Source organism: Lepus europaeus, chromosome 17 (genome assembly GCF_033115175.1).
Source record: "Lepus europaeus isolate LE1 chromosome 17, mLepTim1.pri, whole genome shotgun sequence".
NCBI lineage: Eukaryota > Metazoa > Chordata > Mammalia > Lagomorpha > Leporidae > Lepus > Lepus europaeus.
Window position 1 is genome coordinate 28474175 of NC_084843.1, and position 140568 is coordinate 28614742.

Sequence of the window (140568 nt, forward strand, 5' to 3'; positions counted from 1 at the left end):
TCTTGAGAGCAATGTCCAGGCAAGGGCAGGCCCTGTGATGAGGCAGCTACACGCCAGGCCCTATGAGCAGGGGGACCACAATATTTATTACGAGTGAGAGAAAATGTCACTAATGATAGGAATGTATAATAGTTATCTCTCAGAGGCACCATTGGAGGAACTGGGACTTTTTATACTGGAGAAGGAAAGACTTAAAAAATTGAAGAGTTGGGGCTGGTGTTGTGGCATAGCAGGTTGAGCTGGCACCTGTGGTGCCAGTGTCCTGTATGGGAACTGGTTCTAGCCCTGGCTGTTCTGCTTCCTGTCTGGCTCCCTGCTAATGCACCCGGGAAAGCAGCAGAGGATGGCCTAAGTGCTTGGGCCCCTACAGCCACGTGGTAGACCCAGAGGAAGCTCCTGGCTTCCACCTGGCCCAGCCTTGGCTGTTGCAACCATCTGGGGAGTGAACCAGCTGATGGAAGACCTCTCTGTCTCTCTCTCTCTCTGTCTCTCCCTCTCTCTATCTGTGGCTCTGCCATTCAAATAAATAAAATAAATCTTTTTTTAAAAACTCAAATAGTTGTTATATGAGAAAGGAATATATTTTTATGACCCACTATCATTTTAAAAGTTGTTATTTAAAAAGGGACACCTATCACTCAAAAAATCAGTGATAGACAAATAATCCTCTTCTATGAAATGGAAATAAAGCTAGTGTACATCTCATTGTGTTTCTTTTTTTTTTTTTTAAAGATTTATTTATTTATTTGAGACACAGAGTTACAAAGAGAGGGAGAGACAGAGAGAGAGGTCTTCCATCGTTGGTTCACTCCCCAAATGATGCGGTGGCCGGAGCTGTGCCGATCTGAAGCCAGGAGCCAGGAGCTTCTTCTGGGTCTTCCATGTGGATGCAGGGGCCCAAGGACTTGAGCCATCTTCCACTGCTTTCCCAGGCCATATCAGGGAGCTAGATGGGAAGAGGAGCAGCTAGGCCTAGAACCGGCGCCCATATGGGATGCCGGCACTTCAGGCCAGAGCTTTAACCTGCTGTGCCACAGTGCCGGTCCCCTCTCATTGTGTTTCTACAGAACCATGAGTATACTGTGTTTCAAACAGTGCACAACATCATTTCATAAGATTAAACAAATTAAATAGGAAAGGATATTTGGTATAGAGGTTAAGCCATTGCTTAAAATACCTCTATTTCATATCAGAATCCCTGGGTTCAAGTTCTAGCCCCATTTCCTATTCTAGCTTCCTGCTGATGCACCCTGGGAGGCAGAAGGTGATTGTTCAGGTACTTGGGTCTCGGCCACCCATAAGAAAGATTGAATGGAGTTCCAAGCTCCTGGCTTTGACCTGACCCAGCCTGGTTGCTGCAGACATTTGGGGAGTGAACCCACAGATGGACCATCTGTATGCCTTTCAAAGAAATTAAAACTGAAATTAGAAACATGTTTAAGAGGAAAAAAAAACCCTCCCATTCCTTATCTGAGGTAGCCATGTAATTACTGTGAGTATATTTCTAAGTATCTGGAAATATTTTAAATTTAAAATATGCTTACATGAAGCAAAGTGACAAAATCTTAATGATTGCTAAATATGGGAGTTCATGTTACTTTCTTTCCACTTTGTGTGTTTGAATTTTTTGTTACAAGTGCTATATTTAATAACCCCCAAAGCAATCAAATACAAAGTTGTAGCTGGTTTCTGTGAATTCATCAGAGGAAACCATCTTAAAATGGCTTAGCTATATCTTCTATTATGTACTTCCCTACTTACATAGAAATATCATGCTTGTTTTGCTATTTTTAAAAATTTATTTATTTTGCTTAAAAGTCAGAGTTATAGAGAGAGAAGGAGAGGCAGAGAGAGTGAGAGGTATTCATCCACTGGTTCACTCCCCAATTGGCCGCAACGGCTGGAGCTGTGCCAATCTGAAGCCAGGAGCCAGGAGCTTCTTCTGGGTCTCCCACATGGGACAGGGGCCCAAGGACTTGGACCATCCTCACTGCTTTCTCAGGCCATAGCAGAGAGCAGGATAGGAAGTGAAGCAGCCGGGACTCGAACCGACACTCATATGGGATGCCAGCACTGCAAGCAGCTGCTTTACCTGCTATGCCACAGCACCGGCCCCGAATTTTTTTTTAATATTTTATTTATTTATTTGAGAGGTAGAGCTACAGACAGTGAGAGGGAGAAACAGAGAGATATGTCTTCCTTCCGTTGGTTCATTCCCCAGATGGCCACAATGGCCAGAGCTGCACTGATCCAAAGCCAGGAGTCAGGCACTTCTTCTGGGTCTCCCACGCGAGTGCAGGGGCCCAAGGACTTGGGCCATCTTCTACTGCTATCCCGGGCCATAGCAGAGAGCTGGTTCGGAAGAGGAGCAGCTGGTTCTTGAACCAGAGCCCATATAGGATGCTGGCACTGCAAGCAGTGGCTTTACCCATGTACGCCACAGTGCCGGCCCCATAGCCAGTGAGTTTTATAAAGGTGCTCTCTGGGTTGGCAAATTGTCAAATGGTACTTCCTTTGGAAAGACAAATCAGTAAGAAATGCCTCTTCCTCTAGATTTGATGCAACACCTTGTCAGAAGATTGCAAGAGAGATTTTAGTTCTCATTTATGGCTCCTCAGCCAGACACCACAGGTCAGGGAACATACGTGACCATTGTGTGGTACACCTGACTCTCTTCCTGTCTGGTTACTCTGTGGGTACATTGCGTGGCTTTCACTGTGGAATTTTCATTCTCTATCATTTTGGGAATTTCCCTCACCTCTCTCCTATGTTAGATCTTTTGCTTACTGAGTGTCAAGTATTCCTAGTCTTGGTTTTTAAATTCACTATTGATGGAGAACATTCTCCATCAGACATGTGTGAAAATGACTTTATTTTAGTCTCACAGTTGATTGATACTGATAATTTTATCTGGGTGTAGAATTTTTAGATTTCAGATAATTTTTCTAAGAGTTTTGAAAATATCATCCCATTACTTTATAGGTTCCATCATTGCTATTGACAAGTCTGCTGCCATTCTTATTTCCAAACTGTCATAATTAGTTTTTCTTTACCCCCTCTTTTTCATTCTAGAAGCTTCTATTCCTTCCTGCTGTTCTACAATTTTATTCTGTGCTCTTTTTCTTGAAGTTTGTAAATCTGCCATATTGAGTATCTGTTAGTTTCATTCAATCTAAAACTCCAAGACCTGCATTTTTTGGTTAATTTACAAAATAAATTTGTGATAATCTTCTTGCTTCTATTTTCTTCTGTTAAAAAAATTTATGGCCGGTGCCATGGCTTAACAGGCTAATCCTCTGCCTTGCAGTGCCGGCACACCGGGTTCTAGTCCCGGTTGGGGCGCCGGATTCTATCCCAGTTGCCCCTCTTCCAGGCCAGCTCTCTGCTATGGCCCAGGAAGGCAGTGGAGGATGGCCCAAGTCCTTGGGCCCTGCACCCGCATGGGAGACCAGGAGAGGCACCTGGCTCCTGGCTTCAGATCAGCATGATGCGCCGGCCGCGGTGGCCATTGGAGTGTGAACCAACGGCAAAAAGGAAGACCTTTCTCTCTGTCTCTCTCTCTCACTATCCACTCTGCCTGTCCAAAAAAAAAAAAAAAAAAAATTATTTAATGAGGTTAGAGGGAGACAGAGACAGTGAGGGAAAGAGAAAGATAGAAATCTTTCACCTACTGGTATACTCCCCAGATGGCTGCAACAGTCAGGGTTGGGCCAGACAGGAACCAGGAATTCCATATGGGTCTCTCACGTGGGTGGAAGAGACTTAAGTCCTTGAGCCATCATCTGATTCTTCCCAAGAGCATCAGTAGGGAGCTGGATGGGAATTGGAGTGACTAGGACTCAAACTGGCTCAGATAGAAGATGTGGGCATCCCAAGTAGTGGCTTATAGCACCTGTGCCACAACACCTGCCCCTCACTTTTATTTTCTTTTTCTGATCTACTCCTAGAAGTTTAAATTTTCTGTGTCTATCCTTTCTTTCAAATACCTTTCTGGAGCTGGTGTTGTGGCACAGTGAGTTAAGCTGCCACTTGCAACACTGGCATCGCATATTGGAGTGCCGGTGAGTCCTGGCTGCTTGGTTTATGATCCATCTCCCTGCTAATGCACCTGGGAAGGCAGCAGAAAGTGGCCCAAGTCCTTGGGCCCTTGTCACCCACGTGAGAGACCCAGATGGAGCTCCTGGCTCCTAGCTTTGGCCTGGACCAACTCCAGTCATTGCAGCCATTTGGGTAGTGAACCAGCTGATGGAAGATTCTTTCTCTCCCTTTCTCTCTCTCTCACTCTGCCTTTCAAATAAATATTTAAAAATAAATAAAATAAATTTTTTCCACCTTAGTTTTCATTTCTGTGACTATTTGTTCTTTTTCATGATTTTCTTAACTTTGTCTTGAAAATCCTCTACTGAATATTTTTCTTCTGATATTATATAACCCTATATAATGTATGCCAAATGTGTACATATATATTAATTTCTGGGAATTTTAAAAATTATTATTCTCCAAACATAATTTAAAAATACACCCAGTTGGCCAGCGCCATGGCTCACTTGGTTAATCCTCTGCCTGCGGTGCCAGCATCCCATATGGGCACCGGGTTCTAGTCCCGGTTGCTGCTCTTCCAGTCCGGCTCTCTGCTGTGGCCCAGGAAGGCAGTGGAGGATGGCCCAAGTGCTTGGGCCCCTACACCCACATGGGAGACCAGGAGGAAGCACCTGGCTCCTAGCTTCGGATCAGCGTAGCTCCAGCCGTAGAAGCCATTTTGGGGGTGAACCAACGGAAGGAAGACCTTTCTCTCTGTCTCTCTCTCTCACTGTCTAACTCTGCCAAATAAATTAAAAAATAAAAATAAAAAATAAATAAATACACCCAATCCTTGTTTCATGGATATGAGATTCATTTACCTATCTGAAGCTATTAATTATAGGGCTTTTTTCTTTAAAGTTTTCTTTTCTTTCCTGAATAGTCTTTGATTCTTTCAAGTTCTTTTTCTTGTTTTGGTTAATTTTGATCTGTTTTATGTCAAAACTTGCTTTAAGTAATCTTTATCCTTTTCTGTCTATCAACACACAAAAGGCACGAACACATTACTTGGAAGCTCTATATGTGTATTTGAGGCCTGTTGACTAGTGGACATGGGTGGAGGTCCAGATGTTTTTTGGGGAGAACCCGATTGTCAATATCTAGAGGCCTTTCCTTTGGGGATGATCAATTTCTTTTTCTTTTTTTGTTAAATATTTTTAATTTATTTTATTTGAGGGTTAGAGTTACAGACAGAGGGAGAGACAGAGAGAAAGATCTTCCTTCTGTTGGTTCACTCCCCAAATGGCTGCCACAGCCAGAGCTGCTCTGATCCAAAGCCAGGAGCCAGGAGCTTCTTCCTGGTCTCCCATGTGGGTGCAGGGGCCCAAGCACTTGGGCCATCTTCTACTGCTTTCCCAGGCCATAGCAGAGAGCTGGACTGGAAGTGGAGCAGCTGGGACTAGAACCTGCACCCATATGGGATGCCGGTGCTGCAGGTGGAGGATTAACCTACTGTGCCATGGCACCAGCCCCAAGATGATCAGCTTGCGGATATGCACAACTGAAGACAGCTGCCAAATTTCTGAAAATCAAGATGAGGGAGATGGATACCCCAACACCTGACCAGCTTATTTCAATATAACCATGGCTAATTGTTTTATTATTGAAAACTTCAAACATATACAAAAATAGAGAATAGTGCAATGAATCGAGATCCAACAATGATCAATTTTTATAAGGTTTATTTATTCAAAAGACAGAGCAAGAGAGAGAGATAGTGAGAGGGCGAGATCTTCCATCTACTAGTGCAGTCCCCAAATGCCTGCAGTAGCTGGGGCTCAGCCAGGCCAAAGCCAAAAGTCTGGAGCCAGGAGCCAGAAATTCCATCTGGTTCTCCCATGTGGGTGGCAGGGACTCAAGTACTTGAGTCATTGCTGCTGCTTCCCAAGATCTGCATTAGCAGGGAGCTGGGTCAGGAGCCAGAGCCAGAGCCAGGTATTGAACCCAGGTACTATGATGTGGGACGTGAGCATCTTATCCAGTATTTTAAACACTAGACTAAGCAGTTGCTGTTCTCTCTTTTTGCAAACTTATCAGTCATTTTATTAGTGTTGCACTCAAGTGAGGTTCCAAATCTAGCCTTTTGTTTTTCATTTGTTAGTTGCAAGACTTCTATAAGTCTCCCCTCACCCATTATTTGATTGCCCCAAGGTACAGTCACATAATAAACACAATAGAAAAAGCTTGATTCTTCTTCTTATCAGTTGTCTAACTAATTTGTTGATTCCCTAGCATTCCTTTAAAAATATTAATAAGATTTTTCTTTTAAATATAACTACTGGATTTAAATATATTTGATGATTTTCCATGAATTGCAGATATTATTCTTATTGATTCAGTTGTTTCATATTCGGCCAATGAGGTTCTCTAGCAGGTGCGTAAGTCTTTTTGACGTGACTCTAACAGTTTTTGATAGCTTTCTGATAGGATGAGATTACCAGAATCATCTTGTCCATATCATTTCAGATCTGGAAACTTCCATTCCCCCCCAAAAGCCCCTGGTTTCTTAAAGTGCAAAGTGGTGTTTAAAGACCACAATATAGGGACCAGAGGTGCTTGCTGTTAGTGAGTCTGCCAGTTTCTTGTCCTTGCCAATGGACAGAGCCCTGAAATACATTTAAAAAAAATTAAATGCATCAAGAGTTATTGATGATCCTTTCAATTCAAATTTAGGACTATGGAGATTTTACTAATTTTCAATGATCCTCCATCTGTTATTCTTTGTCTCTCCCACACCAAAAACCTCCATGAACATCAATCTCATTACTTAATTTGCTTTTATCAATGTATATTCCACTAGGGATGAGTATAGACTCAATTACTGGATTTTAAATTAGTTGAAATAGTTTCTCTATATGTGGTTATGACACTAACTCAATAGACAGTTAGGTTCATTTGTTTCATTTTGCTTTTGACTTTTTAGGGATTACTTATTTATTTGATTTGATTGTGTTATCGTATGAAGGTATTTACATGGTTTCAAAGCCCCAGCTATAAGTTAACCCAGTCGTGTCTACCTTCTCTCTTGTTCTCACCACCTACTTCCTCCCTTCTCCAGTAGATGATCATTTGAAAAACCTTTTTGGTTTATGTTTCCATTTTGTGAACTGTAAGCATACGTATCCATATTCCTATTCTGCCTTTCTTACATAAAGTGGTCTATTATACACATTTAAATCACTGTAATGTTGATTGCTTAGTAACACCTATGTGTAGGAATATGTTACATTTTTCATTGGTTTGTCACACACTTCCTAAAGCAGAGACCCCACGGCTTGGTGTAGACGCACTTTAAAGGCAGTAATTCCAGCTCTGCCTCTTACTGGGTATGTGACTTTGGACAACTATGTGCGTCTCTCTGAGGAAGTAATAAGACCTTCTTCACAAGGTTATTGCAGATAATTCAGGAAGCACTCTTGGCACGGTGCCAGTGTAGCGATAAAAGTTAGATAAATGTGAAATTTTTTTCTATTGTGTTATGATTGTTTCTGGTTTTTCTTTCATATTCTTGTCAATTTGATGATTCCAAGAATCTCGCAAGTATCGAATGTGATTTGTCCTGCCTTTCAGCTCCTGAAGAAGCTGATAACTTTTGAGACAAGTGCACCAAATGTGATCAGGGCTGTAGGCAGGGGCTGCCTCCTTTAGTTCTTGGAATTTGTTTGTTTATTGGCCAGCGCCGCGGCTCACTAGGCTAATCCTCCGCCTGCGGCACCGGCACACCGGGTTCTAGGCGCCGGATTCTGTTCCGGTTGCTCCTCTTCCAGGCCAGCTCTCTGCTGTGGCCCGGGAGTGCAGTGGAGGATGGCCCAGGTCCTTGGGCCCTGCACCCCATGGGAGACCAAGAGGAAGCACCTGGCTCCTGGCTTTGGATCGGCGCAGCGTGCCGGCCGTAGAGCCCACTTGGGGGGTGAACCAACAGAAAGGAAGTCCTTTCTCTCTTTCTCTCTCTCTCTCTCTCTCTCTCTCTCCTCTCCTCTCCTCTCCTCTCCTCTCCTCTCTCTCTCTCTCTCTCTCTCTCTCACTGTCTAACTCTGCCTGTCAAAAAAAATTTTTTTTGTTTGAGAGACAGAGAGCTCCTATCTGCTGGCTCACCTCCTGAATGCCCTCAGCAGGCAGGCCTGGGCTGAGGCTGCAGCTAGCAGCTAGGAACTCAATATAGGTCGCCCAGGTGGGTGGCAGGGACCCAGCTACTTGAGCCACCAGCTGCTGCCTTCCGTGGTCTACATTAGCAGGAATCTGTAGTCAGGCGCTGGACCTGGGCTTTGAAGTCGGGTACTAAAATGTGGGATGCAGATATCTTAACCACTAAACCTCCTTCTGACCCAAGGCCCAGGCCTCTCCACTCCGGCCAGCCCCACTGAGCTGTGTCCTGCCCACAAAGCTACCACTTCTTGCCTTCCCAACTTTCCTTCTTGGCTGTTCTTTCCTGCCCAAGGCTGTGGCATTCCCAGAAGCTACCTCTAGGCTGCTGCTGCGTCCCAAGGAAGCTTCCTTCATTGCTTGCAAAGGCTCTTTCACTCCATTCTCAGGGTCCTGGGGCTTAGGTTAAGAGCTCCACACTGGGGCCGGCATTGTGGTGCGGCTGGTTAAGCCACCACCTGCGGTGTCTACGTTCCCCTATGAGTGCTGCCGCCGCCTCCTCCTCCTCCATCTCCTCCTCTTCTTTTTCTTCCTTTTCCTCCTCTTCCTCCTCCTGTCGCCACCTCCTCCTCTTCTTTTTCTTCTTCTTCCTCCTCTTCCTCCTCCTCCTCCTCCCCCTTCTGCTTCTTCTAATATTTATTTGAGAGATAGTTATAGAGGGAGAGACAGAGAGAAAGGTCTTCCATCTGCTGGTTCACTCCCCAATTGGCTGCAACAGCCGGAGCTGCACTGATCCGAAGCCAGGAGCCAGGAGCTTCTTCTGGGTCTCCCATGTGGGTGCAGGGGTCCAAGGACTTGGGCCATCTTCTACTGCTTTCCCAGGCCATTAGCAGAGAACTGGATCGGAAGTGGAGCAGCTGGGACATGAACCAGCTCCCATATGAGATTCTGACACCATAGGCAGAGGGTTTACCTGCTACTCCACAGTGCTGACCCTTGCTCTTCTTCTTCTTCTCCTCCTCCTCCTCCTCCTCCTTCTTCTAGAATTATAGACAGTGAGAGAGAGAGACAGAGAGAAAGGTCTTCCTTCCGATGATTCACCCCCCAAATGGCCACTATGGCCGGCGCTGCGCTGATCCGAAGCCAGGAGCCAGGAGCTTCTTCCTGGTCTCCCATGCGGGTGCAGGGACCCAAGGACTTGGGCCATCCTCCACTGCCTTCCTGGGCCACAGCAGAGAGCTGGATGGGAAGAGGAGCAGCCGGGACTAGAACCAGCACCCACATGGGATACCAGCACCACAGGTGCAGGATTAACCTACTGCACCACTGTGCTGGCCCCCCTTGCTCTACTTATGATCCAGCTGCCTGCTAATGTGCCTGGGAAAGCAATGTAAGATGGCCCAAGTCCTTGGACCTCTGCACTGATGTGGGAGACCCAGATGAAGTTGCAGTCTCCTGGCTTTGGCCTGGCCCAGCCCTGGCTGTTGCACCCATTTGGGGAGTGAACCAGCAGATGGAAGATTGATCTCTCTCACTGTCTTTCTATAACTCTTTAAAATAAATTAAAAAATTAAATTAAATTAAATTTTAAAAAAAGAACTCCACCCACTTCCCTTCCACTGTCTTTGAGGCTTTGTTACCATGTGATGTCACCACCACACTCTGCCATCATGTCTTTGCATACTCACACTGTCGGGTTGTCATTCTGTTGCTGGGCTGTGTGCCTCATGACAGTCACTTCAGCACTCCAGTGTCTCTGGTTACACAGTCACCTCATTACAGCCCTGTATCATTAACCCACAGGACATTGCTCATCAGTTCCTGATTGATATTAGTGATCTGCCACGTGGCTGTCCTGTTTCTGGATTATATCACTGTAGCCCTGTGCTACACTTGCACCTTTATGGCGATGTGTCTGGGTTGTATTGGATTATTATATATTTGTATTGGATTATTATGTATTTGTATTGGATGTTGTATTGGATTATTATAAGATTATTTTGGCTCAGTATTAGATTGTCACTTTGCTATAGAATCTCATGGGCCCATCCGAACAGAAATGTAAATTTCAGTCGGGAGAGTGGGTAGGAGGGTACAACTCTCAATTCTGCACCCTAAGGCCGATTCTCTCCCCAGCTTCTGCCCTGGAACTGTCTACTGGCCACCATGCCCAGGCATGTGTGCTCAGTGTACAGAGCCGCCCTCCCTTCCTCCCTCTGCTGATGGCCCCAGCAGCCGCCCAGCCTCTTGGGACTCATCCCTCGGAGGCCTTCTTCCTAGCCCAGCCCACATCCCGCTGGCAGCCAAGTCCAGATAGGCTGCCCCAAGGAGGCGACCACCAGGCCTTCTCGGCCCAGACACTTGGAGGGGAACCCACGTGACCTGACCTGTCCACTCGTGTCCCTCAGGGGATACTGTTCCATCACAGACCTTTCTCAGGGAAGCCTCAGGCCCCCTCGCTCTCTCTCCCATTTTACCATGATTGTCCCGTCTCCTCACGGTCTCCCGGCCCCAGCTGGACTTCATTTTGCAAATAAAATTTTGCATCTGACCATCCTTAGAGGCACTCAGTGATCCCTCATTAAGGGCAGAAACAAGGTCAGACTTGGCCTGGTATTCATTGCCTGCCACACACTGGTCTCCCCGCCCCCCACCCCGCCATCCAGTTGGTGTCCAAGACTGGCACTTGTAGTATCAAACCCCACTGGGGAAAGCTCCCTTGCCAGCAGTTGGTTTGCCCCTCCTCCCTTCAGCCAGCCTGTGTCTCTGGGCAGAGCTCGCTTCCTGCAGACCTTGGCCTTTGCTCTTCTGGGAAGTCCTCCCAGCTGTTCTCTCTGCCATTCTTTTTTTATTTTTGACAGGCAGAGTGGACAGTGAGAGAGAGACAGAGAGAAAGGGCTTCCTTTTTGCCGTTGGTTCACTCTCCAATGGCCACCGCGGTAGGCGCGCTGCGGCTGGCGCACCGTGCTGATCCGATGGCAGGAGCCAGGTGCTTCTCCTGATCTCCCATGGTCTCTCTGCCATTCTAACCTCCAGTGCTTAGCAGTCTCTCCCTCTCCTGCGCCTGCCCAGTGCAGCTGGTGTGGGTCAGCCTGATGGGATCAGAATGACCTGAGCATTCCCTGAGGTCGCTCGTCTCCGGGGCCAGCCTACCAGGAAGGCTCTCACACTGGGGACTTGGCCCCAGAGTCAGGCCAGGTGTAGAGCCAAAGCAGGACGATGCATTTATTCACTTGCATTCATTCATCAGAAAGCTTCCCATACCTGCTACATGCCAGGCCCTGAGCATAAAGACACGGATGCCTTTGTCATGAAACCCACCATTCTGGTGGAAAAGCAGACAACACACAAATTACTTACCAGGGTGACAAACTGATGAATAGGGAAGTTTGGGAGCTGTAAAAGTATATCAAGGGGGGGCCGGCACTGTGGCATAGTGGGCTAAGCCTCCACCTGCAGCACCAGCATCCCTTATGGGCGCCAGTTCTAGTCCTGGCTGCTCCACTTCTGATCCAGGTCTCTGCTATGGCCTGGGAAAGCAGTGGAAGATGGCCCAGGTGCTTGGGTCCCTACACTCATGTGGGAGACCCGGAAGAAGTTCCCGGCTCCTGGCTTCAGATTGGCCTAGTTCCGGCTGTTGCAGCCGTTTGGGGAGTGAACCAGTGGATGGAAGACCTCTCTCTCTGTCACACTACCTCTCAAATAAATTAATTCTTTTAAAAAAATGTTACCAAGAGGTCAGGAATGGCTTCTTGGAGGGAGTGACATGCAGTCTGAGATCTGAAAGGTGACTAGGCATTAGTGAAGTGCAGAGTGGGGGTGGTGCAGGGTGAAAGGAGTATTCTATGCTGAAAGAGCTGTGTGTGCAAAGGCCGGAAGGCAGGATCCAAGGGGAGCAGAGAGGGGAAGCTGGAGCTGAGGCTGGAGCTTTGTGGCTTTTGAGTCAAGTTAGGGGTTTGGACTTGATGTCTTGCAGGCCCATGGTGGCCCACCAAGAGAGTTAGGCTGGAACTCAGCATGTGTATTGGGGGGGGGGGGGGGAGTGGAACGGGACAGGATGTTGTCTGCATTTTAAAAGACAATGGTATTTACAAGCAAGAGTCCAACTCAGGAGAGCAAGGAGAGCGGCTGATGGTCAGAGTCTGCGAGCCCAGAGCAAGTACCAGATTTGATGTCTGTAGGGGAGGCTGAACTCTCAGGACTTGGGCTGTGATTGGATGAGGGGCTGGGGAGAGGGAGGAGTCCAGGGTGACTGGCAGGATTCTGGCTGGAGCAGTTGAATGGATGACAGTACCATTGCCTCAGAGCAGCATCAGTGCACGAGACAACTGTGCCTTGGACTCTGCACCATTAGTCAGCCACCATGGGCAGAGTGGGGCGTGACGGAACCTACCCCAGTCAGGGGGTTGAGGGAGCCTTCCTGCCTGGGCTGGCTGATGGCACGGCCCTGACTCAACGCAGCCGAGAGTCTGAGATAGGAGGTAGGGCCTATGGAGACCTGGACGTCAGGGGAGCAGGAGGCCTGGAGACCCGGAAGTAGACCGAGGGTGGCCCCGGCCTGGGTGACTGCCGCCTTCACTGGTGACAGACTGCGGGGCTGGGCTGGGCTGCCCTCTCCTCCTCTGATAATTAATCCCGCGCGGGGGCCGCGGGCGATGACAGGGCTGTCTAGCGTGCACTTAAGCATTAAATGACCAATTTCTGTCAGACTAACTTCCCCAGCCTCCCTGTCCCCTCCCCTGCCACCCACCCCCGCCTGCGCCTCCTCCCTCCGCTCCCTGCACTCCGAGTTTTTCCGCAACTGATGGCTCCTGGTTCATTTCTGTGGAATTAATTGGTCCCTGAATGAATTCGGTTGACAGGGCAATTTATCATGTGTTTGGGCTGACAGTGCGGGTGTCAGGGGTGGGGGGGGATGAAGGGAAGGGGGGTCTGAGTTGGGGTGAATATTGACCATGGATGGGGGCTTGAGAGGTGCTACCCTAAGGGCTTAGGGTACCGTGGAGCACCCCCAATCATAGCTTCATCCTTTGTTACGCATCCCAATCCCACAAGTTTGACAGAACTCCAAAGTGGAGAAGACCCCCCAAACACTGGCCTCTCCCCAATTCTTTAATCTTCCCAAGTGGGGGTGTCCTCATGGGGCAACTCAGCACCACCCAACATTAACCCCCCTGAAGGCTGGAATGGGGTCTGGGGCTGTGGGGGTGGGTAATGGAGTGTGCTCACTTGTGTCTGCGCGCAGTGAGCACACTCATGTACTTGGGGAGCGAAGAACTGATTAGTCTGGGGCGTGAGGGGCTCGTCTCCAGGGAGTTGGGCGCTCAGCCGGCCTGGCTAACAGGGGCCTAAGGGACTGGCTAATTAGGGGATCGGGATGGTTTGGGCAGGCGGGGGTGTGGGAGGAGGCTGGAAGTATAGTTGGCCCCAAGCAGCTTCTTCCTTTGTCTCCCTCCCCTACCCCTACCTGCACCCTCAAAGGTCCCCGTTTACAGCCCCTTCTCCCAGAGACCTCTGGGAAGAGATGTGAGAAGGCAGCATTAACTCGCAGACAGGAAGATGGCGAACCATCTTCCATGAACCCAGGTCTCCTGCAGCTTCCAAGGCCCCCTTTCCATCCGCGTGTAGCCGCCCCACCTCCACAGCGCTTCCCTGAGCTTCTCCCGGCCACAGACAAGGACACCTTAGAATGCCTAAGTGGCAAGAAGCCCTCGAGGCCAACCGGCTCTGCATGTGAGGCACAGAGAGAGGGCGGGGCCTGCTGAAGGTCACACAGTGACCACGTGAGCCAACTGCTGGGTCCCTTCCGCCCTGCCCTCGGCTTGGAGAGGCCTCCACAGGCATGTGCATTTTGCTCTGCCCTTGCCACACAGGGCAGCTGAGGCCTTGACTGCACACCTGGGCTGCACAGTCACGAAGATCAGACAGTAGATTGGGCCGGAGGTGCAGCCTGCAAGAGCCTTCTGAGCTTGCTGACCTGTCATGTTCCCCTCCCTTCCGAACCTTCCAAAGAATCCTTCCCACTCCTGCTTCCCCAGGTTTTTTTTTTTTTTTTAATTTTTGACAGGCAGAGTGGACAGTGAGAGAGAGAGACAGAGAGAAAGGTCTTCCTTTTGCCGTTGGTTCACCCTCCAATGGCCGCCGCGGTAGGCGCGCTGCGGCCGGCGCACCGTGCTGATCCAATGGCAGGAGCCAGGTGCTTCTCCTGGTCTCCCATGGGGTGCAGGGCCCAAGCACTTGGGCCATCCTCCACTGCACTCCCGGGCCACAGCAGAGAGCTGGCCTGGAAGAGGAGCAACCGGGATAGAATCTGGCACCCCGACCGGGACTAGAACCCGGTGTGCCGGCGCCGCAAGGCAGAGGATTAGCCTAGTGAGCCGCGGCGCCAGCCTGCTTCCCCAGATTTTAGCACTGCCCTTCTAACACACACCTTCGGCGGCTCTCCCTCTCCCATCAGAAAGTGCTAGGTTGGAGGTCCCCAGATACCCCCTCCATTCACCAAATCCAATGGCCATTCCGTTATTCATAGGGCAAAATGAAAAGCCAAAATTTGCTTTATTCATGTAACAATTATCTGTATATGTGTCAAGACCTGGTTGCCTCTTTGCTTTTTAAATTTAAAATTTCTTTTCCAATAACATAAAAATTGAGTTCTAAAAAGTAAGGTCCTCACAGAAGTCTCACTCTCCGCCGGCCTCAGCCAACTGTGTCCTGCTCCACGACAGCCTTTATTGGCTTGCTGACAGCTTTCTCTTTGTGTAGATCCATGCCAGTGTGCTAAACATTCTTATTTTCTCTTTCTTAACGCATTTTCTTTTTTACTTAAAAATGCAGCCTTATCATGTCGCCATGTCTGTTTCCTTCCATAGCCAACCTAATCCTAAGGTGGGCACTGTCATCTCCTGTGTAGATCTGGGGGCAGGGGGAGTCTCATGAAGTTTTCCCTGCACCCTCTGTCCCTCCTTGTCTCCCACACCTCACATAAGGACAGAAAGCGCTTCCAAAGATGCAGGATTAAGCCTTTATCTTTTGCTCACTTTAGCTATAGCTCTCATTACCTACAGAAAAAAAGCCCAAAGCCCTTAAGAGCCATTCATGCCCTCCAGAGCTGTTTGTTTGTTTAAGATTTATTTATTTATTTGAAAGGCAGAGTGACAGAGAGCAAGATCTTCCATCTGCTGGTTTATTCCCCAAATGCCTGCAACAACCAGGGCTGGGACAGGCCAAAGTCAGGAACCAGGAGCCAGGAGCAAGTCCAACCAGGTTTCCTACTTGAGTGGCAGAACCAAAGTACTTAGGCCATCATCTGCTGCTTCCCAGGCACACGAGCAAGAAATTGGATAGGAAGAGGAGGTGAGAGCCAATCCCAGCAGCTTCCTGGGACTCAATCTCTGGGCATCAGGCTATAGTCAAGGGGGCCCTGCTGTACTAGATTTTCATGAGTTTGAAGTCCAGTCTCCTAAGTGGGGTACAACTCTTCGGGGGGTGCAAGAGAATCCATTTGGGTGTGATTCCGAGGGAGATGGGAGCCACTGCAGGCTTCTGTTTATTGTGGAGGATCTCTGTTGCAGGGGAGGGAGGTAAAGACGCAAGCAGAAAGACCAATGAAAGTTTTGTTTCTCAAGACTAGGTAAAGGTCGTGGCGGCTTGGGCTGGGACCACCACTGCAGGTGGTTGGGAGTGGTCATATTCTGGATCACGCGGTCTGGGTTTGCTTTGGGATCAGATGTAGGATGGAAGAGGCGGGAGGAGTCTGTGCAGATTTGGGGTTTGACTTGAGTGACTGGCAGAATGGAACTCTCCCTTCCAGACACGAGGAAGAGGAGGGAAGGGAATCCCGCACAGGGTTTCCACCAGGCTTTGCCTCTCCCGGTAATGGCCTCATTCTCTCTGCACTTTGCAGTTCTGTTTCCCGAGAGGGGAGAGTCGATGGGCTCAGAATGGATGTGTGTACAAGTCCCATTCTGTATGCTACAAAGTGTTGCCCTCATGGGTACAAGTGGCTGCGGGTGGGGCAGCGTTCTCAAAGGAGCTGTGTGAGTGATGGGTACCCTTTGACATTCCCCTACGTGCTGGCTGCCAACTAGATTTAAGCTTCATCTCCTGCCCCCACAGTCTGCTGCTCCAGACACACTTGGTCTGTTATATTTCCATGCCGTCACGTTGCTGGTCCCCGTGTTCCCTCAACCCAGGACACTTTTCTCCGCTGCGTCTGTCATCCCTGGTGCACGTCAGCTGGGAACGCTGCAGGGGGTGGGATGGCGCAAGACTGGCAGAACCAACACGAGCGTTGGGTAAAGGAATTGGAGCTGGAAAACGGCCTGCTCTCCTTGGAGGTGGGTGAACAGGGCTGCGGTTAGAGGCCACTAGCCAAGGACTACAGAGCATGTTTTGGGGTCCTCAGACTGATTCCAACCTGGAGTCAGCACCCCAGTAGGACACAACATAAGCGCCTCTGGGCAGAGGTAGTCCCTGTGAAGAGTGGGACCCTTGCTGTGTAATTTGGTATGGGAGATCAGAAATAGAACGGAAGATAAGAGGTCTGAGGGGACCCATGTGGGAGGCCTTGGTTCCCAAGCTGACGGATTGGGCTGGGCAGGGCTCCCTGTCTAGGGGCGGGGAGGAGGGATGGACCTGGCGGCAAAGCCGGGTGCTGGGAGCAGATGCCTGCTCCATAGGACAGAGGCAGCACGTGCTGGGCTGTTGCAGCCCAGCCCAGGGCCCTAGCAGCTTCCTGGGACTCAATCTCTGGGCATCAGGCTATAGTCAAGGGAGCCCTGCTGTGCTAGATTTTCATGAGTTTGAAGTCCAATCTCCTAAGTGGGGTACAACTCTTCAGGGAGTGCCAGAAAATCCATTTGGGTGTGAGAACAGTGGAACTTCGATGCATTCCAATCTCATCCTTTTTCCATTTGTGATTTATAAAATGTGCAATATGTGAGTTCCACAGCACATTTATGGAATTTGTGACTAAGTAAATATGTTGGGAGTACACAGAATTCTTTGGACTGCTATGGTGCCTGAGCAGGGCAGTTTGAAGATGAGTCTTCCAGGAGACTGCTGGTCGAGAGACAATGCCAGGCAGTGTGGCAGGCCGGATGCTGTTTGCCGAGATGTGGTACAGGGAGGAGATGGGGTGGGGAAGGGGAAGGAACTCGTGGGGGGATTGCTGACGTGTTGGGGGCCTGCCTATTCCGCTGATACTGATGGAGCTGGGTAAGTGGGCCTGGGGGAAAGAAGGCCTCTGGGCTCTTGGGGAGAGGAGGTGTCCGGCACAGGTTGCCCCAGCCAGGGAGGAAGGTCCCTCTGGACTCTGCCCCAGCCGCCCCTGGCAGCTCAGAGCTGTAAGCCTCCCCGGAGGGAGGAGGCTGAGGTGGAAGCTGAGTGGCAAGGCTTCCTAGGGGCAAGGAGGACGTCTCAGGGTGGAGCATGGGTGGGGGCTGGGGCCTTGGGGTTGGCAAGAGTGTGGGAAGGTTAGTGGGGCAGGCTGCCCAGGCCACGGACAAGCACAGGTAACTCTGATGCAGTAGGACAATCCTCGTTAGCCCTGACATTGCTCCCCCAAACAGGAACAGAGACACGACATGGGGACATACAGAAGCTTCACAATAACGAGGATATCGAAAAGCTACTTCGTCTGCACACACACACACACACACCCCGCCACCCAGGGACCACACAGTTAAAGAAAAATCCATATACGTGCAGGAAGCCACCGACTAGCCCGCCGACCCTGGGACACCACAGACCGCCGAACGAACGGGAGGCAGCAGTCCCCCCCGCCCCCCTCCCCCGAGATCGCGCAAGGCCCGAGCGGCTTCCCCGGGTCTCGGTGGGGCTGGCACTCTCTCAGGGCGCCGGAAACAGATGCGAAGCGCGGAACTTGCAGCGGCCTCTGGCCTCCGAGGTCTTGTCACCGGCCGCGCCCACGCGCAAGTGAGCCCGCAGGGGAGCGAGCAGAGGGAGGGGACAGGAGGGCAGACCCCCGCCCCCACGGGGAGAGGCCCTCAGAAGCAGCGTCTTGAGAGCCTGCACCCTAGATCTGGAGTGGGCGGAGTGGCAGTCCCGCAGGAGCTGCTTGGTACAGACGCGTGACTCCAAGGTGCGTTCAAGTTTCGTTCTTTAAGCGACCGCTCCTTGTTCAAGCAGGTGTGGGGGCGGGGGGTGGGGGAGGTGGCCACAGGAATGGAGGTCCTCTGGGCTTTGGCCTGCGTTCAGCTGCGGACCGGGGCCGGGAGTCTTGGCGAAGGGATCGTAGTGGAATGCATTTCGGAGGATTTTTGATTATTGGAGATCTACCAGCGCAAGAAGAGGCCCATGCCGGACAAAGCCGGACAAAGGGAGAGACAAACCTGGAGCCATGGGGAGTGACATACAAAATTTTATTATTTATTATTATTATTTATTTATTATTTATTTCTCATGTGCACAAAAAAAAAAGAAATAAAGAAAAAAAAGAAAGAAATCAAAACGAACCGACGCGCTGAAAGTGGCCAAGGAGACCAGAACCGTCGGGGAATTTTCGAAGGTTGGCCTGGCCGCGGCCCCGGGCCCCTGGCTGTCCAGCCCCGCAGGACTGGGCGGGGCCGGGCCGGCCTCGGCGCCCTGGCCTTCGCGCGCTCCTGGGGCCTGGTCGGGCGCCGGCAGTTCCCTAGCACTATTCTCCTCGCTTTCCTTTTCAAATAAAAATGCTCGAGGGGGAGAGAGAGCTGGGCCGAGGACTCCAAGCCTTTTCGGATTTGTTCAAGGATTTTTATTTATTTATTTTCACTTTTATTGACTTTGTTTCTGTTATTTCGAGTCGTCACGATCCACGGGTGAGGACACATGCAGGGAGCATCGCCGCTACCGAGAGAGCAACTACGGGGCGGGGCGGGACGGGGCGGCCGCCGGGGCGCGCGGGACACGGCCGCGAGGGGCCGCCCCGGGGCTGGGGCCGCCACCTCCGACCTGGCCTGTGCCGACAGGGCGGCCGGGGCGTGGGGCGGGGGAAGAGAGCGGGGCAGGAGGCAGAGACAGAGCGGGACAGGAGAGACGGAGACGGGGAGAGACAGACAGAGGGGCGGAAGCGAAGAGGAGCGAGTGAGGAGAGCGAAAACACGGAGTTGCAGAGAGAGCCAACAAAACAGGCGAGAGCAGTCCACGGGACCATGTTCGTCATTTTGCATAGAGATTTCTTTCGTCATTTTTTTTTTTTGTAACATAAAAAATGCCCCCCTCCCCCAGGACGTGCTGTGCTCGAGGGGGCGTGTGGCTGTGTCCCCTGCGCCCAGCGCGCGGCGACGCTCACGGCACGGACTGCGGGGCGCATCTACAGGCAGGTCGGGCAGGCGCGGGGACGCTACGGGCGGGCGGGCGGGCGGGCGGGGCCGAGGGCGGGCTTATGTACAGGGCTTCGCCTTCACGCGACACACACCGTCTCTCTGCCAAGCAGCAGCCCGATGGGGTTCTGTGGTTCCTTTTCGCAGAGACCATCGTATTAAATAAATGGAGGCTTTTTTTTTTTTTTTTTTTGCGGTTCTGTTCAGTTCCGGCCGAGGGAGGAGGAGGAGACTAGGAGGGATGGGGGGCGTGGCGTGGGCAAGCCCCCACGTGCACCAAGCCGAAGCTCACGCGCCTGCTCCGGATCCGCTCCTGCTGCGGGCGATTCAGAGTCTGTGTCAGGGGAGGGGGCGGCCAGGAGCTGCCCGGGAAAGAACTGCTCGCGGCCCATGAGTGCGGGCCCCGCCGCGGGTCGGGGAGAGCGAGTTAGGCGGGGGTGGGGTACAGGGTGTGGTGGTGCGGGCCAAGGACAGCAGGAGGGCAAACTGGGAGGCCTGCAGGAGGAAGAGACGCTGAGGTAGGGGCCAGCGGGGCTGAGGCCGGGTCACGTAGTAGGCGGTGCCTGGGCCCTGGGGAGCCGGGCAGTCCAGGTGCGGTGGGGAAGGGCTCCACCGGGGCCGGCCACCGGGTCCCAACCTCGCCAAGATCCGACTTCCACGCCGTCATCCCACCTTCTGGGGGCGGTGCGCCTGGAAGGCGGAGGCAGCCCGGCTGGTGCAGGGGGTCGAGAAGGTTCCCCCAGAGTTCGGCAGGGGGCTCTTCCTCCCGTGCGCAAAGTCGTTGTGTTCTGCATTTTCCTCTGCCCAGCTCCTCCAGCGAAGCCTCCCGGAGCCCGAGCGTCCGAGGCCGGGCCGCGCTGCAGTCCGCTCTGATTGTGTGTCACACGAACGTGGCCGGCGCGCGCGGTGGCGGGCCGGGCCAGGCCGGGTCCTCGTAGTGGCGCCGCGCAGTCCAGGCGGGCGGCGAGGCGCGGCGGGCCCGGGCCTGAGCGTCCCACCCACGGCTCCACCCGTCCCGTCCGGCCTTCGACGGGGCGACGTGAAGGGCTGCGGGGGACATGGGAGGGGGGTGGGGCTGGGGCGGTGGCCGGGAGGCGTCGCGTCGCGTGGGTCCTCCCTCCCTCCGGGGTGGACGGTCAGACGGGGACGATGTGGAGGCCGAAGCTGTCGGCCTGAAGCTTGATGTGGTCCCCGCGGTAACTAGTGGCGGTCATAGGCAGCGGCAGCAGCGGCAGGGGCGGAGCCCCGGGGGGCGGCACTATAATAATAAGGGGAACCTGGAAGTTAACACAGGAGAAGAATGGGCTGGGTGAGAGGACAAACAGAACAAAAAAGGAAAGCAAAGCAAAGCAAAGACCTCCCCAGGCTGGGGTCCGGCGGGATCCGGGCAGGAGGACCTTGGCTGGGCCGCGGGGCCGACTGCTGGGGAGGAGCGCCGCATTCACCAGGCCGCGGGTGGGGTGGGGAGAAGGGACCCGATGGGTGACGCCGGCTGCGGACCCTGCAGGGGATCTAAGGACGGCGCAGAGCCTTCCAGCGACCCGAGAGGGCGAGGAAGGAACCGAAGGGGCAGGAGGCGCAGGCGTCCTTGAGGGACCCCCTGGCCTCAGAGCCGAACTAACGAGCCTGTCCCTGGCCTGGCCATGCGCCCGGAGATCGGGTCCCCAAAGGCAGGACCCTGGGCCGGAAGCAGCACTGCGGAGCCTCCGGCCGGCAAGGTGGCGTACTCACTTAGTAAGGCGGGGTTGCTGAATCTCCAAGCCTCGTTGTAGGCCGTGTACTGGGGGTGGCTGTACGGGTTGCCGGAGAACTCACTCCCTGCGAGAGGTGGGGGAGTGGGGATCAGCACCGGCACGACACAGCTCACCTGACCAGCTTGGCCGGCAGCCGAACTGTCATCCACCCTACCCCACCCCCGCCCCATCTGGGACGCAGCGGGCACAGGGGTCCCAGGCAGGTAGGAGCAAGCGGGGCTGAGGTTGGGTCGCATAGTATGCGGTGCGGGCCAGGCAGAGGCGAAGTGTCCCTGGTAGCCGGCGTGGGGAGAACCTGGGAGGGGCGAAAAGCGCCCACGCACCTCCCACACCAGCTTGGGGGGAGGGAGGGTGGTGGCTTGAGAGCCAGTACCCGCCCAGGGCTCCCCAGGGGCGGCTTCCAGGGCCCAGGAAGGATCCGTTAGGAGCCCCCCCCCCCCCCGCCTCCCCACCGCATGGGAGTCCAAGGGCTTTTATAGTGGACACTGCTTTTAGGAGCAGTAGTCCCTCAGGGTGGAAGCGGGGGAAGGTGGTGAAAAAGCGCCCCCGGGACTGGTTGTCCCAGAAAGTCCTAAGAATGGCACCTCAGCGCAGTGCCAGTACACGGGGCGGGGCGGGGGGGGGCTCTGCTGGGAAACTCCCCCCTCCTGCCTTTCTCTCAAGGGATTTCAAACGTGGGCTCTATGGCCCGGGAAGCAGGCGAGCTGCCGCGGGTCCGCGAGTGGTGAGCCTCGGGCGTGGGCTGGTCGGAAGCTGCCTCCCTCCCTCCGCGGGAGCAAGGCCAGGCCTCGGGGTTTCCCCTCGCCCTTTCTCCTGTGTGATGACCCCAGACTGTTTACAGTGATCCCTAACCGCGGGTTAAGTAGAGGAGAAGGGGCCCCTCTCTGAGACGGAGCTGGGTGGGGGTGGGGGATGCAGCCACTGGAAAGCCTGTTTATTGACGAGGAGGGAAAGCATGCGTGCAGCAGGATAATGAGCTTCTGAGCTCAACTGTGACCAAGAGGAACTGAGCTATCTCCTTCCCATCGCTAATGAAACAAGTGTAATTTCCTCATCAGCACTGGATTCTGTTTAACGACCCCCCCTTGCCACCAGGAGCTCTGCGGCTCCCCTCTTCCCCACCTCCCTGCAGACTCCCCACCCCCACCTCCCCACTCTGCCCCAGCTCCTCCTCCCCCCGGCGCCCCTCCCCCGCCTCTCCCGGACACCTCCTCCAGCCTCCACCTGCTCACTGCTGGGACCTTTCCCCAACCCCAGGGCATTCTTCTTCTCACCCCCCACCCCAGATCTAGGTAGGAATCCCTCCACCCTCACCCCTGCGGCTCCCTTCAACCTCTATTCTCTGTGGCAGTCTTCCTCTTCATCCACACCCCTACCCCAAGCTCTGCTGACCCGGGGTGGGCTCCGGATGGATGGGGCCAGTCTCACCCTCATCTACTAGCCTCCTCCTCCTCCCCCTACCAGTGAGAGGTGAACGTCAAGGAGAGCACTTTAAGAAGGGGGCCTGAGGGAACAGGTCCAAGCCGAGTCAGTGGTGCCCTCTTTAAGGCAAGAGCTGGTGGTGTTTCTGCCAGCAGGAACGCAGGGAAGTGGTGCGCAATGCCTAGCAGCAGACACCAGACCCTAAGTACAGCCTCTACCTCCTGGTCCTCACAGTCCAAACCCAGCTCCTCCCAGGCCAGGGATGGGCTGAGCCTGGAGGAGCCCCAGGGTCTGGGGTCCTCTGAAGAGATGTGGGGGGGCCCAGCTTGACTCCTCCCTCCAAGTTGGGGCTGGTCTTTCCTGTGGCTTGGTGTGGACCAGGGTGGCTTTGTCTGAGTGACTGACACGCCCCTGGAAATGGTGCGTGGCTCCAAGTTTCCATGGAAACCAGGGCAGGCTCTTCCAAGCAGTGTCAGCTGGCTGGGGTGGCTGGGGCGCTGAGGGCGGAGCTGAGGCCGGGTGCTCCTGGGGCAGAGGCTTGGGAGAGTGGGCGCTGTGGATGGGCCATGACACGAAGTGGGGTGCACACAAGGCGCACCTCTGCCGGCTCCCTCCCTCGCTTGCTCCTGAGGGGCCAACTGTGGCCTTCAAGTAGAGAGGGATGGCTCAGGAGTGGTTTGTGGGGAGGAGCGGCTGGATCTCCCCCCACCCTCGGACAGTAGACCACTCAGCAGCTCCCCGGCGAGTTAGCCACCCCCACCTAGGTTAGGCGGCTGCAGCATTGTCACCTACCGGGCACCATTCCTGCCAGGGTGGACGTGGGGTAGCTTCCCTGGCCAGTGGGGGGCACGTGAGGGGGGTAACCAGGCAGAGTGGTGCTCGCCATGTCACGACCTGGAAAAACACAAAGGGGAAGGGGTGAGGCCTGGAAGGCGGGGGCCTGCTTCTACTCCCACCAGGGTGCTCCACGGAGGAGAAGCTCTTGAAGAGGAAGGGGCTCCGTGGAGATGTGCAGAGGGTCGTGTGCAGCCGGGCACTGGGAGGAGCAGGTCCAGGTGTGCCTGTGCCTGGGTCTGAGCTGGGGACCCAAACATGTGTGTCTGTGCCGGACTGTGTGTGTGTAAGCACCTGTGTCCTGCGTAGCTCTCTGCATCTGTGTCCTGGATGTGCCTGGCTCTCTCCACCTTCCACACCCACACGGAGCTGGGAGGGAGAGGCCCTGGATTCCCCCTCCCCTGCAGGATACTTGGCTGTGGTCTCTCCAGTAGCCCAATGGGCCTCTCGTCTTGCTGACCTTCCCCCTTGCACCCTGCTTTTCCTTCAGGCTTGGAGGACACCCTGGCCACTGCTAAAGGGGATGACAGCACGCCTTGTCTTCTCCAGGTGGAGCTGCAGGTGCTGGGCCTGGCAGGTGGGGTGGGGGGCGACCAGCCAGTGGGCTATTTTGCTCTTTGCGTTTATGGCATTTTAAATGACAGAATCCCATCCCTGAAGTCAATCAGGAGCCAACAGTGCAAGTGGATCAGATGACGTTCCAATGAGCAGAATCTACCAGCTGCTGGACCTCTGTGCCCAGAGGCCTGTATGAGCCACAGCTTGGGGGTGGGAGGCGGGGCTTTCTCTGCCAGTGTCCTGGAGCAGAGGGAAAGCGGGTCTGTATTGAGGAGATGCCCTGGCCCAGGCCAGTGCCTCTGGAACACAGCTAAGTGTGACTCCCCTCCCTTCCTTGCCTGCTCCCCCCGCCCCTCGTCACTATGATGAGGACATGACCGCCCCTTTGCCATTGAGCATGCTGCAATCCCTAATGACAATAACTTTCCCTTCTTTCTCTGGCCTCTCCTGGGATCTCCCTCCAAATTCTCCTGATGCTCCTTGCCAGCCAGTGCTCAGGGACCCCTCCTAGGCCTCTGTCGAATCGTGGAAAGCAAGACGTGGCTGGAGGAAGTCAGAAAACGATGCATGCCTGGCACCTAGCACTTCCTGTTCAAAGGGCCGGGCCCTAGTCTTCCTCCTCCTGATGGCTGTTCCCAAGCATCTCTCTCTGCCACTCTGCCCTTGAAGTCGACCTCTCCCCAACAGTCGTGTGCTGTGTGAGCCCCCTCAACCCCTGCCTTGACGCACCTGACTCATCTCTCCCTGTGCACAGAGCTACAGCTCGGGTGTTTGCATTTCCAGCTCCTGCTGAACGTGTCCTTTAGCTGACCACTGTCACCGCAAACCTAGCAGGAATCAAGGCAGAGTCACGCTCTCCCCAGCCAGTTCTAACAACTCTCTTAACCACAAAACCAGAAACGGGGTGGGGGGGGGTCTCTGATACAGCCTTCTTCTGTGCCCTCTAGCAGAAGTCAGTCACGGACCGCTGTCAGTTCTCCTTAGCGACGCCCGTTACACCTCCCCCGTTTCCACGTCACCTGCCATCTTCATAGCTCGGCTCCTCAGCACCTGCCTCTGGTTGGCCACAAGTTCCTTCCTCCTCCCTCCCCGCTCCCGTCACATTCTTCCCCCTCCTGCCTATCCCAAATGTGGCTGCGGGGCCAGTCCTCATGAAACACAGCTTTCATCGCACCACTTCCCTTGTGAAAGCCATCATGGGTTCCCTCTCGACCACAGCTCACATGGCACTGCCTCCCATAAACACGCTCTGCACTCGACTCTCTCGGCCCTGCCTCCCACCCTCCGGGTTTGTGGGAGCTGTTCCGCCACTTGTGTGCTGGGAACCCCCTGTGCTGTTTTTCCCTGTTTGCTCACAGCTTCCCTCTATTTCCAGCTCAATCCTCAAAATCCGCCCCCATCTGCCCAGCAGGGACGTTGCTTCTTCTGCAGCATCTCTGCCCAAGTTTACCACGTCCTCGAGTTTTGTAGCACATCAGTCCTGCTGTTTCATATCACGACTTGCTTTCTCCTACAGATCCTACACAGAGGGCAGGCCCCTGTCTTCTGATCTATCCTTGTAGTGGAGAACATGGTAGATACTCAATGAACTCTTGTTGACTGACTCTCTGTCACACTCTTGCACTTAGAGCCAATTTCTGATGGATTATAAATTTTTAAAAGATTTATTTATTTATTTGAAAGGCACAGTTACAGGGAGAGAGAAAGAGACACACAGGGAGATATCGTCCAACCACTCCCCAAACAGCTACAACTGCTGGGGCTAGGGCTGGGCCAGTTCAAAACCAGAAGCTAGGAGTTTCTTCCAGGTCTCCCACATGGGTGTAGGGGCCCAAGCACTTGGGCCATCCTCTGCTGCTTTCCCAAGCACATTAGCAGGGAGCTGGATTGGAAGTGGAACAGCTAGGATTCGAACTGGCACCCAAACAGGATGCCGGCACTGCAAGTGGTAGCTTAACCCACTGTGCCACACCAGTCCTGGTTTATAATTTTTCAAATTGTTTCATATATATTGGTCTCCAAAAAACAGTAAGGGCTGGGACAAAATAGAAATGAATATTTTTTTTCTTTAGAAACAATTTTAGGGGCCAGCATTTTGGTGTAGGGGTAAAACCACAGCCTTTGACACCTGCATCCCATATCATGTCCTGGCTGTTCCACTTCTGATCCAGCTCCCTGCTAATGGCCTGGGAAAAGCAGCAGAGGATGGCTCAAGTGCTTGGGCCCCTGCTACCCACACGGGAAACCTGGATGAAGTTCTTGGCTCCTGGATTTGGCCTGGTCCAGCCTTGGCCATTAAAGCCATCTATGGAGTAAACCAGGGGATGGAAGATCTCCCTTTCTCTCTTAAAAAAAGGGGGAAGGTAAAAACAATTCAACAATAGATTATTAATTTCTGCAGGACGATAAAAGATTTACAGCAAGGGACCTATGTATTGTGACTCAGATTTATCATCCATGGAATGATTTTCCTCTATACTTAACATCAAGAACAAACAGAGGTGAACTGCCAGACAAGAGATCATTTCTGATTCCCAGAGAGAGAGAGAAGAAAGACTGCCTTGGCGTGGGTTTTCTTTCCTTGCCTTCTTTTTATTTATTTATTTATTTTTATTTTTTTGACAGGCAGAGTGGACAGTGAGAGAGAGACAGAGAGAAAGGTCTTCCTTTTGCCGTTGGTTCACCCTCCAATGGCCGCCGTGGTAGGCGCACCGCGCTGATCCGATGGCAGGAGCCAGGTGCTTCTCCTGGTCTCCCATGGGGTGCAGGGCCCAAGGACTTGGGCCATCCTCCACTGCACTCCCTGGCCACAGCAGAGAGCTGGCCTGGATTCTTTCCTTGCCTTCTATTGCCAATAAAAGACCCACCCCTCCGGACCATCTCTCAGAGGAGTGGACCCCAGGCAAACCATGACAGTGTAGCATCTATCAGCTCCTACAGAGGAATAATATGGCGCTTATTTGACTAAAAGGGCCCAAGAGGGTTAGGGAAAATGTAGTGGTTTTGAAGCTAGAGAGATAGAGAAACTCCATTCTTCCTGGCCCTGTGATCTTACTGTTTACAAAGCAGCCAGGAAAAGAAGTATACCTCTCTCTTAATAAAGAGGAATTTAGATGCCTCTGAATCCCGGCGTTCGCACAGCCCAGCATGCGTGACTATGCCCCATCATGTCTGGCTTTGTCACAATGTCCCCTCCCCAGAGAGGCTGAGTGACTGAGAAGCTGTTCCCAGCCACCTGGAGGCACTCCTACTGCAAAGCCCACTGGCCACTGGCTCTCTCTTTGCAAAACAGGAAAGCCAGCTTCCAGCAGGTAGGAACTGCTGCAACTGTCAAAAGTCACCCACTGAACTGCTGATTGAAGGGCTCGTTTCACAATTTGATTTAAAAAGCTGAGTCTGGGAAGCACCAGGCAGAGATTTAAAAATGTAGAGGAGGCCCACAATGAGGGAGAGGCATGCACGCCCCATCCCACAGCTGTGCTCCGTTCAGTAGCATCGATATCACCACAGAGAGGACCTGTTCAGGACCCCTAAGCCAACAAAGGTGCAAGCCACTGCATACGAAGCACTCTCGGTGGCTTCATTAGTACACAGGTGACACCTGAAGAGCAGGAAAAATTGACCCAACTCTGGCCAAAGCCATAGATTCATCTGCAACCCTCTTGTCAATAACGGAAAACACATACTGCAGGAAGTTCTCAAATTACGAGGCCCGTCATAACGTGTGCCCAGCAGCATTCTCTGCGCAGGCCTCTTAGTGGGAGAATATGAGTGGGTAATGGAATCCGTGCGGGGAAGAATCAACAGAGCACTGGGCCTCGCGGCACTCCACACAGACAGACAAACGGAGTGGAGACGGACTGTGCAACCGTGCAACAGCACAGCCACTTCCTTTACACAAGCAAGCGAAAGCACAGACGCAGGAGCCAACGGCTACCCGGCAGAATCCAGCCGTTCTGTGGGATACGTGCCATCCGACGCAAGACAGGAAGCAGTAAAGTATTTGCTTTGCTCGCTGACGTTGCCACTAAGACGGAAACAGCAGCAGCAACCCCAGGTGGCCCAGACCCCACATTTTACTGAGAGGAGGGGTGTCTCACAGTGGCGGTTTTTTCTACAGACGAACAAGCTTTCCAGGTGGTCAGTCCAATTTCCCTGCTTTACATGTCAGAAATTGGAAGCACAGAGAGGCATAGTGGCTTCCCTATGGCTCCACAGCGCCTAAGTGACAGAGGCAAAGTTTGAAGCCTCACTTAGGCCACACTGCGTTTTCATAATAACATGGAACCAGAGACTCCCCCGCAAGAGCCAAGGAAAAGAAAAAGAAGTCATCTGACAAGAAAAACCTCTGATGGTCACAGCAGGCGTTAAGATGAAGCGAGAGGAAAAGGACACAAAGAATAGAATCCTGACACCGAAAGGCTGTAGTAAAACTCCATGGGGTGGAGTATTAATCTCCTTTGAGAATTTTCGGAAAAGCAAAGAGGCTCTTCACGAAACAGTAGTAGCCGAGAATCCGCAAGTACCCCGAAGTGCTGGAAGCTCTGTACTGGAGGAGGACGTCTTCCCAGCTCCACTGCAGAAGTCCCTGAAGATTCTAAAGCCAATCTCTGCAGCACTCACCGCGTCGGAATCGCTGCGCTTCTGTCAGGCGTTCCTTACCAAATGGGCCAGATAGAATCAAGTGTTTTGGAGCGTCGAAGTGCAGCTCCTCTTACAAGTACAGAGAAAAGCCAAGTGAAAGACTTTATCAAGAAACTGGGCAAATGTAGGCATCAGATCATTCACGCTACTTCAATTGTCAGGGAGAGGCGTCACAGGCAGAGTTGCGCCTCTTTGTACCCCGGGACAGCCTATACCCTATGCTCTGTTCTTAATATTTTATCTGTATTATTTCATTTAATCCTCACATCAACTCTATGATATTGTTCTGTTTTCAACCCCCATTTTAGAAACGAGAACCTGAAGCTCAGAGGGGCGCAGACCAAGATTTCTCAGCTGGTGCACAGCAGAACCTGGACTGCAGAGTGAGCAGCTCGCTCGGGAACTGATTCTGGGATGCTATTTTCAGATAATGGTGGCCAGGGCGGGCACTGGGCTGAGAGGTTAAGGTGCTGGCCAGGACACATGCATCCCTCTTAAGGGTGTCTGGGCTCCACTCCTGCCTCCGGCTCCTGACTCTAGTTTCCTGCTAATAATAACCCTGGGAGGTAGTGGGCATGGCTCAAGTAGTTGGATTCCTACCCCCCCCCCCCCCCCCGATGTGGGAGACCTGGATTAACCTATGGGCATTTGGGGAGTTTCTTTTTCTCTCTCTCTCTCTCTCTCTCTCTCTCCTTATCAAATAAATAAAAATCAAATCACAACACAGCTCTGTAGACCTAGAAAACAAATAGGTACTTGGTCCAGGAGAGTCACCTGGGACCCTGCCAAGCACCATCTTTCTATAGTGGAACATCTTGCTGCATCTCGTTTCTGGCATGTGTGGCTTCTTTCATTTCTCACAGAGGGGGTTGTAAATTGGAGTTCACTGACTTCCTTGGAACCCGAGTCCAACCTCAGGGGTCCAAAGACAGCTTCACACAACGTGTTAAATCTAACACATCCATGTGTCTTTTTTGGTACATGGTACATGCTTTTTGTCATGTTCTCAAAGGTATCCATGACTCAAAGATGAATAAGCACTCTGATTTGTTTGCAACAGTTTGAATCACACCAATAAACAAGAGGATCTGAAAAGCAGCAAAATAACATGTGAAGTAGCAGAGAGGCTGACCAAGGAAATAAAAAAAACCCAAAAACCAGAACTGCCGAAGAAGCAGAAAGTGCTGCCCGGCTGGGGCTACGAGCCTCACCAGACACAGATTTATACAGTGAAAGTTGCATTCAGTGAGTTTCGAGACGCTCTTCTTCAGCGTCTTCCTGTGACAATGAGCACTCTGGCTATCCACGCGCCACTGTGGAGGGCCCTAAGGCCAGAATACATCACTCTTGTTTTACTAGCCTCGCCTCAACTTTTGTCTGCTTCTCATAAGGTAGCGAAAATGAAGACATTAGATTTCTTCAAGCTGGCCGTCTGTGCCTGCGCTTGACAAGCAGTTATATACTTGGAAGAGTACAGTTGTTAAGCTGGCCACTGCTGCCTGCGCGCACGGTACCTTCATGTGCATGGCCCTTTGCCACCATCCCGGCCGATTCTAAATCTGGACAGGTGCTTTGAAAGCATAGGGAAAGGGTTTTCTACAGATTTCGTTTTGTTTCCGATTTCCCAGGTTCCCGGATCCTCCCAGGATTTGTCCCTGTGTGAAGTCTCCCAGTCCTGGGAGCCACCTTGGCCCCTCACTTGGCTGCTCCGGGTTCCAGCAGAGGGGGCTGTGCCCACAGCTCAGAGAGGCCGCTCTCCTCATGTTCTTGCCACCACCGACAGCCAGACCTTTAGTCCCTGGCGTGCCCTAGGCGGGGACCCTGCCGAGGTCTGCATGGGCTCTGGGCGGTCTGCACCCTGCTAGCCAACCATCTGGCCTCCCGCAGCACACTCTGCCCACCCCGCCTGCCCAGCAAGCTGCCTGCAGCAGGGCTGTGTAGCCTGCTGGCCGAGGATGCTGCAGGAGGCGGCTTCCTTCTAACCCAGCTACACCACGGCTGAGAGACTAGGGGCTGCTGGGGGAGTCATGGATTCCGAGGCCTGAAAGGGGACGTGGCTGTCTCTCCCCACCCAGCGCCCAGGTTTACAGGAAAGGAAACGGAAGTGCTCCCAGGTCACCTGGCCCCGCTGCCTTCTCTGGCTGCAGACTGGAGTGCGGCAGGTGCTGCGCTCAGAAGAGGCAGACCCCGCGCTGGGCGGGCAGAGGTTAAGCCTGTTTGCACAGTCTCCTGGTAGGCCAGGGCTCCCCAGCTCCTCGCCGGCATTATTTTCTTCTCTTAGAGCACCACCGACTGTCGGCTCTAATCCTTCTGAGCGCGCAGCGTTTTTCAGGCGCTCTGTGTAAGTGAAACCCTAATCCCAAGGAAAACGGCCACTTAAGCTGCGGGCGCACTCGGCTGCTCTCGCGGCCGCAGGATTTCCTCGCCCTGCCCGCCAGCCCAGCCGCTGCGGGCAACACAGGGGAGGATTCCTGAAGTGACAGCAGTGTTGGAAAGCCCCGGCTCCTACGTTCTGAGGCTGCAGGGAGCAGTGGGGGAGGGAGGGACTCTGGCCACCAGGGGGGTGGGGGTGGGGGTGTGTGGATCCTCCTGTCACTGTGGAGGGTGGTGGCTGGCTCTCTCCCTCGGTCCCACCACACGTCCACGGCACTTGTTGGGACAGCTAATGGCTCAGCGAATGGCGGCAGCGAGGCCTGGCCTCCTCAGTGGACAACCCTTTGCTAGTCTGAGCCGGCTCCTGCATGCACTTGAAATAAAGACCACTAACTTCAGGAACACCTCTCGATTCTGATTCAGACAAGACTCTCCCTGGTGGCGGAGTGACCTGGTGAGACTGCACCCTGGAGGCACAAGCCGTGTCTGCTTGGCGTGCTCAGTCGTTTGGATCCCTCGGTCAGAGGGAAGAGTTGAAGGGAGGTGGCTAATGAACTACATTTGAGCTCAGCTTCGAAGACCACATAACGACGACACCGTTGTTAAGATGCCTCCAAACTCTTCCTACCTTCTTCCTCCTCCTCAAGGCTCCACTCCCCTCTGCACCCCACGTGAGTCCATGTACTTCTTGCCCTTGGCACCCTCCTGGCGGGACAGCCCCTTGCCACTGGTGTGGCTGGGAGGCACAGACATGGACATGGGGTTGGGCTGGAGACTGGGAATGGTGCAGCTTTTATTCTGCTCACACTGGCCAGACTATCCTAGTGGATTAGTGCCTCTTCCTTGCAGCATCCATCCCTTCCCTCTAGAGGTGGATTGGATAAAGCAGCAAGGGAAAGAGCCCTGATCCAATGACTTCCCTAGGCTGCGGGCCCAGGGCACCTGCATATCTGTCAATGTCTCATTGCTATGGAAATGCCCCATAATTAAATCAGAGCTGAGGTCTGGGGGCTGGCAGCCCTTGGGGATGTGGCTGATGTCTGAGGAGGCTAGCTTCTCCTCCCAGCCCACGTGAAAGGGCTGGGGGCCCGTGCGGATGAAGGGAAGCCGTCCGGCTTGCGTGGCCTCCACCCTAAAGGGCTGTCTGAGCTGCACCCGTCCAAAGCTGCCCTCGCCTCTTCTTTCAAGGTTGGAAAGGAACTCCCGTGTCTGTGCCCTAAATTCCTCCGGCTAATGGGGGGAGGGTTGAGCCATAGACAGACAAGACTAGGAACTGGCCGCCTTCAGAAACATCTCTTGGCCTTTATTGCTCTCTCCTCCCCCAGGGGCTGGCCAAGGGCTAAGCTGTTTGTTTTTATGGAGGGAAGCTCAGTTGCATGGGAAGGGGGTTGTTAACTACAGGAAAGAGGCGGTTCCTGGCGGTCCTCTGGACTCCCGTGAGTAGGAGGAGGAGGTTTCCCAGGGTCAACACCTCCGTCTGCCAAGCTGACCATCTCAGATGTGGGCAAGGAGGCAGAGCTGCTAAGAGCTGACCATCCTCCCTCTGAAACTGAGCCCACATTGCTCTCTGGTCTCCAGGTCCCTGGGACCAGCCCTGCTGTCTGGCTTTGAACTTCAGCTCACTGGTCTGGTCTCCCCACCCTGCTCGAACTTGCCAGCTTCCAAGAGACCAGCACCCTTCTGCCTTGGGCACTTTCCTCCTGAGTGGCAACCCACCTGGCTTCCTTCTCTGGGCATCAGGAAGAGTTCTCCCAGACTCTTAAACAGAACCATCTTCCCCGACCAGGGCGAGGAAGCTGACAAGGCTCCCCGCCTGTGACAGCCGCTGGAGACAGAGGATTGATTGCTCCTGTTCCTGGCTCTCTAACGTTCAGACTTTGGGTAACAGACTGCTGAGATTCAGAGTCTGGGAACCTGGGCAAGCCAGGAACAGCCTCTACTTTCAGAGCTCAGCTCTTTGAGGGGCTTCTCGACCCCAAACAATAAATTACAGGTGTGAGCTTCGTTCTTTGCCCTTTCTGGTCTTCTCTGAGCAGGGGTGGGGGAGGGGCCTGGGGCTCTGGATCTCTGATGCTGACCCAACCATCCTTGTGGATCTTTTTAGGAACTGAACATGCCTAGAGTAGAGTTGCTTTGGGATTACTCTGTTACCCCCAGTTCTTGGGGTGCACACTTGTCTGTGTGTGGCTTTTGCTGACTCCCCCCAATAGCCTGTGCTCACACAACTGTGTATGTCCCTACAGGGAGCTCATCTTCGGCGTTTGTCCCTGGGCGGCAAATTGTCCCTCCAGAGAGGATGTTTCTGCTGCGCTTTCCAAGTCCTGCCACACGCTCCTGGTGTAAGTCTGGACCTTGACCCAGGGTCAGGCTGGGGGTCTCCATTTCTCCCTCACCCTCTTTCCCGGGCCCCTGGGATGAGTCTGTGTTGCCATTGTACGGAGACTGGTGTCCCTGTTCTGTTGCTGGCTTTAGGCAGGGTATGTCTCAGTGGCAGCTTCCTGCTTCTTGTGGGCCCAAGGCCCTGGGCCCGGCCGTAGTTACAACACCGACATCCCCCAGTTAGGGTCTGCCTCCCGTATGACAGCAGCAGTCTCCCGCAGGCTGCTGTGGGTTTGTTTCCCTCGAATCCTGGCACCAGAGAGTGAGGTCTGGCTGTCCATGACTATTTTTGTCGTTACTTTCTATCTATGCGCTATGTCTTGGTGAGTTGAGCCTCATCCCTCCATTACCGCTCTGTGACTGACAGCGTCAGAGCAGGGTGAGGACTACACCTGCACGAGGCCCCCCAGGGCCTGGCAGTGAAGCCCCGGTGGCGCACTGGGCACCAGGCAGCTGCTCAGTTTCTAGGACGAGCGTGGAGCTGCGCAGTTCCTCCAGCACCACCTTAGCCCACTGGGCTCTGCGCAGGAAGCCTGCTCTCTCCTCCAGCGGGACTCTGGCCAGGCCCAGGGACGCTGAGAACGCTCAGAAGCATTTCCAGCAGCTCTGGGAATCCTGACGCTAAGTCCTCCTCTCCTCCCAGGCCAACAACAATGCCGGCATCCCTGCAAGCTCCTCTTTCATTGCAGACTCCACTGGGGCAGGGACCCTGGGAAGTGAGGCTGTCTTTTCTAGCAGGACTAAGGAATGAAGGCTCCAGGGACTGTGGTGTAGTGGGTAAAGCCCCTACCTGCAGTGCTGGCATCCCATATAGGCACCGGTTCGAGTCCCGGCTGCTCCACTTCCCATCCAGCTCTCTGCTATAGCCTGGGAAAGCAGTAGAAGATGGCCCAGGTCCTTGGGCCCCTGCACCCACGTGGGAGACCAGAAGAGGTTCCTGGCTCCTGGCTTCAGATTGGCCCAGCTCTGGCTGTTGCGGCCATTTGGGGAGTGAACCAGCAGGTGGAAGACCTCTCTCTCTGCCTCTGCCCCTCTGTAGCTCTGCCTTTCAAATAAATAAATAAATCTTTACCAAAAAAAAAAAAAAAAAAAAAGGAATGGAGGTTCCAGCCCGAGGCTGCCCATCTCCTCACTGCACAGGTCCTGCCAGAGAGAGCCCTAGGACTTCCCCGAGGGGTGTAGGTGGCCCCCGGGGTGGCCTTGAGAGAGGTAAGAAGGCGGGAGGTGCCTGGGGCCGGCCTGCCCCCCACTCACTCTCTCATCTGTCTGGCCCCCTTTCCCTTATCACTTGGGAGAAACTCGGCTCGGTTCCAGACCCGCAGCCCGGAGCAGTGGGCTGGAGAGGAGAGGTGCTGCTGTGCAGGAGCAGCCCAGCGGTGGAGGGGAGAGTGGGTGATAAATTTAAATAACCAGCTTGACTTGGCAGCTTGCTGAGTTGTGATGCAGTGAAATTAAAATCTCGACAGAACTCGCAAACACCACCCAGAAAAAATCGGTCTCTCTGCTTGGTTCCACTGGGGAGGGCGGGGAGGGACGGCTATCGGGCTGAGCCAGAGCCAGCGGCAGCCACCCTTGCTTGCAATGTGATTATCTGTGTCCTGGCCCACTGGGCCTCCCTCTCTCCTCCCCGCAGCAGTCCAGCTCCTCTCTCCTCTCGGCCCTGACCTTGTGCAACAGCTGCATCAAGTGGCTGCTGAAGTTTGCAATCAGCCTCGATGGCAGGAGGCGGCAGGAATCTCAATAAGGCAGAGGCCAGGGCCTCCTGGGCCAGCCCTTAGGGTCTGCAGCCCTGGCTGGCTGTGCTCGGGGGAGAAGATGAGGGGGTGCCCGAGATGCGGGGAGCCAAGGGGGCCCCGTGAGCACCAGGCTGTGGGCCTGGTGTGCCCTCACTGCTCTCACCTTCAGCACACACCTGCTCACAGTCGCCTGCCCGCCTGAGGAAGCCCCACTGCTCTTCCTCCACCGAAACCCTTTGTGTCGCCAATGAACAAGCTTTTGAAGAATCTCTGACAGCAACTTCTACGAACACTCACAGACCAAAAACCTCGCCTATTCCCTGGCCCTGCTTGGGGCTCAGTCCTCACAGACGCCACTGTCCTTCCAGAACTCACCCAGAGTCCACGGCCCCTGTGTCTGTTCTCTTTACCACCTGCAAAGCCCTGGCCCGAAGGCCAGCATGCTGGACCCACTCCTGAGATGGCCCAGGACGTCTCTGGGCGATGCCCCGTTTCTCACCTTGACAGTACCTCCAGCAAATTCTGTTTGTCCCCATAATAAACACATCATGAATCATTCATCTTTAATAGATTATGCAAATTAGGGGGACATAAAATCAACAAAGATCAATAGCTGCAGCCGTTTAATTGCCAGCAAGAACATTTTAAGAATGAGCGTAATCTGCAGCCCTCTCTCAGTAATGGCACTATTAATCCACACACTGGATCTTGGCCTCAGTGTGGAAAAATCATTCCCTGCCCCCCACCCCGGCGCCCCGCCCCCACCTCGCCACACACTTCTCTCTTTTTGGTAATTTCCAGTTTCTGAGCGAGTTTCCCCGTCATTACCACTGGTGAACAGCTCCGAATGTTAATGGTTCTGCTTTTGTTACTCCTCGCTTGATTGAAATGTCGCATACAGATTGAGATGTTAGTGCTAACTTGCCACCTGGGAATGTCAAGCTGGGTCTGAAATGAACTTTTCTCACACTTGGATCCAGATGGATCAGCCGGAGATGTTCCCAGGCTGAGCTGGGACCGTTCCAGGGCCATGGGGGGGAAGCGGGTGGGGGCTGCTCAAGGTGGAGGCACTTCAAAGCACCAGCCCCAGGGTCTCCTGCAGCAGGAGCCCCACCCCGAGGCCCGGGTCTCCACCCCAGGAAGTCCCTGAGCTTCGGGCAGCACAGCTGGGCTGGGAGAAAGCCTCTTGGCTGTGCTTTTCCCAGTGGCCCGGGGCCACCATGGGGGTGACCATGAGGCCTCTCAGTGATCTGGAGAGAGGTCGGGGGCTTTTAAGGCAGGTTGAGGAGGGCCTGTGCCAGGGGCCAGTGGGCCCCGGGCTGCCCTGACTGACTGCCTGATCACTTGCCGAAGTCCAGTCCGGTTCCCCAGTCCTTCCACAACACGCCCTGTGACTGACGCCCTGGCCCGACAGCCTAACTCCACGTAGCCTGAAACGGCTGGACCAGGAGCCCCCTTCAGGAGAATCTGGGAAGGTTGAGGGCTCTCCCTCACCCCCAGGAAAAGGCTGAGTGAGCATGGGAAGCCCATCTCGGGCTCGGGCCTTGCTCAGATCAGCTCCCAGCCACCACCAGAAGCCCGTCCTACCATGAGGGGTCCGGCCCAGCAACCCATCTTTGCCTCTGGCTGGGATGCTAGCTGCCGGGTCCCCAGGTTGCTTCCACTCGCCTTGCTCGGCAGGTAACGCCTCAGCATCTCCCAGTCCCCACCGAGATCCTTCTCCATCATCCTGTCTCCCAAGGAGCGAACGGCACATTGGCTTTACTGTCTACAGAATAATTAGGTGAATTTTAATAACACTGCGATGTGTGTCTCTCCCACTTGGGCCCTCTCCTGGCCCGGAAACCCTTCTGCAGTGCCAGGCGCCTTCTGCAGCCTGCAGCTCTGCGGCCTGGGGCGTCGGTTGCTGGGCCTTTCCCTGCACAGTCTCCCCGGCGGTCTTTGCTGCTTCTGACCCATGGGGGCTCCTGGCCACGGTGCCTTGCCCCCTGTGTGTGACCGTGGGTCAGGCCTGACCGAATCTGGTCTTGAAACCTGGCCTCGTTGACTTCTCTGGGAAACAGAGACAGAGCAGGGACAACAGAGCCCAGAACACCATAGAACTGGGTGCCACACCCTCGAGCCCAAAGCCACAGCCACCATGCTGCCTGCAGGGACAGGCAAACGGGCCTCCCAGGAGCCCGAGGGACACGGACACAAGGCACCCACGCACCCCTCTTGCCAGCCTGACCTATTTGCCCTCTGCGCATGGCCTGTGGAGGGGCTCAGGAGACCAGGCACCTTGCGGGAGGCAGGAGAGAGATGGGGGGATAGGCACAAAGACCCAGCACCAGCCCCTCCGAAGCGTCCGCTTTCTCTGGCTGAACCCACACACACAGACCACACTTTGTTCTCTGCACATCCACACACGTCTGTTCAGGGGGCACCCTGGGCCCCAGATGGCGTGGGCCAAGGTGCCCGTATGCGAAGCGGGGCCCCCACCCGCCCAGAAGCCCCCTTACCGGCCACAACGGGGTATGTCTGCGTGCCTGACACGTTGCTGCCCAGCTCGGGGTTGGTGGACGCAGATAGACTCGACTTGACTTCATCAAGCCCAGGGGTCAGAGCTGGGAGGGAGTACTCGTTCCCCTGGGAGGGCAGAGAAAAGCGACAGCTCTCTATTGATGCGCACACACAGAGCGCAGATGGGGAGGAGGAACGGGGGGCCCTCCCAGATGGGGTGGAAGGCGAGGGCCAGGCAGAGGGGGGCTGATGGGGCAGGGCGCGAGTGTCGGCAGGTGGGGATCAATCCGCTTGGTGACCTGGGAGGCGGAGCCTACCTGCGTGGTTACCCCAGCACCCTCTGCACTTTCATCCCACCTCGGCCCTGAAAAGGCCCGGGGCAGAGTGTGCGTGTGGGGCTGCTCCCTGGCTCTGAGGTGTGGGGCAGCAAGGTGGTCCTTGGGTGGGGAGCCTTGGGGAGGAGGGGTGATTCCTGACAGGGGGCGGGCCTTGTGGGACCTCCGGGCTGGCACTGCTCAGCTCACTGAACGGGCATGGGCACCCCTTTTTTAAAAACAAACAAAGACAGCCCCACGGGCCCCTCGCTCTCTGCCTGTGCACTGGGGTATGAAATTGGGGAGGGGGAGAGTCCACATGGCCAACAGAAGGGTGGGAGGGGGCCGGTCATTGATTCTGAAAGGGTGTCCTGCCCGAAACACTCGGGTAATTGCCTTTTTATTGCAGCCACCGCCAAGCCAGACCCCAGAGCCGGGCAGGCCGAGAGTCTGCACAAAGCAGGAAAAGTTGCTCTGATTAATATTACGTTAAATTAAAACTGATTTTCTGCTCTTTCGGGTCCGTTTTTTTCCCTTCCGCTTCCTGGCCCCCCAGAGGGCCCCCTCCCCTCCCTGGCTGGACGGGATTGCCTCGTCATTTCCAATTCCTTCTCGTATTGATCTTCCTGTAGAAATCAGTTTTGTAATTAGCTGCAAATTAGGCCTTCTACTGGGGGTGAAGCTGCCCCCTGATTTATCACCAGAGTAATTCGCTGTGATCGGAGAGAAATTAAAATGAACTCAATTAGGCTTCGGATTTGCTTTATGGGCCCTGCTCCGAGTTTCAGGGGGAAAAATGACTGTGCTGGTGTTTAATAGTCTAATGAAAGTAAATAAAGGTTATTCATTGTAATACAGCCGGGGACTCAGGGAGGGTGCACCGAGCCGCCCGCCTCGGCCGGCTCCTCCTTTGTTGGTTTATGGCTCAGGGCACCTTAAAAAGACTTTTGATTTTTGTTTTATGAAGACAAACAGCTTATGGGATAAAAGGACGGGCGGGGAGGAAGGCGAGTGACTAGGAGCTGTTGGAGTCTCAGAGCGGAACTGTGGTGTGTGGAGCCTGTGGGGCTGTGTTGGCGAGCACGTGTGTGGGTGTATGCGCGTGCAACAGCAGGGTGGGCGGTGTCGCAGTGGGCTGTGGCCCCGGCATGGGCTGTGTGTGTGTGTGTGGGGGGGAGCAGCATGCCCTGTCTCTGAGCAGTGGGTGGGGGCGTGCTGAGCTGGGGACCTGGGTCCGTTCAGCTGATGAGGCTGTGCTGCCAGCAGCGTGCACTGGGTGCGTGGAAGGGAGCAGGTGGATGTGGTGGCGTAAGCGCATGGAGAAAGATCAGCAGTCAGGGATGAGTTCCTGCTGTGCATCCCAGGCTATGCTCCGACCTGTTCCATCCAAAGTGTTGGGTGTATGGGGTAGGCTGTCACCCACTTGGGGTCACCCTGGGTAGCTGGCCGGGGAGCAGGAGGCAGGCACAGGCGGGCTCTCCTGATACTGGGCAAAGAGAGCACCGCGGGCCTGCCCAGACTTTCTACAGAGCCTGGGGCAAGGACAAGGCACATGGGAAGCTGACATTCCTGAGTGCTCCATGCCGGAACTACAGAATGTCAGGGCTGGAAGGGACTTGGTAGATCTTATGTCTAAGCCTTTCATTCTATAGATGGGGAAACTGAGGTCAGATTTCTCCAAGGCCAGACTCTGGCACCCAGAACTCATCATTTCTAATTAGCATATGCTGTGCTGATTTTTCATTACTCTTTCATCGTGGGTTTGTGCAAGCATGTGCACACAGCCCACACACATGCACCCGTACGTAACCTGTGCGTGCTGCTTTGCACATGGTGTTCTGTGTTCAAGTGGCCAGGAAGCCTTGTTGTACTCAGTTCCTTTCCACTTCTGCAAGCAGGCAGCGCCCTCCTCACCTGTTCTGATTTGATGTGCTCTGATGCCTGGAAGACGTCAGGGTAGGAAGGACGCTCAAAGACCCGATCCAAAGCCTCCAGCTGCTGCTGGGTGAAGGTGTCAGCTCGCAAGTGCTTCCGCAAACTGTCCACGCCACTCTGGGAGTCTCCATTGGGGACTGAGCCCTCGGACACATCTGGAGAACACACAGACACTTGGGGCATTAGCACCAGGCCAGAGACACAGGCACCTGGCTCTGGTCCCCAGCACTCTGCACACCTGCCAGGACCCCTTACTCCCAGCACCCAGGTTGCAGGGGCTGGCCCAGGAGGCTGGCCCTGCCTCAGTCCTGGCCGAGGAAGCCAGGGCCTCCGAGGGACCTAGGAAGAAAGAGGGAAGGGGTCCTAGTGTGGGGGTCAGGAAGGACTGGGCAGAGGTGGGGCCAGAGGGGCGCTCAGGGGCTGCTCCCCCAGGGAACCTGTCCCCTGGGCCCGCCTGGAGGAGGAGATGGGTGTCTCAAGCTGGCATCAGTGAGCCTGTGGAGAATTGGACCCGGCTCCAAGATGAATTTCAGTTCCACTGATTCCAAGGGTTGAAAATCATGAAATCTCCAAGGCTGAGTGTAACACGGAGACGGGGTGAAGTAATTAAGCTCCCTGCTGCGGGAGGGGTTCCGAGAGCATGGCCAAGGCGCTCCGTGGGGCGGTGCCAGGCACGAGATGCAGCAGGACGAAGCAGGGTCGTGGGAGCTGGGAGGCTGCACGTGGACAGGGACGCAGAGGGCCCGGTGGTTGCTGCCGGGCCCTGGCCCCTGCTCCGCCTCTAGCTCTGACCTGGGCTCTGTGGCTCCACCTGGTGCCAGCCCCTGGGCTACCTGCTTCCTCCTGAGGTCTCCCCGGGAGCTGAGACTTACTCCAGACGGAAGTGGTGCCCACTCCCCAGGACACGGGGCCCATCCTGTCTCCGTGTCCAGCTCTCCCCAGGCTTCCCCCTGCTCTGTGTTCCCCGCCTTCCAGCTTCAGGTCCCTGGAAGCTTTCAGAGGGGAAAGTGCCTGCTCTGCTGCTTCTCCCTGACCCCTCACCCTGCGGCTCTCCTGGCCCAAAGCTGGGTACCCCCGCCCAGCCCCAGCCTGGCCGCTCCTCAGCTTCCCTCAGCCCAACACCAGCTGGGGAGCCTTGGGCCTGGGGCCAGCCTGTGCTGTGGGCCCCAGGGTACTCCTCTGGGACTGTTATATATATCAGTTTATAGGTGATTATACAATATGATATAATCAATATTGCATTATATACAGTAACACCGTACAGTATCATGCGGGAGACCATAGAAAATATTACATATTGATTAGCCTCAACCTGCAGCCATCCTCCCTCTCTGGACTCCCAGACGGAGCATGGGGTCTGTTTTCCTAAAGGGACCTCCCATCTTTGTGTACACTGTGTTCTGGAGGAGGTGGGGAAGCAGAGAGAGAGTGTGTGTCTGTGCGTATGTGTGTACGCACATGCACACAGAGAGGGAGAGAAGTCAAGATGGAGATCTACGCTGCGGCAGGCCAGCCAAGGCAGCCTTGGGGGTAGTCTATGCTCCTATGGACACAAAACTCCATGGTTTTTCCTGTGTAAGGCTCCAGAATGGTGTTCAGTCTCCAATCCGTGAGCCGGAGTGTGCCGTGTTTCTCTCTCCCTTTGGAGTGAGCATTCTCTGTGTGTTTGCACTTGCATGTCCGTACACATCCAAACACGGGCGTGGGTGTGGGTGTGTGCACCGAGGAGTAGGAACGGTTCCGACAGGACTGTGTGTGCACGCGACCGCGTGGGACTGTGAGCCCCCTGCCTCCGTGTCTCCAGGATGTGTTCACCCCCGCTGGCTATCTACATGGCCCATTGGCTCAGTTCTCTTGCTGGGGCCCTGCTACCTTTTGAGGAAGTCTTACCGTCAGGGGAAGGCAGCGCTAGTGCCTTTGTGTGTGGCTCCTGCAGGGTCACCACGGGGGTGCTGGGGAGCACTGTGTGCATTTGTCTGTGAGCACGTGCACACTCACTACGTGCATGGGTGTGTGTGTGTGTGGCAGGACTCACAGCGTGCCTGTGTGTGGCTTGGCTCACCCCATGCCTCTGGGGCGTGTGTGTGTGTGTATGTGTGTGTGTGTCTAGGGGCTGAGCTGGAGCTTTGTCCTCAGGTCACTGGCTGGAGGAGTCTCTTTGCCTTCATTTATTCAGGGGCCCTTCAGATCTTGACAAATCTGTCACTCTAAATTTGCGAGAGATTATGGTGCTCTCTCCCCAGCCCGCAGAGAGGTGATATATGATATCTGCTGCCCCTATTGATTGCCTGATCTGGTGGCAGAGGCCGGCGAAATGAACTTGAAATGAACATCATGCCTCAACTCATTGTGCGTATAATACACTACTTAATCCCACATTTTTCAGCCGCTATGGAATTCAATTGATCAATCATGTTCCACTGATAGTACTGTTTTAGGGGTTATTGCTGCTCCCTCCACTCACTGACCTTTTTATTTATTTATTTTTTTGTATACTCGGCCCCCGGTGGTAAGACAGGTTACCGAGGCAGCCATGGCGAGAAAGGGGGAGGGAGGGGACGGGAAGGCAGAGGAAGCCTGCTCCTGGGAGAGGTGGCGGTGGGGGGCGGGGACGGAGGAAGAGGGGGAGGAAGGGAGAGGAGCGAGAAGGTGCTGCAGGAGCCAGCAAACACGGATGACGACAGCACCAAGCGCCCCCCGCGAAGGAAGGAGGCAGAGAGGCGGGGTTCTGGAGAATGGGTGAAGGGGCACGAAGAAAGTTACGGGGGGCAGGGAGGTGAGCCAGGGGGGCAGGAGCGGGCAGTGGTGGGGGCAGAGAGGCAGGCTCCCCGCCAGCCAGCCGTAGGTCCTGTGAGCTCTCACTGGCTCTCTCTGGAAGAGGCCTCGACTCCTGGTCTCCAGGGAGGAGATGGGAGGAGGAATGAGGGCAGCGGGAGAGGCAGGAGGGGAGTGAGGGAGGAAGGTTGGGAGAAGCCCTGGGTCAGAAGGGGCAAGGAGGGGAGGCCAGGGAAGGAGGAGCCCAGAGGGAGGGCAGGGAGCGGGGAGGGGTAGGCTGTGGAGGGCAGCCCCCGGCCAGGGGCAGAGTGGGGTTAGAGGAGGAGCACACAAGGAAACAGGGAAGACGAGGACTGGAAGCTGCTGTCTGTCCCAGGATATCGGAGAGAGGGAGAGAGAGTTCAGGGTGGGACTGCCTAGGGGCAGAGCTTCAGGGTGATGCTCAGGAGAGGGGCGGGCTGGAGCGCTCTCCGGCAGGGCCAGTGCCGGGAGGCAGCAGAGTGGAGGCCGATGTGGCTCCTGATCTACGTTTCAGAGCGAGCCAGGGGAGAAGAGTGGGAGTAATAACCACCGCCCATGCCAAAGAAGATTCCCACCACCACCACCACCCGCCCTGCCAAGAGGCCAGGCCGTGAGCCCCCTGGCCAGGGACCAGGACTGTGGCATTTCTGTAGCTTCAGCGCCCGGCCTGGCACAGCAGGAATTCAAGGAATGAATGACTGAATGAGCAAGACTCTCCTGGGAGGCACTGATAAAGCCCGACCATGGCAGAAGGTCTTGGGGACTGGTCACCCAGCTGGTCTGGCTTCGCGGACACCCAGTCACTGCCAGGCATGTGGCCCAGGTCCCTCTATGCTCATCCCCACTGCTTGTCAGGGTCGGACAGCTCCACAGGGACCACAGGGGCCCGTCCTTCCCAGGATACCATCCTGCCCACCTGCCTCTAGTGAGGGACAGAGAGTACCGCGTTGCCAGGTAAGAGCAGAACCTTGGAGCTGCACAGCTGCCGCCCAAAGCAGGTGGCAGGGACTGCTTGGGAACAGGGCCTGGACACGGCCTCTGCACTTGGACCCCCTGCACCAGCTGGCTGGCGTGGGGGGGGGGGGGCTATGTCCTGGGCTCTCCGGAACCATTCTGATTCTGAGACTCTTTCTCACTCTCAGACTTTGTTTTCGATTGTAGTTGGAAATCGCGGTCGCTGTGGGTTTGGTCAGACCCCATGGAGCGAGGAGGGGACAGCGTGCTCCTGAAAGGTCCCCACGGATGGATGTAGGGTCCAGCTCTGCCCTGGAGCAGTTCACAAGCACCAGGAGCTTAGTCCACACCACTGCTGTGCTTCACAGGGTTCCTTTAAGCCTTCCAACAAGCTCAGTGCTGCCGCACCCATTTCAAAGATAAGGGAACTGAGGCAAAGAAATTGAGTAGCTCACCAAAGGCCTTTCAGCGAGTCAACGACAGCCAGGATTTGAACGCAGGTCTGTCCCTGCCCTCTGAATCATTTCCCTCTATGGCCACCTGGCCTTTCTGGGACATGAGCTCCCTGGCAGCATCCCCCATCCTCTGCCTTGCACCCGCCCTGCACCGAGGCTCAGCGGTGTGTGGCACATGTGCTGTGGAGTGCAGACTGCACCCTCTTGGTTAGGAGACACTGGGCCAGATCCCTCACGTTCCAGTAAGGGAACGAGCCTGCGGGGGCAGCGGGCGACTTTCCCAAGGGCACATACTAGGTAGTAGGACCCTCAGGACCAAAGCCCATGCTCTGTCCATGGCAGCAGAAGCATTCTCAAGGTGAGAAAGGCAACACGGTCCTTTGTGGGACATGGACAGGATATAAATTCATTGAACACACCTCTGGGCTAAAACTTTGACATATATTATTCTTTCAAGAGGAGAAAAGCTCATATCAGCTCCTCCCGCAACTGCTTCATCTTTGCCTAGCACTGAACAGAAACACAGGCCTGAGCTTAGTGGTCCTCCCAGCCACGCTCCCAGGTAGGCAGGGACTGCAATCCCACTTTACTGATGAGGAGACCGGGGCCCAGGCCAAGCGAGGAGGAGCAGCTAGTTGGTGGGGCGGATCTGCTGACGGATCGTAGCGGCTGCCCAGTGCAGCCAGCGTTCAGGGACTGGGGCTCCCAGCAGTGGGGGCCCCGTCTCCACCCAAATGGAGAGAATCACAAAACCAAAGGCCGACTTGACCAGCAGAGCCAGAGCCACGATGGCAATGGTCACTTCTCCCTGATCCTGGTGACTTTCTTTGTCTTCTCACGTCAATTTTCCCAGGTGTCCAGGCTTTGCCCAATCAGCACGAACTACTTCTAGAACCATTACTAAAAACATCAACAAAAAGATCTGGTCTGCTCGTCCACTGAGCCCCGTCACTCCCCACACACATTCCTGGGCTGCCCTGGAGCAGAGCCCCAACCCACACAGCACCCCCTGCTCCCCCACCCCCACCAGAAACCTGCCCTCTGGCCAGTCACAAATGGGGTTGCCTGGGGAAGTCTTGGCAGCTTGGAGAAGGGTGGTTACTGAACACTGGGGCTACGGACAAGGGACAGAAATGCTCTCTCCTCCCTGTGGGTTTACAATCTACCTGGGCCCCCAGGGGAGGTTCCTATAAGGGACAAGAGGCAGACGGCACTGGCCAAAAGGTGGGTGGGGGTGGGAACGGACAGCACGGAACGGTGATGTCTTTTAGCCAAGGCTCCCCCAAGCCTGCAGAGGTGAGGCCGGCCGCACAGAGCTGTCCTCGGAGCTCAGGGTGGGATGCTGGAGAAGAATGCTATGGCTAAGTACAGCAAAGAAAACCCATTACTGGGGTCGGCACTGTGGCGTAGTAGGTTAAGTCTCTGCCTGCGGTACCGGCATCCCATATGGGTGCTGGTTCAACTTCCAGCAGCTCCACTTCTGATACCACTCCTTGCTAATGGCCTGGGCAAGCAGTGGAAGATGACCCAAGTTCTTAGACCCCTGAAACCAGGGGGTGGGGACCCAGTGGGAGACCCAGAAGAAGCTCCTGGCTCCTGGCTTTGCATCAGCTCAGCTCCGGCCACTGCGGCCATTTGGGGAGTGAACCAGCAGATGGAAGACCTCTCTCTGTGTCTCTTCCTCTCTCTCTCTTTCTCTCTCTGTAACTCTGTCTTTCAAATAAAATAAATCTTAAAAAGAAAACCCATTATTAACTTCAGTCTTCTAATCCCAAACACAAATATCTTACTGTCTATGAAGAAATGAACACTACTAGGACTTCCACTTGCACTCATTAAATCTATTCAACTTTACAAGTCCTTTTGGCTTATTTGCTTTTACAAGTTCTTGTTATCATCATTTTCCAGATGAGAAGCTAGTCCCAGAGAGGCAACATTATCTGCCCAGCATCCCGCAGCTCAGCAGCGGCACAGGCCGGCTCCAAAGCCCCTTCCACGTCACCGCCTTTGCTTTCTGGCTCCGTGGCCACTGTCGTCACCACAGCCGTCACTCACTGCACACCCGCTAAGTGTGCAAGTGTCTGGGAACTTTCTGTGTGCTGTCATCGCGAGTCTGCCCAGAACACTTGCGAACGAGATACCACCTGTTTGGGCTCAGGGTGGCTCACACGTGTGCACAGCTGGCAAGGGGCAATCCCGGAGAAAGGAATCTTTACCCACAGACAGAAAATGATCTGGAAATCTGGTTTGGGAAGAAGTTGGAGGAAGCGTGCCGGAGAGGACAGGTCCGGGGCCTGGGGGCAGCTGTGGTTGGGGTGACTCTGGCTGGCTGCCTCTGCCCCCTCCACACCCCACCCTTTCCCCCTGGAGGGGCTCAGCCCCAGGCTGCCCCCCAGTCTCCCCAGCTGCCAGCTGTTGCAGTTTCAAACTCAATTGTTCTCCCCGGTACTGAGGCAAATGGAGTCATTAATTACCTTCTATCGGCTGGGCTGAGTTCAGAATGCGATCAATATCCCCGCTTGTCATTCAGGGCAGTCCGCCTGTGAGGCCCCAGCCCCACCCCCACAGTGGCAGTGGCCGCATGGCGGGACTGCGAGATCTGGGCTGCACCCCCCACCGCTGACGGGGACCAGGGAGTGAGGATCAGGGCTGCTCCCCAGGCATCAGGGCTCAGGGCTGAATGGGGAGGGGGGCAGTAGGGAGAGTGGAGGAGAAAAAGAAGGGGGAGGAGAAAGAAGGAAGAAGGGAGGAGGGGAGCCAGGAGAGGACAGGAGCGAGGGGCTGCAGTGTGGGTGAAGGGGCGCCAGAGGTCCAGGCTGGGGAAAGTGCTGTGGGCACACCGCTTGTCCAAGCACGTGGGGTGGCAGACCTCTAAGCCTGGACAGTCTGAGAGTGCGGCCAAGCCACAAATCCCAAGCCAGGCTTGAGAGGAGGCCACAAAGAAGTCCTGGAAATCCAGCCCAAAGCTCTGAGGTCTGCCCAGCCTGGTCCTGGCACCCCCTGCTGCCCTTGACCCAGCCCAGCTTCCGTGTGCTCACTGAGCTCATGATAGGGTGAGAGGCTGGGGCCTGCCCATCCACAACCACTAACCTCTGGGGACACTAACTGCACGGTAACCCTAACTTACTGCTTGACCAGGAGAGCCAGTTCCCGCCAGGAGCTCACTTGCTCTGTGACCCTGGGCGAGTTTCAGGAGCATTGCTGGACTGAGTTTCCTCAGATCCACATCAGAGGCTGTTAGCTCCTCCTTCTGCAATGTTAACTTCTCCATTCTGTGTGTCCCAGTAGTCATCTAGCCAAACTTCTGCAGCAATAATAACTATTATCATCAGTATCATCATCATAGCCAAAATGGAGCCAGTTCTTATTACAGTACGAGACACTATGCTTAACACACACACACTGATTTGGTCCTCACAATAGCAGCAACAAACGTTTCCTAAGTGCTACCACCTACCAGGCAGTCAGCTAAGACTTTCACACAAATCAACTCATTTCACTTGCACAAGAACTTCAGCAGGAAGCTTCTATTATTATCCCCGGTTTGGTTTGTAGGAGGAGCTTTCCCAAGGTCACACAGCAGAACCACTCCCAGGGAGCACGCCTTGGGCAGCTGCGCTGGTTACTGGGAGAACTGAGGGCTACAGAGCTTCAGCAATGGTCCCCAGGCTACTCTCTCCAGCCAACAAGTGGCAGAACGGCATTGAGGGTCTATACACAGGTACTTCAAAAGGTTTGTGAAAATGGAATGAAAGATAATGGATGTGTTATAGTTCTTGTCTAATGTTTGTTTTCTTCACGAAGCTATGAACCTTAAAGGCAGGAACCAAGTGGTTTTCATCTTTGTAAACCTAGCACAGAGCCTAACACATAGCAGATAATCCCAGAGGCTGGCTGATTTGTTGGATAAAATTCCAAACACGAAAACTGATAAAGTCCCAACTTACCTTGCTCACCATTTTAAGTTTGACAAGGTGGGGGGGGGGGGGGGCGGGAAGCAACAAAGAAATTGCTACTCTGTGTTCAGTGTCACATGGGTAGCATTCGGGTGATTGAATCTGACTCCTCTCAGATATTTAAAATGAACACAAATCAAACAATAAAACAGGCTCAGAGAGGTAAGTCACTTTCCTCTCCTGCCGAGCACTTCATTCATCCTTGCTCCAGCAAGGAGCAGCTGGTAAGAAGGGAGGTGATGAGGATGTGGGAGGAGGCAGGAGGTCCAGAGTTGACAGTGGCCAGGGCAGGGGCGCTGGGCAGGGCCCGGGTGAAGGAGATGGAGGGAGGGAGAAGTGGTCAGAGATCCTACAGGGGGGGTAATCCCGTAGAGATAGGCATTCTGCCTCTGTAAGTGCAAAGAGTCAACCTGACAAAGTACAGGGACAAGCGTGGGGGAGGGGCGGAGAGCGGCCCTTGAAGGAAAACCACTGCTGTTGCACACGGGTAAGCTTTAAAATATGATGAGCCCAGGTTTTAAAAGGACATGGACACTGAACAGTGGAAGATTATGCAGCCATTAAAAAATCATGTTTTCAAAGAATATTTAATGATATGTGAAAATTGCCCTATGTAATGTTAAGAGAAAACAGCAAGACAAGGCTGTACATACGGTATCATTCCAGTTCTGATAAAAAATTACATATGTAAGGAGAAAAACAAGGCAAGAATCTGTCAAATTTCAACAGAGGTAATCTCTTAGTGATGAGATAGGAAGGATTTTTTCCTTTAAAGATCTATTGTTTCTTCCAAATATTTTACAATGAGAATGCACTATGCTTCGGATCAGACAGAAGTTATTTTCTTTCCTTCTAATAAAGGACACACAGCAGAAGGAAGAAGGGACATAACCAAGGATGGATATGAGAGTAGCAGGGGCCTGTCAGGAAGACAAAGACTCAGAACAAGCTGAGACAACAAAAAAGGGCCTTGGTGCTACAGTGAGGGGAGGAACGGAAAGGAAGGCAAGTTCAAGCTCAGTCCTCCGGCAAAGGATGTAACCCCGAGAGAGGCGGGAGGGAAGGCAGCACTGCTCACTCCCCAGCTCGCCTTTGTCTTCTCCACCAAAGTCTTCGAAACACAACGGGCAGGAGGGCACAGGTGCACTGGTTGGGAGGGGCCAGGAAAGTGACCCCTCGCCCTTTCAACTGGGCAAAGAAGGTAGCGTTCTAAAATTGTTAGTAATTCTTGAGAAGTCACAAAGAAAGGGCGAGGCGGTGACAAACTCAGTGCCATTTACCTTACAGAAAAAGGAGAAGGGCAAACTCCACTCTAATCAATGCAGTATCAGGCTCTGGACATCTTTCAGGACGTATCATTATACAGTTAATTTCGGGCACTAGGAAAGAAAGGGCTGCTCTCCAGAGCCTGCCCACACTCTCCTAGAGTAAGCGGCGGCACATTAACTCAACACCAGCACTTGTATCCAGTGCTCCCCTGGGATGCCTTCCTCACTTGCCCTGTTGGAAGTAACTGCCCCTTTTATATATATGCACACACACGGACCATAGCAAGTCACATTTTGGTCTGAGCGTTTCCCCATTCTACTTTAATAATGATGTGCACATCTCTCTCTCTACTAGATTATAAGCTTCTTGAGGTCAAAGACTGTGTCCTATTTACCTTGTAAATCAGTCCTGCCATGCTTTATACACAGCAGACATTCAATTTGCTCTTCAAGTTTAATTGGATTTTTATTGATTGATTAAGAAAATTCCGTGCATGTACTGAAGATCAACATTGGGCAAAGAAACTCTTTCCTCACTTTATGAACAAGGTGAAGAAAAGGGAAATGGCTGATGGCTATTGGGCTCAATAGTACCCAAAGCACTCACTTACCACAACTAGGAGGGAGGTCTCCACTGGTGGGCCATGTGGCTTTCCTTTATTTTAAGGGAAAATCACTCTTTGTAAAATTAAAAAAAACTACATGGATGATGATACAGAAGACATCCTTATGACCTTAATCGGGTGGAATTAAGAACCCAAACCAACAAGATGAAATTCAACAGGGATAAATGGAATGCCCTATGTTTAGGTTAAAAAAATCAATTACACAAGTGCAGAATGGGGTAGACCTGGCTTGATAGCAATTGATGTGAAAAAGATCTCGAGGTTTTAGTTGACCACGAACTCAATATGAGCTTGAGTCCGACACGGCTGCTAAAAAATCGAATGTAATCTTAGGCTACATTATGGACGTAGAGTCTCCAGACAGGAGAGTGGCAATGGCTCTACTGTACTTGGCACTGGCTAGGCTGTCTCTAGGGTTCATGTGTATTTAAGAGGGACTTTAACCTTCAAGAATGCATTCAGAGATGGGTGAGGGAACTCCCCATGGGCAGGGACCACAGCATCAGGAAACTGGAATCCACCCAGGCCAGACGCTCAGTAAGTAAGGAGGGCTAGTGGGGAGGGAGAGAAGGGAGGACGCCAAGGGCAGACCTCTACCGTCATCTGCCGCTCTCTGTGGTAAACACCACTGTCTCTACTTTAAAGACGAGGAAACTAAGAATGCAAACATTGTACCATTGGCCAGAGGTCCCAGAGCAAGCCACACGTGGGACGGAGCCCGCAGCTGCCTATGCACTTGGACTCCAGGTCCCATGATCTCCTTCTCTGCGCGCACTCAATATCAATGCAGAGCTGGCAGCAATGGCAAAGGTCCATACTATTCCTATTTCCAGACAGAGCCAAGGTCTGACAGGCAGAACTTCTGGGGGGGAAAGTTCTATGGTGAGTGGCAGATAAGACCGGATGACCCTTAAGAATCTGGGCCTCAGGACCCAGCATTGTGGCAGAGGTTAAGCCTCTGCATGTGATGCTGGCATCCTGTATGGGCTCTGGTTTGAGACCTGGCTGCTTCACTTTCGATCCGGCTCCCTGCTAATGCACCTAGGGAAAGCAGTGGAAATGGCCCAAGTGCTTGGGCTCTGCACCCACATGGGAGACCCGGAAGAAGCTCCGGGCTCCTTGCTTTGGCCTGGCCCAGTCCCAGCTGGGCCACTTGAGAGGTATACCAGTAGATGGAAGATCCCTCTCCTTTCCTCTCCTCTCCTCTCTTCCCTTCCCCTCTCCTCTTCCTCCCCTCCCCTCCACTCCCCTTCCCTCTCCTTTCTCCTCTCCTCTCCCCTTCTCCCCTCCCCCCTTTCTCCTCTCCTCTCCTCTCCTCTCCTTTCCTCTCCTCCCCTGCCCCTCCTCCTCTCCTGTAACTCTTTCAAATAAATATAAACATAAATCTTAAAAAAACAAAAGAGGGGCCAGCGCCATGGCTCACTTGGTTAATCCTCCACCTGTGGTGCTGGCATCCCCTATGGCACCAAATTCTATTCCCTGTTGCTCCTCTTCCAGTCCAGCTCTCTGCTGTGGCCTGGGAGGGCAGTGGAGGATGGCCCAAGTGCTTGGGCTCCTGCACCAGCATGGGAGACCAGGAAGAGGCACCTAGCTCCTGGCTTCAGATCAGTGCAGCACGGGCCGTGGCGGCCATTTGGGGAGTGAACCAACGGAAGGAAGACCTCTCTCTCTGTCTCTCTCACTGTCTATAACTCTACCTGTCAAATAAATTAAAAAACAAACAAACAAAAACAAAAGGGCCAGCACTGTGGTAAAGCTTCCACCTACAGGGCCGGCATCCCATATGGGTGCTGGCTCGAGTCCTGGCTGCTCCTCTTCCAATCCAGCTCTGCTATGGCCTGGGAAAGCAGTGGAAGATGGTCCAAGTCCTTGGGCCCCTGCACCCGCATGGGAGACCCAGGAGCTCCTGGCTCCTGGCTTCGGATTGGCGCAGCTCCAGCCATTGCAGCCAATTGGGGAGTGACCCAGTGGATAGAAGACCTCTCTCTCTCTCTCTCTGCCTCTCTGTAACTCTGCCTTTCAAATAAATAAATAAATAAATAAATCTTAAAAAAAAAAGACTCTGGGACTCCGCCCTATCACACTGCAGCAGCGCAGCCACTGCCTCCCTCCTCGGGGCGGTATCCCTGGAGACAGCCCAAGTCTCAGTCGCACTCAGGTGCCGGTGCCGCTTTCTCCTGCTGAACCCACAGCTAGGACACGGTCCAGCACGAACGAGCAGCCAGGTGTCCGAGACGTGAGGGCCTCGCCTTCCCGGGTGGACAGCAGGTTCCTGAGTCCACAGCTGGGTTGGCCGCTCCTCTTGTTTGTTCCGACACGGGGAGCACTTGGGCCCGCACCGACACACGGATCCCCAGGAAGAAAGTGTAACTGATCTCAATATGTGGCATGCAAAGCAGAGGCACTGACCCTCAGCTCTCTGGAACTGCGGGAGGACAGCGGGACGGTTGGAACGCTGACCTAGGGGCCTCAGATTCCTTCTCTTCCATAGAGAAGAGGGAGGCATGGGGGAACCCGGACTGCTGCAGGCACAGCCAGCCTGAGGGCGGTGACCCGGGTGTGAAGTAGAGGAAGCTGCACGCCTGCCTGCAGGTGGAGGAAGAGGAAGAGGAAGGCCACAGGCAGGGGAGAGAAGACAGAGCCATGGGAGGAAAGGGCGGGTGAGCCCTGGGTGGGGTTGGGGGAATTCCCAGGTGATCATCTTCCCCGTCTGCCTGGAGCAGGAGCAGGCGCTGTGCATCCTGCTGGCACACGGCCAGGGCTGCGAGGCAAGTTGAGCTCGCAGAGCATCCTTCTGCTGGGACCCGAGCCCCTCTTCCACCCTCCCCGGGCTCTTGGGGAGGAGGTGGGGCCTTCTGCCATGCAGCCCCCACAGGGCTCTAGCCAGAGCCAGAAGCAGTGAGAAGCCTCTCCAGAGCCAGGAGGGAAGGGGGCTTTGTTAGCTCAAAGGACACAAGCAAGGCGAAAAATTACATACCAGGCCGCCCTAAGTATGCTTGTTTAGAGAAACTGCTTGCATTTATGAAGTCTTTGGTGCGGAAAGCAGGGTTGCAAATGACTGCATCAGAGCGACAGTAAAGGCCATTAATTTCCTGTTATGTTTTCCTGTGTTGGGGGCTTTATTAATTTAATTTTACACTGTCGAACAACAGCGAGAGCTGACACCGCCACACCGCCACGGCTGGGGTTTTCTTTTTGTGTGTGTAGCAAGGCTTTGCCTGACATGCAAATCAACACTATTACTGGAGCCAATACAGATGTGGGGGGAGGAGGGGAGGGCAGAGGAGAGAGCAGGGGCAGAAAGGGCCAAAGCTGTTGCCCGCCAGCCTCTGCCTCCCTCTGTGCTGGCGTCTCCTGGCTTCCGGGGTGCCCTCCGCTCTCAGCACCCCCTGCCCATCCTCCACTCCCTTCTCTGTCTTCCCTCCACTCTCTGCCTGTGGATGACTGGCCTTCTGCCATCTTCCTCTGCCCAGCTCCTGAGTTCTTCAAGAGAGACCTGAAGCTCCCAGCATGAGGCTGGAGATGGACTTCTCCCCACCTCCCAGCTGGGACAGCTCTCTGAAGGCGCGGAGGCGAGGTCGTGGCCGCGCCACAGCCACGGGCCTGAGCGAGGACCTTTGCCGTATGCTTCCCTGGGTCATCCCTGCAGCAACACACTCCCCTCTCCTCCAAAGTCAACGACCCTGTTCCAGTTCCATGTCACACTAGCGTGTGCACGTGCAAACACACACCCATCTACTTGGGCACACAAAGCAGCGTCTAGATGGACAGAGACTCTAACTCATTTATAAGCCCTTCTGGGTGCTCCCACGCCCTAACCTGTCCATCATTTATCTCCTTTTAATTCCCAAGAATAAAATACACACAGCTCTTAACTGTGTCTCCCTGAAAGACCCAAAAGCTAGCTTCAGCAGCCACAAGGTACCCACTGGGTCTAGATCAAGGTGCCAGAGAACAATGGATGCCCAGCATCAGAAGAAAAAGCAGATTTCTGGGAGACCCCATAGTGCCACATTCCAGTCCTTTCAGCTGCTCAGCCCACACCCACTGTTCTAGGGCCGTTCACATGGCACTTGCCCAGAGCTGGCAGCCCCAGGTGGCCACACCGCCTCAAGTAGACACAGGGCTGGTGGGTGCAGAGGGAGGTGGGGAGGAAGCTGGATGCTCCTGGAGTCACTCCTCCCAAACACACCTCCTCATCCCTCCACTCCAGCCCTCCCAGGCTGCGAGGGCCTGGGGAGATGTGTGTGTGCGTGTGCATGTGCGTGTGCGTGTGCGTGTGTGTCTGTGCGCGGCTCCCTGTCACCGGCTTGCTCTCCTGCCCGCACTTTCTGCTTCAGGAGCCGTTTGGCAGGCACTGGGAGGCTGTTGGATGCGATCCAGCTCTCCCTCAGAGGAAAACATAAACTTCATAAACTGCATTTACTTTACTGCAGGTTCCTGGGGCTGCCTGCCTCCTCTTGTCTGCTCTGCCTCGATCACATTTTACCCCTGCCTCCGTGTGCAGCCAGCCCTTACACACACAGCAGCCAGCCCTCTACACAGAGCACAGCCTAGGACAGCAGGCTGAGGGCAAGGTGAAGCAGCCCCCAGGAGATGGCCACCCGCCAGTCCCCAGGGAGATGAGCACAAAGGTGCTTTGGAATGGGCAGGCAGTTCCTTGGGGAGGAAGGGATGCTGACATCTCTTGGGGGTGGCCCAGTTAGGAGCCACCTGGAGGCCGGGCCACAGGGCTCCGAGAAAGGGAGGGAGAGAAGGCGAGGCCTCGGAGGAGCAGGTTGAGGTTTGTGAGGCCTCTCTTGTCTGGGCTGTCAAGGTCAGCAGGTTCGGGTTCACCGAAGGGTCAGGATGGTTTGAATTACTGGCTCTGCTGCCACTCGCTCCAGCGCCAGGACCAGCCCTCCCCCCCACCCCGCCCGCCTCGCCTTTTCATCCCCACTGGGCAGAACGAGGAGGGTCCCAGAGCGCCCTGAGGAAAGCAGGGCTGGGAGGGCTGCCTCCCCAGGCCCAGGGCTGGTTCTTGGCGCAGGCAGCAATGGCCCAGGAGGTTGTCTGGACTGCTCCTCCCGCAGATAGCCTTCTGGGTCTTCCAAACCCTTCATTCTCTCTAACCTCGCTTTGCAAGGGGTCCCCATGCAGCTGCCTGTCCTTCCCGGCTACCCACTGGTGTGCAGAGGAGGCACCCAGGGAGGTGAACCCACAGGAGGCAGGGCCCGGGGAGCAGCCTGCACGCCCGGCTCCTCCCTCCTTCCTCCCAGCCTGCAGAGCTGAGGCAGCACGTTTCTCTCGCGGTGCCCTTGTGGGGAGGAGGAAGGAGAGCCATGCTACCTGCAGGGCTGGAAGGTGCCTGCCAAGCGGAGGAGCGGGAGCTGAAGACATTCAGACCAGACAGGTGCTCGCACTCGTCCAGCAGGGGGCCCGCCAGGCAGCTGGGTGCTGGAGCCACCCGCCATTGCTGACAAAGTGGCGGTCCAGGAAGGGGAGGGCAGGGGGCCTGGAGGGATGCCCACAGAACCCTCTAGAGCCAGTGCTGAGCTTTCTCTCCCGGGGTCTGGGCTCAACCTATGTGTTCTGACTTTTTGGCACTTTATGAAAAAATGTACTCTTTTATGCTAAATCTCAAAATAGTTCTCCAAACGACCAAATATAACTCTTTATCCGCGATAGCATGAACTAGTTGGAAATGAAGATGGTTCGTGATGTGGCTGCTGACTCTGGTACCAACTCAGGGATTGAAACACCAACTCATCTATGCAGCCACAGCTAAACCCCAGTACTGCCCCACAGGAAAACACAAGTTGTCCGCACATGCCCAGGGCTCATGACAAATGTCTTAGCAAGACATCCACAGAACTTATCCCTAAACCTGGTTGATGATATGGTTGGTGTTCAACAGACTCATGGCCATCGTCCCCAGGGAGTTGAGCTAAAACATGTGTCCCATTCAGGTAGAAGTCGCCCCCCCCCCTTCCTGCTTACTAAGAGGATATAATCTTAGCAATGAATGTGTGCTCTAAGTGGGTGTTTTTGCTGTGCGTGTGTCTTAGTGAATGCCGGCCTTTGAACTTGGGCTCTTGCTTGCACTGGAGTGAACATTAGCCAGCTTTTGAATATTCGTTGGAAAATGAACACAGGCTGTGCTTTGCTGATGCAGTGACACTCGGGTAGGTATCCAGACAGAGGCCACCTTCACGTAGATTCGCCTGTGGACTTTCCCCACCCCTGTTCTTAGGTGAGCACAGTGCTGCCCCCTTGTTCACAGTTTCACTTGCCGTGATTTCAGTCACCTGCAGTCAACCATGGTCTGAAGCTATTAAATGGAAAATTCCAGAAATAAACAATTCATAAGTTTTAAATTGTGCACCTTTCTGAGTAGCATGACGAAATCGCATGCCATTCCACTCTGTCCTGCCAGGGACATGAATCGTCCCTTTGTCCAGCATGTCCCTGCTGTACCCATCGGTCACTGGGTAGCTGTCTCAGTTATCAGATCAACAGTCACAAGTCAACGTATTGTTGTGATTGTTCTATGTTGTTAGTAGTTATTGTTGTTGGTCTCTTGCTGTGCCTAATTGACAAGTTAAACTTTTATCGTTGGTAGGAATGTATAGGAAAACACACAGTACATATAGATAAGTTTGGCTGCTATCTATAGTTTCCAGCACCCACTGGGGGGTCTTGGAATGAATGCCCTGTAGATTAGGGAAGATTACTGCTTCTCTAAGAAGGGAATCAGACGGCGGTCATGTGTGTGTGGGTGAGTACACACAACGGCTGGGTAGTAGACATACATAATGCCCGAGTGCTGGGTTTAGATTAAGGAATCAGTGCAGCCTCATTTTCTTTATCCAGCATGGTGCAACCTCATCCTGCTTTCTGGGCTCCCCAAGCTTCCCCCCACCCCACCCCCAGCTCCTCAGGCTGATCCCTTCCCACTAAAATAGTGCCCGCTCAGCAGAGCTGCCCCAAGCCCTTCCCTTGCAGGGAGAGATCAGATCCTTCTCTGGCTCCGTCAGACACTGCATCAGGACCACAAGGCCACTGAGAGTCTGGCTCTGGCGCCAGCCTCTGCTACACATGGGCGCATGCCCGGCCTTCCGGCGTCCAGGGCAAGCTGACCGGGAGCGCTCCATCCCGCCTCCAGCCTCCTGCAATACTGTGGCCATCCCCAAAGATCCCAGGCCTGGGCAGCCTCTCCTCTTCGCCAGGGTCCCCTTGCCCACCTTCACGACACCCACACTTGCCCTGTGGCCCCTCCAGGAGGAGAGGCGGGAAGAGGGCTTGGTGACCAGGCACGCCTGGTTGACATTAATGAGATACACGGCATGTAATCCAGCCATGGAGGCAGCCTACAAAAGGAGGGATCTGGCGGCCAGGAGCGGAGCTGCTCAGGTAATTGGTTTATCTCTCTGGAAGCAGGGGGAGCAATCTCAGCACAGACAGACTAGCAGTAAAGTCTCTTCCTTAAGGCTATTTCCTTTGTCTTTTCAATTGCTTGCACATCCATGTGAGAGAGGGAGAGAGTGTTAAAGAGAGAGGGAGAGGGAGAAATGTTAATTTGTGAATTAATGGCTTTTCTCAGCGGAATTGTAAATTCAAATGTCACCTCACACGGTGACACCACTGGCTGGTCTGCTGAAGAAGCAATGATAAGATCCCCCACCTCCCTCGGCGCCCCTCCCTCCCCAAAGATAGCTGTGGAGTGGAACATGCTACTTTTAATTTGCAATAACAACACAACAGAGGTATGCAGTAATGGCTGCCTTCTCCCTTCCTCCTCCTGGCTTCCTTCTCCCCAGTCCGGTTGGCTCCCCCATTTCCTCTCCCCTGCCCCCTTCTGAAGTAACCCTCACCTCACCCTGGCTGACCCCCCACCCCCCACCCCAGCCAGTGCCTGATCCCATGGAGGGGGTGCCATTGGAATTGACGATGCTGCAACTCTCTCTTCTCCTTCAATAATCAGGGAATTAATGACCCTGAAGTTAAAGTGAGGCTGATACCGAGGCCCTGCCCAGCGTTGGGAAAAAGCCTTCATTGTTTTCAAGCAGGAGGCGGGCAGCAGTGAGGGAGATTCATGGATGGAGATTGAATATGCAATTTTCTTTCACCTTGCCAAGAGCTGCCCCTGGGCTGTGCCTGGCCTAAATTTTTCCTTTTACCATCTCTGCCTTATCCGGCCCTCCCACCTCCCTTCCATTCTTTCCAGAAAATTACCTTCAAAATTGATTTCCACTTTTACAAACAAATATAATGGGAACACAGGAAAAAACTTGGGCCGTGATGAATTAGGGCTGTCAGGTGCTTCCAGGTCTCCTTTGCTTTTGTTTTACTACCCGATCTGCTCTTTGTTTTTCCAAGTGCCCCCATCCCCGGAGTGCCTGACCCTCCAGGCCACCGGGGCCTTAGCCCCCGAACCCCATCAGTGGCCCATGGCAGAAGTGAGCCCAGCCCTGAGACTCTGCATTAGTTAGCCTACCGGGTGCCCCGTGGAAGCCTGGGCCACCTCCTCCTCTTCCACGCGCTGGCTGTTAGGAGCCCACTCTCTGGATGCTCTCACCACCACCCCCGAGCTATTTCCCTCGGCCCCCACACCATGTTCCCTCTGACCCTCATACCTCTTAAAGTCCAGACCAGATGCAAACCTCCACCTCCTCTAATGTGGGCAGGATCAGTGTATACCTCGACTAGAGCAAATAGAGACAGACAAACACTGAGAGATCCCGGAAGACAGGCAGCTGGAAGACTGGGGGCCAGACTCTGCAATGAGGAGCCCAGGCTCCACTTCAAAGGACTCCAAAGTTCTGAGTCACACTCCTGCACGACCTGAGCAGGCAGGGTCCCCCGCCTCAGCCCCCATAGACTTGGGCCCTAGCTGCCCCTCAAGGCAGGCTCAGAAAAGCCCATCCATTTGCCAGCAGAACTTGGGGTAATGCCTATGGGGCCCTTTGGGTGAAACTCTACATGGACGCCTACGCATGAGGACCTTGAACACTGACACCCTCTGGCCTGGCTCAGACCTCTCGTGTTCACCAGCACTGGTGGACGTGCAGCGCTCACAACTGGGACTCTCTCCAAGCACATACACTTCCCAGAAAACTTTGTTGCCTTCCTGATGCGTGACATTCCATGTCTGTTTACACCCCAAGATCTCAGCATGGGAGAACACACACATACATACACACATGCCTGCATAAACCATGTGAAAAATTACATACGTGTCTCTAAAACAAGCACACATTTCCCAACCCAGATACACTGCAGGCGGGAGCAGAGGTGATCAGAGACATACAGGGAGTGAGGGACCCATGTTAGGTCTTTGTGCACATCCGAAATGCCCGTGCAGGGTGAAAGAGGACGTGTGGCCCAGGTGGGTAACAACAGAGTGAAGGAGACGGCAGATACGCACTGAGACCCCCCACCCACATGGACAAACAAGGCCGACCGTCTCCTCCCCTTCACTGGGCCCACTGGGGTTAGCGTCTCCCCCACGTCACTCAACGCCAGCCATACTTAGAAGGAGCAGCACCAAGGCTGGGGACTGTGCCAAATAAATTTCTTCCTGACACAACTGTTTCCCCTTGAAACATAAACTGCCAATAGGCTTCCTTTCTTCGCAGGATCCATCTTCCAAGATGGCGCTGGCTCAACCCATCTACCGTCACGACCTGATGCCGTCCACCCCAGAGATCCCAGGGAAGCGAGCGCTGTTACCATCTCCATTTTACTGAAGAAAATCAGAGCTGATGGAGCTCAAGTAACTGGCCCATGGTCACATAGCTGCTGAGTAGCCCTTGGATTCACACCCAGCCGTGCCTCCCTCCTCACTGCCAGCCGACATTCCTCCCGGCCAAGCCACACTGCCCACCCAGGCTGGGCTCCAGGGCTTGCACGCTGGCCTCCGCCCTGCACCCTCCATCCTGCTAGGAGTCTTTACAGTCTTCTCTCACCTAACCTAGGGCTCCTGGACATGGGCAGGTGTTGCTCATTTCTGCAGCCTAATCCCCTCATTTGCTCCAAGTCTAACCTGAGCAACACTTGGGGACCTCGAGGAAGGAGCTAACTAAGGAAATAAACTGCTTCTTCCAGTTACAGCTTCATCCAAAGCAGAAGGGAGCTATTAAAGGCAGTGGCAGGACTCAGCCATTTGCAGCCATGCAACCTGCCCTGCCTGCAAACGCACAATGGCACTGGCTTGGCACAACTCATTGTGCACCTAATTAATGAAGGCAAAATCACAGTGCCCTGCAATCCCACACACCCAGGGAGGATCCCAACACACCTCCCTCACACAGATCAACAGGCTCTCACCATATGACTTCATCTGGGTTTCTGGACAAGTTAACTACCTGCTCTGTGCTTCCAACACCACCGCTGATGGACAGCGAAGCTCTGGGCCCCAGCCCATAGCCATAGGGTGAAGGCAAGGGCCTGCGGGTTCTCAGCCCGACTGCAGACCAGGCAGTACAGTCTCTGTCCTCCAGGCAAAGAAGCCAGGGACCCAGGGGATCCAGCCCAAGCTGTGGCTAAGAAGAAGGGAAGGTGGGACAGGGTAGGGAATGGAATTCCACCTTTCAGACTGATGGACAACTTGATTCCCACATGCTGCGTGATGGAGCGTACTCATCTGTCCCCAGCCTGCCTCCTTGTCTCAGTCTGGGAGCTCCTGGATTCTCAGAAGTGGGGTCAAAGCTTCCTGACCAGTGCATTTGTCAAAGGAAAGTCTGAGTTTTCCCCTACTCCCACAAGCCCAGGCGCAGGAAGGAGTCTCAGGCGGGCTGGCAGTCACAGCCGCCTCCTCCCAAGTCACAGCTGATTGGCCTTTTACTAATATCCCTGTAGATATGATCACTGTAGATATTAACACTGCTGCCCATATTCTGCACGCCACTGCCAGTAAAGCTCTGGTATGATCACTGTGAACACCAATAACCGCCGCTGAGGTCATCTCCAACCACGCGAGCACACACTGCAGCCATGGTCGTCCTCGCGGACACCCGCCACCGCCACACGGTTCCGGCTGAGGAACAGGCTGCACCGTTCCCAGGGGCAGGAGCAGGACACAGAGGCTCACAGCCTGCCCTCAGGGTGTGACACTTTTAGGATGGTGGGGGCCAGAGAGGGGCCCAGGTCTTCCTGGAGGGAGAAGCCTCAAACTCCACTCCCTCTAGGGTTGAGCCCCTGGACAGGCACCCATGGTCCCTTAGTCTCCCAAGTCAGTTTTCTCACGGGCCTGCAGCTGGGGCCCACCCGCTGAAGGACACACCTGCATGTTTGTGCAGCCCTGGCCGAGACTGCCTCCTGCGACCGACCAGCCTGCCAGCCGCCTTGCTACCTTGGCCTGAGTGCAGAGTTGGGCTACATCATCTTGACACATAATTATCTCCCCTATTCTTAATCATCTGAGCGGCTCCCTAATGCAAACTGGGCCTGGCTGCTCCCAGGGTCCGGAGTAGGGGAGGGGGAGGAGGGGCTGAGATAGATCTACCTTTGCTTTCTCCTCTCCTCTCTTCTCTCCTTTCCCACTTGGTCTGATGGATCAAACTGGGGAGATAGGGAATGTCACAGGCCTGGTTTCTTGCAGGGAAAGGACAGCTCGTTCTGGCCTGGGATTGGTCAAGGGCTTGGGGGCAGTCAGGGCAAAGGAACCCCCATCTCCAAAAAGAGCAGGGCCTCTGTACCTTCTTGCCCCCTGGAAACTTAGAGACCCCCAGAATCCTTCATGCCACCTGCACTGTCTCATTGTCTCTGTCACCCTGCTGGAGGCCAGCTCCGTTCCGGTCCCTTCCTGCCCGCATACCTCCAGTGGCTTCTGCTTTCTGCACACCAGCCCATGCTCCTCCCATGGTCTGTTCCTGGCCTGCTGTCTTGGGACCCAAAGCCACTTACTTAGCCCGACCTCCTAGCTGCTTCCACCTGTGATTCTCATAAGGCTCAGTCTGTCAGACAGGGTTTCCAGCCTTCTCCTCGGCTGCCCCACAGGCCCCTCTGCAAAGAGCAGCCCTTCCTTGCAGCGCACCCTTGCCCCCAACTCCTTGCTCCCAGACCCTGCGTCACCACGGCTATCTGATGGGCCCTTCCTCTCTCTGAGCTCGCAGGTACGACACGCCTCACTAGAGTGTAAGCTCCTTAAGGACAAGAATCACGTCTTGTTCTGCTCTGGGACCCGGAGCACCAAGCCTTTCTTGCAGCTGATACGCGGGAAAGGTTCACTGGCTTGAATTGATTTGGAACAATGAAAACGACCCACTGCTTCCAGGGGAGAGCACTATGTTCTGGGCAGGCCAGGCCCAGCCCTTGGTGACCACGGCCTCCAGCCAGGGTGTCCCGGCCCCCTGGCCTCCCTTCATGGCTCACAGGAGCCCAGGCAGCTGAGGGGACACTGGACCCCCACCCCAGGTCAACAGTGGACAGTGCAGAGGGGCTCCTGTGGCCTTCTTGGCCCAGGCCAGCTCCTGCTCTGAAACGCGCAGGGGCTGTGGTCATGGAGGAAAGCCATGGGGTTTGAGGCAAGAGTCTCCCAAAGCACTCAGGGTGCCCAGGAGCCTGGCAAACGCCCAGGGATGGGAAGCCCCCAGAGAGAACTGGGACTCGGGGCCTTTCCCACACCCCCCACCCACCCCGCCCATCAGGGGCTGCGGCCAAAACAACCACAATGAAATTTAGTGAGTGGCAAAGGCCGTGGCAGCCAAATGGGTTTGGAGACTTTGGAAGGAGAAATAGAGCCAGACAAGCTGTTTCCCTGTGAAACGAGGCCATTAGGGCTTCTGGAAGGAGGCCAGCGCCAGGTCATCCCCGTCCTGCCAGGCCCGGGCCGCGCCCACACTCTCCCTGCGCCGGGCCTGCGCAATCCCCGCTTTGCGCCTTTCCTCCGGTCCTTCCTCCCCGAGCTTTCCCCCACCAAGGGCTTGTCGTGGCTGGGGATGGCCACATGACGGATTGTCCAAACAGGACATTTTTGAGAGGAAAAGGAGCTGCTGACTGGCCAAGACACAGAGACAACAGGCATAAATCGGGACTGTCCTGAGCTAATGGGGTATGTGTCACCCCTTTATGGTCCTTGTCCGAGGATTCTGTCTGTCGCATGGGAGACACCTTTATAATCCTGCACACATGCACACACCACCCCCCACCAAGGCTGGGAGGCTACTGTGTCCCCGCAGGGCCAGTGGGAGGATGGGCACAGGAGCAGACCTGAGACCCCGGCACCTCCGTCAGCCCTGCTCCCAACTGCTTGAGGAGAGAACCAAATGGTCCCCAAGGGACCCGCAGCGCGACAGCACTTGCAAAGCACCATGCCCAGGCTCATTCCCAACACTCTCTCCCCTTCTTGCTTCCCTCCTCCTAAGCGCCCTCCATCCTCCTAAGCTCCCTGCAACACAGCCGGGCTGCACCCTGAGGTGCAGGGGAATGAGGGGAAGGACGGGAGGGTCTGGGGGGGTCCTCTCAGAGGACAGCACAGAGAGAGGCCCCATGCCCAGCTCCCTGAGTGGTGCACGGGGCAAGGCAGTGTCTGTGTGTGACAGAGAAAGGACACCGGGGCTGGCTGCAGGTGACATCACTCTCCCACCTCCTAATGGCTTGGGATCAGGTGAGGACAAGGTAGCCTTTCCCCCACAGGTCAGAGACCAGCTGACCCCAGCCTCCGAAACCCTCCCAAGGTGAGTGGCTCACGTCTGTCCCCCGGCATCCCACAGGGATAGCTGAGGTGTGTCCCATCGGAAGGAGAGGCAGTCAGGGCTGCCGAGCAGATGGTGCAGCTGGGGGCCCCACCAGCAGCCTCCCCCCCCTCCAGGAGCCAGCAGGGCAGTGGGGGGACCTGGTCTTTGCTACTAAAACTGATCTCACAGCAGAGCAGCTGCGAGGCCAGGCCGAAACCGGAGCCCTGAGTCCAAGGACAAAGCATGCGTAGGGGAAGCCAAACGCCTTCCCTCCTCCCTACCTTCATCACGTTTCCTCTTCTCACCATTGGAGCGAGGAATCCCCAGGATCCCATTGATGGAGTAGGAGCCCACTGGGTCATTGGAGGCGCTGGAAACGGGAGGGGAGGCCGTGCTGGGAACTGGACGAGAGCAAGGACATGCCATCAGGGTAGCAGTTGTGGTCGTAGGCCAAAGCCCCGGGGCTGGGGGCACACAGAAGCAGAGGACACAGGTGGGATGAGGAGTCCACATGCCCCCTGTTCCTCTGAGGCTACAGGGCCCCTGGTGGTACATACAGCTCGGGCTATTACCCACTTCTGCCAGCCCTGGGTAGGTGGTAACCAGTCAACCCCAGGCCTACTCTGCCAGTCCGTGGGTCTCACTGGGGTCCTTGAACTCTCTCTTCTGCGGATGGATGGAGTTACAGGCCCAGGCAACCCCAAAGCTGAACCAATCCAGGGAGCACCTTGGCACAGCTCATCCAATTCCTGGGGCTGGGCAAACCTTTCCACCCCAGCTGCAGCTCAGCCTCCTGCAGGTCTTTGCCAACCCTGCTTTAGCGTGTGTGGTTCTCTCAGGTCTGCCCCTGTTCTTCAAGAACCCCGGCCGAGCCCCACGCTGGGAACTCCTGGGAGTTCTCTCTCCTGGTTGCTCCTGGCCTTGTGATCACTTGAGAAGTACCTAAGTCCCCCCTCCTGGTGCAGACCAGTGAACCCATTCACTTGGTGACAATTAACTCAGGTTTAGGCTGGCCCAGCACTCCCTCCCAACACAGGCCTGGGAAACAGCTGCACCTGTCAACCCCGGGAAGGCTAAAGCTAACCCTTTCCACTTCCTGCCAGTCAAGAGAGAAGGGGACAGCTGCCATTAAGGGCATCAAGAAAATCTTATCTGCACCACAGCTCTTCAAACTCCAGGCCTCATCTACGGCTACGGCCACAGCCAGGTACCCTTGGGCCAAAAGGAACACAGTCTGTGTGTACGCTGGGGGGTAGGGGGGTGTTAGCAGGTGTTCTAGTAGGCCTGGGCTGTGTCATGACAGACCATGAGCATGGGTCAAGAAATAAGGGGGGGAGAGAGAGAGAGAGAGAGAGAGAGAGAGAGAGGAGGAAACTTAGACAGAGAAGGGAGGGAGAAAGAGGAACTCATCAGAGGCACCAAGGAGAGGAAAACAGAACAAGGGAAAGGCAGAGAGGGAGAGAAGAGAGGATGGTTTCAAAAGTTAAGAAAATGAGTATGAAGTGAGAAGGCAGAGATGGAAGAAAGAGGGACAGGTAGGGAGAAAGAAGCAGAGCAGAGAAAACGAGAAGATGGGGGTGGGAAGAAGAAACACCAAAGGCAAAGTACGGATTGAGAGAGAGAGTGAGACGAGGACAGAGACTGCCTGGGCAGGGCAGAGGCCAGGCGACGTGGCTGGGAGGCAGAGAACAACCCTGGTGAACTGCTCCCAGGCAGGGAGACCGCGAGCCCCTGGACAGAAGGGAACTGGAGAGGCCCCAGACCCCAGACAGGTGGGCAGTTCCTCGTGGTGGAGCCGCATGTCCTGGCTGCCCTAGGCGGGGCCATCTTCCCCTCCCCTGAGCCCTCTTACCGATGGTGTGGCCGGGGGCAGTCACTCCCGTCCCAGTCCCGTCTGGTGTTGGGTGGAAAGGCTGCTGCACTTTGGTCCGGATGATCCTGCAACAGCATCACACGTGTGTCACCCACACAGGCCGGCTCCCGCCCCTGCACAGTCCAGCCCTGCTCCCGGACAGGCTCTCTCCCAAGCTCCTCGGCTCCTTCCTCTTCCCTCTGTTGCCTGAACTTCTGCTCTAATTGCAGGCACCAGGTTTCCCCCTTGTTGGCCACACAGCCCCAGTCTCGTGCAGCTGTGGGAAGGGGCAGCATACGCGCTGTCCTTCCCCATGCACCGCCACCAGCAGACTCGCAGCTCGGTTTCAGAAGGATCGAGCAGCAGACTGAGCGGAGTGCGGCACCCTTCTTCCTTCCAGGCTTCCTGTCCACCTTGTGGTCCAGCTTCCCCCTCAACCACGTATCTGTCTCCTTCTGGCACCTGCACCTCCTGGGTTTGGGGGTCATTTGGAGCTTGCGTTCCTATGGGGACTGCATCACAGGCCTCCAAGGTTGAGCGGAGGGGGATGGGCCTCCCCCACATCTCTGTACCTATATTTTGCAGAGTTTCTCCTTCCCCACATCTCAAGCTAAGGACAAGCACACAGGGAAAGGCTGGGTCACAGGTGACCCTTTGGTTCCAGGATTCCAACACAGCACACAGTACCTCTGCCAGATGTCAATCTTGAACAACCTCACCCTGAGCCTGCGTACTGCTCGCAGCTCAGAACCCTGGTCCCATAGGCTGGCCCAAGGGCCTCTTCTCTGAGGGTGTTACCGGGATCTAAGATTCTGTAGCAACCTGGGTGGAACGTGGGCGCTCACCTCCCTGTCCACCCCAGGGACAGGGCCCAAATCAGACACGCCAGGGCTGGGATGGGCCTGCCTTTCAGTGGGCCAGATCTCAACAAGGCAAAAGACGAAGCCTGAAGCCAGCATGGAGGAAGGCTCCCCTCGGCCTTCTGGTCAAATCAGGGGCCCTTGGAAGCAACTTCTCCGGCAGCACGGCGCCTCCCCACAGAGAGGTGTGAGAGCTGCGGTCGCTTCAGCCAGCCAGCAGAGTCACCAGCCCTGAGCAACTCGGCTGCAGCCAGCTGTTCCCGAGCCTTTGCAGGCACGGCCCTCATAGGGGTGGACATGAAGTCGGGGAGGGAAGCCCTGCACCCTGAGAAAGCCAAGCAGCCCCAGGGCATCAGGCAGGCAGTGCCAGGAGCCGCCCCCTTGCCGGCAGGGGGCTTGGGGAAGAGGAGTGGAAGCTGATGTTGGTCAGCAAAGCGGAGAGGGCAGAAATCAGAGGCCTGGGCGCAGTGGAAATGGCACTGCCTGGATTTGGCTGCCAGGAGGAGTCCACACGGCCCTCGGCACTCCAGGCCCCATCAAGGGTTGGACCACAGGCTCTCTGGGGTTTCTTTCCCCACTTTAAGAAAATACTAACACAACACAAATCTAAGATGAACAAGGAAGGGGAAGGGAAGGCATTACAGAAGCAGGTGCAGGAGAAACAGGAAGCGAAGCATGGAAGAAGCCAGGTAAACAGGGTGTCTGGGGGTTAACGCCTGCACCAGTCTGCCGGGAGCCGCAGGGCTGGGTAAGGGAGGAAGGAGAAATAAGGCTGAAAACGTGGATGTGATAATGATAATAGCTATTTTCCACTTACTGAGCATTTATTAAGTACTGATATTACATACAGCTTATATGACTTATATACACTCTGTTAATTCTCACGATAACCTCCAAAGGAGATACCATCAGCCTCATTTTGCAAATTGAAAACCAAAGCAGTTCACTTAGGAGCCCACCGCCAGGGAGGGCAGAGTCGGAACTCAGACCTCACAATCGATGCCTTCGGTAGCTTGTCAGCCTTCCCCCAGTGTGGAGGACCAGGCTGACGAGGTCTCAGCCACGGGCAGTTTCTAACCTAGAAGGTAGGCAGACAAATAGGTCTCAGGATGGAAGCTGTCCCAGGAATGAGAGGAGAGCATATGTAAGACACCGCGGAGGCCGAACGGCCACGGTCTGGCAACGAAGCAGAGTCAAGCACGGCTCTGAAGCCCCGGTTCTGGGTAACAGGAAGCCTGGTGGTTCATGCTGCTGTCAAGAGTAGGGATGCAGGGCTCAGGGGTGTGGTGCAGCGGGTTACGCTGCTCCCTTCGATGCTGGCATGCCATTTGTGCCAGTTCGTGTCCTGGCTGCTCCACGTCCAATCCAGCTCCCTGCTAATACTTCTGGGAAAGCAGCGGAAAATGGCCCAAGTCCTTGGGGCCTGCACCCACATGGGAGACCCAGAGGAAGCTCCTAGCTTCAGCCTGGCCCAGCCCAACCACTGCAGCCATTTGGGGAGTGAACCAGCAGATGGAAGCTCGCTCTCTCTCTCTCTCTCTCTCTCTCCCTCTCTCATTCTATAGCTTTGCCTTTGAAATAAATAAATCCTTTAAAAAAAAAACAGGGATGTAGGGGGTGACTGGTTTGGGGGAGGTGAGATGGTGATGCAGGTGCTGGACATGCAGCCTTGGAGGTGGCAGGGGAGTGTCCAGGTTGACATGTCCAGGCATCCGCTGGCTGAAAAAGATTTAGAATGACGAGGAAAGGAGTGTTGGAAGGAGTGGCTGCAGGCAGAACCTCCATAGGACCATTACACCTAAGTCGACGGGGAAGAACGTTTCAAGAACACCATCCGTGGTGCCCACGGCAACATAGAGACTGAGGGGAACTGGGAATAAAAGAGATGGGGAGATTCTGGCAGCCATTAGTGGCCTTGGAGACAGGAGTCTCAGCAAAGCAACTGGAGCAGGGACCAGACGGCAGGAGGTTAGTGCGTGAACAGGGAGGGACCAGAGGCAGCAGAAGCGGACCACAGCCTTCAGAAGTCTGCAGAAGAGGGAAGGAGAGCAATGTACGGAAGTCAGAGGGTGGAGCCCGCAGCAGCGTGGGAGGAAAGCTTTTGGGGTAAGAAAGACCCGGGAAGTTGTTAGGCTGAGGAGAAGCCAGAGGAGGGAGAGGCTTCAGGTTCCTGAAAGACTGGACGATGAGCGCTGGGCAGAGCAAGGAGATGGCGGGGCCGAGGGGATCCGCTGGCATGGCCTGTTGCCAGGTGGCCAGGAGCTTTACGAAGGAGTTTTCATCTCTCAGTAAAGCAAAAGGTAAGGTATGTCCCAGAAGACGGAAGGAAGGTTTGGAGCATGACTTCCTGACACGGGCTGGTCAATAGCTGAGGACAGTGTAGACACATCTACAAGAGAAGTCTAGAAGGCCCCTGAGCGGCTCAGAAGAGCTGCTCCCAATTCACTGCCGCAGAAAACTCCACTGGGCCCACAGTGGCTCCGGCTTGAAGGCTGCTAGGCTGGGAGCCCCAGGGCTGGGGCTGGGTGAGACAGATAACCAGATGCTGAGGAGTTTCTGTCTTCCTCACCAGAGCCTCTGACCCCTGGGGCACTGGTGCGGATTTAGCAGGGGCGCAAGTGATGGGAAATCACTACGCCCTGACAGCGCTTGGTGGTGCACGGGAGAGCAGCCGGGCAGGGCGCCTGCTGCCAGTACCTAGTGCTCTTGGTGTCCGTCCACAACCTGAGGCAGTGGGCATTTGCCTGTCCCCGGAGCCGATTGAGGGGGATTTAAGAATTGAGAACATGGAAAACCTGATGTCATCCAGTGCCCACCTGCACCTCGTAAATTCAACAATTCAAGGGACTAGCACTTGGGATCCAACAATGACACAAAGCGGTTGTTTAGGGGGACACCTGATACTCTCTCCCCAGGCCCCCCACCCCATCCAGGGCCTTTTCATCCTCAGCTCCACTAGACAGCCAGGCACCTCTGCATCCCCCATGGCCCAGGCAGGTTTGAGCTGGAAGTCAAGTGCCACTAGGATGCTGGCGGCTGCATCTCCATTCCCACAGAGACCACCCTGCAAGGCTCCCCACTCTCCCTTCTCTCCCTTCTTCTCGCAGGATGTTGGCTCCTCCACTACCTCAGGTGAGAGGCACTAGGACTCCTGGGCACTCAGAGGCTCCCACACTCACAGGTGCAGCAAAGGGCATATGGGTTTGGGCTCTAGGCTCAGTCTGCCTGAGTCTGAATCCCTGCTCCACTCCTTATTGCCTGGGAAACTCTGGGCAGGTTCTTATTCCTTCCTGTCTAAAGTAAGATCACGCTACTCTGCCTTCCAGCACTGTAGTGAGAAGTGGGAAATCACTTACTTCATGTGCTTCGTGTGCTGGCTGGCTCAGCAAATGTTGGCTACAATAACCATGAGGGCCAGTACTATTACTCTTATGGGTGACCCCTAGGTCTGGCTGCTTTCAATTTGGAGCCTGGGCCAGATGTAGGCGGGAGGCTTCCCCATCCCATAGGCCCCAACCTGGTCCATGCAGGTGCTACGGAGACCCTGGGGGAGGGCACCGAGAAGACAGGCAACAGTCTGACCCAAAAAGAGGTGGCATCAGGAGGACTCAGGGAGACGGACTGGGGCTGGATCGGGCCCCGTCTGGGGCCCTGGGAAGGAACCAGACTGATGCCAGGGGGCTGTGGCAGAGCTTGCGACAAAGGCTGACAAGGGAGGTGGTAAGGTCACTTCCTCTTTGGTTAAACTCCCAGGAGGAGTTCAGCTCCTTCAGCTTAGAGATCCAAACAGTCTCTGGGGCTTGAGTTAGGAGGAAAGTGGTGCACGAGTCTCCTATCACACTGGTAAACTCAGGAAGAAGGACAGGCGCTCTCTAGCTTCTCAGAAAGCACCAGAAGATCCTTACCCCTCTCCGTCTCCCTCTTCCTCCTCCTCCGCCTCCGCTCTGTCCTTCCTCCCTGTTTCTTCTCTGTCTCTCTCCCTCTCTTTCTCCGCCCCTCTTTCCATCTCCCCGTCTGTCTGTCTGTCTGTCTCCTTGCACCCTGAAGTCCCACTGTGGCTACGTGAGTTTATTGATTCCTGGGAGCTGGGGGAAAACGGGAGGCAGGGCTGGGGTGCAGGCTCAGGGATGGAAATAGAAGGCTATAAATTATTTGTGACAGGAAAGCAATAGTGGCAGAGTGCTGAGCACAAGTCCTGTGTCACTATTAGATTCCTTTTAGCCTGATGACACTGTAAAAAAGGTTAAGTGTCTGCTGGAATCGTACACCTGGGGGGCCGGGGCAGCCTGGGAGCAGAACAAGCCACTGAGAGCAGGTATATCAATTCTCCAGGCCAATAATATTCCTCTCATTGATCGCCACGCAAAGTTCAAAAATCTCATTACAGCCAGGCAGACCGGGAACTTTTTACAAATCAATAGAATGATATAATGTATGTATACTTAGTACAAATGTATCTATTCATCTATCCATCCATCCACGGTCTGCCTCAGGGTTTCCAAGTTAACCTACCCATCATATTACGTTACCTTATGTATGATTATATTATGTGATAATAAATGGTGTGCAAAAACTCCCCCTCAGGTGGAGACAAGAAGAGGGCCTATTAGCATCGAGGTGACCTCAGACAGCTCACCTTGAAGGGAGCAAGGGGGCAGCATCTCCAGGACGAGGCTGGCCAGGCCTTCCAGGAGCAAGGCTTCCTCAGCAAAGGCGCCTGCCATAGGACCACTGTCTGCTGAGCACCTGCTCTGTGCTAAGCAATGCTCTACGTGCTCTGGACAAACAGTTCTCTTACCTTCCCAGCACTCTACTCTGCAATCAGTGCCCAGGGTCGCCCAGTTAATACAGGCAAATCTGAGATGTGGGGTTCAAGAACAATGGTCCCGGCGGCTGTATCCTTAATCGCCAAGTGCACTGCTTCCAGGGAAGGGACACTAAAAACTCCAAACTTCAAACTCCTGGATTCTAGGTGCAATCCCTGTTCCTCACAAGCAGATGGGAGTGATGCACCTGCAGGAAGCAGCTGCTGGCACCAGAGATGGGCGGGACCCCCTGAAGCCCTGTCCCACAGCCTACAGCAGACCACCTTCTCAACTCTGGAATTCCTTCTACGAGTGGCAAGCAGGCCCCAGCCTGGTCACCTTGCTGGTTTTCCCAAAGGGTCTCAGGCTCAAGATGTCAGATACCCACATCCATGTGCCAGATACATGTACAGATCAGCTTAACTCATTAGGTCCCAAGCTCTTCAATTCTGCAAATATTTCAACAACATAATATTCACTTTACAGTTAGTATATGTGGTACATTTATTGCCTAATTTGAGCCTTTATGGGTGTCCTATGAATAGGACAATGGGACATGATGGGTTAAGTTGTCCTGGGGAAGAATGCTCGCTTCAGAGTCTTTGAAGAAAATATTTAAATTCTGGTATGGGGAAAGTCTGTCCTGATTTGGTAAATCAAAGGGACCAAAGGGTAGCTTGCTTCAGACGAGCAGGTCCCACTGGCCAGGCAATGGTGGGTGGAGCCTCTGCCAGCGTCTTCAGGCTATCTCCATATTTATTATAAGCTGGTTCATGCTAGTGAACAAAATTACTTTTGCTTCAAAAAATATTTTGCCCAACCTACTACAGGTATTTGCTGCAACTCAAGTCTCAGAGCTGCCAGTATCCAACGCGTATCCCAGACTCTGAGGCAAGTCGGCATCTTTGAGCTATCACGGATCGCCCCGGAAACTCTCCCTGCCTCCTGTGAAGGGTCCATGCTCTGAGAACTCTAAGTGCTGGGATCTCCCGTTGTACAGGCCAGGAGCTGAAAACCTCCCCCCACCCCCACTCTGGCCCCATCCCAGGAGCCCAAAGGAGGCTGTGCACACCTACGCACGGCTGGAGGCTCGCGCTGTTCCGCAGGCTCTGGCTCTGCAGTTGGTGTTCACCCAGGCTCAGGCACAAGCCCTGAGGGATCCAGGCCTGCGTGTCCCCAAGCCTTCTGTGCATGAGAACGGCCCCTGGCGGGAGGCTCAGGCCATCCCGCAGAGCTGGGGCAGGCCTGCCCATCCTGGCTGCAGCAGGACAGAGCTGCAGCACCCAGGTCCCAGGTGACCAGGGTTCTTCACGAATGAATCAGGAGCATCCACCTCTGGTGTTGTCCTGCCAGAAAGCTTGCAGAAGGATTTCCTCCCAGGGGCGCAGGCCAAGGCAAACCCTGGTTCCCGCTTCAGAGCCCCTGGACTGGAATTTCTGAACTCAGACACTTGAGAGCTGCCCCGAGCCAGGGAGGGAGCAAAGCCCCTATTGGCTGTACCGGGAGCCTTGGGAGAACTGGGCGGGAGTCAGAGACTAAGCCAGCTCCTGGCTCACGCGCTGTCAATCCCACTGCTCTGCATCTGTGTCCTGACTCCAGTCAGCATCGTCACCAACATTCCTCTGGGGAAACTAAGCTATAGGTTAAACACCAAAATCATTACACGATGGCTGTGGGTGCCCTCCAGGAGGATAAACTCCCAGTGGGTATCTTAGATACCACTCATATTTTCTGCATCAACTTAACCTTCTAGTACTGGCATTGACGCCGATAATCCTTCCACCACGTGTCCCTGGGAGCCCAGGCCAGAGACAATTTACCAGGCTAGATGGGCCATGGGGCTGGCCCAAGGGGGCAATAGTGATGGTTTATATGATGAATAGTAAGCATATGGATTGATTTAACTTCAAGATATGCTTAGGCTTAAAAATTAAGGGGCAATGTGTTTAACTAACCATTTGGAAACCAGTCTGTGGTGCATGCCAAGGCCAGAGCGTGACCAGACTTGCTCGTCTCGCTGCTGGCCTGCCCTCATCTGTCAGGGCCTCTGGCTAGGGCCGTCCACCCCACCCCAGGCCTGCTCCAGCGGCTCCGGGGCTGCTGGGTGTGATGGGGACGGCAGTGCTCATGCTGCGGATTCATTGCTGGGACCAAGGCCCAGACTGGGTGCTTGTCTGTCCTCCCTGCCCCTCCACAGGCAGCAGGAAGCCTGGAGGATGGACCCCTCACACCTCTGTGAGTGACCGCCTGGCCTTCCTGCCTCTGGCCCTGCCCACCTCTCCAGCACTCAAAAAATAAATAAATAAATAAATAATAAAATAAAAATCCAGCCTTCTGTCTCCTGAAAGAATGCTGTGTGGAGGTACAGACATGGGCCACAGCGGTTAAGTAGTTCTTAGAACATCTGCATCCCATATCTGAGTGCCTGTGTTTTAGTCCCAGTTCTGCTTCCAATCCAGCTTCCTGCTAGCACACCCTCTGGGAGACAACAGGTGATGGCTCAAGAGCTTGGGCTCCTGCCACGCATGGGGTAGACCAGATGGAGTTCTGGGCTCTTGGCTTTGGCCTGGCCCAGGCCTGGCTGTTGTGGGCATTTGGGGAGCAAACCTGTGGATGGAAGCTCTCTTTCTCTATCTCTTTCATTTTTTAAAAAATGACTTATTTATTTTATTTTTTGAAAGGCAGAGTTACAGAGAGAGAAGGAGAGACAAAGAGAGAGAGAGAGAGAGTGAGCTTTCATCCACTGCTTCACTCCCCAAATGGCCTCTATGGCCAGGACTGAGCCAGGCCAAAGCCAGGAGCTTCTTCTGGGTCTCCCACTTGGGAGCCATCCTCCACTGCGTTCCAGGCACATCAGCACAGAACAGGATCATAAGTGGAGCAGCCAGGACATGAACCGGTGCCCATACAGGGTACTGGAATTGCAGGCGGTGGCTTAACCCGCTGGGCTACAACACCAGCCCCTCTCTCTGCCTTTCAAATAATAAGTATGTAAGTATTTAAGTTATCGTTGGACTCAAGCATTCAGAGCAGCTGTTTGGATCACTCTGATGGGCTTTCCTCCTGGGCTGAAGTCCTTACTCTTCTAAAAGAAATGCCATGTGGATAAACCTGCAAGTGCTTCCCCTTAACTACAGGGGAAATCCAGGATGCCCCAGCCTGGCTTTCAGAATCTCCCCGAATCTGGCGCTCCCCTGGCTTCCCAGTGTGGTCCGCCCAGGGCCGCTCCACTCGGGGTTCAGCACAGAGCTGAGAGCCTGCTTTCTGCTCACTCGGTTCACGCCAGGTCTCCCCTGGGCTCCGGGCTCCGCAAGGGCGGACACCAAGTCCATTTGTTCCACCACTGGCTTCAGCTCCTAGCAACAGTGCCTGGCATAATGTAAATACATCCAACCATTCGCTGAGTAACAAGTGAATATTATTATTTTAATCATAACAATAACAGAACCTTAGGAGACAAGAGTGGGTGACCATGTGCTCACCATGTACCAGGCACTATGCTAAGAACTTTCTGTGGATTCCTTAATTCTCAAAACAGCCGTGAAGATTATTATCCCTGTTCTACAGATTATTAAGATTATTATCCCTGTTCTCGTAGCTGAGGCTCTGAGAGGTTAGGCAACTCACCGAGGATCACACAGCTGCTATGTAACAGAACCAGAATATAAAACGCAAACGTCTCACTCCATAGCCTATGCTACTAACCGCTGGGTAGAGGAAGTCTAGCACATCTGGAGCAGATGATAGGAGCCAGGGCAGACTGGACAAGCTGCATAGAGTAACAGTATAAATAATAATGGTATAGTTTTTATAAATATAAATCATGTAACTAATATAATTATAAAATAGTAAATAGTGAAATAATAGCTTTAATAACACAAGTAATATCATTTCTTTCTGTTCACTGTAAGGCAGGCATTGTAGCAGATGTGTCTCTCAGCCCTGCACGCTGTCTACCTCACCTAGGAGACCAGAGTAGGATAAGCTGTTTGCCCAAGGTCAGATGCATGACAGCACTCAAGCCAGACTCTGCGGCCAGATCTGTGACTCCAGTGACTACAGGCTGACCTCTTCTGGAAATTGCTATATTAATATTTCTTTATGTTTAACTATTTGGGCATGGACACATTTTCTCCTTCAGACAACTGAACAAATGCCTATGCAAAGAACAGAAGTTGCACACGGCAGTGATTCCAAACCTGCTTCCCGCTCTCGGGGGTGTGCCACAGATGTATGTGGTAAGCCTCACACATTTGTGTTACAAACAAACCACATTTTTAGGCCAGCGCCACGGCTCACTAGGCTAATCCTCTGCCTGTAGCGCTGGCACCAGGTTCTAGTACTAGTTGGGGTGCAGGTTCTGTCCCGGTTGCTCCTCTTCCAGTCCAGCTCTCTGCTGTGGCCCGGGAGTGCAGTGGAGAATGGCCCAAGTGCTTGGACCCTGCACCCGCATGGGAGACCAGGAGGAGCACCTGGCTCCTGGCTTCAAATCAGTGCAGCGTGCTGGCCGCAATGCACCAGCCGTAGCAGCCACTTGGGGGGTGAACCAACTGAAAAAGGAAGACCTTTCTCCTCTGTCTCTCTCACTAACTCTGCCTGTCAAAAAAAAAAAAAAAAAAAAAAAAAAAAAAAAAAACCCACATTTTTAAGTGGCTGGAATGTCAGTGTATTTTATACGCACTGGTAGGTTTTGGGGGTAGATTTTACAAATCCTCCCTCCCTAGCTATCTAGCCATCTAGCCAACCATGTGTCTTCCAAATCACGTACATGACCACATGAGGATACTGCGTATGGATGCGTCTCTCATTTCTACATTTCTAGAAGTCACTTCTGTGATTAGTGTATCTTTATATTCACGCCTGCTGTGATGTATTGATCTAGATTTATAACAGCAGATAGATTTATCAAAATCTACTTCATGACTGTCTGCCAAGTTGGGCCTGTTTCTGTCAAATATTAGCCACACAGAGTCCACACCCATCTCTGCTGCCTGCCTAGGGCACTTGAGAGTCTCACCTCACAACTGTGCTTTCATGCTGGTCTGTGCACCCAGCACTGATGTGCACAGACGTGCATTTGTGTACCTGTGCATCTCTCTGTCTATGGCTAGGATGGGGGGGGTGTGATGTGGAAATGAGAGAATTATTGAATGCCAAGTAGAGGTGCAATAAATTCCATTGATTTTATAAACTCCAACTTGTCTTCAGTCTCCTTCCATTCTTTATCCTGGGGGCATTGCAACAAAAACCTATTTTAAATACCTTTGCTTTCCCCTCCCCCTCCCCAAAAAAGTGTCAATATTTTATTTGGATTTTTAACTTCGCTCCATAACAGTTGTTTGACCTCCTGACTCGTGCGAGTCACATAAATTCTGGGACTTTATTCAGGAGCCATGTTCCTGCTATTGAATAAGCAATTTGGGAGGGTGAATTAATGACTTGTGCTGTTGCTGGAAAGTCCCTGAAGAAATATTAAAATTGCTTGCAGACTGAATCGATACTCAGTGAACACCCAGCAAGAGGGCTTCGGCTCCGGAATGGCCGCAGAAGGCAGGCTCGCTAGAGGAAGCGGAGTTCCTGCACCCAGCTCAGCGAGCTTCCCCCAACCCCCACCCTGCCCTCCTTCCCTGGAGCTCTGTCATTTTCAGGAACAGCCAAGTCTTATTAAACCCCAACCAGGATAGAGCTGATTTGTCCTGTCTCAGAAAGCAGGCTCAGGGGACAGTTCAGTCTCTTAGAAGCAATGAGAGCCCGAGGCCTTGCTGGAGCAAGGTCTGGACACATCCACCTGCTGGCGCCTCTGCTCCCTGGCAGGCTGCCCTGCGCCTGGGGAGGCCGGGTGGGTGGAGGCGCTGGGTGTTGCCCTGCTGACTCCATCACCGCACGTCTGACCAATGTTTCCTATCGCCCAAGCGGTCACATGACTCGGGCCTTTGTGGACAGCCGTGCCTGTGGATGGAGAGTTTGCATTGTGCGTGTGTTGCCGTGGAGTGCATTGTGTCGACACATTCCGGCAGCTGGCTTAGGGTTTGTTACTTGGTGTTTCGTGGCATTGTATGGAGGTGACTGCACTTTGTGTAACACTGAGCTGGAGGAATGTGAGTATTGTTTGGTGGCAGGGTCTGTGTTTCTGCTTTGAATTATTGTGTTCATTGATCATATCAGCATCTTTTTTCCCCGTAATACGTGTCTCCCAGATTAGGTTAATGGGAGTCTCCTTGGTGATGTGGGTTGAGTAATGATGTTGGACCTGGGTGGTGGTGTATGATTCGGTAATTGCTTTAATTGCCTTTTCAATGTGCTTGTGGGTGAGAGGGTCCATCCCTGTAGCTTTTTTAGCTTACTCCAGTCTGGTGGACTTTCCAGAAGCAAGATTGTGTGGATGCAGGTCAAATCTCCCCCTGGCGATGGAATACTCGGTTTGCTTGCCTTAGAAGCAGACTGCCCCTCCTCCACTGAACGGTTCCGACCTTACCCCACCGGTCCTGGTGCCCATCTCCCTGCAGCTGCCCCTGCTCCACTCCGCAGCTCTGGCCGGCAGCACCTCCTTCCTTTCCAGCAGCCCCAGACGACGTGGCTCAGCAGTGGCCTGCACTGAGGGCCATACCCCAGGGACAAGCACAGCGCATGTGCTAGGCGCGGCCTTCTACCACGACACAGGGTCCTTGTTCTGAGCTCATGAGTAAAGGAATGAACACATAGCTGGGCCTGAGACTGCAGGATTACAGAGTTCCCCAAGAAATTACTCAAGCTTCCACTTCCTTTGCTCCAAAGTAGATATGAAGTCTGGCGCAGTGGAGAAGTCCGTGGGTTTTAGAGCACAGGTTCAAGGCTTAGTTCTGCTACACAGCTGTGACCTTGAGCAAGTTAAATAACTTCTCTGTACTCCAGTTACCTCATCTGCAAACAATCCTAGAAAGCCCTAAGGGGTTGTTTATGATACTTAAATCAATGAATACATGCAACATGCTTAAAAACAGTCCCTACTACAGTGAGCACTTGTTATTATTATTATTAGGAATACAAGATGGCTTATGAGGGAAGCAGCCATGAGATTGGCATATGCATGTATGCAAACATGTATACCTGTATGCTAATGTACATAAACTCCAAAGACAAATCAAGGTAGGTGTGTGTGTGTGTGTGTGTGTTTAAGCCAAGAAGTGCAAAAACTGTGAGTGTGCAGTGTGAGGGGCAGGTGTGGGTCTGTCCTTGGCCTCTCTTTCATTTGGACAGTGGCAGGAGCTGGGGCTCACAGCCTCCACCACTGCACGCAGGCACAGAGAGGCAGCAGCTGGGCCTGTGGTGATGTTGGCAAAAAGGAGGAGGGAGCCCTCAAACATGTCTATTTCAAAAAAAAAAAAAATTTTTTTTTAAGGATAATTGAACTCTCAGGATTCAAATTCAGCTCTTCTAGAAAGTTTATGTCCTAATTTTAAAAATCAGGACCTTTATCAGCCGGTGGGTATTAATGAGAGGATAGTGGAATCTAGGTATTAAATTTGAGACCCAGGGAAGAGGTCATAAAGAGCACATGAGGGGGGCCAGCGCTGTGGTACAACGGGTTAAAGCCCCAGCCTGTAGTGCTGGCATCCCATGTAGGCACCAGTTCGAGTCCCGGTTGCTCCTCTTCCCATCCAGCTCTCTGCTATGGCCTGGAAAAGCAGTAGAAGATGGCCCAAGTGCTTGGCTCCCTGAACCTATGTGGGAGATCCAGAAGAAGCTCCTGGCTCCTGGTTTCAGACTGGCCCACCTCTGCCTATTGCAGACATTTGGGAAGTGAACCAGAGGATGGAAGGCCTCTCTCTCTCTCTCTCTCTCTCTCTCTCTCTCTGTCTCTGTCTCTCTGCCTCTTTGTAACTCTGCCTTTTAAATAAATTAACTTAAAAAAGAAAAAAAGAGCACAGAAGTGACTGTGAAGCAGTGGGTGTGCATCTTGCTGAAGCCCAGTGACAGAGCTTGCTGACCTCCCTGAGCTGTGGGGGAATCTGAGGCAGGAACAGGACTCTGCATTTGGGAAACTTCGCTTTTTGTCTCTGCTTTTGCTGGCACAGAGGAACGGGGAGAATTTGCACTTGTCCTGTTACTTTGAGTCACTGCTCCAAACAGAATAAGCTCAAAGTCAATTTTTTTCCTAAGATTTTTTTCTTAAAATCTTTTACCCCTTAACAAAATGGAAAGAATTATTGTGATCATCAAGCTGCCATGTCCTCTGGCATATCCAGAGATGCCGGCCAACAGCAGGGAGGCTTGGTCTCAATTTGTCCAGTGCTTGCTCACTTCTCCCTGTCCTCCTTCATCCTTTGTCTTATCTCCATCTTCTCTCTTCTCCTTCCCTCCTCTTGCTCTCTCTCTCTCCTTCCTCTCCCCTCTATGACATTTACGGCTCAGAGGAATGCTTCAAACCTATCAAGTAAGGACTTCTCCCCTCTACCCTTTTACTGTGTCTTAAAAAAAAAAAAAAAAATGCAAAGCACCACAACCCATGAAAATGCCGTGAAGTCCAGAAAATGCCAACCTTCAACTCCTCAAACAGCAACAACAGGCTCATCCAAGAGACAGAGGGTGCAGTGTGCAAGTCCCCACGTCTGTGTGCACGCACACACGCGGAGCCTGGCCTCTCCAAGGGGATGAGGGGACGCCCGTCTGACTCTGGTCAGGGTCAGGCATTGTCTTCTCCTGGAAACACACAGAGCAGGCCTCCTTCCTAGATCCAGTGGGGCTCCCAGGGGAGCCTCATCCCCACGGCCTTTCACCACACGCAATCCTATTTGCAGAAGAACCTTTAAGCTCTTCTACAATTTTTTATTGAAAAGATTCCAGGGTTTATGCACACACACTGACATAAACACCTCACAAAAATACACGCCTGGCGATTACCAAATTGCAGTAAGAATAACTAACACTTATCGGGCACTTCGGTGATCCTGAGCAGGTTTATGTGGATTAGCAAACTTCACACTCATGAGAACATCCGAGAGAGGCGCGTGATGGTCACCACAGTATACAAGAGCACGTGGGAAGGTCACGGAAAATGGAGATTGACCCCATCACACACTCAGGGAACAGGGAAGCTGCAGTCCGACTCTGCCACTAGGCCTCCTAGCTTTGCGGGAATCGCCTGAAACACTGTGGGTGCTTAGCCAGGGTTTTCTGAATGAATGAGTACACAACGGAAAGGCCCTACCCAATATTCTTCCCGAAGATAGCGAAGAGGACTCCCTCATGGACGCCAGACCCAGCAGACAGGCGAAGCTTATCTGGACTAGGCGATCCACTCTGCTGAGCAACTCTAGGGGAACACAGGTGCCCTCTGCCCTGCTTGTTCAGACAGGAAACGCGCCCCCCACCAGCTCTCCACTGAACTGCAGGGCCCAACAGAGCCCCTCTTTGAATCAGGATCCAGGCCCACAGGCATCGAAGATGCTTTCTGACCACAGCCTCCTGTGTCCCAGACCATTTTCTCTTCAAAACAGATATTTCTCCAGGTGTGCTTCTGTGCCTGGATTAAAAACGGAGGAACCCCATCAATTATGTCGATGTTTCTAAACTGCCAGACCACTGGCATCATATTGGCAACCTTTATAGATGACTGACCCGAGTTTCTGGTTTTCATCCAGATGTTTGGGAGTTACCACAGTCATTAACCTGTTTGTCGGCAGGTGCTCATGCATTTCCGAGAGACATAGGTGAACACTAAAGAGGAAGAGAATAGCCCAGAATACAACAGAGTAAAGAGGACAGTGGTAGCAGTTATTAAAAAAAAAAAAATCAGTCAAGCAGATGGCATTCTGGGAATGGATTGCCACCTTGGAGAGGTGGCATTAGAATGTGGGTCCAGCTCACCAGAGACTCACATGCTTCAGACCTCTAAAACCTCACACGGCTGCGTCCATGCCTACAGACCCCGGCCAGTGCAGCTGACGGCTCACTCCCTGCACCCAGCACAGGCAGCAGCTTGCCTGCGGTGCGCCCAGGCCACCTCTCCACACTGTACACGTTGTCGGTCCAAGCTGTGGATTGTGCAGAGCGTGGCGTCAATCTGCTGCGGACCTGTGTACGTGGACCCTGTACGTGATTTACTGCTCTGCTTTTATCATCTCTCCTACCTCCATTTCCTGTCTCTACTTCACAGCGCTATTTACAGCTTCCTCATCCACAGAGCATTGCAGCTATCTCCCAGGGTCTCTAACTGATCAACTCAAATGATTTTTCTCATCCAGGTTTTCTCTTCCTTCAACTAAATTTATGTCTTAGTAAACAGGAAGTTCAGATGACTCCATTCAGCAGGGTTGCCACTCTTATCAAAGGGACCGTGGCAGGGCCAGCATAGTGGCATAGCAAGTTAAGCCATCACTGGCATCCCATATGGGTGCTGGTTCAAGTCCCAGCTGCTCTATTTTGGATCCAGCTCTCTACTGTGGCCTGGGAAAGCAGCAGAAGACGGCCCAAGTGCTTGGGCCCCTGCAACCCACGGAGGAGACCTGGAAGAAGCTCCTGGCTTCAGTCTGGCTCAGTCCTGACTTACGTCTGAGGAGTGAACCAGCGGATGGAAGACCTCTCTCTGTGTGTCTCTCCTCTCTCTGTAACTCTTTCAAAATAAATAAATAAATCTTCAAAAAAGGGACTGTGGCACTAAAGGACTCTATCCAAGGGACGTGTATATATTCTGAGCAACCGGCTCTCCCCTCCCCCTTACGAAGGCTGCATGCGTGTGTGCACAACATCCTCCATGCTCCACCGTCAATGCCGCTGGGCACTGGCAGGAAGAGCAGTGACGGGGACAGCAGCGGACCCTCAAACCCAGGCCCTGAGCCCTCCCTGCTGACGACCACTCAGTCCCTCTAGGAGCAGCCCCACAGTCGCGGGGCGGGGGGGGCTGCTTCCTCCAGATGCCCTCTCCCAGGCACCCCTTCCTCTCAGAGCTGCAGAGCAGGCTTGCAACGCTGTAATTCACAAGCAAGCTTTTGGGGGTCTGGTCTCCTAGTGGGGTGAGTCAGGGCGGGGCAGGGAGGGAGTCTCAGAAGTCAGGTCAAGGTCTCCCCGTGTTCCTGGACCATCTCTTGCCTTTTCCTCCTTCTCTTCAGTTCTTTTTTTTTTTTTTTTTTTTTTTTTTTTTTTGACAGGCAGAGTGGATAGTGAGAGAGAGAGAGAGAGAGAGAGAGAAAGGTCTTCCTTTTTGCCATTGGTTCACCCTCCAATGGCCGCTGCGGCCGGCGCATCGTGCTGATCCGAAGCCAGGAGCCAGGTGCTTCTCCTGGTCTCCCATGCGGGTGCAGGGCCCAAGGACCTGGGCCATCCTCCACTGCCTTCCCGAGCCATAGCAGAGAGCTGGCCTGGAAGAGGGGCAACCGGGATAGAATCCGGTGCCCGACCGGGACTAGAACCTGGTGTGCCGGCGCCACAAGGCGGAGGATTAGCCTGTTGAGCCACGGCACCGGCCCTCTTCAGTTCTGTGCACACCTTCTCCCCATTCCTGACTGTGTGTGACCTTGAGCTCTGGCCTCTCCCTTCCCACCAGGGTCTGTCACAAGAGAGACAGCACCTGCAAAGAAGGGGTCCCCTGGCCTGACAGGCCCGGAGACCAGTCGTCAGAGGGCTAACCCATCACTTCATTCCTGGAAATAAATCCCACTGTATTTGCATTTTAATTTTGCACATAAACAAAGGCCCAGAGTACTCGCTTGGGCAGCATCACTGGACGAATTTAATTAGAAATGAAAAGTTTATAGGGCCCTCTTTAATGCGATTAATGCTCAGTTAACATTTATCACATTCGGATGCTGGAATCGTCTTCCCTAAGCAGCCACTGGCCATGAAATGAATTTCTCTCAACTTTTTTTGTACCCGCCCTGGAGGTCATCTCCTAAGGAGTCCGCGTGATCCTCCAGGCCAAGGGAAGGGGATGCGAGGGTGGGGGGAGAGGCAAATGTGCCAGTGCTGGGTGGGGGGGCAGGGGCCGAGAGGGAGCTGGACCCCTGCTGGGGCTGGACCCTCAGCAGAGTGCCCAGGGCGTAGCCCACAGACCAGCTGGAAGGCTTCTGCACCTCTGCCTGTCTTCTGCTGTTTCTCCCCCACTTTCTGTCTCTCTCACCCAGAGCTCTATTAGATCTTCCCTCCCAGCACCTTCGAGATTGGGGTGGAGACCCAAGTCCCAGCCCCGGACATGCCTGCTTTGCTCAGTCCTTCCTGGAGGCCAGGCTGCCACGGAGAGCCAAGAGGCTGCTGCCCTAATGTCAGCTCCTTAGAGAGGCAGGAGGGCAGGGAACGTGAAACCCCGATGGGTCCCTAGAGGGAGGATGGCCTTCCTTATCACATTCTCTCCAGTTAGAGTCCGCTGAGATTGGCCTCCTAACCCAAACCAGCTAAGCTGCGGAACAAGGAGGAAGGAGATGGGTAAGGGACAGGAGCAGGGGACAGCTGTCTTGGGCTTTGTCCCTGGGGAGTCGGCAACGGCTACCATTTCTCCTGGGGCAGCAGCACACACACCTCGGTGCAGCCCCTGCACACTGCTCACCAGGCTCACACCCAGCTGCGTGCCTGCACAAGGACTAGGGGGGACCCATAGGACCCCGCTGCCAGACCCATCAGGGCTTCTACCCTCTTAGGCTAGCGTTCCTTAAGGCTTCCAACGGGCAGGCTGTCCAGACAGCAGCAGGGACTTCCACACGACGCTGTGACCCAGTCATCCCTCAGCCAGAAACCTCCTGCACAGCAGCCATCAGCTCCCAGCGCTGAGAGTGACTCCTTCTGGGTGCTCCCTGAGTTGCCAGGGCCATTCAGGCAGCTTCCCAGCTTCCCAGACACCATCAGTCCACACGCACTGCATGGCAGAGCCACGCAGGGCCCCGACACAGAGCCACTGGCTTCTCTGCATGAGAGAATCAGGACACGAGCTCATGGGATAAGGCGCAGAAACAAGGGTCTCCCCGCTGACTGCCACCACGGTCAGGCAGGCACAACACAGCCTGCGGGGCTTGGGGTCTCCTTCAGCTTCCTTCACCTGCCTGCCAGACATAGGCTGGGCAGCTGGGTCCCGTGAAGCCCCAGGGCCCAATGGGGAGCACCAGGCTCAGGGAGAGTTGCCCCCAGCTTCACTCCTATTTGCTCAAACCCCAGGACCCCTTTGTCCCCCCCATTCTGCCACCTGCCCTCCCTTCCTTTTCCTGACTTCCTGACTCCACTGTGCCTGCAAGGTGAACCGAGTCCTCTTGGCAGCCGCGGCCCTCACAGCCCTGCTGGGAACCGCCAGTCACGTGCTCTGGCTTTCTCCGTTCCTGGGTCGCTGCAGTGGAGAGCAGAGAGCTGCAGCTCGGGCAGGACTGCAGGGGGAGCAAGTGGAGAGCAGAGAGGCCGGCTGGAGAGGCTCTGATCTGGAATCCCAGGGAGCGCAGACCTCCCTCCCTTCCTGTCAGCTTCTCTTCTGCTCACCCTCCTCCCACCTGCCAGGACGCTGCTGGGCACCTGCACTGCAGCAGTCCCACAGCCACTGCCAGCCAGCCTTGCAGACGGCCGGCGTCACACGCTGTGCTCCCGTGGCTCCCTCCATCACCGGCGACGCCTTCCTCCCATGCCACTGCCTTTGCTCCACCCTCTTCTCAGACACCTGCCCACCCTTCTCTCTCTGGCTGGCCCTCCTCTCTTCTCCTGCATCACCCTTGGGCCCTCAGCCTGGACCACCAGCTGCCAAGTGCTCTGGCTCCCTCCAGCCACTTCTAAGACCTTACCGGGTGCCAAAGGCGCCGGCTCAGATACGGGCAGAATCCAGTCCCCACTTTCTTTCCAAGCTCAGTAGTTGCTGGTTCTGCGCCGGCCATACACACCAATCCCAAACAAGCTCCTCCAAGCCAGCACAGCTCCCCAACCTCCCCCTTCCACTGCCCTGCTTCCTTGCCCCCTTCCTCTCTCTTCCTTACTTCTCGTCCCCTTCCATCCACATCGCCCTCTTCCCTGGCCACGAGGCATTATACGTTGTCCTTCTCCAGGAGCCCTTGGACCAAGGAAATGCCCTGTCACCCCACTGTGCCTGCACTGAGGTTCCTGCGCAGGTCTAAAGCACGGAGGTAGGCATGTCCAGTTACGGAGGTCAAGGGCTGCCCACCGCTGGCACAAGGGTGGGCCTGGAGCCAAAGCCGTGTTTTCCTTGGCCAGTAGGGTACTCTTGGAAAACAAAGCATCTTCTCATATCATGTTGTCTCTTTAAAAACAAATGAGGGGTGGATGTGCGGGACAGGAGTTAAGCTGTTGCTTAGGACGCCTGCCTCCCATGATTGCAGTGCCTGGCTGGAGTCCCGACTGCTCTGCTTCTAATCCAGCTCCCTTCTAATGCACCCCCTGGAGGCAGCCGAAGATGGCTCAAATATTCGGGTCCCCGCCACCCAATGTGGAGAGCCCAGTGGAGCTCAGGGCTCTTGGCTTCAGCCTGGCCCAGTCCTGGCTCTTGCAGGCACTTGGGGGAGTGAGCCAGTGGATGGAGGATCTCTCTGCCTTACAAATAAAATGGGGGGAAAATGAAAAGAAGAGCAAGCTTCCAGTTGCTTGGGGGGTTGTTGAGGATGAGTTGTGAGTGGAGCCTGGCTTTATAGCCACTCTGTCTCCGCCCCTCCTTGCCTCCTCTCTCACTGAGAGTTCCCAGGGATTACTGGGGAAGGACTTGGAGTCCACAGGGCCTGCCCCTTCTCCAGGGCCAGGCCATTCTCTTCTCATCCCCCTCCCCATCCCGAAAAGCTCCCCTGTACCAGCCCTCCTCTTCCCCAAGGTATCTGCCATTGCGGTCATATTCTACCTGGACTCCAATCTTTTCCAGTTGCCAGCAAGCATTCCTCCACCTGGGTCTCCCGCTTGGGTGCAGGAGCCCAATCACTCAGGCCACCGTGTCCTGCCTTCCCAGGTGCATTGGCAGGAAGCTGGATTGGAAGCGGAGCAGCTGGACTCAAGCTGGTGTTCACATGGGACACTGGCCTCGCAGGCAGTGGCCTAGCCCACTGCACCTCAGTACTGGCACCAAGCAAGGTTTCTGTCACACAGGGCCTCTTCCTGCCATCTGTAAGACTGGGCCTGGAGCCTGACCCTGGAGAAAGCTTTGCCCACCACTCTGTCCCAGTGCTGTGGCCATGCCTCTTACTGGGGCCCTGGCCTTGTGGGTCACTGGACCACTGCTCTAGAGGACGGATTGTACTGGGAAGAGCACCTTCTTAGCTGCTTATGCATTTGGTCCCTAACCAGTCCTGCCAACTGGGCTGGGACTCAGGTGTCAAAGTGAAGAGGAGTGCTGGTCACACCAACATTTACTACAAAGGTGGCATTGCTGCAGCAAAGCTTGCCTTACCAGGGGCTAACTGGACTACAACATTCTAGGGCACACAATGATCAGAGGGAAATTCAGCCCCAGTTTGCCCAAATCATCAAATGAGGACTCTTCAGCCCAGGCCCATTACCTTGAATGTCTGCCTCGGTGATTGACAGGGTGGGCCCAAGGACAAGGCAGTGCAGCCTTTCCCTGCGACTGTGGGTCACGCCCGAGGGCCCTCCTCCCTTTCCTCCTCTTGGCCTTAGCGCCCTTTCACCCAGGAACAGACACACACAAATCTCTATACTTGGGAAACCATTGTGCGTACATTCAACCTACATCTGTGCAGCACCGAAACAGCCTGTTCAACAGGAGAAAACCTGGCTCAGCCCAGTAGTTCAGGGGTACACAGATGAACCCCAGGTGATACAACTTTTCACCTGTCCAGAATCGCCCTTCTGTGTGGGCACTGGCTGTGGGACACTGTTCCCAGTCCTCAGGTCCCAGGAGACCTTCTGCTTTCCCTTCACGCAGCCATGCAGCTGAGCGAGCTGCCCGAGGCAGAGATGCACCTGTTGCTGCTGCTCCCACAAGGACCTGACTCTGGGCACCTGGCTAGGAAGGGGGGTGGGGTACGAGAAGCAGCAGCAGGGACTCAAAGAGTTCGCAGGTCAGATGAGCAACATTTACTGCATTCTTTTCAAGGACAAGAAGTGAAGAGGGAATTCTCTCCAGTGCATACATTTTCCTTTTAATCCAAAAACTCCAACACCAGGTAGCAACAAGGAGGAGCTAGGGACAGCCTGAGCACTAACAGGAAAGTTGCAGAACAGTTCAGGGCTGAGAGCGGATGACACGGCCCCTGCTCAGAAGACCGGAAGCCGGGACCTGCAGCCCATGTGGGCTCCTGGGAAGCCCCCTCTTCAAAGCGCAGGCTTCCTGGAGGAAGAAGGGGGGTGTGATGAGTTCCCCACTACGCCTTCTCTAGAAACTGTATGATCTCAGTCCAAAGCACCCCACAACCACATGCCGTGTGCAGCACAACAAGCTCAACCCCCAAATGCCCCCCAAATACCTGTTCCCTGCCACCCCAGCTCCAACCACTGCCTCTCCTTCCCCCACCTTGTGCCAACGCACACATGAAGCCGCTGCGCTCCCTGCGGCAGCCTGGTGCCCCCATCAGGCTCTCCGTCCCCAGGCGCCCCTGATTTCCTTCCCCAGGGGCCGCTCCTGCCTGGCCCCATCTCCACTTGGCTAATTCCCCTTGTGGCCCCTCTATTGAACTGTTGTGTTGTCCATTTCCCTGTGACAAGGGCTCTGGTTACAGAGTTATTGATTGGTTTTCATGCAGACAGATGGGCCCTTCCCGGGCGCCCACCGGAACCCCTGGCTGTATGGGCTGATTGTTGCCTCTCGGGGTGTAGGATTGCAGTGGAGACCACCCTCCACGTGCCTCCTTGGCCCCGGCCGTGGACGGTAATAAATGGAGGTAGCCTGAGCGATAATAAAAGCAATTGAGTAGGTTACCTGCGCAGACACAAGATTTATGCCTCTTCATATTTGATGTGATTGTTTTATTGAGTTCTCAGAACAGTTGGGACACTATTTATTTATTTATTTATTTATTTGCGGTTTCCCCTTCTCTTTTCTTCTTTGCATCACCCTCCAACACCCGTCTTCCAAAACCCGCTTTGCTAGGAACCAGCCCTCGGGTCTGCCGCTCCTCCGGGGCTGCCAGCTGAGATACGAGCTTAGGGCACCCAGCCATCGCTCTCACCTGAGAGCCGTTTTGTGGCCTGAACACCCACGGAGCCAGCCAACAGACAGGCAGTCAGACAGAGACGACTGCTGGCCAAGAAGTCCGGGCTAAAACAAGTGAGGAGACACACGGGCTGCTCCGGAGGGCAGCTCCAGCTCCTTTTAAAGAGTCAGATCGGTGACCGTGCCTGTTTCGCCTGTTCCTCTAACGACGGGTGACCTTAACAACCAGGTGAGCAGGACTTCGCAGGCAGAAACTGGCATGTGTGCCTGCCATCCACGCCCCTGTGTGCTAGGCTCAGGACAGCCATGGAAGGCTGTCCCCTGTCCTTGTTTTCCCATTCCTCTGTGGATAGGAGTGGTTTTCACTAACTTATCAACTTGCCCTGGCTCTTTGCCATGAGACCAGTAGCCTGGACCACCAAACAGCTGTAAGGGTGCGGAGATGTGACAGGCAATGTCATCCCTCTGGCCCAGCTCCATGCTAAGCCAAATCCAAGGGCCAAACGTACAACATTCTGGAACCTGAGTTCCAGAGATGGAGGATCAGACCCTGGCCCGGACTATGTCTTCAACAGTCTTTTGGCTAGGATGAATGGCTTCCAGATCATCTGCAAAGGCCCTTGAGCAAAACCCACTCTACTGCCAAACGTCTGAAGATCCGAGACCGACAAGCAGGGGTGTGGCAGGGGGAACCGAATGGACAGCTGGACAGCGCTGGGGCTGAAGCCTGCTTGCCGCCAGTGTTGCCATTGCTGGGAGAACCACTGTGCTCTCTTGGCGTCCAACAGGCAAGGGAAAGGATGCGCGGTGAGTGCTCAGCAAGACAGACCGTGGAGGGGTCTACTCCAAGCTCTAGGGACAGAGCACCCAGAGCCCAGGGGATGAAGAGTAGACGACGGAGGCGAGAAAGCGATGATGCCCTTACTGGCAGCTCATCCCATGAGGACGCGCTTGGGGCTCGTGGGGAGCCCTGCAAGCCGTCCGGAGTTTGTGCCGTCTTTCACAGGCACTACATCCACCACCCAGAGCACAGGCAGTCCAGAAGACTCTGGCATGTGATCAGGAAAATCCTCCCTGCCTAGTCAATTGTGCAGCCATGTAACCAGGCGACCTTCCTCCCTTGCAGCAGCATGGATCTCCCTCCATCCCGTCCCCTCCGCGCCATTTCCCACACCAGGTTCCGCTGGAAAGTCACCTGTTCATAAACACCCACCCTCCACAGCAGCCGCGCGAGCTGAGAAGTCCACACTCAGCGATCAGTGACCCAGTATTTAGGCCTCCCTGATGGGCTCTGTTTGCTCCGAGGGGCATTTCTGTGAGGGTTTGCTGAAGGAGAACGTGGGTTGGGCAGCGAGCCTGTATCGCGACAGCATCAGAGAACGCCAAAACCATTTTTAAAGCAGGAGAAGCAATTTAGTTTATAACCATAACAGCATATTTCAAGTGCGGCGACAGCATCTGTTTTGGGGAGGAGGAGATGAGAAGCGGTTGCTCAGGTGGGTGAGCATGCGTGGACATCATTCTTGGCACCGCCAGCCCCTGCACACCCTCTGTCCTAACTGTCACAAAGGACCCAACACAGGGGCACCTCCACAACAACGACGCTCTAAGCCAAGAAGCCCCATTCCCCTGGGCACCACATGTAACAATGCCCACAGAAACATCCTGGGTTGGTCATGCTGCAAGGTTCAACTCCACAGCTGAGATCAAACCCTCCCCCCTTAGAGCACAGCACCTAAGGGTCGAGGCTGAGGGCGCAGGGCCCAGATGCCTCCACCCATCCTCGACGAGGCAGCACACTGGGAAGAACAAGAGTTTTTTCCAGACTTGAACGATGTGAGGATTCTGGCCCAAATCAAAACAGAACCGCCTGACTGCCCCTGGCTCACAAAGCCAGCCGCAAAGCCTAACTCTGGACCCCGGGCCGGCTGCCCGTGCTGCCAGTGGCTTCTCCGTCCCTCTCCCCCCATGACCTCTTCATTTCCGCAACACCTGCCCACAGGTGGCTGTTTCTCCACACCCAAAGGAAGCGTGCCACAGGGCCCTGTGCAAGTCTGCAGCTGCCAGAGCTGTCAAGCTAAGGCCATTCCCTTCCCCGCTCCAATCTCTCAGGCTGCTCGCCCATCTCCTTTCTCCTCGTTCTCATGGGTGCACCTCCAGAGGTCCCCCTGTCCCCTGCCCGCCACGGCTTTTCAGTCTGAAAGCGTTTCTAAACTCATGCCTGAGCCAGGTTCCAGAAACATCTCAGCCAGCGAGAGGCACATGTTGAGAGGCAAGCGGACAAGGGGTACTAGGCAGGACTGTTACGGCACCTGCCTCGCTGCTCCGCGCCACCACCCCAAGTCAGAAGAAACATATTCCGGCAGCAGCATACATCCTAGGTCCTCCGAAGCCAGCAAACATTTCTCTCAAACATTCTCAAACGCTCCGCCACCCCCCACCCAGTCCCAGCAGTGCTGCCCCTCTACTGGGCCACTCTTGGCCCCTCTGCTGTCCTCCCAAAGACCTCAGCTCCAGCTCACTCCCAGGACCAGCAGTCAGCCCAAAGGCAGAGTCTCCGGATGGCTCAGAAAACCAGGCTGTGTCCCTTTCCCCTCCCTAACTGGCACTGGGTCCACAGCCCCAAAGCTTCCCCAGGCTCCTCCCCTAGCTTTTAAATGCAAAGGACTCCCTCCTCTCCCAAACCACCCTGGAAGGTGGGAAGGAGTCTGAAAGTCAAATCGCTGTGCCTTCAGTAGCAGGCTGAGCCAGGCCCAGGGAGCTGCAGGGTTTTCGGAGGGTGTATAATTAGCTGATCAGTATTATGTTACCCTGTTCATAACTGAATAACCATTTTAATACAGATGGCACACTCTGGGATAATTTCTGGGGTCGCCTCGCAGTACGTTACAGCACGAGTGTGGCAGAGGGAATCTTCTTTAGCCAAGGTACATTCTACCAGCTAATTTTACCTGCTGTTTTCAGGATGATTTGGGATAATTCCATATCATTTGCAAAATATTTAAAAAAAAAGAAAAAGCCCTTGATACGTAATGCCAGATTCAGAAAAAGGCACCATCTGAATTATTAGTTGTCCTGATAATGAGCCTAGGAAGAGTGCGAAGAATAACAAGGGCATGACACCCTTAGCCTTCTCCTCATTTGGGGGTGCCTCAAAATGGGAGGGCTGTGGACCTGCTTCTCACTGGTGTGTGACTTGATGCAGGATTTCCGTGTACGTCTGTGAGGTTGTACAGTTCTGCGAGTGCAAAGCCAGCCCAGGTTCCGGGGCCCAACTGCCCCTTGTCTGTTTGGTAGCCCCACAGACAGGCACACTGGCCATAGTGCACCTGCGTGGAGTATGCACCTGTGTTCTCCCACAGTACACTAGGGTGGTTCGGGGATTAGGAGACCTAACTATCCTATATGTCAAACCGATTCCCTGTTGACCGCACCTGCCTGAACCTATCCCAGGGCAAAGAAAGACTTGGATTCACCCTCAAGGTCCTGGGTTCTCCTACCCTGTCTGGCATCCCAAGCCTTGTCCACCTCTTCTACCTGCTGCCAATCTCTACCTGTTGGCTGGCATTTGCTCCACAGGCTTGGACACAAGTGCTTGTGGGCCGGAAATTTGTGCAGAGCTGGCTAACAAGGCAGGCTCCTGGGAGGCAACCTTTGTGAGAGCTGGCCGAGAGGGCAGGCGGGGGAGCCAGGACAGGAGGCTGTCCCTGGGGATAGGAGCATGCCTTCAGAAAGGGAAGTCTGTTCAGAGGCGATGAATAGACACTGGGCATTTTAAAGGCTTTGGCTGTAGGCTGTGATTGTCTCTAGATCCCGAGGCGGGTAATCTTGGAGTCTTAATTACCACAAACACTTGGATTCATTTCCAGGACACCGGCGGGAGAAGCCTGGCAGGGAACGCCCAGCCCTGAACGGGAGGGAGATAGCCCTGTCTGTCTGTCCATCTCTCCCTCTCTTTCTCTGCCTTCCACATCCCCTCTCTCTGCCGAAAGGACTTGGGGCTGGGAGCAAGGAGGAAGAGTGCAGCCCTGGAGCCAGAAGCTGGAGCCCCGCCCTGCAGGCCCCGAGGTTCGCTCACCTGTTGATGGAAGAGACGCTGGGCACGGTGTCGTTATCGCAGATGCCCTCGGCTAGCAGCCGGTCGCGGATCTCCCAGGCGAACATGGTGGGATTCTGCCGCTTGTACTCAGCGATCTTGTCCACCACTTTGGGCGTTGCCACTTTGGGCTTGGAACCGCCGATCACGCCCGGTTTGATGCTGCCAGTCTCGTAGTACCTGCCCCGGGAAGGTCGGTGGGATCAGCGGCGGGGGGAAATGGAGGGCGGCTGCAGGCTCTGGAGCCGGGAACCACTGCTCCGAGAGAGGCAGCAGTGCCGAGGGAAAAGGCCCAGTGTGGCTGAGTCCACTTCCAAAGTGGGCTCTTGGCTAGGGCGAGGGACTCACAGAGAGGGACCCTGGGAGGACGGGGTGGGGGATGCTCCCCACTGGAGAGAGGTACCCCAACTACCTAGGTGGCGAAAGTGTAGCCGTCTGTTTGGGACAGGCAGAAGGGACAGCGCTATGAGGCTTGGGGCAGACCAGGGCTGAGGCACCACTTCCAGCCCTTGGGTACTAAGCACAGAGGACCCTAGGAAACCACCACCTCCCTTCACTTCTCCTCTTGGGGACCCGTTTCCGCTCTCCACCCCATTCCTCCAACCTTCCCCTCACCCCATGCATCTCTTCCTTGCTGAAGCTGGCACATGCCCTGGAGCAGGGCAGGCACAGGGTGACCCGGTTCCACTGTCGCTCCTGGGGCCTTGGCTACCCCTTGAGCACCCTCTCCAAAAGGAGCAGCCCTGCCGAACCCTCGGAGGTGGGGCTCTCCCTGTCTCACTTAGCGGCCTGTTAGCCAAGTCCTCGGGCCAGAGACCCAGTGCTGGCGGGGACAGAGGCAGGGCGTCTCCCAGGACGGCTCTGAGGCCCTCACCTGCCCAGGATTTTGCTGACACAGCCGTGGCTGACCCGCAGCTGCCGAGAGATGTCACAGGGCCGCACACCCTGGTGGGCGAGCTCCACGATGCGCTGCCGCACCACGTCGGGTAGGGGCCGGCCGTTCACAAACACCCCCCCGAGCTGGTTCACACCCCCGTGCCCTGCTGGGGAGAGACAAGAAAAAAACACAACACCCCACACGCGGCAGGGACCGGCCATTAGTCAGGGCCCGGAGCCCGGGCCGGGCGAAGGGAGCGCGCAGTACGGAACATGCTTCCGACCTCGCGGCGAAGGGCGGCAGGCGGACCACGACGCGGAGAACTGGGGCTCGGAACCCGCCGGGCGGTAAAGACGCGGCAGCGCACACGCTGGGGAAGAACGCGACACTGAGACCAGTGCGACGTACGGGACAAAGTCAGAGAGGGCATGGAGAAGGCAGGCGACAGCAAAGAGGGGTGGAGGGGAGAAAGCGCGGGACAATCAACGCCAGCGGGGAAGGATTTGGGGACGCGGGATGAGGCAGCGCCGGCCGGCCGAGGACGGAACTGGCACTGGCAACTGGCGCCGAGCGGGATCCCGCCTGCGCCGCAGGCAAAGGGGCAGCTGGGGCCAGGGAGGGCTTGGAGGCTGATGATCTGGGGGCTGCTGCTTGTGTCGGGCGGGAGCCCCGACAGGGGCTAACTCACACTCACACACACACACACACACACACACACACCCCTTTGCTTCCTACCTCTTTCATTGTATTTATTTGTGATCAAAATGTTCTACTTCGGTTCGGTTTGGTTTTCGATCACTGTTTTTCTTTCCTTTATGTCTATTCTGTTTATATACTTAGGGGCCCCATTTCCCCCACACCCCCCTACAGTCTAATGAGGAAAGGAAACAGGTGGAGAAGGGAAGGCGGAAGAGGCAGGGGCCTGGGGTCTGCTGCGCTCTGAGACAGGGAGGCGGCGGCCAGCGGTGCGGCTCCGGCAGCAGTCCGGGAACGCAGGCTGCCTGGGCTCGCCCGCCCGGCGCGCTGCGAGGGCCTGGGGGACCTCCCGCCTCGCCCGGGGTCGCATGGCACAGGGACCGCCCCGGAAGGCCGAGGTCTCCCGGGGCACTCTGCGTAGCGGGCCGAGCCAGCAGCACACGTCCCTGTAGCCGCCCAGGAACCTGAGCGGCAAGGGCGCTTGTCCTCTCAGCCGAGAGAAAAGGGCGCTGTTTCCAGCGAGGCTCGAGCTCGGGCTCCCGAGGCCGGAGCCAGGCCGGAGGGCCCGGCCGAGCGCCCCAATCTCCCGGCCTACGGCGGCCCGGAAATCCTGCACTCAGCGCAATCCCGCAACCGCGGCTACCGAGCGAGCCAAGCGCCGAGATTGGCCGCACTGAGCCGCCCCCGGCAGCCCCGGCCCCGCCAGCTACAAGCGAGTTTTGGAGAAAGCGGGGACATCTGCACTGCCCCCCCACCCCGTTTCTCTCCCATCCTCTTCTAAGGGGACCTGAAACAAGCTTGGGCGAACCCCCTGGGGAGAGGCTTCAGGTCGGGCAGCCGGGGAAGGCCAGAGCGTTGCCTTCACCCCGACCCCTCTAGTCTCCACGTCTCTAGCCCCATTCCCCACCCTTCCCCTCCATCCAAACCCCAACCATCAATAATTTAGGCCCCGGGAGAACTCGCGTTACCGGTCTGAAAAGGCGGCAGCTGCGGGCAGATTAAAGATGAATAATTCAGCCTCCCCGGGCTCTGGGCCCGGCCCCTTGGCCCCAATCTAAGGGGTGGGGATGGGAAAGGGGCACGGCAGGAGTCCAGGGCCGGGGTCGGCCGGAAGCCGGTGCCCAGTCGGGTCCGGCTTGCGCCACTGCCGCCGGCGCCGACCCGGGCTGCAGCTACTCGCGGGCCGGCGCTGCGGCTCTCGGCCAGCCGTTCTCCGACCACCTTCGGCTGGCCTCGCTCCCCCTCAGCTTGCAAAGTGGTTCCCAGTGGGCGGCCGGGGCTCTGCGGACCCCGAGCAGAACCGGCAACAGAGGAGAGCCGTGGCAGCCGGCCGAGAGGCAGGCGGGCTGGGCAAGGCGGCGGCGGACTGGCTTCCCTCCCTCGGAACAGGAGCGAGGCTGCCCGGCCCGGCTCTCGGAGACCCGCGGCGGCCTGAAGCCCCCCCAGCTCGGGTGCCCCGTACTTGGAAAGTATTTGAGAAAATGCATGTTATGCCAGGAGTATTTTTTTTTTTAAATAAAAAGCTCTCCCCATAACGTTAAATGTATCTTGGGAGAAGGGGAAAAAAAAAAAAAAGCCAGGTCGGCCTCCTGGCTCTCTGGGCATAATTTCAGATCCAAACAAGGTTTTAAAAGTTTCCTTGTGAGAAGTTACAAATTATCCTTAATTGTTATTCTACAGATGGGGAGGAGTTTTCTATTTAGAATCTTATTTATCTTTAAAGAGAGAGTCTGTTCCCCCAAAATCTCAGAACAGTTTTCTGAGCTAAAGACATGCCATGGATTGAATAAATTCAAATTTCGTTACAATACTCTCCCATTCCCTATCTTTCTGCTTCCTTTCGCCCCTTCTCATTTTTTTCTGTAATTTTCTTTCAATTTTCATTGATTTCCTTCCCCGTTTTGAATTCTCTTTCCTTTCTCCCCAGCTTCAGCATTTGCCTTCCTTTTGTTCTTGCCCTCTCGGTTTTTCTCTCTTTGCTGACCCCCGGCCAGGTGGCCGGCAGCGCGGCCCTCAGCAAGGAGTGGGAGGGCAGGCAAGGAGCGTCCAGTGCTGAGCAGAACCTGCCCAGGACGCTGCACTGCCCGCTCCCTCTCTGACTTCAATTTCTTCCTTCCGGGAACCCCTCTTTGTTTTTAGAGCATCTCCCAGGCAGATGCAAGGAGAAGCGATGACCAGCACATCTTGCCAACCTCAGATTCCCAATTCAGACAGGGAAGGGGAAGGAGAGGGAAAAAAGAGGAAGGGAAAATTCCAAACCAGTGTGCAAGATCCTCGGCTAGGCTGTCAGGACCCAGAGAGGCTGGGAGCGGAGACTCAGAAGGGAGCACCCAGCCCACACTCTTCCTAGTGCCCGATTGTCCTAAAACTAAGGCTGTCTGTGCTGGGAGTCTCCCCCTGGACACCCACAACTCTGAAGGTAGAGATGTGGAGAGGGAGCAGGAGTATGCAAAAGAGGAGAAGAGACAGAAAATACAGCACCCTGAAAACTGCCTGCCAACTGGTCCCCCAGCTCAGTGCAAAAGGCTGCCTAGAGTGGGGTGGCTGGAACCAGGGCCCGGGGCTGTGGATCCCACGACATAAGAGAGAGCAGGTGGAAGGAGGAAGGCCGATGCTGGGCACCAGGGAAGGGAGGATGGCAGCAGAGGGACTAGGCATGGGTGACAGAAGGCAGCAGGGAGAGAAGCTGGAGGCGTTAGGAGTACCCGGAGAAGGAAAGAGGGAGGACGGAAGAACGAGAGAGGGACCGGGAGCAGCCAGAGTGGCCTCCAAGACTGGACCCAAGCGCAGAGAGCCGGCGCCGTGCTGGGGCTGGACCGGGCTGGAACCGAGAGCCGCGAGCAGGGGCAGGAGCCGGGCGCGGGTACTCACGGTGCATCGCGGAGAAGGGGTCTGCTTTGCAGTGCATATCCATGGGGAGGCAGAGGAGCGGGAGCAGCGCGGCCGCCGCCGCCGTGTCGCCTCGCAAACTCAACTTCAGGACTTGAGGAGAAAAGGGAGGGACGGTGGGGGAGGGAGTGTGAGCGGGCGCCCGGCTGCTGCGGGGCGCGCGGGGGCGGATGGGGGGCGCTGCGCTGCGCTCCCCGCGGGACTCCTCCCGGGCCGCCGGGGCTTTGCAGCTGCAGCGGCCGCAACTTCTCACCGTCGGGGCGCCGGGGCTGGGCAGTCAGCAGAGCGGCCCCGGGGCGGTGGGCCGGGCCAGGGGGTACGGGGGGCGCATGGCTCGCGCGGCAGCTGCGGCCAGGACTGAGGCCGGGCGGGGCAGGCGGCTCGCTCAGTTCCCCTGGAACCCGGTCATCCAAAAGGCAGCGGTCGGAGAGGGCGCGGGGCGGGGGCGGCCCGAGGGCGCCAGGAGGGGAGCGGGGCCGCTCCGAGTAGGGCGAGTTGGCGAAGTTGGCAGAGAAGTAGCAATCCCCGGGATGTCCGAGCCGGCGCCCGCGGGAGGGGAGCGCGCGGGCCGGGCCCCCGCCCCCGGAAAAGGCAGGCGCACGCCGCGGCGGCCGCAAAGGCCGGGAGGGAGGGAGGGCTAGAGGGAGGCGAGCGGCGCCGGCAGCGTCGGGCTGGCCCCAGGTGGGTTGCGGCTGCGAGGAGACTCGGCCGGAGACTGGAGCCTGGGCTCCCGGTGTGTGTCTCTCTAAAAGCTGCAAAGCCCCCTCCAGACCCCCTCCCCCTCCCGCGCCGGGAGATGGATGACTTGTCAGACAAAGGCAATAGATTCCACCACTCTGTGATTCGCCAGCGCCGGAGCCCCGAGCTTCGGCGAGGAGGGCCCCGCGCCTGTCACTCCGGTGCCGGCGCGGGGAGGGCAGGGGAGGGGGAGGCGGGAGGGAGGGAGGGAGCGAGCGGCGGGCGAAGGAAAAGGGAGGGAGGGGAGCGGGCCAGCGGGAGGAGGAACGGGAGCTGGGATTAAAACTACACTGAGAAACGAAACTCGGCGATAAGATAAACGTTAGATAAGGATAAAGAGCGGCCAGTCTAATGAATATGCAGGCAACGACAGAGGGCCGCGGAGCGCGCTGCGCTCGCTCGGAAGCCGGGCTCTGGGTCCCAACTCGCCCAGCCCTGCTGTCCAGCGGCCAGTGCCCGCAGGCACTGCACGGCCCCGGACCCCGTCAGCGCCCTGCTCCTAACCCGTCACCCTGAGCTCTGAGTTCCCTCCCGTTCCTTCCTCTCGTGGGCCCTTCCCTGTCGCCTCTCCCTGCCGAGGTGCCTACTCACCCACGCACCCCCAATTCTCATTCCGGAGCAAAGTACCCAGCAGTTTGTCCGCCCCCGCCCCGCACGCTGCCGCCCGCCTGGAGCCTCTCCGGGCCCCCTTGCCCTCTCGGGTCCGTCCAGAACGCTTTGGTTTAGCATCGAGCTGGAGACCTCCGGCGAGGACCCACCTGCTTTGGTGGGACCCAACGGCCGGCGGGAACGCCCGGGGCACTTGGCTCCAGGACCCTCGGGTGGCCGGCGCGGGGTGGGTGGGTGGGGAGAGGGAACAGAGCGGAGTCGCAGGTCGCTGGCAGGAAAGGTTGCGGGAGACCGAGGCTCGCTCTCCCCGGCTGGGGAGAAGAGGCGGCTGCGGACGCGGCTGAGCGCCGCCCGCTGCTAGCTCGGCGGATCCGGAGCGAGCGCAGGAGGCGCAGCTCGCTGGCCTGGCCCCACTAATGCCGGAGCAGCTAGCCCAGCCTCCGCAGCCCTCGCCGGCACTCGCTCCCTTGCTCGCTGGGTCCGCTTGCACGCACCAGCCAGGAGAAGCCCTTTGTCTCCTAACCGGTTAAGTACAGAATATCCGGGAGATCTTTATGAAATATTTTCCCTCGTCTCATAAATCATCTTGGCACTTCAGCTGATGTTTTAACTCTCTCCCTCCTTCGCTCCCTCCCCCCCTCTTCCCTGGGTCCGCTCCAGGGCGGCTGGGCGAAGCCCGCGCTGCGCTCTTGCTGCCCGGCCCTGAGGTTCCTCCAGTCCGTCTGCAGCCCCGGGCAGCACGACGGACTCCTGTGCCCGTCTGCCGGCAGGAGCCTGGGCAGCAGATGGGATCTGGGACTGCACCGGTCTGCCTCAGCCCGACTCAGCGTGACTCTAGGCGTCTTGTACCTGGGCCTCCAGGGTACCTCTACGCCTCGTTTGGGGCTCTGACCACAGTCGGCCCAGCATGGTCTGGGGCTCCCACTCCTCAGGGGGCTGAGGGCTGGAATCCTGGCATTTGCCCTCCCTCCGGAGTCTTCCTAAGTCTGATCTGCTTAATCCACCTGCGAGGGTAACTTATGAGAGAGGAAAAACCCTCCTCCTTAGCCCCCTTCTCAGCCCCCACCCCCACTTCCCATGGCAGCCCAGCGTGCTCCCTTGGGCCCGGGGCTGAAAGCGCAGGGTTCAGCCCCGAAGGTTGGTCTCTTCCCCTCAAGGCCTGCAGATGGCGCTCCCGGGTTTCCTTTGGCCTCACAACCCCACGAACACGCACTAACTTTGTGTGGGGAGCCGAGGGGAAAAAAAGCAGAGTTCCCGCAGCCTAAAGGGACCAGCTTTCAGGCCTGGGAACCAGGTGCACTGTAGCAGGTCCAGAGTTGGACTTCCTTCGGGGAGGTAGGTACTCAGGAATGGGAGGGGGCCATTGAAGAGAGGGCCCCCTGGTTGAGAGCCGCTGAGAACTCAAAGAGCCCTTGCCCTGGCTCTCCTCCTAGGTTGGTCCTGCTGGAAGTGATGTCTGAACTATTGCAGGAACCAGGCGGACCCCCACATCCACCCACGCCCAGATGTCTCTGGAACCAGCTGGACCTCTCCCTGTGTTGCACAAGCTACCAAGTGAGAGTGGGCACAGCAGGCATTGTCACACACTGGGCAGAGTGTGCTGCAAGTTGTCTTCCCTCACGAGCACCCGCAGTCTTATTTCCAAGGCAGCCCAAGCCTGCGCCCTGCTCCCAGGTCGCCCTCCCGGAGACAGCCCTAGCAGGAGGCGCACCCTCCTTGGCTCCAGCCCTGCTGCTAGCCTAGAAAACTCCCTAAGGGGGAGCACCCAGGTCGCACGCAGGCTCGGCCTCTCCCTCTGATGCTCCCTGCCACAGTTTTTTTCTTCTATAGAGTCCAGTAAAGGGGGGGGGGGCAAGAAAGGGAAAAAAGGGACGAAGAAAGAAGAGGAAGAGGGAAAGAGAGGAAGAAAGAAAACAACCCAGCCCCAAACACAACCCAGGCTCCGACCTGTCAGGCTTGGTTGCTTTCCCCAGTCTGCCTCTAAATGAACCTTTTCTCTCTGGTGTTTTCAAAGCGGCCTTTCCACCCCCCAACCTAGGGGCATTTACACTTCAAACAAGGCGCCCGCCTCCCTGCGGAAATTTAAAGGCAAATAAACTTTTGGGGAGTTGCTCTGATACCCATCTCGGGATTTGCTTCATTAGCCGCCTCTGTGCATCTGATCTACCCAATAAATCTTCCTTGTGGATCACGGCTCCTTCGCCTTCTCCGCGCCCTTCCCTGCCAGGCTCGCCTGGCGCCTGGCAGCTCCCACCCTCGCCTCTCGCGGCCAGGCCGGGCGCGCCTGCTCTGCCTGGGCAGCGGTGTCGCAGAGGCGGTGGTCTGCGACAAGCAGCCCCCCAAGCGTCCCCGCGCCCAGGCACCCCAAGCCAAGAGTAACTCGCACCTCGGAGTCCCCAAATGCGCTTCTGGGCAGACTGCCTTAGAAGGGCCGTGCGGGCGTGTACTCCGTCCGCTGCCCTCTCTTCACGACCCTCCGCTGCTCCTAGGTTCCCAGTTCCTGGACCCAGCGAGAAAAGACAGAGGTGTGGCTACCTCCCCGCTGGGGCCTCCAGCGGCTCCGGCTGGCGGCTGGGCAAGCCTTCCTCCTTCCTCCTCCCCGGGAGCCCGGAGGAGAGCTAAGGCCTGGGCTCTGAGGGAGGGGATTAGAAATTCCGAAATTAAATGTATCTCCCCAGGAAATGCTCCCCACCGCGCGGACCAAATTAAACGCATTAAAGTTCGGGTGGGGGGGCTGTTTAGAGTGGGAGGGGGGTGGTCCGAAGGGAAGAGGAGCGGAGGCAGAGGGGGGGGAGAGCGGCGGGCGGCGCTGGGCGGCGGCTCCGTGGTCCAGCTCTGTGGTCCTTTGGGTGAGTCCCACCTGCGGAAATCCCCACCACCCGAAAGTGAGCAAGAAAAGTTTTGACAGTGAAACTCCGGGAAGGACGCCCGCGGCCCAGCACACGCGGGAGCACGCCCTTGGCACTCAGGTCCCAGGCTGCGGACGCTGCACCCCGGCCCCCTCGCCAGCTCGCCCCTCCCCCTCCCTGTCCTCTCCCCGCCCCTCCCCCTGCCTAGCCCTCTGGTCACGTTGGAGGATGGGTTTTTTTTTTTTTTTTTTTTTTTGGAAGAGCTTCTGGTACAATATGGAGCACCATGGGCTGCAATTTCACACTCCACAGCACATTCCCCCTAAAGCTACTTTCTTTTTTTTCATCTGAGACCCCCTAATTTCTGCTTCCTCGCTCCCTCCCTTGCTCCCTCCCCTCCTCCTGCTCTCACTCTTCTTTCCCCGCTTTTGTTCCCAATATTTGGGCTCCCTGCGTGAACGGGGGGAGGGGGGCTGACTCTGGGCCGGCCCCGCCCGCGCGGTCTGTTGGTCCTGCGGAGCCGCAGCGCACGTGCTGCGCCTTTATCCTGCTCGACCCTCCCCCTCTAACCCCGCTGCCCCTCACAAGAGGTCCCTGCCACCCGCCTGGCCCTTCGCAGCCCCTTTGAGGGGAACGACAATACAAGCCACTTGGCCACCAAAGCGGCCTCTTCGCAGCACGGGCCAGCCAGGTGGCTGCCGCCTGTGGGCTTCCCAAGCCGGGGAGGCTGGGAGCTGGGGAAACAGACAAGCCGGGAGAAACGGGGGAAACAGCCTGTAGGCGGATAGGGCGCTAGAAGGGGGGGTGGCAGAGGTCCAGGGAGGCCCTGCTACTCCTGGCTCAGACTGGGACCCAGAGGGTCCCCCTTCCCCAGACTCTCCAGGGTCTCTGCACAGCTGAAGGAGGAAGGAGAGGCTGCCACAGCATGAATAGTTCCTTTGTTTCTTTGTTTGAGCCTCAGTTTTCTCACCTGTAAAATGGGGCTAGTTACACCTGTCTTGTCAAGCTCAGGTACCTAACCAACAGGCATTCTAAAAGCCAGACCTTTCTGTAATGGATACAGCTTTCTGAACTCTCAAACTTCCAAAGAGAGAGGCTTGAGTGCTTTAGCTTGGGTGGGAAAGGGGTGGGTCCAGCCAACTTCTATCCTGTAAAGGTCACTGGACATTCCCCTCACCGCCCCCTCTTCCTCCTTTAAGGATTTGTTTTCCTTTCAATGAGGATACCACATCCCGTGCTGGTTTATCACTTGCTCTGTCTACCCCCAAATGCCACTCCTCCACGTCCACTTCCTGCACGCCCCCCACACCTACCCCACCCCCTGCCCCAGCAAAACTGCTTAGAGGCTCGGTTAAATTCCTCATGTACACCCCAACAGCCAGGGGAACTGTGGCTTCGGACACCGGCCCCCGGCCAGTCCGACAAAACCGCTGGGAGGAGCGGCCCATTGCGGGGACTTGCACAAGGAAACCCCGTCGGGTCGGGCTCCAAACAAAGAAAGTTGGTCCTCCCAGTACCTGCGGTCAACCTGCCAAAGCCAGAGCGGAGATGAGACGGCGGCGGCGCGAGGCTGGCTGGAGGGAGGCACGAGCAGGGAGGGGGGGGTGGGAGCAAGGGGTGCGAGGGAACTGGGCAGGCACCTGTCTCTGAAGGCCGGAAGAGGCTGGTTGGGTGAGGCACAGGTCTCTTCCCGGCCAGCTGCACCCTCCCCCACTCCCCAGCCTAGGCGAGAGAGTCAGGGTGAGGCTGAGTGGCGGTGCCGGTGGCTAAGTAATGATTAACTGGCTTCTCAGCCGGGCTCGGAGCCCGCGGCCTGACCGGGCTGTGGTCAAGGGAGCCACTGCGGGCGGACCCGGGACGTCGCCCGCGCTCCCTGCCACCGCTGCCGCCGCCGCTCAGAAAAGGGCTGCGGAGGGAGGGGGCGGACGGCGGCAAGCGGCAGCCGAAGGGAAACAGTACAGGGCAGAGGCAGCGGCGGTCTCCAGCCGGGAGGCACACGGCTGAGCGGGGAGAGGAAGGGGAGAGGACGCGCGGCCCCGCGGCGCCGAGGAGTAGCTGCAGAGGGGCGGGAGGACCCGGGCCGAGTTTCCCGGGAGTTGCGAGCAGGCTCCAAATCTACTGTCTCAGATCCATCCGCCGCGCGCCCGCCCTCCCTTCCTCCTCTGCCAGCAGCTGCGTGGATGTGAGGAGCAGGCGGAGAGCGCGCCAGAGCCGGGAGCGGGTAAGGCAGGGGGGACCCGCCCCCGAGACGGCCAGGCCGGAGGGCAGGGCCGCCGAGGCGCGGGACAGACTGCGCGGTGGCTGCAGACAAAGGGCCGGAGCGAAGGGCAGAGGCGACACGGGGGCAAGAGGCGCTGGATGAGACAGAGAGGGGCCCAAGGAAATGGGGGGGGGCGGTCTCTCGGGATCGGCCCAGGTGGGCAAACTCCTGCCGTCTGCGCCCACGCCCAGCCTGGAGCCCGCACGTCCGGCCTTCCCCTGGCTCTGTCCTGTGGCCTCCGGTCGCGGCAAGGGGCGTAGCCGGGAGTGTGTGGCTGTGGGGGCCGTGTAGGTGTGCGCGCCTCCCGGCTGTAACGGGCTGGGGAAGGGGAGGAGGGGAGGATTCCCCTGCAAGCCTCTGCCCTGCTCTCTCCGCCGTCCCGAACTTGAAACAAAAGGGCTGAACTCAAGCCCTCTGGGACAGAGCAAGGTGTCCTTCTGGGAAAAGTGCTTTACTTAGAGACTTTAAGCGTCACCTGCATCCAGGATTATTTCTTAACTTTCTGTAGCTGTTCCTAGAAAAGAACAGGTGCACGTTTAATCTCGGGCAGAGAAGGGCCCGAGTCCCATATCGAGACCCGCGGCTAACGAATACATCCAAGAAGCTAAGAGGAGGGAGCCCCTTTGACCAATTAAGAATTTCTGATGTGTCTCCTTGGAGGCCAAGCGTCTCGTGGTGAGGAGGCAGCGCACATGTTAGTGTCGTGAGGGTGTGTAAAAAGTGCGTGTGGGGGACTGCCGAAGAGCGTTCTAGGTGAGGCTGAGATGGGAGCTCTGGACCCACAGCCGGCACCTCCCCCTCCTCCCACTGCCCTCCGCGGAGGCTGCTCCGAGGCCAAGGCCTCTGCAGCCTCTTCCATCGGGGCCGCCAATCAATTCTGCAGGTCAGCACAGCAATTAATAACGAGGTGAGGAGGCTCAGCAGAAGAGGGTGGGGCGGCGTCGGGCTGTCTCCCCCAGGCTCTGAGGGCCCCCGCGGCAGGACCAGGGAGAGGGAGGGGTCTCGGAGGGCAGACAGAAATCTGGAAACTCAGTGTGGGCCAGATAGTCCAGGGCACCAGGATGGAGAGGCAGGGGACAAGTGGCAGGGAGTCAGAGCCAGCTGGGACAGGCCGGCCGGCGGAGGAAGAATGGAAGGCATCAAATAAACGCCTTGTTTCCCTGGTTCTGGGCGTAGGGGCGGGGATCGCGGAACACCACAATTCAGCTAGGCGCTGATTCTTGCCCCCTTCCCCTTCCCTGGTCCTTTCCTGGTGGTTTTCGCTGCTTCAGAACAGGCTCAGCGAGACTAAATAAAACCCGCATCTTTCGCAAACCCGGCTGCGGCGCTGGCGCCGGGTTGTCCGGCAGGCATGCTCGGTCGTGCGCATCTGTTGTCCCTTAAACTAGCCGGAAGGGGCCAAAAAGGGTGCCGGGGCCGTCTAGGGGACACCGGGCCCCCAAGGAGGTGCGCCCAGATGTGGCTGTGGAGATGAAGGCACAGGAGCGGGAGGTGGCAGTGAAGAGGGACGGAGGGAGAGAAAGTGGCTGGGAGCGCGGAGGACTCCGCGGCTCGGCTAAGCGGGGCCGCCTGGAGGAGGACAGCGGTGTCCTTTTCCTGCTCGGCTCCGCGGCTCCTCCCTACTCTTCCCTAACTGTGGCTGCCAGGATGTGAGCCCCGCGTCCAGCACTAGCGGGAACGGAGGTAAGGGAACGGGGAATGCGGTACGCCGCCGGTGCCCCGGTGCCCGCCCCCCCTTCCCCTGCTACCCACCCTCCCCCCAAGCCGCGGGCCGCTGAGCAACACAACGCCCGGTGTGGCTCCTTGGCCAGATGCAGATAGGCACAGGTGCCCCTGCATAAGTAGGAAACGCCCTGGCCTCTTCTGGAGTAGCCAGAGTGCCAGGACACTTGGGGTGAGGGCCCTGCCAGGCGCTCAGGAAGCCTAAGCCCCCCGCCCCCGCATTGCTCCGTCTTCCTCAGGCGCTGGGGAGCAGGCCTGGATGCACCTGCTGGGACTCAGGCCTGCAAGGCATGGAAAGCCGCCTGTGAGGAGGGAAAGGGAAGTGGGAGCATTGGGAGCCTGAGCACCCTGGAGGAGGGGGAAGGCAGGGCAGGTGCAAGGGTAGGAGGCCCAGGAGTCTGGAGGCAAAACAGATTCAGTGGCAGGAAAATAGAAGCTCAGTACAGACAAGGAAGGAAGGGGGAGAGAGGTTCCCAGGAAGGCCCAGCCATTAGGTCTGTCCTTGGGCTGCATATTTATACGGTCGAGGGGGTGCACAGATGGGCTCTCAATTGAATTCCATCTTCAACACCATCAGAGATTGATTTTGTACTCGCTTTTAATTTTGCCATAATTAATTAGATCATTACAACTGTTTGCTATTGATCTCCCTACTTAAACCTCTGGTGTGGAGGGTCTGCCCAGAGCCCTAAAAGCCCAGGAGGCCACGGTTGACACTTCTGGGGGCCCAGATTCCCTGGTGGGCACAAGGTCCCCTGATGGGAATGGGGATAGCCCAGGGACTGGGCCTAGCAGCCAGAGCACAGGCAGTGCTGGGGGGTGGGGTGGGACCTGAGTTAGCAGCTGAAAGGACTGGAACCTGAGCTGGAAGGGAGGAGCAAAGGAGAATGAAATTTGGGGAAGGTGAGGAGTGAGGCCAAGAAGGTCTGAGGTTAGGCCTGACCTCTGTGGAATCATTTGGAAAATTCTAGAAACCTGATCCAACCCTCTCCCTCTCCACTGAAACTAAACTTGGGCACTTGGCTTCCCTGCCCTGACAACACCAGGGCACCTAATTGGACAGTCAGAGCTGAGTGGGCAGCCCTGAGGGAAAAAGAGTAGCCCTTGGCTAAGGAGACCACCTCTTCCCCAGGCTCCTGTGAACCTCCCTTGACCTCCTGGGCAGAGCTTTCTCAACACAAGGTTGGGCACATCTACACTGGTGTTCAGACACCCAAGACCCAGGCGCACAGGTGACTCAACCATGCTCAGGCAGCTTTCCCCACTCACCGACGCCTGCGCTCTCTTCTCACCAGAAACTAGGGCCTTCCCAATACCCCCAGCTTGGAGAAAGTTGTGCACAAAATGTGCGGAGAGAAAGTGCAAAGATGAGCTCCCTACCCACACAACAGAAAGGCAGGCCAAGTTCTGCAAAGAGCCCGGCCAAGTTGCAACACTCCTGCTATCTGGATGGAAAGTTTTTAGCGAAAGATTTCGAAGACACTGGGAGGGAAGGCCCCGAGGTTGGGGGACTGCGCAGAGCCGAAGTCGCCCGCGGACACCAAGCACAGGGAGGAAAGAGAAATGCAGCCCATCACCCTCTGCCCCGACGGCCCCCACCCCTCTCCGGCGCAGCCCTGCCCTTGCCAGCGGCGGTGACGGGTCTCTCCTAGCTCTTACCTGCCCGACCCGCGCGCTGTTCCATGCTCTGCTCCCCCGCCGCCGCCCGCCGCCGCCTCCTGGGCCTGGGTCTGCCTTCCTCGCTTCTCTGCGGCCCGACAGCGCGTCTCGCCTTCGCCACCGCCGTTTCGAGATCTGGGCGCAGCCACCCAAGACCGAGCGGCTCGGATAACCCAGGCTGCCGCCGCCTCGGCTGTGCGCTCCGCTCGCGCCCGCGCTCGCACACACGGCCGCGCCGAGGCACAGCACACGCGGAGAAGCCCCGGGCTCTCCGCCCCGCGCACACGCGCGCACACGCACCGAGGCCCCCGCCAGCCGCAGGCAAGCCGGAGGCACCCACAGACCGAATCCCTGGGCTCGCCGCCGCACCCCTCCCCCTCACCCCCTCTCCGCACTGTCACTTCAGTCGCACTGCCGCGCTCGCTCGCAGGGGCGTCCGCGCTCGCCCGTCCTCCCCAACTTCGTGCGGCTCCCTCTGCCCGCGCCGCTTCGGTTCCACCGCCCCCCACACGGCCGCGGGGCTCAGCCTCCGAGCAGACTCGCCCCAACTTTCCCAGGCCCCTAAGTCCTTCCCGGAGGTCCCTGTCACCACTGCGTTCGTTATGGAACTGCTCAGTAGATCTCTCACAAGCTCTCCTGCTCCAGGTTCCTTTTTTCTTTTTTTTCTTTAAAAAAAACTCAGAAAAAAAAATTGCCGGTTTCTCTGCCTATTAGGAGCCGGTGAGGGCTCAGGGGAAGGGAAAGGACCCCACCCTCCGGGGTTCGCCACACCGACACAGCCACCTGCTGCAGCCCTGCCCTTCTACAGCACTCTGGTGCCTCACCCCTGCTGGGGGGGGGGGGGAGCTCTCGACCTCTCTCCCACAGCTTGCCCTCCCAGGCCCCAAATTCTCCCTCAAGCCTCTCACCCCCTGCTTTTCTGGCTTGCAGCCTCCTGTAGTCCAGCCACTGGCCTGGGGAAAACCTCGTGAGCACTGTGGCTTCCACCCCTCCCGTACCAGGGCCCCTTCTCTCCTGTGCTCTCTGTCGCATTCCCCCTCTTGCCCTGGGCCTCCCGCCCTTGCCTGGCCTTGCCCACAGTGCCGAGTAACTGCCAGGCTGGCAAGGAAAGTGCAGGGACCAACCCCAGGTGCTGGCGCACTGGGCCCAAGTTCTTTCAGGAACTGGCAGTTGTCTCCTGGGACTCCCTTCCTTTGGCTAAATTTCCTCTACAGAGGTTGTGCAGCTCGGGACAGGAAGCTGAGGGCACAAGAACCCAGGGGCACACCTCCATCACGGCTCTACAACGTAAACCTGAAAAAATATGAGTCTCCACCCTGTCAGGCCCCTCATGGCTAACGTGGTCATCTTACCAACGTTGCTGATTCCAAACATCAGACTTTCTTGCTCTTTCTTTCTTTCTTTCTTTTTTCCCATCAAACAGTGATTTTCCAACCCAAGGGTACAAAACCCTAAAAAGAGAATTTTTTAAAATAAATTATACGCAGAGGAACATCTCCGAGGATAAGTACAAGAGAGTAACATGTCCAACAAAATCCACAACTGTCATGTTGTCACTCCATTACACACACCTGAGGCGGTCTCCCACCTCATTAGCCTCTTCCTGTCACCTCCTCGTGCCACGCCCAGTCACCCAGAGGGGTGAGGACCTTCCCCGGGCGCTCTTTGTGCCCTTCTCTGAAATAGTGATCCTAATTCTGCCCTTCTCATAGGCTATAACGATGAGTGTGCAAGGGATCACTAGAGTGCCCAGCACGGCCACACCTATGCGTGCTGCATGTCCCAGGCACACAACAGCTGGGCAAGTGCACACGTGGATCAGTGTCCCCTGACTGCTTCTAAGCCAGCTTGTCACAGTGACCTGAACACGGAGCCCAGGGTTGGGACGGGGCTAGGGCCTAGGCCCCAGGCCCCAGGCCGGAAAGGTAGCTGTGGCTGTTGCACTGAGCAGTCTGTCCCATAGCAGAAGGGTCTAGAGGAAGAAGCACCTCCTTAGCTCATGGCTCTGACACTCTTCCTTTGGAAGCTGGCAAAGTGATGCCAAAGGGCCTGGGCCCCTGCCTCAGCCCCCCAGCAGCCCCCTCTCCCATTGTGTTTCTCTTTGTCTCCTGGTCTCGCCCCTGTCCCCCACAGTCTCTCAGGCCCTTTTGCTCATCGCTCGCCCCATTGATTGAAAGTCTCTCTCAGGTTCTCCAAGGAGTCCCAGGAAAAATGATCCGCCAGCCTATTGATTCTTCATTAGAATTACATTTTCACGTGTGCTAAATTGGTTTTAAAAGCTTTTTCTGTTGTTATTGTCTTGTCAGACCCTGCGGTCCAGGGCAGACCAAGTTTAAATGTTGTGGCTTCTTAGGGAAAAAAAAAAAATCACCAGAGCTGGGTCTGTGATGCTTCGCGCCCCTGCCTCATTGTTGTCATGATGACAACTGTGATTTGGCTTCAGTATCTCTAGGACAAGGACCCTGCAGAAGGCTGCTCAGGTCAGGCTAGGGCTGGCTGCGGAGGGATTTGAATCCCTGGAGAAAAGACACCAGGAGCGCGTTCTGTTCCTGAACATTGAATGTAGCACTTGAACCTGCATTAGTTGCTCTGGGACAAGAGGGAGAGGAAAGTTTAAAAAACAATTTTTTTAAGTTCCTTACTCCCCTTCCCAGACTGAATAAAGGAGAAATTTAAAAACACTTCCTCCCCTTATTCCACTTCCCTCCTTTCTCCCTTAAATAGCTGGAGAGTGGGGAGGACTGTCCATCTTTACCAGGTGCTAAAGGCAAGGCCAGGCTGGTCACTAGCAGGGTGGTGAGCCTTATACTCTGCAGTAGCCAGAGAGGAATGAATCCAAATGGGGGGGGGGGGGGCGGCGGGGAGGGAAGAGAGGCTGAAACTGGGGTGGACAAAGGGAGAGACTCAGTGAGGGAGGGGTTTGGGACCCAGACCCTCAGAGAGTCAGACACCAGGGACAATCTGGTGAACAGAGGTAGAGCTGCAAAAGACAGAAGAGGACGGGAAAGAAGGAAGGAGGAAGGCAGGCAGTAGAAATAAAGAAGGAAAAAGGAGAGAACGGGGAAAGGAGGAAAGAGAAAGGGAAGGGAAGGGTGAAGGCAGGCAAAGGAGCAAGCCCCAGGGAGCTCCCTGCCCCCGCCCCCGCCCCACCCGCTCCCTGGCAGGGCAGCCAGCAGGCCACGCTGGGAGTGGGCACGGGCAGCAGCGAGCCGAGCAGGAGAGCCGAATGTCTCCGTGATGTGTTTATCCCCTAATCAGTTCATTAGTTATAAACAACATGACATTAGAAGTTAGGAGGCAGTTGATATTAATTTTTATTTAACTAGTTGATGTTTAATCCGTCACGCCAGGCTGGGTAGCAGCGAGAAAGATCTTCCTGACACAAAACCAGTTAGAACTTCATAAGGCGCAATCAGTGTCCATGGGTTGAAACAAACAAGAGAGACAGAGACGGGGAGACGGGGAGACACTGAGAGACAGAGGAGCCCTGCCAGAGGCCCACTTGGCCTGGGTGGGAGCTGCGTGAACAGGCTGGAAAGACAGAGCTGGGACAGGACAGCCCCGGTCCCAGAGCCAAGCTCAGCACAGCCCCGACGGGACAGCGGGAGGCCCAGGACGGCCCAGAGCGGGCAGCGGCAGGGAGATCGGCCAGGGCCCAGCCAAGCCTCGCTGCGGTAACCCGGGCGCCTTCGGGAGAGGAATGCTTTCCGGTGTCCGGCAGCGTGGAGGGCGGCCAGGGGCTAAAGGCCCAGGAGGCAAGGGCCCGACTTTCGGAAACCCTTCCCTCTCCCACGTCTGAGGGTGGAGAACGCCCTCCTTCCTGCCCGGCTACAGGAAGAGCAGGGCCCCTGGCTAGAGAGAGCAGCCGAGCCCGGCAAGGAGTTTGTGCCCAGCGGCTCAAGTTTGACAAAGTTTGCAGCGGTCACAAGCCAGAGCTGGGTGGGTGTGTGCATGTGCGGGCCAGGGGTGCTGTCAGTGGCACGAAGGGAGGGCGGGAGAGACAGCCTGGGGGTCTTGCAGACCCCAGGGGGCTTCCCCTCCGAATTTGCCTTCACCAGGGGCCCTGCATGGGAGGCTGGGAGCGTTGGTCTGAAGTCCCCCCCTACCCCACCCGGGCTGGCCCGGGTCAAGTTCCCCCCCTGTACCCCCGCCCCGGAGTACGAGCCCTCGGCTTTTTCCACCTTCACTCCGGGCACCGTCCAGGCACAGGCTTGGTCACGGCTTCGTGCGCAGGCAGGGGAGGGGGCCGGGGCTGTAGTTTTCCGCTGTGGCGAAGGACACTCTCCGGAGGGGCAGAGGCATCCTCGCCCGCGCGCAGACTCAGGCCGAGCATCTCACCGATTGCATGTTAATCTGTCTCCACCGCGAAAAGGAAATCGCTGAAATTCCGAAGAAAATTGCCTCTCGCCAACGGTTAATAGTTAACTCAGACAGGAAAGTTCCCAGGGAAAAGGAGAAAGCCAGGGCGAGAGGCGCAAGGGAGGCGCCGGGCACCGGCCGCGGCCCGGCCCCGGCCTCTCCCCCCGCCGGCCGCACCCGGCCCCCGCGCCTCCCCTCTTCGGGCGGCGCCCCCACCCCGTAATTAGCATCGTTTAGTTCACAAAACCTTTCCCGGGAGAAATCTGTTCCCTCGTTCCAGGGCTCGGCTCAGCACCTGATTCCGCCGGGTCAGGCAAATAAATCACTGCGGTGGCAGGGGAGCGGACCCGAGCCCGCCCGGCGGGGGCCGCCCGGGAAAACGAAAAAGTGAGAAAGAGGCGGCGGAACCGGGCGCCGAGGCAGCCCCAGCCCGGCGAGAGCGCCGAGCCCGGGGAGGGAGACCCAAAGCCAGGGAGGGCCCAAGGGCAGGGAAGGGGCCGTACGCCAAGAGGCAGAGTGAGAGGGAGAAGCGAACGAAAAGAAGGGAGATGAGCAGAAGTCACAGAGCAAAGAGCAAGGAGGGAGATTAAGAAGCAGGGGACAAGAGGTTGAAGAAAATAAAAGAAAAGTCAAAAGAGCAAATCTTTTGTTTATCCACAAAAAACTCCGCTGCTGGGCGCGGCAGTGAGAACGCACCGGGCGGCGCGCGGTGGCCGCAGACCCGGGAGGCCCCGGCCGGGAGCTCGGCCTGCGCAGCTCGGGCCCCAGGCGGCTCCGGCGCGGAACTGGACTCCGGTGAAGTTCAGGGCGCTAGGCGCACGGGAGCGCCTGCCCTGCAAGCTGTTTGCGTGTGGGGCGCCAGCTTCGGTCCCGGCGGGCGGGGGCGGGTAGCACAGGGCTCTTTTTGGGTGAGGGGGCGCGCGTCGGGCGCCTGCGACTTTCTGTCCCGGCGTGAAGAGAGGCGAGGACGCGGGTGGGCGGGCTGTGGCGCTTAGCTCAGACCTCCAAGGTCTCCGCGCCGCGACCCCGCACTCTTCCGCAGGAGAGTGGAGAAAGGCCCCCCTCGGAGGATCCCCAGCACCCAGGCTCGCGCGCCCGGCCACAGCTCCGAGAAAAAGCGAACGCGGCGAGAAGCGCGACCGGGCGCCAGCGGAGGGCGCATTTCCTGAGCCGCCTCGCCGCGGCTACGCAGCCGCGCCGCGCCGCGCAGATGTCACCCGCTGCCGGCGCCCGGTGCGGCCCTGGGCTGCCCAGGCCAGAGGGTGGAGAGCAGGAAAGGAAAGAGAAGGAGAAGTGGGGAGGCGAGGTGTGTGGGGGGTTGTCGGTGCAGAAGAGAAGCAAAGAGCATGGAAAAGAGGCTGGCTCCCCTCCCATCAGACGAGGTCCCTGCGTGGACATAGGTGGGAGCGCCCCTTCCCAGCCTCACCGTTTCTAGCCCAGGTGGTTTGGCGCCCCCAGGACCTCCAGCTGTAGCCTGAGACCCCAGGCACGGTCGCTGGAGGCCGCTGTGTGCGCCTGACCGACCAAGGGTAAAGAGAAGGCGGCTTCTTTGCCCACTCGCAGCCTCTGGAACGACAAACGCCCGCAGAATTTTCAACCTGTGAAGTTTCCAGGTCGATCTGGTCCGCTCCGTCTCCCCTTGCCTGCCCCTCCCCCGCCGTCTCCCCCCACCACCCGGACGTGAGTCAGCCACGGAGCTGGGCAGTAGTGGGGGGGCGGGAGGGGCGGAGGAGGGACGTCCTCCAGGAAGGAGACTTCTAGTCACTTCTGACCTCTGCACAGAAACAGGATGCGGCTGATGCCCAACCAGAATTCTCTAGGCTGGAGCAAGTGGGCAGGCAGTGGCTGAGCTGGGCACCGGACAGACATGGCATCTGTTAGTCAGTCAGTGAACATGGGTCTGCATGTGCTGGTCACCGTGACTAGAGAGGTAAATCCTCTTGGACAGTATCTGCTGGCAAAGAGAGAGCTGGAAACCAAGAAGCTGCAGAAAGTGCAAGGTGCGGGCTAGGAGGATGGCTGGGGGTGGCAGGTCACACATCCTAAAGAGGCTGGCTTTGGGCAGATGATTAGATATATCCCAAATGCAGGGCACAAGAGGCAGTGGAGCGTGCGAGTGAAGGCATGAGAGCAGCAGCTCTTCCAGCCCGGGAACTGAAAAGGATTCCGTGAAGCTGTGGGGACCATGCAGCTACATGGGGACAGTGTGCCAACGTGGGGAGGGAGGCCAAGGAACCAAGGCTGGGAGGTGGGCGGGGCCGCAGTGGAGGAGCTGGTCTTTGAGGGAGTTAGGATCTGTCTCAGGTAGGTTAGTGGATGCCTTTGAATCAGGGGAGTGAAACAGATCTGATTTGGAGGGGAAAAGCAATTTTTGGGCTGGAGGAGCGTGAGCAGAGAGTGGGTAAGTGGTTTCCACTAGAGACGATCTGAGACCTCGGAATAAAACCAAAATCCAAGGGAGACAGAGAAGAGAGGGTAGACTTGAGAGATAGAGACAGGATGCGGGCAGGTGTCCATGTCTGTGAACTGGGGGTAGGAATCCTGGCCCTGTAGACTTGTTGCATGGGTTAAACAAGCTCACGTATCCCTGGCATGTAGATGTTTGACTCTGTCAGTCCGTTAGCTGCCCCCATCTCAGCCCCAGACTGCCTCACACACTGCTGGGGTCTGTCTCCTAGGCAGGCACGTGGAGTCAGGGGAGCTGTCCATCTAGAGGGCCCCACTCAAGCAAGCTAGTGATAGTAACAGTGATAACAAGTAACATGCCTGAGGGCTTACTGAGGTCAGGGGTTGTTCTGAGTGCTTTATACACAGTTTTGCCCCTTTTACCAGCTACTATTAATCCCATCTTACAGATGAGAAAATTGAGGCACAGGGAGTTTTAGTGATTCATCCACATTCACACAATGAGTAGGTGACAGGGGTAAGGTCTGTACATAAATCTTCCCTTCATAACCTGTACTCTTAGACGAATATTAAAATATTTCATGTCCCCAGTGAGAAGTTGGGGTTGGGGAGGAGAAGCCATTCTGGCTGTGGCTGGGGGGACTCTTTAAGGGCACCTGTTTGGTGAAACCAGGAACCCTCCTCCTCTCTCTTCAGACCCTCCCAGCATTCCCCTTTCACTACCTTTGGTCTTTTCTGAGACCAGGTCAGTGGAGACTGAAGCTACTCACCCACCGGGCTGTCAGCAGCCCTCCAGGAAGCTCGGAGCCCCTTGGGCCTTCCCTGCTGGATGGCGTCCCCCACCAGGCACCCCCAGTCTCTTCCCGTTCCCAGGCCTGTGGCCTCAGTGTCGGAGGAGCCTCCCTCCATGCCTTATTCCAGATGGGCTCAGCCTCTGCTCAGGCTGCAGGGAGTCCTGGTCCTCAGATGCCAGCCACAGACCAGAATCCCAAGGGCTGATCCTGGTGCCCCACATGCAGGCCTGACCTGGGTTGCCCCCTGCAGATCCCTCAAGATCCTGCCCCCCCCAACCCAGAACTGCAGATGGATAGGGGTCCATCCTCTCTCCAGGCTCCCCTGTGTCCACACAACAGCACAACCAACTCTGTGGCTGACCTCAGAGAGCTGCCCCATTCTATCCCAGAATACCCTGCACTCCCTGCTTTTTTTTTTTTTTTTTTTTGGACAGGCAGAGTTAGTGAGAGAGAGAGAGACAGAGAGAAAGATCTTTCTTCTGTTGGTTCACCCCCTAAATGGCCGCTATGGCCGGTGCGCTACACTGATCTGAAGCCAGGAGCCAGGTGCTTCCTCCTGGTCTCACATGCAGGTGCAGGGCCCAAGGACTTGGGCCATCCTCCACTGCACTCCCAGGCCACAGCAGAGAGCTGGACTGGAAGAGGACTGTCCGGGACAGAATCCGGCACCCCAACTGGGACTAGAACCCGGGGTGCTGGCGCTGCAGGTGGAGGATTAGCTTAGTGAGCCATGGCGCTGGCCACTCCCTGCTGTCTTTTATTTTGATCCTTGGGCAGGAGCTGGTTAGGCCCAAAGACGGAAGTTAGAGAAGTTCTGGAATGTTCCAGGTCTGGTGGAGACCATCTCTGACTTCATTCAGCCTCTCCAGGTAGAACAAGGCAGGCAGGAGTGAATATGTGTGTGTGTGGGGGGGGAGAAGGGGCCTGGGCCTAATTTTGGTGAGGAGATAGATCTAATTTTTAAATCAGAATTTAACCATTTCATTGCAGATACGCCAAGGGGCCTATTCCAAAGGACTCATGAGTTCTTTGAGATAGTTACTGTAGTTGAGCAGATTTATCCCCAAAGCACCAGTACCATGGAGCAAAACCATTTATGTACTTCTCTTAGGGGGCTTGCATTCCCGGGCCGGTCTTTTAAAAAGCTTCTCCCAGGTTAAACTGCTGCTTGCAACACCCGCCTTCCATACCAGAGAGCCTGGGATCCAGCCCAGCTTCCCAGTAGTGTGCCTGGGAGGCAACAGCTGATTGCTCAAGTATTAGAGTCCCTGCCACCCACGTGGGGACCCAGATGGAGTTCCCAAGTTTGTCCTGACCCAGCCCCAGCTGTTACAGGCACAGGCACTTGGAGGGGAGTGAAATGAAGTGGAAGATTCTTTTTCTCTCTGCCTCTCAAATAAAGAAAGAATAAATAAGCATTAAAAAATTAAAATCATCCCTTAAGATGGACAGGGTGTTGGGCAATATGCCCAACCGTTCAGACCGGGGTTCCAGGGCTGCAGGCGCTTGCCGCACCTCCTTAGCCCTCGGCCAAGCGTTATGTATTTGGTGGTGGTGGTGGGGTTCTATCTACAGCGTCCCTGAAATAAAGATCGACCCTCCCGAGGACAAGTTACTCTATAAGCCTTAGTTTCCTCTGCTGAGACGTGGGAAGCCTCACCCTTTTTGCATGGGAAAATCAAAGTCCCAGAGCGCCCCGCACAGTGCCTGACACACATAAGGTCCCCATAAGTGACTTTGTCATTAGCCTGTGCCTCTCCTGGAACCCTCACTGCTCAGAGGTCATGGGCACTCCTGGACACCTGGCCGCTGGGAGTGTGCGCATCTTCCGAGAGAGCTGCGCTTCCGGCGGGGGGACTGCGCACCTGCTAACCCGGGCGCTGAGCACGCGACTCTGGGCTGCGCAAGCGCGGGCCGGGGCGGAGGTGGGTCTGCCGGGTCAGATGCGGGCCTAGCACCGGGAAGTTCTGCCGCCCGCAGCCCCCGTCGGACGCGGGGCCTAGCTGCTGCCGCCGCCACGGAGCCCGCCGGGCTTGGCACTGCCCCTAGGCCCAGCGCGTCCTCCGCGCTCCGAACGCAGCTCGTCCACCGCCCGGCCCGCCCCGCCTGCCGCGCGCCGGCGCTCGATTAATAATCATAAACCCCCCGCTCACCCTCCTCTTAAAATTAATAACTCTGTAATTAGAGTCATTTCGGAAGCCTCCTGAGCCGCCGAGGCCGGCCGGGCCGCTGGCCGCCCCGCGCCGTGGGCAGGCGGGAGGCGGCGGCCGGGCGCGGCGGCCGCGGCATCTGCGGGGACAGAGTGAGAATTAAAATCGCTCTCAACATCCAGTACACTTTTTATCAGCCATCTATCTGAGAGCCGGGCCCATTCATCATCCGAGGCATTCTCCCTGAAAACAAGACCCATTCAGATTTTATACAAATTATCATATTTATCATCGTCTCCAACTCCGGAGTAACATCTCCGCCAAGTGTCTGCCGCCTCCCCGGGGAGCCACGCGCCTCGGAGCGCCTGAGCGCCGCCGCCCCGCAACTCCCCGCCCCCATCGCGGGCCTGTCTCTGGCCTTTCATCCGCTGTCTCCACTTCCCCCACCGCGCTCTCTCCTCCCCGTTTCCCATCCATCTCTCTGCTGCTGCTCCCCACCCCCCCCCACCCCCCCCCACCCCCCGCCTTTGGTCTTGCCCGATCCCCACCCCCAGCTTCCTCTTCTCCCTAGATCTCCCCCACCCCCTCAGCTGGTCTCCAGGGCCCACTTGGGTCCTCTCCTCTTTCTCTCTGTTTCCCTCCCCTTCTCTGGTTGTCTCCTCTCATCTCCCCTTTCCCTGCTGGAACCCAGAAGCATGGAGGGTCACTGAGGACAGGCCGGGCTGGGCAGGTGTTCCAAAGTGGGGCTCTGCATGTCGATTGGAGGGGGCACCTGGGGCCCACATCCTGCAGCGTGAAGTCAGGAAGCACTGTCAGGGGAGGCAGGTTCATGCCTATCACATCTCCACACCACACACACACGTGCAGTCCACTGAGGGCATAGCACAAAACCGCAGCCACACAACACGTGCCCCCATCACACAGCCCCCTATCACCCACAGTCCTCTCACACCACACACGCACAGCTTCCAGTGCGCTCGCACTTCCCCTAATACACACAGCCCTCAGTACCACCCTCCACAGGCCCTCCCCGAACATACACAGCCCGGTGTCACAGGCACATGCACAGGCCGCATGAATGCAGGGAGACGCACACGTTCCAAGCCACAGGTGCACCCCCTCCTGTCCTCCTGTGCAGGTCTCCTTCCTTCTCTCCCGCCTCCTCCTCTTTCTCTTTTCCCCTCAGCTCGCATGCACCCTTCAGATGGGAACCAGTCAGGAACACAGCTCCTGCAGCTCTGCCGGCTTGAGTCTCCCTGCAGCCAGCAAGACGCCCGCTGTCCTGTCTGGCTTCTGGAAGGCCTCCCAGGTCCAGCCTGCAGACATGGGGGCGTGTGAGTCTTGGAGAAGACCTCGTAGGAGACACAGGCTTCTGACCCAAAGGACCATCCGGGAGCAACTGTTTCCTTCCTAGGTCTCAGTCCCCTGTGTGTCCCTGCTGGCCTCCCGGGCAGCAGTGTGATAGCCAGGGCTGGTCCAGCCTGGTCCAGCCTCAGTTTCCCATCAAAAGGAGACCGCAGCTGCGTCTGCTGGGGCCACTGGTTGATTAATTGATTAGTTAGTTAATTCCTCAGTTATTGACTCAGAAAGCATTCCTGAGTGCCAGCTCTGCGCTCGACAGGAGCCTGCAGCGTCTCTGGAGAAGACTGCCTGGAGCGGTGCAACCAACAGAACTTTCCGCGATGGTGCAAATGTTCCACGTCTACACTGCTCAGCACGACAGCCACCAGCCAGCCACGTGTGGCTGTTGGGGTCTTCAAATGTGGCAAGTGTGACTGGGGAATTGATTTTTAATTTCATTTAATTGCAATCTAGTTAACATAACTATGGCCAGTGGCTACTGTATTGGGTAGCACAGGTCTACTGGGCACATTAGCCTTCACTTTGTTCAATGGAGCAGGATGCACATGAAGGCACTCCCTCCCTCCTGCTAGGGGAAGGCCCAGGAGTAGGAGCAAGGGCCCGAGAGCACTGGCTTCTCCTCTTTGCACCACTGATTTTCCACACTAAGAATGCCACCTACCCACACTTGCATGAGCTCAAGAACCTGTGGCCCTAAAACTGTGGATGAACGGTTATCACAAAGAGGATTTGGTACCAAATGCGAGGGATTTGCAACTGCTGTGTCATCAGTCGCCCCCTTCCCGCCCCCACCCCACAGCTCATAGACAGCCCTAGGGGCAGGAAGAGTTGGGAAGACAGCAGAGAGGGGGGTCTGGGGGACTGCACAGCAAAGGCCTCTTTAAAGGACCAGGTTCTGCAGCCCTGGAGAGGGCTGCCACACAGAAGTGGGAGCCAGGGAGGTCACGCTGGCAGACTTGTTTACAAATATTTATTTATTAGAAAGGGAGAGTGACAGAGAGAAGAGAGAGAGCTTTCATCCACTAGTTCACTCCCCAAATGGCTGCAATAGCCGGGGCTGGGCCAGGCCAAAGCCAGGAGCCCAGAACTCGATCCAGGTCTCCCACATGGTTGGCAGACCCTCACGTACTGTATTTATCCTCCACTGCTTCCCAGGCACCGTAGCAGGGAGCTGGAATGGAAGCGGAGTAGTCGGGATGCTAACTGGCACTCTGATATGGGATGTGGGCATCTCAAGCAGTGGCTTAACCTGCTGCACCACAATGCCTACCTCAAATTGTCTGATTTTTTTTTTTTTTTGAAGAGCAACCATAAATACTGATTTTTACTTGAAATTCATTGGAAACTATTTAGAATTTAAAAAACAAAGAAACCCAATCGGGCAGATGAAATGATGACGATGACGAGTGCTGGCAGTGGAGCTTGTTTGCAGAGGCGAGATCGCTAGGCCCGCCGTTAGGAGCCCGCTTAGCTTAAACAACTTCCAGCACCTCTGCTCGAGGCGTGACTAGGCAGCTTAACCAGGAGGGAAGTGACTCCTCACATATAGTCACCGAAGGCTGTCCAAAGTAAGCTGAGTGACAAAAGAAGGCCTGGAACAATGCGTGACATCCCAGTCACGGGACAGAACGAGGGAACTCACATAGAAGGAACTTCAAAACCTTTCGGAAAGTGAAATTAAAAGATATGTTTATCTTTCTCTCTGTCTCTCTCGCTGTCTATAACTCTACCTGTCAAATAAATTAAAAAAAAAAAGATATGTTTATCCGTGTGCAAACAATTTTGAGAGGCAGGTATCCGACCAAGTGGCTAAGCTGCCAAGTGTGATGTCATAGCATCCCACATCAGAGTGCCTGGGTTTGAGTCTTGACTTCACTGCCAATCTTAGCTTCCTTCTAATGTGCACCCCGCGAGGCAGCGGTGATGGCTCAAGCAGCTGGGTCTCTGCCACCCGCGTGGGAGACCTGCTTTGTGTTCCCTGGGCTCCCAAAGTCCTCCCATTTGGATGGGAGTTCTCTCGGTCTCAATCTCTCTGCTTTCCAAATAAGCAAATAAATAATTTTTAAAATGTTTGAAATCCATGCATATGAAGGGTCTGAAAAGTTCATGGAAAATGCATATTGTGAAGAAAACTATGCATGAATGTCAACAATTTATGCCAAAATAAACATCTTTTAATTCCATTTTACCACAATTTCCTTTTTTAAAGATTTATTTATTTATTTATTTGAAAGGCACATTAGCAGAGAGAGGGAAGGGGCATAGACACACACACACACGCACACACACAAGGCTCGTCCATCCACTGATTCACTCCCCAAACGGCTGCAAGAATCCAAGGAACCTGAAACTCCATCTAGGTCTCTTATGTGGATGTCAGGGGCCGAAGGACCTGGGCGATCTTCTGCTGCTTTCTCAGGTGCATTCGTAGGGAGCTGGATCAGAATTGGGGCAGGGCCAGTGCTGTGCCATAGTAGGTTAAGCCTCTGCCTGCGGCATTGGCATCACACATGGGCTCGCGTTCGAGTCCCAGCTGCTTCACTTCCAGTCCAACTCACTGCTGGTGGCTTGGGAAAGCAGTGGAAGATGGCCCAAGTGCTTGGGAAGAAGCTCCTGGCTCCTGGCTTTGGATGGGCCCAGCTCTAGCCATTGTGGCCATTTAGGGAGTGAACCAGCAGATGGAAGACCTCTCTCTGTGTGTCTCCCTCTCTTTGCCTGTGACTCTGCCTCTCAAGTAAATAAATCTTAAAAAAAAAAAAAAAAAAAAAAAGGAGTGGAGCAGCTGGGACTCATGGGAGGACTGGCATCGCAGGCTGCAGTTTAACTTGCTGCACCACAATGCCAGCTCCTCCCACAGCTTCTTGAGGTCTGTGTGCACATTCATACCCACATTTGTATTGCATAGATTAGTTCCAGGAAGATACAAGAAACCAGAAAGAGTGGTTGTCACAGGAAGGGGGCGGGCAGTGGAAGGAAAGCTGCTTCCTCCATACCCTGTGGCAAGTATTGACTTTCCCGCTAACTGCACGATTTATCTGTTTACAGTGCGGGCTGAGCAAACCTGGCGGAAGGCCAGCTGTGGCTTTTGGGTCACATGTTTGTAAACTCAGGTCCTCATAAGGTATCCCTTTGAAGTAGGGGTGGCTGGCCCCATTATACAGAGGAGGATTACAGCTGCTCAGCTGCTTAAATTCCTACCCCTGCTAGGAGCTTGCATCCCAACCTGGTTCCCATGGCTCACAGGCCGGGCCTCCACATTGCCTCTTCCCAGAGGAGGGGAGAGATGATCATCATGATACCAACAACAGTGTTCAGCAGGAATCTGTTATGTGCTAGGCTCTGCAATGAAGAATTTAGGCCACATTTAATCCTCACAAAGATCGTACAAATTTGACACCATTATTCTCCCATTTTACAGATGAGGAAGGTGAGATATGGAATTCATTAAGCTGTACCTCGGCCAGGAAGTGGTAGAGCTGAGAACTTACCTGGTATTATAACTCCAAATTTCAGTTCTTAATAGTTTCAACACACACAGAGAATTCTGTATTCTGCTCTTGTATCCCACTGAGGGCTCATTCCAAAAATGCTCTATCACGCCGCTTTGAGGCTTGCCACCATTGTGCACTGGCCTCCCCTGTGTGGACCTAAGTACAAGTTATTTGCTCAAATACAGCTGTGCAGGTCCAGAGGCCCCCAGCCCCTCCCCAGAACAGATGTCCTTTGCTCTCTTCTGCAGGGAGAAGAAATGACACCTAACTGCCCCCAGCGGTCCTTCTGATTCCTCGCCACTCTCTCTTCCTGCTCACACCTTCGCCTTGCCCTGGGAACCATGGGGAAAGCATGATGCAGGGGCCCCAAGCTGGGGATGGAGGAAGACAGCACAAGAAGCCAGATTAATAGCACTCAAGGCACTGAGTCCCTACACAAGTGTCCCCTCCCCCACAAACCTGTCCTGCCAAGCCTGGACAGAAGGCAAGTGAACCAGCCAGCCCAAAGGCTGGCCATCTGTCCCCCTCCCCAAATTCCTCAGCCACAGGCCTAGGTCCCTGAGCCCCAGTACATGGTTATGGGAGAACAAGCAGGTCGATACTGAGGAACTACTCCCCTGTTCCACCAGTACCTGTGCCCACACTTACGTGGGTACAACCCAGGCTCTGGCAGGATCCAGAATCTTGGAAGACCTAGGGCAGTCAGAGGCGGCCCTGGGAATGACAAATCTGGCAACCGATTGACCACCTAGGCCTCCCCTGGGGCCTCAAGCAATTTAAAATTCTAAGGAATTCATTTTAGAAATATATATAAAGCACTTGCAATTACTTGGCAGCATTCTAAACACTTTTTTTTTATTAATTTTTTGACAGGCAGAGTGGACAGTGAGAGAGAGACAGAGAGAAAGGTCTTCCTTTTTGCCGTTGGTTCACCCTCCAATGGCCGCCGCGGTAGGCACGCTGTGGCCGGCGCACCGCGCTGATCCGATGGCAGGAGCCAGGTGCTTCTCCTGGTCTCCCATGGGGTGTAGGGCCCAAGGACTTGGGCCATCCTCCACTACACTCCCTGGCCACAGCAGAGAGCTGGCCTGGAAGAGGGGCAACCGGGACAGGATCGGTGCCCCGACCGGGACTAGAACCTGGTGTGCCGGCGCCGCAAGGTGGAGGATTAGCCTAGTGAGCCGCGGCGCCGGCCCATTCTAAACACTTTACAAGTGTGCGGGTTTCCTATTGCTGCTGTACCAAATCAGGAAATCCTCAGTAACCTCAAACAACACATTTGTTATTTAAAGTAATTTAGCTATTTATTTGAAAAGCAGAGCAATGGACACACACACACACACACACACAGAGAGAGAGAGAGAGAGAGAGAGAGAGAGAGAGAGAGAGAGAATCTTCCATCTGATGATTCACTCCCCAAATGGCCACAACAACCAGGTCTGGGCCAGGCAGAAGCCAGGAGCCAGGAGTCAGGGACTCCATCTGGTCTCCCACATGGATGGCAGGGGCCCAAGCACTTGGGCCATCTTCTGTTGTCTTCCCAGGTGCATTAGCAGGGAACTGGATTGGAAGTGGACCAGCCAGGACTTGAACAGGCACTCCAATATGGGATGCTGGTATTGCAAAACACCGGCCCCAGTCAACACATTTGTTATCTTACATTTGAGTTTGGAATTCTCAAATGGCTCAGAAGAGTGTGTTCCTTCTGGAGGCTCTAGGGAAACACCTGGTTCCTTGTTTTTTCCATATTCCTTGGTTGACTGCGTCACTCCGATCATAGCTTCTGTGTTCACACCTCCTTTGATTCTGAGATGTTTCCCTCCCGAAAGGACACTGGGCCCATCCAGATATCCACAACTGCCTCATCTCAAGATCCTTCATGTGGGGCCAGTGTTGTGACACGGTGTGTAAGCTGCTTCCCAAGGCACCAGCATCCCATGTGGGCCCTGGTTCAAATCCCATCTACTCCACTTCCAGTTCAGCTCCCTTCTAATCACCTGGGAAAGCAGTGGAGGATGGTCCAAGTGCTTGGGCCCCCGCACCTACGTGGGAGACAGGTTGGAGTGTCTGGCTGCTGGCTTCAGCTTGGCCTAGCCCTGGCTATTGTGGCCATTTGGGGAGTGAACCAGTGGATGGAAGATTTCTTGCTGTCTCTCCCTCTCTGTCATTTGCCTTTCAAATAAATAAAATGAATCTTTTCTTTTTAAAAGACCTTTAACATAATCCCATTTGCAAAATCCCCTTTGACATGAGGGTAAAATATTTGTAAGATTTCTGAGATTAGGATATGGATATTGGGGGAGGGGAAGCCATTATTCTGTAGACCACAGCAAATCTATGAAAGAGGTGCAACTGTCCCCATTTGCTAATATGGAAACTAAGACAGCCAGAAGAGCTTATGTCATTTGCCTTATGTCATACATTTAGTACACAAAGAGGGTACAACTGTTCTTGAGCGCTCTCTCTTATACTTTCTTACCCTCTCACCCTCCCCCCACCCCAGGCTTCCCTCACCCAATAAACCTTTCCTCTAAAAAGAAAGAGAGAGGGAGAGGGAGAGAGAGAACAATTTAATCCCAAGAAATCTGTGTCTAGGCACTATGCTCTTCACTGCCACCCCGCACATATTTGGAGGTCTGGCAGAAATGGCAGCTTTGTGCCTGCATCTGCAGATACACCTGGGTACTGGGACATCTCACACCATGTCTGCACACACACACACACACACATACATGCCCTTCACACACATGTATTCTGCTATAGTACAGATGCACTACAGACACACACATGAATCTGTACAAAAATGCTCAAGCACACAAATCCACAAAAATCTGCTCTGCTTACATACACTCACACTGGACACATGTACGTACATTCTCACACACAGTGCTTGAATACATATTGTGCACACACAGGAAACAATATGTTTTGAATCGTATCAGCACACACAAACATCCTGTGCTCACAACTACATAGTACCTTCTGATAATTATACATCTTGCACACACATGCACAGACAAACCCAAAAATGTGCATCTTCTTTATAAGCACACCTTACAAAGAAGACATACAATGTGCCTGCCATGACACCTGTACCCTGCACCTGAATACCCACACACATTTTTGTCATACAATTGCTGTCTGGACACTCATCTTACCCACACAAATTCTGTGCATACACACATGTACCCCTCACAGAGACTCACTTGTCACACACATTATGAACAGCCACCCATCACCATGCCCGGAGTACCCTACTGACACACATTTTCATGGCGTGGGTATGTTCTCCAGTCCTATGCACATACAGAGACCCTGAGAACATACATCATGTGCACACACACACAATCCCTTCTTAGTACATTTTATAAACACATCCTGCTAGTTCTAGGAACCTATATCCTATTCAGCAAGTCTAAATCCATATTGAATTGTCTACTTTAATCAGCACGTCACATTAAAAAGCAACTTCCGCAGGCATTCCCCAACATTCCAGGGGAGGTTATGCCCATTTTCCTGGGGAGGAGGCTGAGGCCGAGGGGCGGGGCTAGCCCCGGACCGCCCCGCCCCTGCCCCCGCCCCTGCCCCCGCCCCGCCCGCACGCTGCAGAGGTGTGATCAGCCCCCGGCACGTATCCCTCAGCCCCCACAGAAAAGTAGTTCCAATACCATGTTTGTTAACTAGGTTATCTAGGCTGTGGAAGATTTTAATGCTGAATTTTATAGCTTTACCACGCTCTGCCGTCCTTGTGAATATTGTAATATTGCATTTTTTACAAGTTACTCTTCTGTTAATGTTCCAGCTAGTAACTTTTATAATCCTCCTCAATGAAATTTTTTTGTATTCTTCCGCACCGTTAACCCCAATGGCGGCGCCTCGGCCCCTGGCAGGAGGCAGATACGAGATGAATTCCTCTTTAATCAGAAATAATAATAATAAAAACACACGCGGCTCCGCTGCCTCTCGCTCCGGCTTCCCTCGCCGCCGCCGCCGCCGCCGCCTCTCGGGGCCGCCTGTGGACCCTGCGGCCTGGGCCCCAGGCAGCTTCGGACGGAGGGCGCGGGCGGTGGCGAGGGCTTGGCCGCGCGCCTCCCTCCCGGCGGCTCCGGGCCCGGCCCCGGCCCCTTCCTGCCGGGCTCGTCCCCTCCGGGCCTCTGTCTTGTGCACCCGTCTGGGCTGCTGCCCGGGCCAGCCGCTGTTCTCTATCTGCCCCCTCAGTCAGGCGCCCCTCACTCCCCTGCCCGTCTCCTCCCCCGCCTCGGTTGCGCTCCGGCTCTGCTCCGCACCGGTTCTCTTCTCCGTGTCTTGATCCTCCACCATTTCCAGTCTCCGCATCCTTCCCTACTTTTTTCTTCTCAGACCGGAAGTCGCCCGAGGTGGGAACTGGGGAGTCAATGTGATGAGATGGACCCTGGTTAGTGAAATGGGGCTTTGGACCAGGCCGTGGCTGGTCTGGGGTTGGGGTACACTTAGGAAAACTGGCTAAGGGAGAGGGTTGGGCTGGCTGGCTGCGCAAGTTCCGCCAAGAGGTCAACTGGAGGAGGTGGTGTCCAAGGGCTGAGGTTAAAGAGAAAGCAGCCGGGCAAGGGAGCCCTGGACTGGTGTCAGACACCCTCTTGCCCTGGGATCCTTTCTATCTCAGGGAAAGAATCACCGTGGAAGTAGGGTGATATGGCTGTTAGAGAGATGAGGGCCACCGTCTGGGGGAGGCAGGACGGGTGTGTGTGTATGCTTGTGAGCTGGATGAAGGGCCTGGCTGCACTGACAGCGGCACAAGAAACCATGATTCAAGAACACAGCAGACCCATGAATCCCTCATTAAGTCAACAAGCATTGAGCATCTAGTATGTTCTGTGCTAGACCAGGGGAACAGAGAGAAGTGAAAACGCAGCCCTGGACCCCGTGGAACTTGGGTAAGGGTGGAAGTGACAGATATGTGTCAATAATACACACATATCTTTGCAAACTGGGATCACTACTGAGGATTTTTTTTGAGACTCTTGCCTGCCATTTTACAGAGAGTGGAAACACCCCCCCCCCCCCATCCCCACCGCCGCGAATTTATCGGCTGCTCTGCAAGACTGCCCGCTGTTGGAGCTTCCTAGCGACTCCGGAATCTTGCCACGGCAGACCCCTCCTCCCTCATCCTGCAGAGGGGATGACGGACCCACACGTGAGAACAGAGGTGCCTAACATCTGGAAAGTGGAGCCCCAGCGCAGCCGAACATCTGGAGCACTAATCGCTGGAGCCGCCAGCGGCCCAGGACTCGGAGGCTTGGAAGTGGATGTGGAGCGCGAGGGCTCAGCTATCCGGGCGTTCAGTGCCCCTGTCCCGGCGTCCGGCCCTCCGAGTTTTGTACCCCCGCTCGCGGCCCGCCAGTGGCCCTGTGTGTACGCCTCACCCCATCAGTGGAGGCCCAGGGCCTCTAGTGCTCCCCATTCCAGTCTCCACTGCAAGCCAGAAGCCTGCCGGTGAGGGGGCTATTATTGAACCGGGACCTGGGGAGGAGGAAGAGAGCGGACCAGAGTGGGAGAGGGGAGGAGCGGGCAGGCGGGGCGGGGATGCCCGCGCGCCTGTGCGGAGCGCGGAAGCTGCGAGCGCCCGCGACAGTAAAACATCTGTAATGTGCCATTCGCCGCTGCTCGCTGATTGCTCATGGATTAAAGATTAAAATCTCGGCTTTGGCAGATGGGGAGAGAGAGGAAACTCTTACGAGCACGTTTTGCATCTGCATTTCATTCTGCTCTGCTCCCTGCGCCACGCCTGGTGGCGCCCGCCCTACCCCGCCCACCCAGCTCCCGTCTCCCCCTGCGCGCCCAGGCTGGCCCGGACCCCGCGGGCCCCCGTGTCCTTTTCCCTCCCTTCCAGTCGCTCCGACTCCGGGCCCTTCCCCTCCTCCCCTCGTCTCTCTCGTCTGGGGTTCCCGCCTCTGACCCGGTGTGGGTCACTGCCCCGCTACCGCCCAGGCTCCCGGCAGGACATGCTGAAGCTCCCCAGAAAGGGGTCCGCGAGCTGCGGGCGCCACCCACGTGCCTGCCGCCCCTAGCCGGTAGGAGGGCTGGGGCGCAGGGTGGATCCAGTGTGGTACCCTGGTTATGGTGGGGATGAACTGTGGCACAGCCTAGCCGGCTCACCTGGGCAACTGTCTCCACCTTGCCATTGTAACACTGCGGAGGCAGGGAATGGGGACGGAGCCGGAACGGGGGTCGGAAGGACACCCAGGAGCGCTAGCATTGGCGTGGGGCGGAGTGAGGGAGGGGGGCGCTCTTGGAACAGGGCTCGTTCGGACTTTCCGATGATCCTTGTAAATTAGCCTGGTCCCGGCCCACTGTGGAGTTGCAACCCGAGCTCAGGCAACTGTGAGGTAGGTCCCCTGGCTGCCCCATTTCCCCCTCCCTCCCAGAATGTGTCCCCGGCATTAAACTTCGTTGGGGAGAGCAGTTCAGGAGGAGAGGTGGAGACACAAGCTGACGGGGCATTAGGGAAACGGTAAAAGGAACGCAAAGCTGCGGAGCAGGGTGGCAGAGGCAAGCACCTGCGTGGGCTGAGCGGAGAGAAGGCAGGGGAGTGCCTGGGATGATCCTGCCTGGTTTCCAGGCCCCTGCTGGGAAGAGGAGGTTGGTGTAGGGTAAGCAGAAGAATAACCGAAGAAGGATGAGCGAGAGGAGGGTCGGCATGGCAGATGTAATTAATTACTGCATATTAAAATGTTTGTTTACAGAGATGAACAGCGGCCGGAGGTCTGATGGTAATTAATTCTCAGCATTTCCCAGTCCTCTTTTAGCTTGAGCCCTCTGGGGGCCCTGGCAGGCCGACTGGGCCGGCGAGGTGCTGGCTTCTTCCTGTCACCAGGGCTTGGAGCTCAAACTGCTGCTGTTGGAGGAACCTCACACATCACCTACCCAAGCCCCATCCCACCACAGACACCTGGGGAAATCGAGGCCAGAGAGGACCTGTGATGAGTGATTTGCTCAAGCCAGGCTGTGCTGGGATTGAGATCAAAAATCTCTGCTCCCTGGAAAACTGTTTAAGGCCAAAGGAACTTGGTCTTAGGTAGAGATGATGCAGCCGGGCGGAAGGGAAGGAGAATGAGGGCTGAAGCCAGGGTTTGGGAAGAGGGAGACTCAGGGTCCTGGCTGGAGCTTCCTTACTCTGGAGAGGTGGTGCAGGGCAGCATATGGCCCCCACCATGGCCCCTGTCCTGAGCGGAGAGGAGGGAAGCAGAAGCAGCTTGAGGGGCTGATGGCCTGGCAAGCTTTGTGACCTTGGGAAAATCATGTGACCTCTCTGAGGGACAGAAGCCCCATGGGCAGCCAGGCCTCGGTTTGGCAGCAGCGGGAGGCTTGCTAGCTGCGCCAGGTCATGAAGGGTGTGGGAAGGGGGCTGGGCAGGGTCAGCCATTCCCAGGCAGAAGGCAGGAGGGGTCTGCCTATCCACAGCTCCCTCCCCACCCCACTCCGGCCGGGATCCCACATAGGACTTACGTTTGATGCAGCCAAGTAACGGGAGTCCTCATCTTGTCCCTTAGGCCCTGCTCTTTCTATACCTCATCTGGGGCAAGCGATATGGCAGGCAAATTTCCCCTTGTATCTGAAGATAAAAAAATGGGGTAGGAGCCTAGGACAGAGGGGTGGAAGAAGCCAGTGATGGCGAGACAGGCACACCGCAAACTACAGGGGTTCTTTCTGGCGGGGTGGGGGGGGGGAGCTGCTATGGTTCACATAGGGTTGGCGTGTCCCCCGCAGCTGCCTGTGTTGAACCTTTACCCTTGGTGTGAGGCATTAAGAGGGAGGAGACTGAGTCCAACTAAGAAGTCTGAGTGGGGCCTTTGGGGAAGGATCAGGACTGGCTGCATTGATTAGGGAGCTGCCCTCAGAGCTGGGAACCAAGGTGCACCTTTTCCTTTATAGAGTAGCTTGCCTCAGGGATTCCAGTGCAGTAACAGGACAGGGAGATGAGTACAGATGTGCCAGCATGTTCCATGCCCCCGGGGGGTCTGGGTGTCCACCTCGGTGAGGAGATGCGGAGCCTTACACTGGCGGATCTGGACCTCTGGACCCCTGCAGGAGAAACGGGAGAGCTCTTCCCTAGCCTTATCTGAGCCCCAGGCCTTTGTAGAGTGCTGCAAACTCCTGCCTGTGGCTTGGGCCAGGGCCAGGTCCGAAGTCTGGGTGGGGGCGGGAGCCTCCTTCACACAGCGTTTTGGCCCTGGCACGGCTTTTCTATGGGGGAGTGCGGTGGACTTCCACAAGATAACGTTCATTTCAGACCCACACGTGGGAGCGTGTGGAGACACAGGCAGACAGCAGAAAGGAAAACCCACCTGTCGACTCCCACCCGGGACAGCCCTCCACGTGTTGCTCCAGTCCGTTCTGCACGTGCGCCCGGCGAGAACGGAGTCCTAGGACGCGACCATTCCGCCGGTCGCCCCCACCAGGTGCCTGGCCGCGTGCGCCTCCTTCCCACGGCCCTCGCCCGGCTCGGACACCACGGGAGCCCGGGTGCCGCCCCCGCCTCCCCTCTTCCCACCGCGGGCCACGGAGGAGGGTCGGGGGCGACTTGTTGGACCGGGGCGCCGGGGCCGCAGCGGGCGCGCGGGGCGCGGGAGGAGCGGCGGGAGGCGGGGCGGAGCTGTCGCTTCCCATCAGGCGCAGGATTGTTCCCGACACGCGCAGGCCCCGCGGCGTTTCTGTGTCAGGGAGTTTTGCCGGCGCCGTGACCCATGCGAGGGGGGTCGGGCCGCGCGCGGGGAGCGGCCAAGAGTGACCAGCGCGGCCGGCCGCATCATCACCACCTGGCCGGGTCACTGCCTCCCTCTCCTGCCGGGAGCGCCGCGCCGCTGAGCGGGGGAGGGGCCGAGGTGGGGGCGGGCGCGGGGTTCTCCCGGTCGCGCCACCCCCACCCCTGGGGGAAGGTCAAGTGACAGAAGCGTGTCCCACACAGGGGCGGGAGAAATCAGCACCCTGGGCCTCAGTTTCTTCCCTTTGGAATTGGGGATGGAGAGGGGAGGGGCCCAGCCGTCTGAGAAGTGGATGAGGTGGTCGGGTGTGTGTGTTGGGGGGAGCAAGTCCCCTAAAGGGGGCACGGAAGGTCTAGCCTGGCCCGGGAGAGCCCCAGAGCAGATCGGCTGAAGCTTGAACTCCCTGTGGAGCGGGGGCCGGGGACCTGGGAGGCTGGGGGGTGGGTGTCTATGCAAATCAGATCATAATGAGGGTGTGGGTGGCCCTGTTTCCCAGGATGGAGGAGGGACTACAGGGAGGGAGGGGCAGGCTCCTGACCTCTTCCCCCAGCCCGCTGGTCCCATCTGAAGTCTGCCGGCTCCCATCTTCCGCACTTAATGATTTTGACGGGCCCCACCCGCGCACCATCGGGGCCTTTGTGTCTGCCAGACCGATGGCCCCTCTCCTGGGCCCACCCATCAGTCACCCGGAGCTCCAGCTGTTCCCAGCCTTTGGAGCAACCTCGACCGTCACCACTACAAATTGGCTCTCAACAGCCGCTTGGAGACCCCTTCTCTGCCATTGTCTCGGGACAAATGGCCCTTCGCCTGCACACCGCCCCACAGGCCCGGCCCAGGCTGCCTGCTGCTTCGGAGGAGGGGAGGGGGGAGCCCTCCTCCTTCTCTAACTGGCTGCTCTAGCCAGGCTGGGCGGCAGCCTGTCCCCACTGCCTGGACACCATGGACCCTGGCCTTAGTCAGGGCTGCATTTCCCGAGCCTGGGACTGAACCCCGGGTTTCCCCCTCAGCCGCAGGAGCCGCATTACTTGTTGACAGAGGCTCAAGTGAGGGTAAAAGAGGGAGGGTGGGATGGGCGGAAGAGGGCATGGGAACCTGAGGCCAAGCTCAGAGCCAAGACAATTACATGCCTAGTTTTGCTGATTGCATTAAAATCATTAGAATGAGGGATCTGAAAATCGCACATTAAGGAGTAGAATTAGGAAGGGCTTTAGAGGCTGGCGCAGGCATCCCCTAAGTGAATGGGGCAGTTGGCTGGAATTGTGTTATACAAACAGGCACTTTCACCTCCGGCCTCAGTGCCCTTCTCATCTCCCCACCCCCGCCCCCTTCCCTTTCTTTCTGCCCTTTCCTCCCCAGCCGGCTTGCAGGGCCTCCGCCCAGGCTTCTCACCGTTTCTCCTCTCTGCCTCTCTCCCATTCCAACCTTTCCCCTCCAGCACTGGCTTGCCCAGGTTGTGTTAAGGAGAGGATACAGTGGGTGGGGTCTTTGGCTTTTGGGGGTGGGAGATAGACCAAAACACCCTCCATGAGGCCTGCCCTTAGCCAAAATGCTGTTCCTAGCATCTGTCCCGGCATCAGTGCCAGGGCAGCAGGAGGGTTAAATTGGAGTGGTTTGGGTGGGGCTAGAAGGGGGCCTATCTGCCTTGTCTGAAGGCAGGCCTGAGGGCCAAGGTCTGCGTGAGACTGGGAGTCTGTGGCTGCCTTCCTGTGTGTGTGTGTGCCTGCATGTGCGTGCATGTATGTGTGTCTCCCTGCTGAGCCCTAGTCCCGTGTGTAGTTGGTCTTCTTCCAATGGACGTTAGTCCCAGTTCCGGAGAAGGAGGCCGGGTGCCCTCTCTGCAATGAGTGGGCTCAGGGCTGGGCTTTGGTGAGGCGGGCTCTGGCCTGGAGAGAGCCGTCTGGCATGGCGACGTGGCTGCTGGAGCTGGTGTGAATGGGCCTATGTGGCCAGGGGAATGGTGGAGAAAGGATGGGGCGTGAGTGGGGGTGGAAAATGGAATTGCCAGCCCGGAATGAATGGATGGTGGAGTTTCTCTTTTGTAACCGGGAATAATTAAGATAGATGTGCGGATGGATTAGCTGTCCTGCAAGGTCAGGAGCGCATTGCCGGATCACTCTATTATTTCGCTGCGCCACAGCTACCCGGCTAACGCCTTTTTCATGATATTTTGAACATCCGCACAGAAAAAACCAACTGAGTGCACGAGAGATACAAATGGATCGTTTGGTGGAGAAATCCGTCTTCGTCACCGCCGCCAGGCTGGGATTAATGCGATTGAAGGCTCCTCCAGGCTTCGCCAGGGAGACGGGCTCGGGAAAGCAAGAGAAATTGGTTTGTACCCCTGGGAGCACGATTGATGGGCCAGGCCCGCGGGGCTGGGCTGGGCCACTGCATTCTCTGGCTGGGCTGGGGGGTGGGGTGGGGGTGGGGAAATGGGTCCAAGACCTGGCCTTGGCCTGGGTGGGGCCCTGCCCTGATGGAGAGGTGTAGATGGGCCTAGAACCTGCAGGAGAGTGCTCTGGAAGCTGGGGATGTGACAATGGAGAATTCAGACTCTTAGGGGCCAGGTGCGCTGAGAGAACCTGGGGGAGGAACAGCAGTGAGCAGCCTGGTCCCCATTGGCACCTCAGTTTCATGCATGGCCAGAGGTAGGCTGCTGGTGCCTCTCGGGACACAGGATCAGAGGGAAATGAGCTGGATGAGGGAGGTGTGGCCACTGCTCCCAGAGCTGATGGTTAACTGGGTTCCCCGCTGCGTGCCAGGCACTGTGCTGGGTGTGATGAGCACAGGACTCCTGCCGTCCCGGAGCTGTGGTCTAACCGGGAAGGCAGACGCCGAGCAGGGCGCTTCAGCTGAGGCCATGGGACTTGTGCTAGGGAAGGGGACCAGAGCCAGACTGAGATGGGAGAGGAGGACGTGAAAGCGGGGTCTTGAAGGAGGGGTGGGCGCCGCCAAGACGGAAAAGGGAGAGTGATGTGCTACAGGCAGAGGGCACGGACTCTCTGAAGGCCTGAAAGTTAGGGCCCAACGGAGGAGTTGGAGCCTGAGCTCGGAGAGCCAATGACTCGCCCAAGGTTACACAGCTATTGAATGGCAGATCCAGGGCGAGCGGGGCGAGTCTGCGGCCTTCACCATGACTGTGGGCTTCTCTGGGCTGGCAGAGGAAGCAAGGTCTTCGGTCTCAGAAAATGCTGGTGTCTGACCTTCCCTTGGGCAAACAGGGGTGGGCAGAGGGCACAGCCATGTGCCAGTGGGTGCGCACACACATGTACACACAACACTCATATGTGGGGTGAAGATGGCCTCAGTGGGATGATCAGAGAAAGCATAGACATTTTCCTAACATATTAAATGTATGGATACAGTAAAAATTTAAACATAAATGAGTGAAAATCATGCATCCTCTCACCTTTTAATTTCAGTTCCTAAATTTTCCTTCCTAAAAGGAGCTGCTAGTGTCATGTGTGAATGTATGTGTATATAGGAATAGTCTCTGCATTCACAAGTGATGGAAAGCTATGAATAGTCAACATTTTTTTTTGACAGGCAGAGTTAGACAGTGAGAGAGAGAGACAGAGAGAAAGGTCTTCCTTCCGTTGGTTCACCCCCCAAATGGCCTCTATGGCCAGCACGCTTCAGCCGGCACGCTGTGCCGATCTGAAGCCAGGAGCCAGGTGCTTCCTCCCAGTCTCCCATGTGGGTGCAGGGCCCAAGCACTTGGGCCATCCTTCACTGCCCTCCCGGGCCACAGCAGAGAGCTGGACTGGAAGAGGAGCAACCGGGACAGAATCCGGCACCCCGACTGGGACTAGAACCCGGGGTGCCGGCTTCTGCAGGCAGAGGATTAGCCTAGTGAGCTGCGGCGCCAGCCAACGTTATTTATTTATTTATTTTTTAATTTTAAGAAGTACTGTTGGGGCAGGTGTGTGGCACAGCAGTTAAGATGCCACCTGGGATGCTCCCGTCCTGCAGAGGTGCCTGGGTTCATGTCCTGACTGCTCCTATTTCCAGACCTCAGGAGGTAGCAGTGGTGGTTGAATCGGCTGAGTCTCTGCTCCCCACGTGGGAGACCTCGACTGCCTGGCTCTGCTTCAGCTTGGGCCAGCCCTGGCTGTTGCAAGCATTTGGGGAATGAATCAGTGAGTGAGAGGTCTTTCTCTGTCTCTCTGCCTTTCAAAAAAATAAAATAAAAATAAATTTATAAAAATGAGATTTGAAGATTAATGGAGAGCAATATGTAATGATCCCTCTTTAAAAAATATTTACTTATTTACTTGAGAGTCATAATTACAGACAGAGAGAGGGAGAGACAGAGAGAGAGATCGTCTATCTGCTGGTTCACTACCCAAATAGCCACAATGATTGGAGCAGGGCAGATCCAGAGCCAGGAGCTTCTCCCAGGTCTCCCACATGGGTGCAGAAGCCCAAGCACCAGGGCCATCTTCACTGCTTTCCCAGGCCATCAGCAGGAAGCTGGATCGGAAGTGGAGCAGCCAGGAATTGAACTGGTGCCCATAAGGGATGCCAGTGCCACAGGCGGAGGCTTAATCTCCTATGCCACAGCACCAGCCCCTGTAGCAATCCCTCTTGTTCTTCCTCACGACCGCGTAGTGCTCCAGTGGGAGGATGCACTGCTACTTAGTGAGCCAGTGCTGGTGGGCATTGCTGTTGCTCCCAGGCTACCCATACAACGGAGTGCGAAAGGGACTCCCCTTGGAGTGGGACTTCTGGGTTAAAGGGAAAGTGTCATGGGGAATTCGGACTATGAGTTCGAAGAGTGAGAGAGCAGTGGAGGAGGATGAGGAGAGGGAGAAGGGGCCAGGGAGGTGGTGAGAGGCTGCAGATCTGAGTCCCAATCTGGGTCCTTTTATTTTTTTTAAAATAGATCTTCGTATTTCTTTTTTTTTTTTTTAAAGATTTATTTATTTATTTATTCGAACGTCAGAGTTACACACAGAGAAAAGGAGAGAGAGAGAGAGAGGTCTTCCATCCGCTGGTTCACTCCCCAACTGGCTGCAATGGCTGGAGCTGAGCCAATCCGAAGCCAGGAGCCAGGAGCTTCTTCTAGGTCTCCCATGTGGGTGCAGGGGCCCAAGGGCTCGGGCCATCCTCCACTGCTTTCCCAGGCCATAGCAGAGAGCTGGATCGAAAGTGGAGCAGCCAGGACTCAAACCAGCTCCCATATGGGATGCCTAGAGCTGCAGGTGGCAGCTCTACCTGCTGTGCCACAGCACCGGCCCCTGGTCCTGTTATTTACTAGTTCCATGTTTTTAACTAGTTCTGTGATCTTGAGCAAATTATTGAATTTATCTGAACTTTCTTTTTTCACTAAAATGAGAATATGAGCCTCATTGATTTGTTTTGAGGTTTAAGAATTTTATCCCCCGTGATTGTATATGGAGAAATAGGTGGACATACTTTACAATAAAAGCAGCAATTATCTCTGGGCAGCAGTTTCTGGAATGTTTTCATTTTTCTTTTATATGTTCTGCATTATCTGTGTTATCTAAAATTTCTATACTGTGTATGTATTATTTTCATAGTCAGAAAGAAATAGCACAGACTGTAGGTGACTTTGGTGGAGAGAGGTGGAGGTAGAAGCCCCTGTAGGCCCAGGTAGGTCAAGGTTACAGGGCAGAGACTGCCACAGGTGGGCTGAGCGTACTGGGGGAGTGCAGACAGGAGCGCCTGTGGGAAAGCAGCCCGGCTGGGCTGCAGCAGGGCCCTGCTCCTCTCTTTGTTCATGTGCTGAGTGAATTCTGGCTGGGCGCTCTGCTGTGCCCTGGGGATGTGACAGTGCTGGGAAGAGAAACAGCAGAGTCCTGGCGGAGCTTCCGGAAATCGTGGAGGAGGCTCGAGGCTCGCAGGGAGGTACCCAACATCCCCGTGAAGCGTCTACGCAGCAGCAGCTTGGGCCTCCCGAGAGCCTGTAACCCAGGAGCTTGGCCTCTAACAGCAGGGTCAGAAAAGGCTTCTCGGAGGAGGTTCCCGCTGAACTCAGCCAAGGCTGGAAGGACAAACAGGTGCTACCCAGGCAAGGAGGGAAGAGACACCCTTTCCAGCAAGCGGCCCCGTCAGCGTGGGGAAGAAGCCTGGTGGTTGCAAGGGCTGAGGGCACAGAGCACAGGGAAGGGGCTGGACACAGTCGCAGCCCAGGCTGTGTGCGTCCTTGTGAGCTGTGCTAAGAATTTTGGACTTAAACAAAAAAGTCCAATGTTGGAGTTAGTGCTGTGGCATAGTGGGTTAAGCTCCGCCTGCAGTACTGGCATTCCTTATGGGTGCCAGTTCAAGTCCTAGCTGCTCCATTTCCAATTCTATCTGCTGTGGCCTGGGAAAGCAGTGGAAGATGGCCCAAGTCCTTGGGCCCCCACACCCACGTGCGAGCCCTGGAAGAAGCTCCTGGCTCCTGGCTTCGGATCAGCCCAGCTCCTGCCATCGTGGCCATTTGCAGAGTGAACCAGCAGTTGAAAGATCTCTCTCTCTCTCTTTCTCTCTCTAACTCTCCCTCTCAAATAAATAAATAAATCTTTTTTTAAAAGTCTAATTTTATTTATTTTTCATTCCATTTTATTTTCAAGACAGAGAGATAGACAAACAGACACAGACAGAGAGATCTGTGTGCTGATTTCACTCCCCATGTGCCTGTAGCATCTAGAACTGGGCAGGGCCAAAACCAGGAGTCAGGAACTCAGTCTGGGTCGCCCACATGGGTGGCAGGGACCCAAGCACTTGGGCCATCACCTGCTCCCTCCTGCAATGTATATTAGCAAGAAGCTGGAACTGAAAGTGGAGCCAGGACTCCACCCCATGCACTCTGATTTGGGATGTGAGCCAGGGCAAGTGCCCGTCCCATATTGTGGACTTTATCTTGAGAACAGCAGGAGCCATGGAGGGGTTAAGCCCACAAAGGACATGATCAAGCTTGTGTTTTTAGCAGCCCTGCTGGCTGCAGTGTGGGGAGATAGGAACCAGTGAGACCCCTGGATGGGAAGAATGGAGAGGAAGGTGGAAGGAAAAGGATTGACAGACGAGGAGTAGGGAAAAGGCTGGAGAGATGTGTGTGTTTGTTGGGGAGAGGCTGTGGGTAGAGCCTTGGGGAGAGGGCAGTAAGGCCAGCTTGAGTAGTGAGCCTCCTGGAGCCGTCAACAGTGACACCACAGCTACCGCCATGCCTCGAGTGAAAGGCCCAGTGGTGCAGGGCCGTGCGTGCGCGTGTGGCTGTTTTTCGCACACTCCTCTTATTTAACCCTTGAGCTGCCCTACGGCACCGTCACTCTGCCTTTGTAGACGGGTTAGGCAGTTGGATCTGGGTCACTTGTTACTGGGAGGCGGAGCTGGGCTTTACACCTGCGTTCTACTTCTGGAAGCCTAACCACCAGGCCGCACTGTCAGGCAGCTTTCTGAGCAGAAGAGTGTGACCTGGGCTGTGACTCTGGAAAATGAACTTGGTGGCAGTGAGCAGGGTGGGTGGGTCTGAGGAAAGAGGCTCAGAGACAAATATGTCACCTGGTCAGAAGTGCGGCCAGGGGGCCTGAGCACGGTGGGATGGAAGGAGAACGGAGGACAGGCGGAGGGAAGGCTGTCGCAAACAGCTGCGATTGAAGAGATGTGTTCCTTGGCTGTTGCGGCTCTCCAAACGTACCACGAACGTGGCGGCTTAAACAGCACCGTGTTTTATGTCATCCTTCTGTAAGTCAGAAGTCTGAGCAGGGTGACTGATTTCTCTCTCCGTCCGACAAGGATTAAATAAAGGTGTCCTCCAGCCAGGGCTCTTCTCTGAAGCTCTGGGGCAGAATCTGCTCATTCTTGCTGGCAGAATTCGGTTCCTTGCTGCTGTGTCCTTGCGGGCTGTCGGCTGGGCCTCATTCTCAGCTGCTAAAAAACCCTCTGGTTCTTACATGTGGCCCATTATCTTCAAAGCCAGCAACAATGCATTTTTTTTAAAGATTTATTTATTTGAAAGGCAGAAAGGGATCTTCCATCCGTTGGTTCACTCCCCACATGGCTACAATGGCCTGAGCAGGGCTGGTCTGAATCCAGGAGCCAGGAGCTTCTTCTGAGTCTCCCATGTGGGTACAGATGTCCAAGCACTTGGGCCATCCTCTGCTGCTTTCCCAGGCACATTAGCAGGGAGCAGCCAGGACTGGAACCTGCACCCATAGGGGATGCTGGTGCCACAGGCAGAAGCTTTACCTGTTAACACCACAGTGTTGATCCTATGCTTTGAATATTTCCTACTTCCTTTTCTGTCAGCAGTCACAGAAAACTCTCTGCATTAAAAAAAATATTTATTTGTTTGAAAGGCACAGTGACTTAGATTGATCTTTGATCCACTGCTTTACTCCCCAAATGCCACAACAGCCAGAACTGGCCAGGCTGGAGCCAGGAGCCTGGAACTCCCTCCAGGTCTCCCACATGGGCAGCAGAAACACAACTGCCGAGCTGTCGTCTACTGCCTCCCCGGCTGCCTTAGCAGGGAGCTGGACGGAAGCAGAGTAGCTGAAACTGGAACTGGCACTCCAGTATAGGAGGCAGACACCCCAAGCAATGGCTAAGCCATTCCACCACAAGGACACACCCTTCATTACAAAACTTCTTCAGTGGGGTCAGATGAGCCCCACCAGTCCTCTCCTTTTGGCCAAGCAACACAATCATGGGAACAAGGCAAGAAGTGGATCACGGGCCCATCGCAAATCCTGTGCACCAGCAGGTCCCCTTGGGTTCAGGAGGGGAGGCACATAGGCAGGGGTGGAGTGGGGACAAGGTGGAAACTGATACAGGGACCAGGAACTCAGCAGAGCTGGTTCGGGAGGCTGGGAGAGAGAATGAGCTGGGCCTCAAGGTGGATGCACAAAGAGGTGGGGAAGATGCACTCTTCATTTTCTTGTCTCCCCCCGACACCCAAAGATTTATTTAATTTACTTGAAAGGCAGAGTTCCAGAGAGAGAGAGAGGGAGGGAGGGAGAGGTACAGATAGACACTATCTGCTGGTTTACTTCCCAAATGGCCACAACAGCTAGAGCTGGGCCAGACCAAAGCCAGGAGCAAGGAGCTTCTTCCAGGTCTCCCACGTGAGTGCAGGGGTCCAAGGACTGGAATGGAAGTGGAGCAGCCAGGACTTCAACCAGCACCATATGGGGTACCAGCATGGCAGGTGGAGGCTTTACCCACTACGCCACAAAGCCAGCTCCTTCTCCTTTTCTTGGGTGCTACACACGCAGTAAAGAACACCAGCAGGAAGCACGCAGCCCAGTGGACTTTCCATCTGCTGACACCTGTGTCACCACCGCTGCGATGCAGACATCTGGTCTCCCCCCGTCCAAGGTCCCTGGGCCCCTTCCCAGTCACTATTCTGCAGGGTGGCCGTGACTGTGACGCGGCCCGCGGGGATGACTTCTGCTTGTTCTGGAGCTATGGGATGTGCTCTCACCACAGCACTAGCAGGTGCTTAGCGCGGCCAGGTTCTGGGCCAGGCTCAGGGATCAACAGTGGTAAGACAGACAAGGTCCCCATCCTCTTGGGACTGAAGTTCTGCCCGGAAAGTTGAGATCACTACAGTTGGAGGCCCCGAGGTGTGGACCAAGAGGAAGTTGAAGGGGAGTGAGGAATGGGGGGAGGGGAGTGGCTAGAGGCTGGGGGGGGGGGTGGGAGTGCTCAGCACGAGCTTCTGGAGGAAGGGAGGGAGGAAGGGAGGGAGGGAGCTGCCGCCGCGCCACTTGCTGCTGAGAGGTTCATCAACGCATATTTATGGAGCCCCTGCCTTGTACAAGGCTAGGTACCGCGAGGAATACAGAGCGACATAAAACTCCCTGTAATAATGATCTGTAACATGCCTATAGAGATAAGAGAAGGTCCTGGCAGGGAGAAAACACCATAAAATTCAAACATGATCATGTCATTCCTCTGCCTAAAACCCTCCTTTGGCCACCGTTTCCCATCGCCACTGGGACTAAGATCAGAATCTCACCGTGGGGGCCGGCACTGTGGCATAGTGGGTAAAGCTGCCGCCTGCAGTGCTGGCATCCCAATGGGCACTGGTTTAAATCCTGGCTACTCCACTTCTGATCCAGTTCTCTACTATGGCCTGGGAAAGCAGTAGAAGATGGCCCAAGTCCTTGGGCTCCTGCACTCATGTGGGAGTCCCAGGAGAAGTTCCAGGCTCCTGGCTTCAGATTGGCCCAGCTCTGGCCATGGTGGCCATTTAGGGAGTGAGCCAGCAGATGGAAGACCTCTCTCTCTGCCTCTGCCTCTCTATAACTCTGCCTTTCAAATAAATGAATAAATCTTTAAAAACAAAAATCCTCTCCATGGCCTCCCAGACCCCAGTCGTCTGAACCTTGTTAACTTGCGCAGCCTTCAGCCTTTACCTCTCTCCCTGTTACTCCAATGTTCCAGACACCCTGACCTCTTCTCCCCTCTTGTTATATTGCCTCCTGCCCCAGGGCCTTTGCACACATCACTTATGCTGCCTGAAACACTTTTCTTCTCCACCTATACCCCTAGGCAGACAGGTGAATTCTACTCACCATTATTCCTATCTCAGCTCAACTAAGATCTCCTTCGAGAAGCCTTCTCTGATTGTCCAGCTTAAAGTAACTCCCCCTCATCTGCACCCACAGCAGACACTTACGGGGAGTGATTACATGTCTGTGCAG

The 140568-nt window shown here is 55.6% G+C and overlaps 1 protein-coding gene across 6 annotated transcripts; it reads right to left on the reverse strand.

The window, feature by feature from the left end:
* Window positions 1–20620: 20620 nt before the first annotated feature.
* On the reverse strand, window positions 20621–106635 carry PAX2 (paired box 2). 6 transcript variants are annotated; one of them, XM_062214222.1, is made up of 11 exons: window positions 96756–96798; window positions 93186–93354; window positions 92294–92491; window positions 65501–65586; window positions 63930–64049; window positions 58606–58674; window positions 39915–40090; window positions 37686–37812; window positions 23453–23554; window positions 21216–21302; window positions 20621–20742 (listed from the first exon to the last, which is right to left on the reverse strand). In XM_062214222.1, exons 1-11 carry the CDS (start codon window positions 96796–96798, stop codon window positions 20621–20623), a joined length of 1299 nt encoding a protein of 432 aa, XP_062070206.1. The 6 variants fall into 6 exon arrangements, with proteins under 6 accessions (XP_062070206.1, XP_062070211.1, XP_062070208.1 ...); XM_062214224.1 differs by lacking the exon at window positions 58606–58674 and adding an exon at window positions 106611–106635 and having other exon boundaries at window positions 20685–20761; window positions 93186–93351; window positions 96756–96866; XM_062214223.1 differs by lacking the exon at window positions 58606–58674 and adding an exon at window positions 106611–106635 and having other exon boundaries at window positions 20685–20761; window positions 96756–96866.
* Window positions 106636–140568: the final 33933 nt, after the last annotated feature.

Coding starts and splice junctions, on each gene's coding strand:
- PAX2 (XM_062214222.1), bottom strand. CDS start 96,798: ATGGATATGCACTGCAAAGCAGACCCCTTCTCCGCGATGCACC. Junction 92,492..93,185: donor GTCAGCAAAATCCTGGGCAG/GTGAGGGCCTCA, acceptor TTCCCGGGGCAG/GTACTACGAGACTGGCAGCA. Junction 21,303..23,452: donor CCTGGCAGGAATGGTGCCCG/GTAGGTGACAAT, acceptor CACCTCTCGCAG/GGAGTGAGTTCTCCGGCAAC.